The sequence below is a fragment of the Carassius auratus genome, chromosome 35 (genome assembly GCF_003368295.1).
Source record: "Carassius auratus strain Wakin chromosome 35, ASM336829v1, whole genome shotgun sequence".
Classification (NCBI taxonomy): domain Eukaryota; kingdom Metazoa; phylum Chordata; class Actinopteri; order Cypriniformes; family Cyprinidae; genus Carassius; species Carassius auratus.
The window spans coordinates 8,537,330-8,681,508 of NC_039277.1; the positions used below are offsets into that span (position 1 = coordinate 8,537,330).

Sequence of the window (144,179 nt, forward strand, 5' to 3'; positions counted from 1 at the left end):
AAGTGTGCAGACAGTTTATCTTTTGAGATTTTCAATCTGTTAAAGAAAACCTGCTTAATAATTATGCATACCTGAATATAAGGCATTTTTCACTTCCAGCCTTCATGAACAATTAAATATCAGTTATAAATAATTAAATACAATATTAATAGTTATTAAGATAATTGGTAAATTGTGCTTGGAAAAAGTATGATCAGTTTAATTTGCATAATAATTATGCACGCACTATATTTCCTCTGCTGTTGTAATGCAAGGAATGTTTTGATTGGTTGTCAAAGCAGTCAATCAGAATTTAGCAGCTTCATCTCTGATTGGCTGGAATTATGGCTGCTGTAACGCCGGGTTGTGTTGAGCAAGCGAGCCGTCTGCATTTAGAGGTGGGCATCAGATGAGTAAGCTATTGAAACTGTGGGCACAAAAAAAAAAAAAAAAAAAAAAAAATATATATATATATATATTATTATTATTTTTTTTTTTATTTTTTTTTTTACATGTGCAGACCTTCTCTTTTCCTCTTTTTGCGAAACTACAACTCCCACCGTTGGACTACAACTCTCCTACTGGGCTTTCACAGGTGTGGTAATCACTGTTGGTTGTCCTGATGTGTTTTGAACACAGCTAAGTTGATTGCTACATTTATTGTCTGAATGCTCTGAGAATGGTCGTTTGACCGAAAGCTTGGTGATTAAATTTGCTTTAAGGATTCAAGTGTGCAGACAGTTTATTTTTTGAGATTTTCAGTCTTGTTTGTCTGGCACCTGATTCTGGAAGATAAATTCTTCAAACAGCAGTAAAAGAGGATATGTCCTTCAAGAGTCCCTCTCAACTTTTCAATAAAGCCTGTAAAACAATCTTCAAGTATTTTACTACACTTAAGTATGGGTTTCATTTTTTTTTTTTCTTTTTTTTTTCATTCACAGTTGGGGTCATTTTTTAGGATTCTTTACTTAACCTAAGTCTCTGAGAACCTGACACCTTGTACTTGTGGAGACTCCAGGAAGGTTGTAGTTCTGGAAAATGGTGGCACTGCAGAATAAATTGTTCCTGGTGATTTCACACCTAATTCTTCACCTTTATTCCTTAAAATATGAATCTTTCCTTCTCCATATTTATTTATTTATTTATTTATTTATTAGCTGTCCAATGGTCCAATTTCTAGTATTGCATTAGTTTTGAATATTTCTAATGGGCATGTAACATATATATTTTTTTGTTAAACCTCTCTTTTTTTGGCTCATTTTATCTGTAAACAAAAACCTGGTCAATAATTATGCACACCTGAATATAAGGCGTTTTTCTCTTCTAGCCTCCATGAACAATTATATTCAATTCAAGTTTAGTGCTTTTTATGATACAATTCATTGCAAAGCAACTTTACAGAAAATTACGTTTCTACAATATTTAGTAGTAGCTTATTAGTGGTGATTAGTGCTTATTAGTAATATCTCTGTCTTATCTGAATTTAATAGGAGAAAATGATTGGTCATCCAATATTTTAAATTTTTAACACACTCTGTTAGCTTAGATAATTTATCTGGTGTCGTTTAGATACATAGTTGAGTATCATCAGCATAACAGTGTAAACTAATCCAGTATTTTCTAATAAAATTACAAAGGGCCAAAGGGCCAACATGTATACTGAAAATAGCAGAGGACCTAGGACGGATCCTTGTGGCACTCCAGATTTTATTGGTGATAAATGAGATGACTTCCCATTTAAATAAACAAAGTGGTAGTGATGGGAGAGGTAGGATCTAAACCATCTTAGAGCCTACCCTTGAATAACTGTATAGTTTTGTAATCGATCTATGAGTATATTATGATCTATGGTGTTGAATGCAGCACTAAAATCAATTAAAACTAGCAATGAGATGCAGCCTTGAACATACGCAAGAAGCAAGTCATTTGTAATTTTACGACTGAAGTAGTTTAAGTCTTTGGTTCTTTTAATTGTGATGATTTTGGGTGACATGTAACAAAACCCACCAAGTCTGTGCCCTATGTTGTGTGCTCAATAGCTCTTTTAATGTCATGTTCTGAACCTCTATCTCTCTCAACTCTCTCTGAACATTATCCCCGCTGTATCTCAAGACCACGTGCTCCTCTGACTCCTCTTCCTGGCTAACCTCAAACAAGTATCATGTCTTTGTTATTTGTCAGCAAATGACTTTCTTAAAACAATTTATTGCAAATTCAACATACAAATTTCAACTTTTCAGTACAACATCTAAAGTTGTAAAATTGTTGAATAAAACAACTTTAATTCTTTATGGGCAGAAACAAATATAAAAAAAAAAATCAAATGCATTTTAGTAATATCTTTTGGGCAAAAATAGAGACAAAACAACAGCAAAACATAACATTTTATCAAATAAAAATACTTTAGAATAAAGAAAATTATCAGTCTATACATCAAATTATTGTTATTATTATTTGATTTCTTTTTGTCATTGAATTTAAATGGCTTGTTCGATCATAACCATAAACATCCAAATCTCAGAAAAAGCATACATATATTTATGTACATAATCATAACAAAACACATCAATATTGGAAGCTCTTCACATACAAATATTGGATTAAGGTCTTGGTAAGAGTTCTACCAATACCATCACCACCTTATATGATCTAGACCTGCTTGTGCATCATTATTCTGAGACATATAATGTATCCTTCTCTCATATTACATCTACTGTATAATTACATCGAATGTTACACAATTACAAGACAGCATGTTGATTCCATTTTGTAAATTGAAACATGATCAAATCCGCTAAAAGGTCATTCATTTAGTAACTGCAAACTAATTACAATTTTCAGTATGACTACCTCTAAGAATCTCATACAGCATAGCCAAACTTGCTGTCATACTTTGCAGTGCTATAGCTGGTGTTAGTTGAGAGCGGATGCTCATTTTGGGTTTGGCCCACCTGGCTATAGGCCACACCTGAACGGAAGCTGGAAATCCGGCTGGTAGGGCGACTCTCAGGCGCGGGAACATCCTCTCTTTAAAGACAAGAAAATCTCATTATCATCATCAAACTTTACATAACTGAAGGAAATGGATGGATTCATGAAGAAAAATGGAGGGGTTGATATCACCTAATGTCATTGGAGAACTCTTTCTCATGTCGATTCCAGTTACATCTGAAGATGAGAAGCCATATAATGATCAGAATGATCATGATGAGCAGCAAACATCCAACAACAGTTCCTGTAATGACCCCCGCCCTGTTAGGAGCTGTGGAAGTTTAAGAAAACGATAATGAGGAAACAGTATAAAACCACTGGTCTGATTAGCACTACACTTCACTTACGCTTGAAAGCTTGAAGGTTAAGCCGACAGCTCTCTTTACCAACAGCATTGGAAACTTCACAGGAATAGACACCGGAGTGGCTTACGGAGTGGTTGCTGATTAGAAGTTCTCCTGTGAGGGAGTCTATATGTGGTAAAGAAAAAAAAATATATAATTAATTAATAACCACAATGATAATGCAGCGAATCTGTGGGAGTATCTTTCTTTTCCTCCTTGTAGAAAAGTTATTCTAACAGAAAAAATATACATTTATTTCAAGTACTATTTATAACTGTTATATAATTATAAAGGGTTGGTATTTACTTAAAAAAATGTAATCTGAATATGAAAATATTTTACAATGTCTATATATTATTATATACGTACATAACTTATTTAATCCTTGCTAAGATTGAATGATAATTAAATTCCAGCATTTCCATCAACAAATGCTCCATGCATGCAGATTTGATTTTTATTTTTTTTAAGAAGAACACTTACAGGTTGTGTGTGTGTGTGTGTGTGTGTGTGTGTGTGTGTGTGTGTGTGTTATTTATTTATTTAGGTACTGTCACTGCAATCCAAAACATCTTTAAATTCTATTTAATGTTTTAATAGTTTCCACATTTTTCTGCAAAAGCCATAATTTCTATCAAAATAAAGACATTATTTAAATATCAAAGTGGTGTTTTTTATATTGTTTTGTAGAGTCAAAACGTTTGGGAATCACCTGATGGACAAGCAGCATGTCATTACAATACATTATCAGCAGAGGTAGCACTTACTCTGAATGGCATCTGGAGGAATGGAACCTCCGCTCTCTCTCCTCCATGAATACAGCAGAGGAGCAGAGCCTTGATCTGATCTGCAGCGGAGAGATGCTGGCTCACCCACGGCTTCAACGCCATCAACCCAACACTTCGGCACAGACGGCCTCACTGCCACAGAGAATCAAACAACTGTTATAATTCACCCATACAGCTTAAATAATTGCACTGTGTTATTTTGTAGAGAGCTAAAAGAACTTCTGCAAAGTGGCTATTATCCTCAAGGATTTCTCTTCAAAATAAACCTTTTAGAGGAAAAATCATTTTCCAACACTTTTTCAATGGTTCTGAGTTTTGCCTGAAGCAAAAGCTGTTTTCTGCTATTGTAGGTTCATTTTGTAAATTTAATTTATACACAAGCACAATTATTTGTATTTAATGCAAATGCTGACTTTTCAAATTTACAAAGTGGAATACATAGAAATGAATGAGGTTAATCACTGTGACCGTCAGTTTAGAGTAGTGATCGTGTACAGGTCCTTCTCAAAAAATGTGCATATTGTGAAAAAGTTCATTATTTTCCATAATGTAATGATAAAAATTAAACTTTCATATATTTTAGATTCATTGCACACAAACTGAAATATTTCAGGTCTTTTATTGTTTTAATACTGATGATTTTGGCATACAGCTCATGAATCATGATAAGCAGTAAACATCCAACAACGGTTCCTGTAATGACCCCTGCCCTGTTAGGAGCTGTGGAAGTTTAAGAAAATGATAATGAGGAAACAGTATAAAGGTTAATTAGCTGATTAGGTTAATAGCTCGTTTAGAGAACCTTTTCATGATATGCAAATTTTTTGAGATAGGAATTTTGGGTTTTCATGAGTTGTATGCCAAAATCATCAGTATTAAAACAATAAAAAGACCTGAAATATTTCAGTTGGTGTGCAATGAATCTAAAATATATGAAAGTTGAATTTTTATCATTACATTTTGGAAAATAATTAACTTTTTCACAATATGCAATTTTTTTTTAGAAGGACCTGTATATTTGTGATGACTGATGAATGGTAAACCACACACATGCACACAATAATTAAAAAAAGAAAAGAAATAAAAAAACACCTGAGCTTTGGTTTTATTTTCTCATCAAATTATTTATACAAAAAAGCATTAAGTAAATTATGTAAAATCCTATCTAAAGTTATTCTATTTTAAATACAGTAGAAAAAAATGCACTTATACTTAAAAATCCTTGGACTACCAGGATTCTCACACAAACAGTTTGTTTTTATAGTACCACATTGGTGTACGTAAATACTGATGAGACTGATACAAAGACTAGATTTATACATGACATTACCCATCACTATCAGCGATATTTTCCGGCTGTCCACCCCAGGTGTCTTTTTGACTTTGCACTGATACGTTCCATCGTGACTGGCAGTCAGTGAGGCGATCGTTAGAGATGCATCTCCCTGGGAAGGGTCTGTAGCTGTGAAGTCCACACCTTTCATTAAATCAGGGTCACCATGGGTATATCTCCTTCCACCTGTGTATGATATGATCTAATGGACAAAATATTTAATATCAGTTAAAGCTGATAGTTGTTTTTGAATAGATCATCAGTGAGACCGTTCAAAACAGTGCCTATAGGGAAGCCAATTTGTCATTTATTTCATGGATAAGAAGAAGTGACTGATTTCCTTACGCACCATCTGGTCTTTTTTTGTGGTGTCTGGGCTGACAATTGACCACTCAATGTCAAGCTCGCCTATGTCTGCTTGACTTGATGTGTAGGTGCAGTCTAGTGTAACCGGTTCCCCTTGAGCCATCTTCAAAGTTTGTGGCCCACTTGAGGTCACTTTCATTGCTGCTGTCACATCTGCAAAAGTTCAGCGAAAAATGAATGTGCATCTATCAACATTATGTGAAGAACAGTGTTGTGGGTAACGCGTTACAAAGTAACGCGTTAGAGTACTCTAATTACCTTTTTCCTGAAATTTGTAACTTAACGCGTTAGTTTCGTGCGTAAGTAATCAGTAACTTCGTTATTTTTTTAAAAAAAGTAATCCGTTATTTTAAGGAAAGGAAAATCCCGACTGCAGCCTGCTTTTTGTCAGACAGTTGTCCTAGGTCTACTGTGCCACCTGCGGATGTACAGTATCAGCGGAGCCGAAGCTCTGTGATCGTAAAGTCAATGGCTGTGATGCGTCTGTGCCCTGCGCCTGACCCTGTGTGTGTGGTTTTTTTTTTTTTTTTTTTTTCGAACTCCCGGCAAGATAGCAGAGAGGACAGCGCTTGGTTTATGGAAGTACGCACATTATTTTCAATTTGTCAACGAAAAAGAAAAGAACATAACGGTAAAATGCACACTCTGCTTTGGTGAAAAGCTTCTGTCGACCGCCAAAAATTCTACCTCAAATTTAACGCTACGTTTTAATCACTACTTTGAAGAGTAAATGTAAGAGGACTGTGTTAAAGCGAATTTAGGCTTGTGACTGTGAGTGACACTTTAATAATAATTAGTTCGGCTATTAAGCGATTTGTCATTTGCCTGTGTGGCAGTGAAGGATTTAATTCGGTTTGTTATCATTTTTGTTTGACAGGCAGCTGTTAATTTCTGTTAGATCATTGGCTGGCTGGTTGTTCATCATTTCTAAATGGATTTAAATCTGCAAGCCTGTTTAAGGTTGTGTTTACAAGTAAGCATACTTGTACTTTGATAACTGCATTATTTAAAGTTAAAGAAAAATCAGGAGTTATCTTGTGGTGCTCATAATATACAGTAGCCTAGGCTACCCGGGCTGGGTAACGTTAGGTGCGAATTTTGATTAATAATATGTTCTGTGATAATAAATAAATAAAACGCCATGTGGAATAGCCGATTGCTGACTGTCTTTCCTGTTATTGTTATCCTGCAGTGTTAATTTAGTCGGATGACTGACGTTATTCATTGTCGGGAGTCACGACTTCTAGGTGCATTTAAAGGGGCCGGGGGCTGTGTCTGTCATGTGTGAGCCGCTGCAAACGGCTTTTAATTTTTGGTAACGCATGAGTACTCTAACGCGTTACTTTTATGAATAGGTAACGCTGTATCATAACTGATTACTTTTAATTGATGGTAACGTTGTAACCTAACTAACTACTTTCCAAAGTAACTATACCCAACACTGGTGAAGAAACTTGAATCTTTTGTTACATATTCACCATGGAGGCCCATTTCCACCTCATGAGAAAAAATGTAATAGTTATGACAGAAAAAAAAAAAATTTATATGACAAAGTCGAAATTACGCGATAAAAAGATAATGATAGAAAACACACACTCATGTCAAAGTCAAATTACTTGAGATAAAAAGTTATTATTATGAAACAAAAGTCAGAATAATGAGATAAAGTCATTAATATAAAAACTTTTTTGGTCATAACTTTGACTTTTTATGTCAGAATTATGGCTTTACAATCTCGTTATTACTTAGTATTTTATAATGTTGACTTGTTCTTATGAAAAAAAAAAATACGTGAAAGAAATTGGCTATCCGTATATTACATAGTCAAATCTACAATATGAATTTTGTTGCTATACTGACTAACAACATAACCTCACATCCTCGTGTAGTTGCAGCTCTTCTGGTAGTTGTAGTTAATAGCAACTTATTAGCAACTTAGCACACAATGGTTCCAAAATCCACATTTTAGAAAGACCCTGTGTATTTTATATTGCAGAACATGAACGTTTAAACACAGACTTTATTTTACACATAAATTGAAAACTGCTATTCCGAAAATAAGATTTCAGAGGAAATCAATGACTTGAAAAAATGCCAGCTGTATCTTTTTATGAATGATATATATATTGATATATATATTATGAATGACGATAAACATCTAACTTTTTTTGGTCAACAAACTATAAGACAAAAAGACACTTTTCTGTTAAATGTGTTATGAAGCTTCAAACAAGAAATAAGTTATAAGCTAGTCTTCGATTTATTCTGCTTTTTCTAGGTCACTTTTTCCCTGTCTTTCAAAGTCCTAAGGATGGTCATTTTCAATTAGCCTGTAATTCCAAAATCCCTCATACGCTCCTGGCTTCACGGTCTGTCCTGCTGGTCTCTCATGAATGATTCATATGAGTTCATATAATGAAACTCTCCAAATTACTAATATCTGGATTTGGTCCAGATGCTTGTGAATAAATCCCATCAAACATCCATGGCTTGGATGAAGGATAACTTTCAGGCCTGAATAAGGAACTTTAGCAGTGTTGTGAGCAGAATTTCAAACTAACCTGATCTAGAACGTGTCAGAACTCAAGTTTCAAAGTACAACCCTTTTTTTTTTTTTGCAAAGAAACTTACTTGCTTTGAGAGAAAGCATGGCGAGCGCAGTCAGTATCATAAATGAGGATGACGGGAACAAACCTGTGAGTCTCACGCAAGGCTGTTTCATACATCTGTGAAAGATTGAAGTAAAAAGACAGTGAAAGCTAGAGAAAAAGAGCACAACTGAAAAGTGACTGTGAGGGAGATAATGAGCATGTCTTGCTGGGTAAAATATTTGGAACTTTCAGTCTGAACCCACAGTACCTTGTGTTGCAGCAGTGTTTTTGTACATTCATGTTTGGACACCTTTCTTTGTGCCACTTCCTCCCATTCAGCTGATTGAAATTTTTAAGACACACGCTTGAGTCTAGAAATGAAAAGAGACTGCAAAAAGGACAACTATTTTACACCGATAATTAATGATCAGTTCTGTCTTTGTTGGATCTCAGTTTGTTATTTTATTCCATTTTAAACTTTGTGTAATTTATTAGTGAATTTCCATAAAAGTACTGTGAAGTATGGTCTATCACAAAATGAAATGTATTAAATTAAATGTTATTTCTATTATGGTACTTTAGTTGGGTTTTTTGTCTAATAGCATGTTACCTTAACATTTGTATAAAGTAAAATATTTTAAAACATTTAACCCTTGTACTGTGCAAACATTCTTTACCTAATTTGGTTTACCCAGTTAAAAAAAAAAAAAAAAAAACAGCTTGTAAATCTCTTAGTCAAAGATTTTATGTCTCCAAATCTTGGATTCCACTATCTTGTCACCTTGTTTTTATTTCAATTTGCACCTTTTGTTAGATTGGTCCGTAAACAAAAATGACATTTTAAACATTCAGGAAACATAAAAAAAAAAAAACGTAATACGTTAGCAAAATGCTCCAGCTTGTTATAAACTGTCCAATGGTAGAATACATGTATCTAACATATAAAGAGCAAAAATAGGACACAAAACCTGGAAAATATTATACATCAGCAAAAGTCAGAAATACGCACCTGTTGTGACCCAAAGACATTTTTCACAACCACAAAGCGAACAGTTTCTTATCTGCTTCCCTCTGGTAAGAGAAAAGAACACATCTTTGTTGCTTTTCTTTTTGTAACACACTCCATTCTTCCTCCTACACTGTTTTGAGAGCCTGTAAACTCATTGTTCAGCCAAATATATCCCGTACCATACATTGCACAACACGAGACGAAACATTTTGGCTATTTTATGCTGATCGACCGGAACAACAGGTTCCACTATGCAAACATTTATCTGAGCAAGAAAATAGGCCATAAAAACACAGATATATCTGTAAAATAATATGTAGAGACTTACACATTGAGAGCCAGTTCATCTCTGATTTAGTCTTCGTGCATTTCACCTTCTGAATGGCTCCTCTGTGAGACAATGAGTCCCCTCTGGTATCAAGTGAAGGTGGTGCCATGGTGATGTGGTCCACAGAGACTGTTCTCAGGTGACAGCTGGTTACTCCACTCAGAAAAACAAAGGACATAATAATGCATTATTGGGAAGTTTGAGTACATCAACATGCAGGGCAACTGTTTAAATAAATTATGTTTATTGATTAGTTGTTGTTTTTTTTTTCTTTCTATGCACAGTGCTTTTTTTCATCAAGCAAATATGCAATGGAAGTCCATCTAAAGGTGATTCCTTCCTTTACAAAGAACAGCCAGACTCCTTCATGCAGGCAAAAATAGGCCACTGCAACCTTATCTTTAAGAAATGCCCATGCTTTTTGAGAAACTGAGAATGAAAGATCATGAAAATACATACATTTAGGACATTTAGCAGCTGCTTCGGCAACTTTGGCTTCACATATGAGACTCGGATGGTAAACAGATGGCATGCAATTCAGAAATGCTGTTGGGAAAAGAAATATGTTTCTTAAAAAATATGAATAAACAAAATAACACTGTTTGGGTCAAAGGTTATATGCTATTCATTTAGTTAAACAACTCATGCGTTTTACACACACACACACACGCACGCACGCACGCACGCACACACACACACACACACACACACACCCATTAAATATAAATGTATACGATTTATTCAGAAGAAAGTTAGAAAAAAGTGTTGTACCCCTATAGGTGAAATTATTTTATGCACTTGTTTTTTTTTTTTACATTTATTTATTGTTTTGTTTCGTTTCTGTTGCCCAAAAAGCAGGCAATAGTTTCACTTTGTGCATGCTGTGTGTGTGATAAATGCATTTTTTGCTGTTATAAAATCTTTTGTTTTTCATATTTGTCTTTTTATATAGATTGGTTTATTTATTTATTTTTTTTATTGTTTGGGGGTTTACATAATACTTAACACTTTAGCCACGCAGAAATCCAAAAAGACACAATGGTCAGTTTGTGGGAGGTCTGAGTAAGGAGCCTATCTTCCGGTGTCCCACCACAGTCAACGATCCGCTTAGTCCAACCCTTTATCAGAGCGAAGTGCCAAGTTCATAGGTGGCAGCAACAAGTGTGCATAATAAAGACGAACTTTCAACTCCCTTGTCTTTACAGCTTCTCTGCAGGACAGTCGAGGCATTCTATTCGCCTGTATAACAGATTTCATCGCGTTATTTGTTCAAACCGCTACAGGAATGAGTGAGGATCAGTTTGACGTAGTTGTAGTCGGCGCGGGACTCTCCGGCCTCAGCGCAGCTCGCAGGCTGCAAAAGAGAAACCCTCAACTCAGCGTCCTGGTTCTGGAGGCCAGAGGTGCGTCTCAAGAAAAAAACAACAACTTTTGCTGTGGATATTCTTCTTAATGAACTATATAAGACCGCTTGCACAGCTAACTTTAAACAAAACAATTATTTGTTTCTTGCTCTGCACAGACCGTGTCGGAGGACGTACTGTAAGTAAACAACTGCCAGCTGCGAATGGCGTTGACCAGTGGGACATGGGGGGACAGTGGGTGTCCAGGTAAGCTTTAATTAATTAATTAATTATTATTAATGCATAGTTCAGGGAGGGTTTTTAATGGCAATTTATGCAGTTAACAAACGCTATCAGGCTCCGTTTCATGCTCTCGCATCATAATATGATTCATTACGCCAAATAACAAAAATAAATTATTACAAACTGCACATGCATGTTCTACACGTTTAAGTTTTTGTTTCCTTTTGGTGCTCCGGTTTCCCCTAAGTCCACAGACAAGATAGGTTAACTGGAGACACTAAATTGTCCATAACCTTATGAAACAAAAATATATTGCAGTATATTGGAAAATATAATGTAATATATTAGGCATATATTCTTATATGTATTTATTTTTTCCAATATATTGCAATATATTGAAGGCGGCAATCATTTGTATATTTTGCTATATGTTATATAATATATGTATAATCAATATATTATAAAATGTATTCAGATATATAATATATTAGAAAATAAAAAGGGAAAATAATATATTACAATATATCACAATATATATTTAGAAATATATTTTCCTTTCGTAAGGGTAGTGTGTGTGTCATCTCTGTGGCTTGGCGCTAACGCCATCATATTGACAACAGCCAATTACTTTGGACCACAGTTTGGCGCCTGAGCTAGGCAATTTGCATAAACCGATTTGATTTGCTGAGGCCTCTGTTGGCACTTGAAAAGTTGAGAAATGTTCAACTTCTGCATGAGCAATGCTAGTGACAAGATGATGATGGACCCACAATTCAGTTCGGCAACGTATGACGTCAGTCATTCAAAGTAAATGAGTTGATGTCCCCGAGTGAATGTATCATGAAGCTTGGCGCTGTAGCGATTGTCAGAATGACGACAGCCAATTATATTGCAGCTGATTGGCCAAGGCCTCCATTGGCACCTAAAAAGTTGAGCAATTTCCACTTCTTACAAGATCAACACCAGTGATGCAATGCTGATTCAGTTTGGCAATGCATGGCGTCACCCATTCAAAGTAAATGAGAAGCATTAACGCTGATGTACTGTGTTAATGTACAGTGATAGACTGGCTATCTGTGTTCCCTTTCGAGTTATCGAAGATGGCTTTGTGGGTTATCCCCTCCTTACTTAAATCTATTAAAGCCTTATGAAATCTCATAACAATTTTCTAGTCAATGGCCATTGCTCTCACCCAACCCTTTAGGAAGCCTCGCTTCTCATGCTCTCCCCTCTAGATCTTCTGCCACGTGCTCACTCTCATAATATGCAGCCCCCCCCCTCAGAGCGGTTATTGGTCATGTAGAGATTACAAAGCGTTCACGGCACACACTCACTCATGCAATATAAGCATCCCAAGTCTCAATGCACCGGTCTGTCCTATAGAAAATTTTCTGGTCACTCGCTGTCGTTCTTTCCACTATTCTTTGCCTTTCTATGTTAAACACCAGCTAGCCATGATTTTTCATAAAGGGACATATTGTCACTTTACACTAGTCACTGTACACTGACACTGGCCCTCATATGATGATACACCTGCTAGACCTGTTTTCAACACTATGTCTCTCCATACTCGCTCTATGCGACTGTTATCTTGCTCTGCCTCAGCCCTTTGCATAGGGCCTGAGCCAGCAATGAATCCAGAGAATGATCGTGGCAGAAACAGCGTCTTTTGTAATCAAAAACTAGTTGCCTTTGAGCAATGACTGTTCCAGCTGACTGTGACAGCTATAAGACAGAATACAGAAATTATTCTATATTGGACCTCTTTTCTCTGGTAAGATAAAGTTCCAAATAAAAGCATGAACTGCTTCTGTCCATGTTGGATTGTATGGAGGTGTGACAAGCTCTTCCGTAGACTCCAGAGAGTGCATTATCAGAACACTCCCGCAGACTGCTCTGGAAGAAACAGATCTTCTCAAAGGCTGGAAAGAGGACTTAAGAGGACTAAAGTATTTCAGTGTATCTGTGCATCTGCAGAATCCCTGCCTCTATAGCCCCTTTCACACTGAAATTCTGGATAGTACATGGGTAATGTGTCCCGGCAATTGTTCCCGGATCGTTAGATTTTGGTTCATTCAAACTCCCAGTGATTTCCCGAAATATGTGCATGCGTTCACACACAAAGGTCTCGTAATGACGCGTGACATCGGGCTGTGAAGTTGAAAACCCTAGGCACGTTAACTTTCACTTAAGCTGGTGAACGATATCAGCTTCAGTGTGGATATTGAGGAACTACCTGATCTCTGCTTCATTATAGTTTGCAAACGTTAAGCTGCCTTCAAAACACCAAGTAAAAGAGTTGCACGATAAGGTGCATCATCACTATGACACACCCTTTACTTTATTGGTTCTGGCAATGTTACTAGGTCCCGGGACGTGTTTGCGTTCACAGAAGGCAATCTGGCAGTTGTCCGTGACCAACGTGCAATGTGAAAGGGGCTTAAGTTAAGTTGATGCTGCTTCATAGAGTTGACTGCCCAGAGATTCATCTCCTCTCCATCATTCTCGGACTTGAACTATGGGACCCGACGGGTTCGGGCTTAATTTATATAATCTTACACAGGCTCGATCTTGCGCACCGGTTTGCGTTGTAAACGAGCGGTCATGTGATGTGTTTCGATAAGCGTGAGAAAGATGCGAAAATGGATGCTGATTACGAAAATGGAATGATCACCTTTTGGTTGCACCAGCAACTAAAGCAAAGTCTGAGGTGTGGAAAAGTTTTGACCATGTTTACGCGCTGAAGCCATCTACAGTGGATTCAATCATTTTCCTCCACAAAAACATGTAGGTTTAGCCCAATCTCTGTGAGTAAAGGTTTTTCAAATGATAACTAAATATTAATTGAGTCTTAAATTCATAATGTGGACAGAGTATTTACGCTAATGTTGGCATTATTCTTTTATTAAATGTCAGCTGCTAGTGGCGAAGCAAATCCAGTGGAGCCTTTATCTCAATTTCGTTATTGCCAAATACCCATCTTAGTTTAAAATTTATCTTAATTTAATTTGTTAAAAGTCTTGTTTTTATGGTGCGTTGGTATATTTATAGGCTAAATGAGCCTGTGCCTATTTAGAGTGCTTAGATGTTTCTATGTTACAGAGGACTTATTTTATTTCTTTATTCCAACTTCCAAGTGGTCTAGTCTACGTTAGTTATGAATAAATTATGTTAAAACATGTATAAATGACTCATTCTTGACAAAAGCAAAAGAGCTGTGTGTGTGCGCACATTTGAATAATGTCGGGCTGTAAACGGGTTTTTGCTTTTAAAAAGCTGTCAATCAAAATGTACTTGTCGGGCTCGGGCCGAACATGTAGAGCTCGGGTCCTGTCAGGCCTAACTTTTATGGCCTGATTACAGCTCTAGGCTGAGCAGCTACTGGATGACTGTGAGATTTCATGGCCATACCCCTCTCTGTCGTGTGTTTCAACTTGGTCATATAGGCTGATGTGCAGTGGACTTTGTGCAACTTTGCTCTGTTGTGATGTGTGCTTGCATTTCACGGGGGACTCACAGACTGTAACCTATACTTCGTTCATTTCGAGCCGAGAAGTTTCTGACTTTAAGAGTTCTCAGGAAGCACTCAAGCTGATGGCTGCAGCTTTGGCAGAGTGCTTTGCTTTGCTCTCACTCATGGCGAGACTGTCAGCTCTCTTATGGCTGTTCTCACGTCCCTCGCTCGTTGTGAGTGACAGGAACTGTAATGGCCTTTGTGTCCGGATTGAAACCATCATGTTTATAGTTTCCCGGCAAAATGTCCTGTCAATAAAGAATTTCAAGTGGCCGATAACCTCTCGCCCTTCCACATGATCAACTCATGCTGGGCACTTAGGTCAGTTCCGTTATTTAAATGTTTCTCCACTCGCATCTTGAGTTTGCCTTTGCTGAAGGATTATGTCTACAAATTGAACTTGAAGATTGTGGGTGGAGTCAAATAGATCATGTGGCTGACTGCGGCAGTCGTTGAAGTTGTGTGTATCATGTTCATGACAGCACCGGCATCACAGTTGCAGTGGACATCATTACTAGGTGTTGGCATGACTGTCACGTTTAACACATAGCACTGTCAAGCTTATCAGCGGTCGTAACATTATGCCATAGTGTCTGTGTTAGTGCTGCAATCATTGGATTATTATTTGGCCACCAGCACATTGTGATTTTGTCAGCTGTACTCTGCTTCAGTCCAAAGATTCTGAGGCAATGTCATTCAGCGCAACCTTATAGTGTGGGGGAGCCCACTTCTATTTTGCTTGCTTGAACATCATCGGCGGGTGAATTCTCACCCGTGATATTTCTTAGGACTTCAGTAGATTCAAGGAAGGAAGGGATAACACCCCAAAGCGACACCTCAGATGACGCAGTATCTCATTCCCTCCTCTCAAGGAACCGAGGTTAAATTAGGTAACCTGGAGATGTTTCCACGGTCCAAAAAGTTGCGACAGGCTCCAGCATTCCAGCATAAGACAAGCAGTTTGAAAATTGGATTGACGGGGGCACAGGTCTCAATTGGGCTAAACACCAAAATAGTTGTGTGACCCCAAACCAGGGTCTAAAATTAATACCTGGCGAAAGCGAAATGAGAATAAATTGTATGCGTTGTTTCAGTGACTTGAGAAATATTTTCCGCAGCACATAACTTTTACATTTTATTATTATGTTCTAAATTCTTAAAATTATATGAATTTAAAGTAATATTTTGCCTATATTTCTATTCCATTCAAGTATGTCATAACAGAAAGCAAGCAAGTCGCAAGTCATTAAAACTCATAAATGCACGTGCTTTCTTGTCAAACAGGCACCGCAAAACGAAGATAACAGCAGAAACAAACAATTATTAAGTCAAAATGTAATAGGAGATTAATAACAGTGATTGTGACAACTAGCCCCAACTTGCTTGTTTTTGAGGTGTGATAATTGGAAAATCCCAAAAGCCTACAAGCAGTAGAAATGTGTTTTCAAGCGAGATGTTTATTGCTGTAATCCACTACCCGAACTATTAGAAAAAAACCCAGAGCTACTTCCAGAGTCCACCGAGGTCAATAAACAGCAGTTGCCTGGGGCTGTGAAAGCCTTCAATTTAGATGAGGGCAAGCAGGGTTTTCATCAACTTACACCAAGTCGATTTGAGGCAGACGTCTGGCTGCCTTTAGATGTCCGAATATGTGCAGAAACACGGTTACTGGTAATTTACTTGATTTTCATGTCCTGTAGCTCGCAGACCCATGTCATGGAACTTATCCGAGAGCTTGGTTTGGAGGTCTTCCCACAATACACTGAGGGCAAGAAGGTGCATCACGTGGGTGGTCCGCATGCCAAAATCAAAACGTACACCTCTAGCATGCCGTCATACTCCCCACTGGCCCTGCTGGACTTCACCCAGGTTATGTGGCGGGTATGAGAAACAACACCATCTCATCTGACAAAGTGCCGGTCCACAATAAAATACTTATTTTTTTTATTGAGTACTAGAATGTGACTAATAGCCATCATTTCATATCTTAATGAAATATCTTACTTCAGGTTCCATATTGTTTTTAAGATGCATATTTACCTTGTACGCTCAGCCACAATAGATCTTGTAGATTGCTCAGACCTTTACAGATGTATGAAAGCTTTTTAGCTGCTATTACTAAGAGTGGCGAATGGATTAATGGGTTTGTCCAATCTATTGAGGTCGTTTTTGACATCATGCTAGTTTCAAACTGAACCGTAAGGTGAGAAATGTGTTGTTAGTGTACTAAAAGTATTCTTCAAGTGGATTAGATGCACTGAAAATACGAGTTGTAAAAAATTTAGTGCAGTAATGCATGGATATTTAATAATAATAACTAAAGTGTATTGGCTTGTTTTTTTTTTTTTTAATTCAGTATCATTAATATTATTGAGTTAAATAAAAAAAAATAATAATACTGAACATTTTATATTGTTTCAGTTTTTTGGCCCAGAATGTTCATTTCCGTGTATCCTTAAATTATGTGTGTATCGCCTAGATTAACCATCTTACTCAGAACATATCAGTTGAAGACCCAATGAGTTCTGCTAACGCTGAGCTGTATGATGGCATGACGCTTCACACCTTCATGGAAAAATACATCTGGACCACACGTGAGCATTTGCGTTTCTTGCATTTTCAATTGCTTTATGCAAAGTAGCCCATTGCCATCTGTCGATACTTATCTATCTGTGTGTCCTTAAGAGGTGAAAGAGGAGCTGGCTTTGTGTAGCCGAATCGTTTTCGGCTTGGAACCCTCTCAGATCTCCTTCCTGTATTTTCTGATGTACTCCGCTACAGCAGGGGGCACCCTACGACTCCTGGAGACCACACCTGGCTCGGGCCAGGAGTTAAGGGTCAAGGTATGGGAGAGAGATAAGGTGGATAAACAACACAGAGATGTGACAGAAATCATTCACACTTTCAACAATTGATATTTGCTCAGTTACAAGGCTAAGCATGGATTAAAAGTCCAGGTGTTTGTAATACCAACTGGTTTATAAGGAATAATTCATACAGACATTAAAATGTTGTCATTGTTAATTCCCCCTTATGTATGCATGACTTGTTTTCTTCCATTGAATACCGAAGTAAGCATAGTTCTAAAAATATAACAATAGTTATAGTGACCAGGGCATGTCAAGCTCCAAAAATAATTAAAACCACCATAAAAGTAAAAAAAAAAAAAAACTTACAAATATAGATTTCAATTTCGGTCTGTGTTAGTTGAATATGGAATAATTTGTATGGTTTTATTGGGGTTAAAAAAAATACGTATACCAATGTATGTAAAATAATATGAAATGTAAAGAAACTTGTGTATATCGCATCTTTCAAATTAAAATGATTACTTAAGATTAAGGTAAATGTTTGTGTATTTCTGAATAAAATTTTGTTAAATATGGCCTTTAGACCTACCTATAAATTTATTCTAATTTATTAGAAGAAGAAAATCAGAATTGTGAGCTATAAATTTGCCATTGCGTTATTTGTTTTTATTCCATGGTGGAAATGGGTTCCTATATTAATATGAGCACCCCAGTTTGAATTCGTTTTTAACAATAATATAAAGAAACATACATACCGTAATTCAATTATACAAATAACAAAAAGATTATAAAGAAATACAAAAGAATAAAAATACAATAGAAATGACAAAAAAAATCATAAAAAATACTTTAAAATAAAAATATCAATAAAAAATATCAAATATAAAAACTGAAAAAAACTTCCGTATGGCTGTGTATGGGCCAGCTTGGAACCTGACATCAGATATCAGCAGTTGATTTAGGGGAAAGGCTGAAAAGCAGCTCATTTAGGAGAGCTTTTATCTTCTGTTCCTCTTTTACCTACTTTCTTTCTTGTTTATCTCTCCACCAGATTAGATCTAACCACTGAGCACTGCATACTATTACAATGCACATTTGCCATTGCAGTTTCGGAGCATACAGGCGATGCAATTTTATAGTCTTATAAAACAAAGCGACACCGATCTATCACCGTGGCATGATACTTTTTCATACATCAGATACTTTGAAAGTGATTTCATAATCACTGTGGCAGATAAGAAGCCCAGTGGGGAATCATGCCACAACACAGATATCTGTAAGGAGGTGTTGTGGTGTGTTTTTGTGTGTTGAGAGCAGCAGCAGCTGTGGGTGAGCTCAGTATGATGGCCATCTCTCTCCACAGGGGGGCACTCAGCAGCTGTCGGAGAAGCTAGTGGAGCAGATCGGCAAAGAACGGGTTCGGCTTGGCGCCGCCGTAATGACCATATGTCAGGTAACGACTCCATCAGCGCGAGGTTGACACAGAGATAACGAGCATTTCTCCACCAGCGGTGCGGGAGATAAGTCCTTTCCTTTAAACAAGATACTCTTCGGAAACCAAGACATAGGTCCCGCTGTGTGCTTCCCGTTTGTTATGCACAGCCTCTTCCTTTCCATTTCTGTATTGTACATTATTGTACGGTGAAGTGCTTGTCAGAACTGAAATATTTAGAAAAGCTAAATCAACTCCATTAGATGGCTCTCATTTAAGGATTGGTGACACAAAATCTTTTGAAAGCCTACCGTTGGGGAATTAGCCTATAATGTTGCTCTGACACATAGAGAGGTAAAATCCATTAGCCATCTTAATGGTGTTACATCAACATACCTGAGTAGAAAGTTGTACTCACCCCCACTGTTTATCCACATGAACTCGTTGATTTATATAATATATATATATATATATATATATATACACTACTGGCAAATATATATATATATATATATATATATATATATATATATATATATATATATATATATATATATATATATATATATATATATTATTATTATTATTATTATTATTATTATTATTATTATTTTTTTTTTTTATTTTTTTTTTTTTTTGATTTGAAACAGCAGGGCATCGTCAGTGTCCTTGGCATTTCAGTTAGTCCCAACCTCACAATTCCAGACTTAATAGGTTTTCAGTTTTTAATCAATTCTAATATGATTAAAATGTTTTTCTCTTACAGAATTCAGAGAACATAAAAGTTACAACTTCTGCAGACACGGTCTTTTGTAAAGCTGTCATTGTTGCGTGTCCTTCTCACTTGGCAGGTTAGTGCACGCACACACGATTCTACGTGAATCACATGGTTCATACAAAACAATCTGTCGCACTGACCCCAAAACAGCCTTCAGTCATGTGCCCCCCCCCACCCCCCCATAGTGCACTTGCTCCTGGAGTACCGCCATCCTGGCTGCAAGTTTGGCTGCCGCGTTTTGTTTAACAGATAGAGCGGTGCAGTCTGTTGCGCGGCTGAGTCTGGCGAGGACACTTTTAATGTGACGGATCTAAGGACAGCTCTGAATTACACATGGTGTCAGAACTGCCTCCATCCTTCTGGCCTTAAATCAGAATCCACAGATGGCAAGCTGACAGGTGACGGGAATTCTTAAAAACCAGAGACTCTGGTGAGATCAGACAGCCGTCCGAAAAGAATTCAGCGATTAAATAATGAAGGCAGTGTGCTTAGTAGTCCACCCTCTGGCCTGTTCTCTCATGTTAAAAGCCTGAAAACTTTGAATAGTTTTACTGGTTTACTGATGCATGACACAAGCTGTATTTTTTGAGTGACTATATACACATACATAATTGCATTTATGGTTTACGGGGACTCTTCATAGGCATAATGGTTTTTACTGTACAAACTGTATTTTCTATTGCCCTACACCTAAACCTACCCCTTAAAGAAAACTACTGGCAATTTTTGAATTTCATAAAACACCATTCTGTTTGTTTTTTAAGCCTTTTGTTTTACAGGGACACAGGAAGTGTCCTCATAAACAATGTTTATGTTGTATTCCCCATGTCGTTTATACACATTTTTGTCCTCATAGACCATATACGTGACCCCAGTCTTAAGTCGCTGGGGTATATTTTACTGGGTCAAAATGACAGATTTTTCTTTTATGCCAAAAATCATTAGGATATTAAGTAAAGATCATGTTCCATGAAGATATTAAGTAAATCTTCTACTGTAAATATAAAAAAACGTAATTTTTGATTAGTAATATGCATTGGTAATCACTTAATTTGGACAATTTTAAAGGCGATTTTCACAATATTTGGATTTTTTTTGCACCCTCGGATTCCAGATTTACAAATAGTTGTATCTCGGCCAAATATTGTCCAATCTTAATAAACCATACATCAATGGAAAGCTTATTTATTAGCTTATTAACCCTTATGACTGATTTGTGGTCCAGGGTCACAAATACCAGTACACATACACACACACACACACATAGGTATTTTAATTATGATACAATGCAAACAATTTCTACATGCTTTTGTAATTCCATATCGTAATTCACACAAAATACTGTTTTAGTTGAGTATTATTTAGATCTTTAGTAGAATGTTCTTCGACAGCTTTTCCATTCAATAAAAGTTTATGCCAAGCATAAAAAAACAACAAGCTTATAGCTTTTTTTTTTCTTTAGTAATGACAGTCAGGGAATAATATGTTTTTTGTCAGTTCCTCGAACAAAGCTACTATATAACTTCAGAATAATTGGGATAAAGCAGAAGAAGTCATACGGACCACTTTCACTGTACTTTTTTCATTCTTTTATACTTTTGAGCTTGGCAGTTTTATTCACCATCCACTTTAATTGAATGGGAAAGCTGCTCAAGGACTTCTGTGTTTTATTAATATGTAAATGAAAAAAAATATGAAATAAGAAAATAGAAAATAAAGTACTGGGACCTGCATGAGGGTGAGAACATGATAACAACATTTAAAGAAAATGTTTTTAGAAAATGTCTTAAATATATGTTACTATTCTAATATTTTGTTAATGTTAATATTTATTATCACTAATAATATAGTATTAACATATAGGTTTCGGTTAGCTATTTCGGTAACACTTTACAATAAGGTTCATTAGTTAACACTAGTTACATGTATTACTTAACATGAACTAAGCACGGAAAAATACTGTTCTTAGTTTATGTTAATTTCAACATTTAATAATATATTATTAGAATCAAAAGTTATATTTGTTGACATTATTTAATGCACTGTGAACTATCATGAACAACGAATTACTGTATTTTCATTATCTTACATTAACAAAGATGAAAAAAATACTGTAACAAATGTATTGTTTATTCCTAGATCATGTTAGTTAAAACTAACTAATGTTAAAAAATCACACCCTATTGTAAAGTATTACCACTATTTTCAAAGGGATTGTTTTCAGAAAATGTCTTAAATGTAGTTTTTAATTCCAGTTTTTAGCTGCTGTCTGTGATATACAGACTAATCCACTCAGGGAACTGAACACCTACTGGTCTTTTAATGCCTATTGCCTCTCTCACTCGAGTGTTAGCTTGTCCCGCTGCGTGTCGTCTTGTCATCTGGGCTGATGGAGACCAATGTTTTAACCTCACATCCATCTATCTTTTATAATGAGTGAAGTCCCTCCCCCACCACCTCCATTTCAATGATTAATGAACTGCTTGACTTGATATACTTTATTATGCATGCCAGGTAATAGAAGACTTCTGTTCGTGGCAGCCCACAAGAGCTGCGTCTCACTGTATATTCTCAATACTGAGTTTCATATTATATTCCATTTTTAAAGAAACAGTTCACCTTAAAATGAAAATGGTTACTTTAGTATCATTCCAAACTCATTTATTGTTTTGTTTTCACAGAACGCAAATGTTCTTGCCATTCAAGCTCCAAACAAGTATCATAATAGTGGCCATGCTTTATATTCCACATATATCTTTTATTTATGTAATTTTTCTTTTAGAGCCCCCTGGTAAACCAAGAATAATCATCATGCGTAATGATTTTTTTGCATTTATTTGTAACATTGATATTAAGATTTCGCAATTATTTTAAGTCTAATTTTCTGTTTCACAGATAAAAAATAACAGCATGCAGGTTTAAAAACAACATGAGGGTGAATAAACATTGACTGAATATTAAAGTGCCCCTATTATGCCATTTCTAAGGTTCTTTACTGCTTTGCAGTTTGTTTACATTCATATTACACACTGCATGGAAAGGTTATATTCGAAGTGGCATAATTTGGGTACTTTAAATTTGATGTGAACCATTTCTCCAAAACGACTCATTGTGAATTATACACTCTATCCACTCTTCCCTCTAAATTTGTTTACTTCAGAAGTCACAGGGAATGCGTGTCACGAGGAAAGTCAGCGAGATGGACGTCTTCTAGCGATCGCTTTAAATACGTGTGTTAAAACCTTGCACTGCTATCCTGGAGTTCTCTGTCAGTTGGGGAGAGGACAGAATATGAAGTGTGGGTGTGTGCGCGTGGGCAACCATGAGAAACGAACGTGTGTGTGTTTGCTGGAACTGCTGTGTGTGGGTGCGTGTGTAGCTCTATAAACCCATGAAGTATTCATGCTTTGCTGCACCAAGCCTACAATATGCCTACGATTAGTCAGGTTGTGAGATGCATGTGCTTTTTGTCTTGGTATTTTGTTTGGCGTTCGGATGCTCAACCGAGTTTGGACGCATTCCTTCGGTGGGTTTGTGGCATGCCGAAGCATAAACCGGGTGCAGCTGGTTGGTTGCTATATTTAACTCCCAAGTCTTCCTCCAAAACGCTGTACCTGACTAAGCTGGTACTGCAGCTGCATGCAATTTGAGCTGACTGACAGAGAAAACGGTTCCTGGCCCGGCCTCCCATCGCCTCCACTTTGATGAGAGAGCATCTCCAGTGACAGTGGACTACAGCAGTGGCAAGAAACCTCACAGACGCGTCACTCAGAGTTTGCTTTGTTTATACTGTAAGAAAGCAGGGAAGCATTTGCATCCGTCTGACATCCGTGACCTATTTTTAAAGGGGTTTACAAAGAAGTTTACGCTGATTTTTTTGTTTAAGAGAGCCGGGATGTTTCCAGTTCCCAGCACTTTGGGAATGCATTCAAAAGCACAGGCTTTATGCCCAAACCTTTAATTAGCAAATTGTTAGTGTCACTTTGCCATTTACAGATGAATTAAGGCAGGGTGGGTGTGTGAACGGCAACAAATAATGCTGCAGATTTTGGCCTCTGAATTTTCAGCTGAAAATGGCATTTTATGAAATTTACGACTAAAAAAAGGAAAAAAGAATGTGAAAAGCAGTTTTCACATGGAAATATCAAAGTTTAAAAATGCTTTGACATTTATTGATAGATGCAGTTTCTTTCCTGTTTGGACATTTCTTATTCAAACTGGAAGTTTGCAATGGACAATGGAGACCAATGGACAAGACAATTCAAAAAATTCAGAAGGATTCAAAAACTGTATTTGTATTTGAACTACATGTATTCAGTTAGTTCAAATGTATGAGATCCAAACATAATGGAAAATTTTATAAACCATGTATTTAAAACATTGTGCTTTTTATTCTGATTATTAGTACTATAACAACAATTATACCCATTTAATTTATGTATGGGTGACAAATATGCATCACAATAAGCATGCATCTATTGATTTGTTTGGTAAAACTATAACTAAATTGGATTGAAATTCAATAAACAATTCAAATAAATAAATCAAAAATTTAGGCCTAAATATTGTTGTGTGAAATAATTAGTATTGTGGGAGGAGCATTGTCATTGTAAGGCGCATTTGATTAGACAAAATTACAGTACAGTGAAGAGAAGGATCATTAGTATTTTGGACTGTTTTCATATCTACACAGTTATAAAATATGTTTGAACTGTTACATTTTATATATAAAAAAAGTATGTAAAATGTATGTGTATTCATTTATATTAGAATTAGTTTAGTTATTCAAAAGTATAGTGAAACACACTTCTTTTTAAGTACAGTTTTCCCCAAGGCTCCAGGCGGGTGGGCGAATCCTACAGAAATGCTGAGAGCACCTGTGGTCCATTAGCCTGAGGTTATGTTAGAAATGTCTGTTCCACCACTCACCGCTGAGTAACAGAGGTGACAGAAATGACAACGAGTGAGGGAGAATAGAGACAACACATACAAAAAATAAATAAATAAAATACCTGAGGGCACGAAAGCGAGAGACAGACTGACAGAAGCGTAAGTGGAACTAAAATAGGGACTGTAAAATAACCAGGGGATTCACCAAAGCATGATCTGCAGCCACATTGCTTGTGTGTAGCGTTGCTTATTTGCATTGTTGTGATATTCTGACACCCAGTTCACTAAACATTTTCTAATAATATGTGCTGAATGCAATTTGCACGGCACAGTTTCCGCTGTTATTGAATATTCAGTTGTGGAGGACACAGCAGATTACAACAATCTGGTGTACTTCACTGGCCTCTACAGCATCACTCATTGAATGGCTCTTTGAAATGGTGAAACTGCGCTTTTGGACACAGTACACGCCTGTTTAACACTCACTCCATCATTCGATTGTTATTAGATGAATAACTGCTGCCACAATTGATATAAAACATACACAAATGTCTAATTTGTTCAAAAGCTGCATAACTGAATTCACCCTTCTGTCTTTCCGTTTGGCTGCCAGAGAGGTGGTGTTGCGGCATCGCTGTTTCCTAACGTCTAGCAAATTTAAGCAAGCACAGACAGCCGCTGTCGCTTACAAGCACACATTTATGATGAACTGCCAAACGCAGGGCGATCGCTCTCAATCAATGAGAGCAACTCCACGCCTCAGTTACTGCAGATAAATTAGATCTGTTTCCCCCATCTGCCATCTCAGCCCTTCAGAGAGACAGATTCATGTGGATTGACATGGGACTGTCGGTCACATGTAAACCATTGCTTATATTCTGTGAATCATGGTTGGGAAACGATACAGTGGGTTGTGTGGTTTGTTTTATTCATTAACATGTTTGAAAGTGCATTGGGAGAGAGTCAACCTAATGGAAATGTGATAATCAGGGCCTCTTGTTCAATTAGAAATATTTGTGAAACATAATGCAATCAAAATATATTTTTCTGATTGCCATCGCTTAACAAAATTACACACGTAGCGCTTCTCTGCATCGCTTGTCCTGTTTGATTTTTCCGTGTCTGGACAGAGACGTTAATTAACATTAGCTTCAGTTAAAATGCCTTTCTGCGTAGTTCCAGATCCACTTGAATGAGATGTTGGGTGATTTGATAAATATTTTTACAGATGGACTTAGTGACAGTTTGCTTCCCAACAGTATCCAAGTGCAATTGTATGTCCCTTTTGTTATAATAACCCTGGTATTTTGTAATTGTTTTGCATATCCGGCTTTTTAGATAATCACATTCATATCAGGCTGTTCTTGGGACTTTATCTGATGTATCATAACACACATTCAGCTGGTATAACAGTGACTAGCCATTGGTCCTAAGAAATATTTTTCCCCCCAATAAAACATTCTTCAATGAACAGTGTAAAGCTAGAAAAATTACTGGCCAGTTCCCAAATGAATAACAACATTAAAACATTTGACTGTAAAAATAATTTCAAAACAGGAAAATGGAGAAGTGTATAACTGTATACATCATAACATATTGAGGGAATGAACTAGTCGTCCATTTACATTTTGGCATCAAGACTGGAAAAAAAAAAAAACAACAACTCATGTTTCATGTGTTACATGTTTTATTTGATCAGCTTATTGTGCATGTTCATACACTCAAGTTCTCTGATTGGTGGATTTTTCTTGAAAATTGTGGGTATTGAAGTACTTCAAGACTTTAATCAGCTATTAATTAATTAACGTTAATTAACGTCTCTGTCCAGACACTGAAAAATCAAACAGGACAAGCGATGCAGAGAAGCGCTACGTGTGTAATTTTGTTAAGCGATGGCAATCAGAAAAATATATTTTGATTGCATTATGTTTCACAAATATTTCTAATATATATATATATATATATATATATATATATATATATATATATATATATATATATAGCATGGAAAAGAAGAATGGAAGAGAAGAAATTGTTGAATAAAGTATTTCTTAACCAACTTAAGTACACTTAATTCTTTGTCATGCAAAAGTCCAGTTATTTTGATGTGTTTACTAACGTACAAAAACGCTAAGCGCTATTAGAATTTCAACTGTAGTGTGCCATTCAATATTACATTTAAAGTTCATGTAATTAAAAATGTAATATATATTTTTAAATATGTGACCGAAAATTTTCAAAGACAATTAAAGTAATTACATATATAGGTATACATAAGCCATACTTAAGTGAAACTAAAAAAGCACGTTTTAAGAACGAATTGCTTTAAATTTAAATTTAAATTATAATACATTTTCATTTCCATTATATTCGTCTCCAAAAACACTCAGTTCAGTTCGTCCTTAAGTATGTTCTTTTAAAGTATATTATTTCCATAAGGTTTTTACTGTTATAGTTTAAGCATTTTAATTTCAAGTGATCAACTGGGCAGCAAACAACAATTTATTTGTGTGCCTCGCTCTCCAAAAGGCTAGCTGACATGTTGGCTTGTCGCCAGAAGGCTGTCTCGTCAAAAATGAGGTCAGTGTCCCTTCTGGCACTGTTTGTGTAGAGATGGCCCTGAGGGCTGCACATAAAGTTATTGGATACCCTACACTTACACTCGCAAAATGGGCTAACCCTTAATTACGGCTTTTAGGAAAACAAAGTAGTAGTGTTAAATCGAAGGATTCTTTAATATATTGGCAATTTCATGGAGAGCTAGTCATTGGGGTATTACATCCAATTTGCCAAAGTGCTGCTTGATTAGAAGGTATAGCCACCTGAATCAATACCAAAGGATGATCTGAGACCTATGAGTTATTCTATACCATATTCTTCATGTCTGCGTTCCTCTTCTCACTATTTTCCCCTTCCATATCTTTTAATCCATTTGCTGTTTTCAATTTCTCTTTAAAACATGCATTTCTTTTCAGTCCTGTCCTCTAACAGCAATAAAGTATCCCATAATCCCCTATCAAGTGAGTGTCAGTGAGACATTCGCTCTGTTCTAAAACCTAGTGAGCTGCCTATATAAGCATAATTTTAAGGTGTTGTATGCATGTTCTTGATTCTGAGGTCATACTAAAATGTACACTCTAAGAAAAGTCTGTAAAAATAATGCACCCAATGTACCATAACAGTACATTAGTCACAAATCACGTCATTATTTCATATTACTAGCAAAAGTTGTTAACAAACAAACACACCTTATCACTCATAAAACAATGCCTTAAAAACACTGACAACAGATAACATTACACAGTGTTCCCAAATGTTCTCTTTTGAAAAAGTGACCCAAGTTTAGAGAAATGGGGTCTAGCAAATGTAACAACAGAACTGTCTTTCCCATTGAATGTCAGTATCGTTCCACTGTTCTTTTCTAGCATTAAATGGCTCTTATTTAAATCAGTGGCACGCCGACTATGCCCTCTCTTTCAGCCCAGATCCGTTACGAGCCTGCCCTGCCAGTGGAGCGTCAGCACCTCACCCAGTGCCTGCCCATTGGCCACATGACAAAGTTTATCGTCACTTACCCCACTGTGAGTAACACGCATAACCCATCCCATTACCAAAAGCCAGCTTAGCGGCTTTCCCAGCACAGTTCCCCCACACTTCCCCTACATCTCTATTGCATTAAACTCTATAATGAAGTTAAAACGAGCAGAGGCATGGAGAGCTGCCTCCTAGTGCTCTGTCTAGCATATTCCTTATAAGCCCTCACTATAAGTTAATATATTGGCTCTGCACTGACTGGAGACCTTAAGTAGAGGCTAAGATTTGTTTGTTAGCTGTGAAAGATGTTTTCGAATATATTATATAAGATAATGGGTTTCATTCACTTACAACTTGTGCATAACATGTTGAAAGTAATAATAAGTTCAGGCTATTTCTTTTTTTAAATTTGAACTAAAACAGACACAAAAATCACTCCCTAGAGTTGCATCTAAATATTACAGTTGCATTAATGTAAAATGTTTGTGTTATATTTTTTAATTGTTCCTCAATTGGTAGAGCATTGGGGTTCGATTCCCCCGGGAACACATGATAGGTAAAAATTGATAGCCTGAATGCACTGTAAGTCACTTTGGATAAAAGTGTCTGCTAAATGCACACATTTTGTTTAATTTAAATGTAATAACCAAGTAACTCTAGAGTAAGTTTTATTTCAGAGTAACAAATAATCGTAAATGTTTCACGTGAGTATCTTTTATGCGCTTTAATATCTTTTATGTGTTGTAATCTTTTAAAATGTGTTTTAATCTTTTATTATTATCTTTAACTGCATATATTTACACATTTATGAATTTTGAACTTTGTAATACATCACTTATTTAGTTATTTCATTTAATAGGCTTTATGGGAGAAACAGCATGCACAAATTTTTTTTCTGGAAAAACAAAATGCTTTTTAACAACAAATTAGTCATTTATATGCGTTAGAGTGTTTGATATTTTAGTCTAATAGAACAGTTCAACTTAAAGGGATAGTTCACCAAAAAAAGTAATATTCTGTCATCATTTATTAACCCTCATATAATGCCAAACCTGTTTAACATAAATCACTATCTGAAGGAGTCATGTTGCCCCTTGGTTTGAAAGGGCATGACGTTTGATTGATAATAATTATGCAGATATTGTATAGAACTGATCATTGAGCTTCAATTTAATATTCACATTTATGGAAAAACAGTTGACATTTATAATGATAATGTCAGTTTCAGCATAGTGCTGCTCTCTTTTAATAAAGAAAGAATGCTTTTCATTTTCAAGGCTGTTTTTTGATCTGACTTCACAGGCCTTTTGGAAGCAGAGAGGTTTCTCGGGGGAAATCGTGGTGCGTCCCTCTGAGGACTGTCCTTTAAGCGTCACATTTGATGCCACCAGCCCCAGAGGCAGTCCTGCGCTGGTGGGGTTCATCACTGGAGTACAGGCCCGTGACTGGTGCGACAAAGAGGTGAGAGACAGATAGAGAGAATGAGTTTTGGAAAGAGAGTGATGTATTTTAATAACATAGCAAGCCGTACTGGAGTGAGAAATGGAAAGAGGGAGTGCGAGATAGAGAGAAGGAAGTTTAATATGTCAGGTCTATTCTCAGTTTCACACTTTTCAGGGAATACTGAGACAATGAGTCAAGAGGTGAATATATATATATATATATATATATATATATATATATATATATATATATATATATATATATATATATATATAGACATTTAGTTGCTCAAAAACACCTTTGAAAAGCATAACAGTGAAGCGCTGGCCAATAAAATGATAATGTTAATTATTGTGATATAATTTTTCTAAATAAAACGATAACAAGACATTTATACTAAATGTATGTAGAGTACTGTTTTTCATAGAAGAAGCTACAAAGCATATAGATAAATTTTTACCATGGCATTGAGGTGCTATATGTGTGGTTTTAACTGGTTATCATGATCTAAACGTATGCTACTATTGAAGAACAATTGTTAATTTTAAATAAAACTTGTACAGTCTGAATAATAACATTTCCCTATATAAAAATTTGGTTGTTACAGTTATTTGATAATGAACACACATTTACATCTGCATCTGTCAACACAAGCTTCAGTGAAATGTGAACTTCTAAGAGACCAAAAAATTTAATATTATTAATATTGCAGCCTGCTCTACAAACAGTGCCGAAGGTGTGTATCATCAAAGAAAGAAACTAAGAAATCATTACTATTAAGATACTACTACTATTACTAATAAGATATTTATTTTGTTAAGGAAAGGAGCAAAAATCTGCCGTTAAACTTAAAAAAATAAAGATTGAAGTGTATCCTTGTTGTGTTTTGAAAGCACATGTTCTGGTTTTCTTCATCTAGCCTTACTTGATGTGGTCTATAATATGTGGAGACAACTGTTAGCATTCCCATTTCAAAGTTCATTTCATGCTCTTAAGAGCCTTCAAAAACATGCATTATAATAAATGAGAGGTTAGGCAATTAATAATAATATTATTTCCCCAAAAAATGATGTAATATTACCACTTTTTTTGTCAGACTGCACAACTACTGTACATTTTAAAGGTCTTTTGATCCCAATTACAGCATCTAGGGATTAACGTACTTTGACCACTTATTGTAGCTAAACTAGCAACACTTTATTGGTCAACCAGTTTTTCAGTTACAAATGTATTTTTTACAGTGCCACCCAGTGCATAGTTAGTTTTAGTTTTAGTTTGCGTGATTCTCTATATTTATGGCCAGCAAAGCAACATTTTAGTGAAATTCGAATAGTGTTTTTATTTTTCGAATAATTATTGCACATTGAATATTTGACTATATCACTATCCATGCACACCCCTAACTAAAATGACTACAACTGAAATAAAAATAAAGCTATTGACGCTATATATATAAATAATTAAACAAAAGCTAACGACAAAAGCATGTAACAGAGTTACTAAAACTAAATGGAAACTGAAAATACAAAAGCTAATTCAAAATATGAAGTCTGTAATAGTATAAATAATACTTGTATGGTAGTCTAAGATAGTCTTTCGGCAACCAGATTGTCTGTAAACAAGCAATATCAGACTAGGGATTAGAAATGTCTTTGGTACGGCATTAAACTGAAAGTGTTATCTTGGGATAACAAATATTTCCAGCTCTGAGTCTTCAAAGACTCTTTTCCTGACTGATAATGTGGCAGACTATTGATTTATCTGTCACTAGACGCTCAATCAAACAAAGATGGCCACACATCTTGCATGCAGAAAAAAGCTCGCCTATAGCTAAAATCCATGAAAACCAAACGAGACCAGAACTCCCTCTTTGAGATAAACTGGTCTGATAAACACATTTCCATCTCGCTTCTTATGATAAAACTGCAGTCATGCATTATAGACAAGAGGGAGTTTATGGTTGCTTCATTCATACTGAATCAGATGCACAAGCCAGTCTGATTCTCATTTGCTAATACAACATTACTAATTTGCATTTGGCAGTATTTTATGTTGAAATACCCATTTATCACCATATCCGTAAAATGAAGAGTCATGTACTCTGCAAAGCATTTGTGTTATGAATTCAGACTGACAGCGCAATACACCCGAGCCCTGTGCTTTCTGCTGTTACTTGACATTACCTTCACATGAATGAGCTGGCAAGGTTTGAAGTGTGGACATGAAGTGTAATTTTGTGCGGTTTGTTTTATGGCTAGGCATTAGAGATGGTGGCTAGCCCTCCCAACTCCTTATGGAGCACTTTTATAAACCCCCCCGCAGATGGTTCCTCTGCCGCCCAGCCCCATACCTGGTGCGAAGCCATAACTGTAGGATGAGTTATTGCCCTGGACACTCGGTTCAAGTAGAAGTGTGCGCAACATGCAGATGCAGGGTTTTATACATTCCCTTAACATCTGTCACTCGCTGGCATAGTAATGGCAAGGGTGCGCAGCCCGGCCACTTTCTACCCATAACTCATGGAGAACAGAGACCAAAAAGGAAATTGAGTTATTCAGATCGATGGAGGTTGGAGAACCAGACCCAGCCCGGATCTCACCCTTGTGAAAGAGAACTACAGATTAACATAAGTTGAAAAATAATACTTATTATATATACTTTAGAAGAGCATAAGTAATGTTTTTGGAGACGTTATTTGCAATTAATTGAAAATGTACTATAGTTTAAATTTGTATTTCTAAATTTACTAATGTACTTATTTTTTCTTAAAAACAAAGGGTTCTTTTTTGACCCTTTTAAGTAAGACATAAGTACGTCTTTATGGAGGCAATAAGGTATAAAAGGCCCACTTCGCGTCGTGATTAAAAACGCCCTTCAGCCGTGACTCATTCACAACACAGCACAATTTTAATACTGATTGCTTTAAGAAAACTTACCACACAATAAAATATTAAAACCAAAAATGTATAGATTGATGTTACTTTTCTTAACTAAATAATAGTTCCTGACAGCAACAGTAAACAGCAAACGACATGCCCCATCTTATGGAGCTCAAAGAAAAACAGAAAATAGGAACTGTTCTCATCTGCTGTCATTTGTTTTACACCATAAAGGATATTTCCCAGACAAATACATCTCTCAGCATGAGAAAACGTCTGTCTTCCATCTTTTTGTTTAAAACGGACCGATTCGCGGCACAGTGTGAGTTTGCAAGCGTCACAATAGACAATTAAAGGTGAATGATGCAACATAAGGCCATCAGGGGTCCCTCATATGTCATTAAACAAATAACCAGTGTATTAACAGTTAATTGCATTACAGTTAATTGTGCTGAAATATATAAATGGAACAGTTTTGACATCATATTATTGAATGTTTATGTTGGGTGGTGGCTAAGGGTGTTGTTGCGCATAATTATACTTTTTGTGATATGATGATAAACAAAGGTTTTTGTGCTCATTTTAGATGGAGGAGAGAAGAGATGCTGTGATCTCCAGCCTGGTGAAGTACCTTGGTCCGGAGGCGTCCACCTACATTCACTACGAAGAAAAGGTATGTGGCGAATAACAGCCAATTCGTGCAGTGAGTCACAGAAAGTATAGTCATTGCTTTGCGAATCCCTTTGCTTCAGCTTTATTTAGTAGCAGCCAGGAGCACCTGGAGTGTACGGGAAAACAGTGCTGGGGGAAATCTGAAAATTATGCAGAAAAATATTTTATGGTGGCTTGCGTTGTTAAACACAACAGTAGACTCAGGCAGACACTAACTTTTTAATTTTAGGTCATTTTAAGGACACCACTGCGTCTTTGGAGGTTTTTCTCTGCAGCTGGCTGACTAACTTATATTAATGTTTGATTCTGGAGAAATCATGGGTATTTTATTTTTTTACAGCATTATTCATTTCAAGAAAAATATGCTGCTTTAATAAATATTAATTGGTTCTTAGCTAACCCCATCCACTTTGGTCATTTTTGTTAACTAAGATAACTCAGACTACAGAACAACCCATAGAAATTAGCTGGACACAATAAACAATGTGATTTTCAGTCAGATGTGCTCATAAATTGGTTAACATTAATCAGATAGTATTCTTAAGAGTTATGGATTGAGTTGTAACATTGCAAATAATTCAAAATTTTGCTTTTGTTTAAATACATTGTTAAATTATGCCGTAAAAACTACAAAAAAATGGCAGACGACAGCAGCTGCTAAGGTAGGATTAACCTGACTTTTTAAAGATGGGGTTCAGCAGATTTTTATTTGAATAAACTCAATTCAACAACATATTATCCCAACTCTATTGCAAATGTATCCATGGAATACAATTTCATTTAGATGGCAAAACAAGTATTTTATGGGTTTATGAACTGAACCTCAGGCAGTCAACAGCATGGACCAATTAATGGGTGGTTTCCATTTTTGGAAATGATATTACAAATGTCATTCAGACAGAGCTGCAGAAACGATTCATATGCAGTTTGTAAAACTTGCTTCTGCTAAGCGTAGGTATTTTAGACTCCCTCATTCCTTCATTTTGATTTCCTCCGGGGGGTGCAGTTTATTTGTTTAATTTACACCCGAACCAGTGTGATGTCATTTTATTTGAACTCTGTTCTACCAGTTATTGATACATGCCGGCCTGTACAAGTGGTTTGGAAAATGTATGGACGAAAGAGTGGCAGTGAAAGCATCTTTTAGTCTTGAATAGGTCCAAATGTCAAAACTCTCAGTTTGCGGTTCCTGTTCCCACTGACTGAGTCAGCATATGAAAATAACCCACATTGTCTAGAATCAGGCATGAAACCTATTAAGACCTGCTAGAGTTCATCACCTCTGTCCAGTCTCCTGTATGACTCTGACAAGCCTCCGTGTAACACTCACCACGGGCTTCAACTGAAATGGAAATCTCTGCGTCCACCGCTATTCCCCATTGACCAAAGCTGAGAACCAGTCATTCACTGTGCCTGAAATGCACATTTCATAAAAGAAATGGGAATTTATTTCTCCCTGAGCAGTAAAATGGAACCATAGACCATACAGAAGGTGTAATTTAGATTGACAAACGGGCACATTGGTTTGACAGCAATCAGCTTCAACAGTAAGTTAACATTTTACCACCTTGGTGTGAAAGGGATGTCAGGCCACTTTAGCACTGTAAGTGAAAAGGGGGAATAGCCTTAAGCAACTCTGTGGCCTGTGGATAGAGAGAGCGGGAGAGGATGATGGGACTACTGATGGCAAGGCCAGTTTCAATGAGCTGCAACTGAGAAAGGAAATACACTACCTGTACCTTTTCAAGTAGAGAATTACCCAGAGTGAAGAAGAGGCTTATGGTGCATTGTGAAAAGCAGAGGTGCTTCAACTCAAAAATATCCATGGTGTTACATCCATATAGTCTGGAGGAGCTGAAGAAAATGATTTCTGCCCTTAGAGAAGGGCTGGGCGATGTGGCCAAAAATTATATATCTGTATTTTTTGGCTGAAATGCGATATACAGTATATTTATCAGTATATTCTATTAGGATTTATTTTTATTTATTATACAGCCTGCCCAATGTTGTCCGATAAAACTATGTTTATATTAAAGGCAATGAAAACCAATATAGTAAAAGTAGGCTATACTATCTATTATGTGCAAAAAAAAAAAGGGCTAAATTCGCATTACATTCTAACATTGCAACATTACAATCTAAAAGCTTTTTACAACAGAAGTCCAATCCACTAAACTAAAAATTAAAGTAAATAAACACAAGAGCACAGTTACATTAGTTCATTATATTTTGATCACCCCATTACTGTTATCTGCTATAATAACATACACTTGTAGTTTTAAAATTCTACATATGACAATTATTGCGCTCTTATTCTTTCTTATTCTCTTATTCTTATTCATTTAATTAAAGCTGCGGTAGGGAATTTTTGACGCTCTAGTGGTTAATAAACAGAACTGCTTGCGTCTTGCGGAAGAACATCGTAGCTGGAACTACTTCTCTCTGTTTATGTCTATGAAGAATCACAAAGGTACTGGGTTACTCCGCCGCGTTACCCCCGAAGCAATCTAAAATAGTCTGAATATAAACACTTATTATAAGTGCACCCTAGTGATTCAGGACAAGCCAAAAACACTGTTTCATGGTGTACTCATGGTGTACTCGCTTATTATTTACGCTTATTATTATTATTATATATATTAAGTTATGGACCGCAGCTCTGATTGGTTATTTTTTACCGGGAGCGATGGAGTTTCTGCAAATGGCAATAAGACCACTGGGAGGAGCCAGAGGAGCTTGATTTTTTCACAGATTATCTGTCTCATATTCTACTGTCAGGACATAATGACAGGTTTAATAAATATGTAAAAAATATTTTTTTTTTTTACAAAAGTTCCCTACAGCACCTTTAAGTCTTAGAGGCTTTAAATAATGTATGAAGTATGAAGAGCAGTGGCCTAATGATATTCCATTTTTTTATATTTATATTTATGTCCACTGTATTTTTAATAAAAAAATTATAAATCAGAGAAATATTGAAATATTCTCCATTGTTTAATTAACATATCCTGCATCATAATTCTCCAACAAATAATGCACTGCATTTCTCTGTTGAAACTGTGTTCAGTCTTATTCATTAACTCAAGCAGTCTTTTTTTACTAAAGGCTTTTGGCATTAACTGAATTGGACAATGTTGAAGGGCCCATCACCAACTACATCTGTTCGTTTAGTTTTTGCTTATTTATTTATTGAATTCATGTCGGTTATGTATTGTATGTTCCAGATTTTAAATTTATAAAGTGAACAGACAATATGTAATTTTTGCACATTGTGGTGTGGAGGTATCATCAAGTTTTAATTTTTCAGCTGTGTTAAGCTAATAATGGTTAACTCTAATGGTGTTAACATTTTTTTTTTTTTTGTTGAAGCATACTACCAAGAGAGCTGCTTGAGATGAAACAGCTGCATTTTAATATAATCATCCAAAAATGCATTATTAACATGCAAATCATTCTGAGAGGCTTGGAGAGTTTAAGGGTTTTCCTTCAAGTGCCTTCATAAAATCTACAGGCGCATTTAAGAACATTCAACATTAATAAAGATGCCTATTTAAGACCATCAGGGCTACAGGGCTCTAATGATGAATAATGACATGAATAATGAATAATTCTTCATTAAATTAAATTTAATTATAAACAACTTCTAGACCTTTTTTTTTAATTTAGTTTGAACATGAATTAAAGGGAAAATTTAGCCGAATCCACACAGAATTCATTGAGGTGGTTGCAGGGAGTTTGTGATGATTTGAAGCTGCAGTAATATAAAAATAACCTGCTCTTTGTGAAGAGAAACAAGACGACAGTCTGCCAAATGTTGTCTGCCAGAGATTTAAAAGTTGTGTCAGTGTCAATGCAAATAGCACCTGCATATTAAAGCTGTCTCTCTTGGGAAATAAAGGACAAGCCGCATCACAACAACAGAGTGCAAATGTATCCTAGATCATTTATTAGCCCGAAATTAAAGTTTTCAATGACACTGACTGCTGCAAAATGTTAATTGTTGTGTTGTGTTTTCAGGACTGGGCAAAAGAAGAGTGGAGTGGAGGCTGTCCTGTGAATGTAATGACCCCTGGGATGCTAACATATTACCACCCGAGTCTTCGAAAGCCCTTCGGCAGGTAAACCAGTCCACTTCACTGGCCAAATCCCTTTATGTTCAACAAAGCCTATTTCAGAGCCCCAGTGTCTCATTTCACCACATTCTCTGTCCTTCAATGAGTGGTTCACACATAAAACAGTTGACACTTAAAAACATGCATTTAACCTCATGTTTTTACAAACCCAGTGGTATTTTTCGACGGAACACAAAAGGAGTTTTATTTTTCCCAATACAACAGCTACTCATAGTGTGACCATAGCTGTCAAGCTTCAAAAAAGCATTAGAGTAGCCCATTCAACTTCAAGACTGTATTAAAGCTCAAATTCTCATGACTTTAAAAACAGAGCACAGGTCATGTAGATTACTTCTATGTCGTGGAGTGAAAAAACTAAGTAAATAAAAATACGGTTCCAAGTGGCTCACATCTCATTTTGGTTCATTTTAGTTGTGATCAGAGCATTTTTTTTGTGGTGCCTAGACCAATAAATAGTAATAATAATAATAATATTTATAGTAGTCCAGGCACCAAATAAATTGTAATAATTATTTAATAAATTGTTATATAAATTGTAATATTTATCAGTCACTGTTACTAATTGTAATAATATATTTAATAATAATATTTATTACTTGATGTCAATAATAATAAGTGTCCTGACAACAAAACTAATTGTAATACTATTTGAATATAACAAAGTATTTTCGCTTTCACAACAAAACACACAACATCTCCTCGACATGGCGGCAATGCCATCACCGAGAATAAAAGTAACGCCTTCTTTCTTTGCGTGAACATTTGGGCGGCGTTATGCAAATCTTCTCACATCGTGATGTAGACATGTGGGGGCATGTTAGAACGAGCCGTTTTAGGAGGGCTTGGTTGACGCTTAACTTTTATGCACCGAGAGATTGTAACACTACAAAGAGAAAGGAAAAATTGTAATCGCATTATATGAGCCCTTTAAAATTATTAATTTACTTTTGCAAAAAACTATAACATACATGTTTGGAATAACATGAGTAAACTGACGGTGTTCATTTTTGGGTGACCTATTGCTTTCATCACATATCTCTGTGACTTTTATAAAGTTTATAAAGATAAACATGAGAGAAATACATAAATGCAGATTTTACCTCACAGTGCAAATGCATATCCGAATGCATGACTAGATGTCAAAGGACAGCGCTCTCAGGGGAAAACGCCTCAAAGGCTATTTGAAATGGCCCGGTTAAGCAATTGACAGGGCTGAACTAATGCTCACCCAAGGAGAACATACAGAAAGAGCGTGCAAGAGAGAAAGCGAGAGTGTGCTGTGGCTGGAATGGAGGAGAAATTTCCATAATTGAAATAAATCCATAGGGAGAGGAATGAGTTCATCATATAAAGGTGGTTGAGACATGTACAGACTCCCATTTTGTCTGATACCTGTGTGGCCGATCCGGAAGGTGGGCTGTAATCTGTCCTTGACCCACTTGAAAACAGACGAGATCTTGAAGCTCTTGATCTCTCGGATGCTACAAGACTCTTTCATGCATTACATCTCCATCCATTCTTCCTCACTGTAGCTTCTGAAAATGTTAATGATTTTTATTAGATGTGAATAATTAAAAGCACATAAGCATGAATTAATGACTGGTTCGCTAGCACATGAGCTCACGTATCTCAGTCAAGACGTCTCAAAAGAGTTTTGTAGTACATTGTAGTACATGAAACGGTTTTGTAGAACTTTAATACTTTAAAATCACATCTGTCAATTTAACATGTTAATTTGGTGCAAATAACTGTAAATAAAGAGTTCTGCTTTATGAATTTTATGAATACATCTTTCTCAGCTGATAAAAATAAAATAAAAATGTTTGTATACAACTCAATTTTGCATAGTTTTCATAAAAACTTTTCTTAATGGCAGATTTATTCAAACATCAATGTATAATTAACAGTAAAATATAAAGTTATATATAACTTTTATAGTTAACTATCAAACTGTAAACATTAGAAAATGCTCCTGAAGTAAATGTAACATTAATTGACATATTTGCTCACAAGCGGTTTTATTTGCCATCTTTCGGTTGAAATGCTGATCGAGGGATTACACAAGGCATTTCAGTAAGTTTCACTATATCTTGCAACATACAGTACCTTCTAATGTTCTCTCATGTTTATTTAACATGAATGAATTTGTAACTTGTATTAAAGTGGATAAAGCTTGAACTACAGCGATCTGTCACTCCACATTCAAGAGCATCAAAACGGCATTTATCGTTTGAATTTTGTGATAAAATTTACAAGGTTTGAAAGCTGAGATCATAAACGTTTCTAGGCAATTAAGTCAAAAGTACAAAGGTAGCACTCTGATATACTGCACTGAAGTTACATACTGCACTGTCTATTAGATTTACCCAAAATGAATTCTATCTCATGTTTAACCAGTATAGAGACATCAGAGCCAGCGACAAATTCCAGAAGATGGTGAGGCTGCCGACGCCCTAGAGCTCACATCTCTGAAAACACTGAAACAAATGTTCACATAGTTATCTTTTTCTTAACAAACTGCGTTTTTGAAGTCTAAACAACTACAATCTCACCTAAAAAATTTTTTTTAAAATGATGGTTGATTTGGGCATCTGCCATGACAGTTGCTTTGAAATAACGCAAATGGTGTGACACGGTTGGAGCTCTATCATCAATAGAATATTGAACTCTTCTCAACCAATCAGACTCCAGGACCAGAAAAACAAATTAAAACTTAAAGCTGTATTACACTTTTATTTTTATTTTTTTTATTTTATTTTTTTATTATTATTGATTATTATTTATTATTATTTATTATGCTTGAAACCGTTATATATAAAATAAAAGTGTACTACAGCTTTAATTTATTTTCCACCATACATGGGTCCTGTTTAATTTGATGTATTTCTGATGAAAAAATCCTGTCTATCTTAACTCTATATAAGGATCACAGTGCACCCCCTTAAATACCTTTTTACTTCAATTTTTAGATCTAAATAGCAAGTTCGTTAAATGCTGTCCTTTCCGTTAAAAACAGTTCCTGACAGCAACAGTAAATGGCAAGAGAATGTGCTGAACATTCCTCATCTAATGGAACTTAAATAAAAATAGAGAATAGCTCTTATCATCCATATATATTTTTAATAAATATACTGTTTTAGTTGCTACTTTATTTCAAGTAACAAATTATTTGTATGATTTAAATTTAAATGAAATATAATAACCCTGAAGGGAGTAATGACCAGGTGGTACTTCTGATGTCCTGATTTTGATTGAAGGTGATACTTAGCCTGAAAAGTTTCCAGACTGTAAGATTTTATGCTGGCTGCTTTTGATGCAGTATTACTAGAGTTAGAAGAACATATCTTGCATGCTATAGAAGGTTGGAAAAGAAAACATACCTCTTTTATGTCTTAGTGATTCACACACACAAAGACCATAGGTGAAAAGCATTGTGGGTAAAGGACGTCCCTCAGGGTTTCACGAATGTCCACGCATCCATAATGCATGAAGGCTAAACTGCGTGGTGGATGGGAAACAGCCTTGCATGGAGCATGTTGTTGAATGCAGCAATAAGCATTTTTTTGTTTTGATTAGTTTTTTTTGAGAACCCCAATTAAAAAGTTATTTTTGTTAAATTTCACAGCAGACATGAGTGCATTATCTTCTGGAGGTTTTCTGATCTGTTTTATTATTATTATTTTTTTTGTAAATCACTTTTTAATAAAAGAGTCTGCTAAATGCATAAACTATTCTTTAACCCTACACTTAATATATATACACATACATTTGTTTTAAATGATAACATTATTATTATTATTTTGATTGACAGCCAAGCTATTAATAATTGTGTGTGTGTGTGCGTGTGCGTGTGTGTGTGTGTGTGTATTATAAAGTTTATCTAAGACCTTTATGTGTTCAATGACAAACCTAAAGACTCATGACTGCTATTAGCACAAAGTTAGATTTAGTTAACTTATATAGCCATTATTCATTTTGACAAGCATCAATTAGAAATACAAAGTTTTTATATTACCAGTCACCTTGACATTTTCCACATCCTGGGTCTTTTTACTCAGTCATAGTGGTTTCAAAGGATACAGGAAGTAGTAAGACTTGATTAAACACTTTAAACATGATTAATGCTTCATTGTCTTGTCTCTTAAATGTCCATCTCTTTTGTCAGGATTCATTGGGCCGGCACAGAGACGGCCACCCAATGGTGTGGATACATTAATGGAGCAATTCAGGCCGGTCAGCGGGCAGGTATGGAGGTCCTGGCTCAGATGTGCCCTTCTTCTCTGTCCCAGGAGGAACTGGACGCAGTACGAGCTTCCCTGAAACGCAGTGACCCAAGAAAGGATTCAAAGTGTTCATCGTCTAAGTGTTATTACCTCTTTGGGGTGGTAATGACAGCGGCTGCTCTGGTGACAGCCTACCTTTTGGCCAAACCAGAACGGGGATTTGAATGGTTTTAAAATAATTATCAGCAGCACTTAGCCATTGTGCCTTAAAATGCACAGCTAAAATAACAGTAATTTACAGATTCATGTCAAACTGACACATTTTACATTTCCTTACAATGCATTTCTGAATGAAACAGAATTTTCAAATGGACAAAAGAGTGGGATTTTATTGGTATAATGAAAAGTTGCATACCAGAATAGAGCCAGATGGTTGGTGGGAAGGTGAAATAAGAGGGCTTGGAGATGTCAGCCAAAGAGGAAAGAAGCATTTCAGATGCACAGCAAGTTTGAGCTGAACGTTTACGCAGACATTATTATAATAATTATTATAATCATATTATAATCATATTATTATAATTATTATAATCACTTGTTGTATCTTGGACTTAATAAGGAAGCTGACTTGTGACATTTAAATATTTGATTTTCTAATTTGCTTTTAGAATTGTAAATATATGCGTTATGTGAAGGGAATATGAAACATCAAAGCGAAGAAGTGAAGCAAACACACAGTGAGCTACGTTAAACTCTTCCTTTCAACTCCATGAGAATCTATTGTTTTTAGAAAAATATAGCACGTTGGGCACTCATTATTGTCAAGGACTTTTTGAACATGTCAAATGAGTTTAATGGCTCTCATTATGCATAGAGGCACAATGCCACATCATTTTAGTTAATAACAATAATATGGTCAGTGAAAATGTGTCCAACTATAATAGACCAGACATTTAATCTGAAACCAACATTATTGAATGTTTTAACATAGAATATTTAATATCCCAGAAACAGTATCATTATACAATATCAACATTAATAAGTCTTGACACTAATATTCACTCTGTATACTCACTTATCACATTTTGGGTACTGCATGTTCTTTACAGACTGCTTATTGTTAATGGTTAGGTTTGTTCATGTTCACCTGCGTTCATGCAAATTATAAGATGGAAATGCACTACGTTAGCAAGTGAATACATTTACAATCCGTTATACACCCAAAAATAAAAATTCAATAATTAATTACCCACCCTAATGTCTTTCCAAACCTGTAAGGCCTTCGTTCATCTTCAGAACACAAATGAAGATATTTTTGAGAGCATTCTGACCCTGCATAGACAGCAGCGCAACTGAAACATTTTATGGACCAGAAAGGTAGTAAGAACATGGTTAAAATAGACCATCAGTGGTTTAACCTCAATTTTAAGAAGCCATGAAAGTATTTTTTTTCTGTGCAAAGAAAACAAAAGGACTCCCGTGTCATTATTTGACGTGTGTTTACAGCAATACCACGATGCATGCATGTGATGCTGCTGGAACGACAAGAGGATGAGTAATTAATGACAGAATTTTAATTTTGGGGTGAACAAACCTTTTAATGCTATTTGAATTTTTTTATGAAATGTATAACTTATGTTAAATAATAGAGCACAAAGAATCCATATTCATTTGTATGTAACATCTACACAAAAAGGCACTTAATCCATGTTGTTGTTGTTTTATATATATATATATATATATATATATATATATATATATATATATATATATATATATATATATATATATATATATATATATATATATATATATATATAAAATGTCTTTTTTTTCTCATATTTTCATCAACGGTATGTTTAAAATCATTAAATAATAATCTTGATCCCTTTGTCTCATCTTCATTATTTGAACAAAATCTTAATTCGGTTGACTAAATGAACACCGCTTAGAATACATCTTAAAACCCACAATATTTCAGAGCTATCAACATCGCAGATTTTACTTCTGTCAATGTGACATTTTAGTGTGAAACGAGACATTCATTTTACAACACCCTGAACTGAGACAGTTTCATTCACAGTGCTTCATGGGAGAGGGCGGAGTTTATCTTGCGATTCTCTGATTGATTCTCTGATTTTTGCAGAATCACGGATAATACAGTTTTTCATCAAAAATTCCACTGCTAAAGACAATTAAAAAGGTTGAAATAATGTGGTCTGTCGGCTTCAACAAAAACATTTACCATCGATTAACAACCTCATAGCGCACAGTAGGCCTGTCTTTGACGATTTAGAAGTTACCGTTAAAAATTGATTCCCCTGTGGAGAAAATAAATGAATGGGATTTTCACTTCCAGAAGCTGTTGTGCTACATAGAGCCAGATGGTTAAAAGAAAAGACCTGTTTAATATGCACAGCAATTTGGTGTTAAGTAAAACTGTTGACTTTAAGCACAAATCTTTTCAAATCAAATTAAACCGGAACACCATTATAATCAGCCACATTATCTTAAAACGAAACCTGAAATGTGAAATTTCCATATTTGATCTTCTAAGCTCTCAGTGCCCTGCCATATAATTACGAAGCTCCTATGTAAAGGGAATATGAAACATCAAAGCACAGAACTGAAGCAAACACACCGTGAGCTATAACAGTTATTGTCATGCACAGTAAATGCTCTCTCTGTCAACCCCATGGGAATGTCAATTGGTTTCAGTGCTTTAGTAGAATAAAGCACACAAGACATGCAACAAGTTTGTCAAGGCCTCTTTAAATGTATGTAATTGTTGCACACAGAAAGAAAGAAAGTAAAGCTAGGAGTTTAAATATAGACAATGCCAGATCTGGAATAAACTTCAAGCAGATCTTGCCACAGCGACTTTGAAATAAACTCATCCATGCTTCGCAGCAGATCAAACACTCACGGACACACGTGTGGGCGCCCACACATGAACAGCAGACACATCTCGAGGAGTGTGAGAGATGGACGAGCCATTCATACCGCACGAACGTCCCTGTGAAAGTGATTTAATCGCTAGTGCTTGATTACACAGATGATAGAAAAAGCTCAAGCTCAGATGCTCTCCAAGGAGCGATTTGACTCCTCCGGCGGCCCCTAACCGAGCATTATTTGTCTTCATTATCGCTGCCTCGCAGGGGATCAACTTTTCATTTTCCCTGCTTGCACGCCCACCCCATCAAGATCAATCCCTGGCCTGACCGACGTGTTTTTGTAAGCGTCCAATTTATGGGCTCCAGTGGTGGCGAGATGACACAGCCGGCACTTCCTCCGCTCGCTCTGGCCAGAAGCCACAGGAAAGATGAGTCTCTTGTGATTGTGAATCTGATTTTCCATTCCATTTGCTAGATTACCACCACATCCAGCCGGACAGCCACAAGTCTTCATTTAGAGACACTCCGCTGTGTAGATTGGCTATTATTTTGGACATCCCACAAACAGCTGTGTATGTCTCAAAGGATCCACCGCCTAAATATTGCATAATGTAACAACTTGTCCTAGGCTTTAGCTGATCGCCTCCATTGGTTTGCAGTTTGAAGATGTATGATCTTAAGCAATGCACCAACTTCAGATTAGGTGTATCCTTACCAAGATGGAAGTCATTTGGGCTTTTCTTTTGTGGGGGGTGGGGGGGAGGGGTTAGTCAATCACCTACAGTGCTGTATGATGTTTTTGTTGTATTCCTTGCATTTTTATATTCCAGCCAATGTAATAAAATTGCAATAATATAATAATATATATTGCATAAAACAGGCACATTCCATAACACCCAGTCTTTACAAAGCCCAAAGCACTCAAGACTCTTTAAATAACTTCATAATTCATTTTGATGCATAAGACCTGTAGAAAAGACTGCTCACAAAGCTGGTTCTCAAAAGAGAATGAATATTTCTTTCTTGACGAACCTTGCAAACCCTCTTCCGCTGACAGGGAGCCGATGGCTGATCTGGAACCACTCCATGCATTTCAACTGCAGAAAAACAGCAGCAGCAGCGCCTAAAACCTGCTGGTTTGCTGCAGGAATCCCAAAAGTTGGGACTCAAAGCTGTCAAGAAAATAATGTAATAAAATTTGACAAGGCTGATGCAAAAGAAAACTAGATTTGACAAAACTAAATAGCCCCGGTATATTTAACAAGTCTGCTCACAGTATAAACACCTAATGCATTATACTCACCAATACTGTATTTATTTGATTAAAAAAATACAGTAAAAACTGTAATATTCTGAAATATTATTTGAATTTTAAATGAAGGCTTAATAAATGATTGCTATGCTTTTTGAGTTATAACATCAGACTGCTGCCTGAAGATGCTGAAGTTAAAGCAGATATAATGTTACATTCTCAAAACTTAAGGGGTGTTAGAGGGGCACCTGAGAAATCGTATTACTCAAGGTCGCTCTATGATAGCTCAGAAAACAGTTCTCAGCTTTGTGTCAATAGTTAAACTTTTCGCTGAAACTGAAATTTCATGTAAGTTTGTTTACACTGTTCACGCATGCTCAGTTTAATAAAAATTGTATTGAGTTGAAGATAATTTTTCACCCACTGTCACCCACACAGTACAAGACATGGTTTAAAAAGACCAGGAGGCTATTCGTTAATATGAAAACCAGTAGTCTGTTAGATGTTAAAGGAATAGTTCGCCCACAATTTGCATCAAATGTACTCAGGCCATCCTAGATGTACGGTAGATTAGATTAATCAGTCGTCTCATCTGAATCAGGAGAGAAATATGCACATTAAGCATCAATCACAAGCAAAACAGTCCAAAACAATCAAAAAACAAAATATTTTGATGTTTTAATCAGCTGTTTGGACTCATTCTGACAGCACACAAACTCATCTACATCTCGATGGCCTGATTTACAGCAATTTTTCATTTTTGGGTGAGCTATTGCTTTAACATCTGTAGCCTTATCTTGTGGACTATTGGTTTTCATATTAATTAACAGTTCCCTGGTCTTTTTAAACCATGTCTTGTACTGTGTGGGTGAACTGGGCAGTCTAGATCATCTCAGCTTTTAATTAGCTATGAGATGGGCTCCTCGAAAGACCATTTCTGGCTGGATGTTGCATAGGGCTTTCCAACCTTTCGCTCCCTTGAGAGTGTACAACCATGTGCTGCTAAAGAATGGGGCAGTTTTCTTCCTCACTATATATGTATATGTGAGGCATTATCCTTCCCTGAAGTATTGTCACTTGACACCCACATCAATCTGTAAGATTATCTGTCAATCATCTGTGATGCAGTCACACTTTTCAACTGATGCTCTGAAATCTCATCTATCCATGATTAAGCATATTTTTTAAACCATGACATGATCATGTCTATTTCTGTACATATGGAATAAAAAAAATAAATGTTTATCTTACAGTGAAATTAAGCAAAACATGTTGATTTAAAAGCTTATACATACAGTATTAAGTCTGTTTTAAAAAAGACATGGTCTTTTTTTTATTTAAAAGCATTCATAAATGAAACTTCTGTCTTCATTTACTCACCTTTGTGTTGTTCCAAAACTGTGTGACTTACTTTCTTCAGCAGAACAAAAAGGTGATATTTTGAAGAATGTTGGAAACGAACAGTTTCAGTTCCTATTGATTTATATTTACAGAAATCGAAAGTCAATGGGATTAAAACTATTCCTTTAAGTATGACGAAATGAATACATATTTTTATTTAATATTTCTGATCAGGTATAAATGCATTTCAAAAACAGTTGAATATTCTAACACTGCAATTAAATGGATAATTTATCCAAAAATGAATATTTGATCTTTATCTGCTTACCCCCAGGGCATTTAAGAAGTAAGTGACTTTGTTTCTTCAGTAGAACACAAACAAAGATTTTGAATTCAAACCATTGCAGTCTATCTGTCAAATAATGGAAGAGTAAATTCCATTAACTCATTTTTTATTTTTTTTTTGGTATCAGATAGCAATCAAGCATAAACATAAAATGTTCATTTTTGGGTGAACTATCCCTTTAAGTTGTTCCATCCATACGCTGAAGGCCATATTTAGCAAGTCCAGTAAAAACTGAGCAACTTACATTTCACTCATTGTCAATTTCAGCCAACGAACAGAAATAGTTCCAGACACAATCAAAGCAATCAAGTGTTCCTGAATGAATCATTGATTTTAACTAATCAGTCGAGTGAATGATTCAATGATAATGACATACACCTATTTCTTTCCATAATGAGTGAATGTGCATTTTGCAAATATAAAACTACAATAGACTATTGGTTTATCTAAAAGGCATAGCATATCAAGTTAAATCACCTCAATGCACAAACTGAACAAAGTATTGCTCAGAGGTTTAGTTTGACATTTAACACAATTTATTTTATTTTTTTCACAAAACTGATTTTTGGTCTTTTGAGCCTGAGCACTCTTGGGGCATCACAACTGAGGTTAATAGAGCACACAACAGCCAATCTCTGGATGCAGTCGGGTCTTCTGCACACAGCACTCTTTCCAGTAGGAGGCCGTTGTCTGGGCAAAATGTCAAGACTCCTTTCCAAAGAAGAAGGGATGGGGGGCCTATGAATAATTAATGGGGAGCATTCGGTCGAACACAGTGCTGTGTCTGTTTAGCTGTCACTTCAGCAGGCAAGAGAGAGAAGGGGAGAGATACAACACTGTAGGAAAACACCGGAGATGATTTACCATCTGGACCTCATATCAGACAGCTTGACGTGTTCCTGGAGGACTCGATGCGGGGCAAACTCTTCATGTTAGCCCCCTCTTGAGAAATGGCATAATTAGTGCTAATTATGACATGAGATTTGAACATCCAGAGCTTTGTTTGTTTGGAGAGGGCAGGGTTGGCACAAATCGGAGAGGCTCTCCTTCAGGGTTATGAGGCCGATATTGATCTGACAGCATCTCGAAGAGGAGATATATGGAAAGACATTCCCTTGAGCGTGCGGATGCAGCCAAGTCGCTTGAACTTTCTTTTACCGACTTTTTAAAAATGTACAGATTTTCATCGCTGACAGTTGCAGTCGCTAGTAGGTTTTACTGTAATTTGATCAAATAAATGCAGCCATGGTGAGCATAAGAGACTTCTGGTTGCACTTTATTTTACAGTACGGGTACTTACATGTACTTATAGTGTACTTACACTGCATTTATCTAAGAAAGTTCTGGTAATACAAGGTAACTACATGGGGTAGGGTTAGGTTTAGGGGTAGGTTCAGGGTTAGTACCTAGTTATTACATAGTTATTGTAATTACTGTAATAAGTACATAGTATGTACATGAGGAACAGGACTGTAAAATAAAGTGCTACCAGACTTCTTTTAAAAACATAAAACATCCTAATTGTTCAAATATTTTACATAATTACAGTTGTTTAATTCTAATTATCATGTACGAATGACCAACTGTACATAATATGTTCTACAAGTGAAAAATAATGGCAAGTCTATTCAGTACTTCTCAGTATTATTATTTTTTTTATTTTGCTTTCGCAAGAAAATCCATATTGTTAAATAAAGTATTAATAATAAATGCATAAAAAATGAGCAAGTTGATCGATGCTAATTTCCATTTGACAAATGTATATTCCTCACCACTGATTTTTACCACATTCTCATTATAAACCAGAACTCAGTGGCGTTCAATTCATACAGTTTTGTTACAAAATGTAATTATTAAATTAAAATGTGGGAGCATATAAATAAATGACCCTTTCAAGTTGCAATATTTGAAGACTGAGGGGCAGGTGGAACCTGAACATATCAATACCCAATAACACTAACACACACACTTCGCCACAAAACATACAACAAACGTGAATAATTCCTGTGCCACCAGCGGCACCAAATGGAAAGGATGTGAGATGATTTCAACATTGAAAAAAAGACACTTCGCCTTTAAACTAGGACTTAAAACGCATTCTCTATATTCAGATCTTGACATTTGCTTACACACTTTTCTATTAAATGAGACTACATGTGTACGTTCAAACATTTCAAACATTGAGACAGTGCTGGCATAGTCAATGAGATCGCAGGTCGTGTTTAAATTACTCCGAATAACAAGGACGTTTATTACTGTTGTGAAGGGCATGTCAACTCGAGGATCTCTTCAAATAAAACTGTACAGGGAAGTTTGCATAAACAAAGCATTACAAATCCAGTATTAGGCAGCAAAGATAAAGGTTTTAACTCAGTTGTTTTATTTAGTTATTCTGATACACAATTTTTCCCAAGGATTTACATTAAATAACAAAGGAAAGGGCAAGTACAGTTTTAAATTCAAGGGTATATTAACAAAGTTTATAGTTTATGTATAGGTCCACACAAACGTCAAATGACGCTGGGTGTTTCATCAAAGGCTGGATAACTTTCATTGGTATGTTTCACTGAAGGCTTCCAAGATAAACCTGACGCATGTGTCCCGGTGCATTAAAGTATTAAGTGAGGCATCCAAATGTGTTTTAATAAAATATGTGTCTGAGGCATCTGCTCCCACTGTCTCTCAGATGTCCGTTAGCTGTGTCCGGCTGACCACAATCCACTAAAGAAGCACTGAAAGCATGAGTGGAATCATGAGAACCAAGCTTGATGCGACTGATGAAATGCAGGTAGGCACAAATCCTCCGCCGGAACAAAACTGTCCCTTCAGTGTATGGTGGGTATGTCTCCGATCCAAGCTCCAGGTAACGGTCTGGGACATGTGTATTCATTCTGTAGGAGACAAACAAGACCTAATTCATATATGATGATTTTTTTATATGGTATTAAATGAAGCAACCAATATGCCAACAATATTGTTGGCATATATGGTTGCTTCATTTAGTTTATTAAAACATCATATGTACAAAAATATGTATTTTACATGTTTTTGTTATTATTAAAAATATATATATTTTTTCACATCAACACATATTGATGGGTTTAGAATGTATATACAAATATATATATTTTATGGGCTATAGAAATATAGATGTTAATATATGAAATTGGGTAACACTTTATTTTAAGGTGTCCTTGTTACATATGTTACATGTACTTACTATTATAATAACAATTAATTATGCATAATTATATGCAAGTTACCCTAAACCAAACCCTAATCCTAACCCTAAACATGTAGTGAGTATATGTAGTTTATTAATATCACTCAGTAATTTTAATGTCCTTACAATATGAATAATTACACTGGAACAAGGACACCTTAAAATAAAAAAAATAAAAAAAGGTTTTGAATAGGTTTCATGTTTTACTTGATACAACAATGTATTTTATATATGGAAACTGAATTTCTTTTGCATACGGGAGAAAACATGCAGCATAATAATAATAATAATAATAGTACAAAAATAAATAAATAAAATATTAAGATGTGTAGTACACTCACATATACTCAAATGCAAGAAAAATTATGGTTATACCACACAAAATATTTGTCACTTTTTATGTAATTAATACATTTTGACATAACAGATGTAAATGCAAATTTATCAAAACTACATAAATCCAATGTGAATAAAAAGAGCACATTTCTAAGATCTCAGCAGTAAACTATATTTTTTTTTCATTTTCTGTGTCTTATTTGTCATTGACCCATGGAACAAAAAGTTAATTAAATATAAATCTGATTATATGAAAGTGTCAGGATAATAATACATACACGTCAATTCAGTTGCATTCAATTTTGGTATAAAATGAAACCCGCATGCATGCATGCAACAAAAATAAATAAATGGCTGCTATCGGTTAAGCAAGTCCAAAATCGAAATATGGCAGCACACTGTGCCATCTTTGTTAAGATGTTAATTAGAGTTGAGACGACTGAATTTACTCCACTCAAGTGACCTTGCTGTCATGAGCACTTTGTCTTAAATGGATTAAACAAACCACCGTGAATACTAATTAGCAATATGCATTGAGCATAATCATCATCATCTCAATTATCCCCAAGTTCAACTAAGGTTCTTTCAGAAACCATAGGAATAACAGCTATACTGCCCAATGAGTCAACTTGAAGACATATTTTCATACAAAGATTGAAATAATTGCTTAAAATGAGGACAATAAGGGATGCTGCCTTTTGAGAATAAAAATCTTTAAATAGATGAATACTGTATATGTATATATATCACATAGTGAGTGGCATGTTTGTCATCTTTCTAAGGGTTCTTTGTAACTGTAAACTGTTGGTGCAGCTTATTCCAATGGTCTGCATGCACTTTTAGGCCCAATCCCAATTTCATTTTATACCCCTTCCCCTTTCCCTACCCCTCCGCCTACCCCTTCCCCTTGTCCCTTGAAACATAGTGTCAAAGGGTAGGGGAGACAATATTCCCCTAAGGATTGGGACACCACTACCATGACATCACACACCATCAGCATTCGTCGTCTAGCTCTTACATACACACATATACTGGTGTGCTGGTGTGCATTAGAGCCTTTAATTATCGTTCTGTATTAATGAGCTGCTTACTGACAAACACACATATCAGAAATCGCGCAGCTCACACATCCAGGAGAAAATAAACTTGTCAACACTGCCCCATGACTTTTATTAAATACAGTTTAAATACTGAATCGCTCCATTATATTTTCCAGCGACGAGAGGATACAATCGCTGTTTTTAAGTAAACTTACTCTAAAAAGATAAACGCACAGACGCGAATACACACAATTTTCTTGTAGTCAAACTGGCTGACACAAGCTGTATCACCGACTTACAATTGAAATGGACTTGGCTGCAAGTGTTTTCAGTGAGTTTTTTCACTGAGATATGAAGGCATACAATGCCATCAAAACTCTTTATTTCATCTGACCTTTTATACAAATTATGTTTCAACTGTTCATTCTGCTCCATTAAAAACGGCATCCAGTGTGTATGCCCCAATGAAAAATTAAAGCATACTGCGTGAATATTAATTGGGTCATCCAGATGTTGCTGGGTAACCTTCTAAAGGTGGCCAGTAACTCATTAAATATTCATGAGCAATATCCTTACATATTTGTTAGTTAGTGAGTGAAATTGCAAACACCTGGACATGTCAAATCTACAACAGACGGACTACTGTATCGTGACTGAACACACAGCCCTGTGACATTATTATTATCATTATTTTAAAGAACTTTAAATTTTGATCAGTAAAAAAAAAAAAATGCAAACTTGAAAAATGAAGAATCCTAACAAAATAACTTAAAACAAATGTTAGGAGCAGACGCACACTCCAGAATACTAAAAGCAGACATAGCATAACAGATGACAGCCACAGTTTAGCAACTAATTTGTAAAATCGGCATAGCCGATAATAATAACAATCAACAAATTTTATTAGCAATTATTAAGGTCTTTGCATTTCCATGCCAAAAGCAAAAATTGTTATTCATATTCTTACGTTGTGAGTGTTTGAATTAGTAACTTAAAGCAAAAGAATTAATTAAATGAATTTCACTGTCGTCATTAAACTGTAAATTCATCATCTGACACCTCCTATTCATTACATTTCTTTTCATATTACTTTTTACTATTTATTGTTTTTGCATACAAATCGGCATAAATGACAGACTTCAGTATGGAATATATAATCATTCAATTAATCAAAGACATAATCAACAGGTTAATCAGTTCTTAAAATAGTTGTTTCTTGCAGCCCTAATGCATATAGAGGCTTCACACTGCAGAAATAATAACAGCAGTATGGTAGCATGCGATTGGAAACATATTTACTGTTATGACAGTAGTGGCAGACACAATGACAGGGTAAACAGCACAGTCCTGTCATTACTGATAACAGACCAGCCACCAATCAAGAATGATGCAGCAAAGATGTGATAAATCAGACAAGGTGAAAGATATTTAATAAGGAGATGAGCATGGCTGGAAATTCCACCAAAGAGATGCACAGAAACCCGCGGTGGTAAAGCTGACTTAACTAATTAGTGTGCTAATAAGTTTTGCGTGGCTGAACCCTCAGCACCTCCAATTATCACATGGCAGCACAACACACACAGTTTAAAGCCAAGTTGAATAATGGATGATCACTTAGACTTCCACTTTATAGGCCAAGGTGATTACCTAGACTGTGTTTAGTCTTTATTTAGGAAAGTAAAATTAACCTCACTTCCTCGTGGGCAGAGCTGTTATTAGATCATATTACTGAGGTTTAATTAGGAGCAAAAATGTGTAGTAATTAGCTCGTATTGTGTCAGTAGTATGAAGCTCTACGTGAGACATATGCCAGACTGTTTCTCTATAAGTTTCCGGCCCAAGGCTCCAATTATCCCATTGCGTCTTCCAAACAACGGGAGGTCGTCTGCAGTGCACAGGTCTCCTGCTTTTCTTTTAACAGATAGCAAAGATGAAAGAGTGAGCAAATTAGAGAAGTTTGAGATGGAGGAGATAAAGTTGCCTTATAAAAGGGCTCCAATTATCCTTCCCTTGATTTTTGCTTTTGTCGAACTGATGCTCTTTTGTAACACCTGGATATGTGTTCTGTTGATTTGGGGGGATTTTTTAAATAGATGTGTACGTTTTTAAGTACGTGACTTTGTCAAGATAACTAGAAACATTGATCGTGATATTTTTGAAGAATACTTTCAATACTTTCTCAAACTTAAAAAAGGTAATAAGCAAATATTTTTACCCAAAAAGTCAAGGTGAGCCAATTACATTTAAAATATTTAATGCAAGAAGTAAAACACATAACAAAAATTAGTTAATAATCAAGGCACTGTTTTAGTGAACTTAATGTATATGGTCCAATATATATATATATATATATATAACATTTACTTACATATATTAGTACTAAAATATGTTATTATTTATTTTTTATTATTATTATTTTATTTTATTACATTGTCAGACATGGGATCATTGTTATTTTAGTGTTATTTATATTCTATTATAGTATTTATTGATATTTAGAATTTGAATTTTTAATATATCTTCAATTTTAATTTTACTTTTAATCATCTGTTATGTGTTTTTTTTTTCCATTTTATTTCATTTTAAATATTTTGACCACTTTAATACATTCTAGTTTATTTTAGTTTTAAATTTAGTACTTGCTAAGGCAAGATTTCTAAAATCTAAAGTCTAAAATTTGAATGTAACATTTATTTTATTTCAATTTAGTTCTACATTATTTCAATTGAAAATTGCTTTTAATAGTTTTAGTTTACTTTAGTTCTATCATGACAACTCTCAGTAGGTTTTTAGCATGGTGTTAATATGTATTGGCGGACTAGATCTGCTACGTTACTGCTGTTGGTTATTACTGTATTTTTAGATTACTGCTGCTGCAAAGCAAATACAGGAACTTTCTACTGCCAATACATACACAGATACGGTGCTGTAAGTATTTAAGACATACTGTACTGCTGCTGCACAAGCAGCATATCTATACAGGTGGAGCTGGGGAAGGAGGAGGGTTTCAGAGGAACACTGAAACAGTGCTGCAAAAGTAGCTTCATAAAGTCTAACCAGCCATTAATCTGTAAAGCAGTTAGCTCATTGGGTTTTTAATCGATTCATTCTAAATTATTAAAGGGGGGGGGGGGTGGTGGGGGGGGGAAATGCTATTTCATGCATACTGAGTTTTTTACACTGTTAAAGAGTTGGATTCCCATACTAAACATGGACAAAGTTTAAAAAATTAAGTTGTATGTTAGAAGGAGTATTTCTGTTCCAAAAATACTCCTTCCAGTTTGTCACAAGTTTCGGAAAGTTTTTTTCGAGTATGGCTCTGTGTGACGTTAGATGGAGCGGAATTTCCTTATATGGGTCCTAAGGGCACGTCTCCCGGAAGAGCGCACGCTCCTGTATAGCAGAGCACTGAGAGCACAACAGACTTCACCGATCAGAGCGAGAGCGTCGCAAAATGTCACAAAAGGAGTGTGTTTTTGGTTGCCAGGGCAAGACAACCCTGCACAGATTACCTAAAGAGAAACAGCATTAAGGGACCAGTGGATGGAGTTTATTTTTACAAAGTGTTTGTTTTTGTTCCCTGCATTTCTAAAATACTTGTTTTACAAACAAGGCCCAGTTTGACGACAGATTTGCACATCGTTTATTTCTTAAGGATAATGCAGTCCCAACGAAAAAGGGTCACGATCGTGTGTTGGAACCGCAGGCGGTGAGTAAAACGGCTTCAAATATCTCTGTGTTGTTAACTTAGCTATCGGCGCGTAAGCACATCAAGTAAACAACATGTGATGTTGTCATCAAACTGCACTTTCCACATGTACAGCTTAAAAAAAAAAAAAAAAAAAAAAGACGACAAAGTGGAACTTAGTAATTTTCCAAAACCGCTAAGCAAATATATACAGTTTCAGTACATACCACATAGAGACGCTGTTGTTGCTGCTGCTCTTGTTGAATTTCAGCCTCGGGATCTGATTCTGGATCATAAATATACGCTGAATCTGACTGTTAGCCATGGTTTGTTTTGGTTGGTTTTTTCCTCACGGTAATGTCACAGTTTCCAAACGCTATCAAAGCAAAAGCCTAATGGCGCTCGTGATTCTTTAGCTCCGCCCACACGTCACGCCTACAGGCGCTCGTGTTTTTCCGGGAAAAATCGGTACAGACTATCTTTCTCTTATGAATATAATAAAACTAAAGACTTTTTGGAGTTATGAAGGATGCAGTACTACTCTATAGGTACTCAAGATTAACAGGATATTGAGTGAAAACGAGCATCCCCCCCCCCCTTTAATTGAAAGAAATAAACCTAACCAACTCTGGAATTATTTGCCAATGAAGTTTATATCAGGAAGAATTATAAAAAATAATCTCTCCTTGAGTATATAAGAGCCTAATTATTGAATTTGAAGTTTTAAATTGATTCATTTAAAATTATTCTTTGTGAAATGAATTGAACTTACCGAATCTAAGAGCATTTTGAACACTTAAGTTTAAATCAGGAAGAATCATGAAACTAATCTATTGAGACTCTTTAGGAAACTTAAAGGCCAAATCAAAACTGAATTAACATCATCACAATAGTGTTGCTCACTGTATGACCAACAAAATGACTCTGAATCTATCATGAATGTTCAGTAGACTATTTACAGCCCTAGTGTGTCTTATAAGAGGAAGTTCAGTGTTCATTCTGCTCTGGTGCCCTTGGACTTATTCACTATGACAAATCGCATTACACGGGGCATTTCCACCCTCCGATCTCTCTGATCCAAGGACAGCTGGAGTCTGGTTGGAACCCCGTGGCTGTGTTTATTTATTTTTGCATTATTGAGCTCATTACTGCTGAGCCACATCTGAGCATCCTGGACACATTATTCACCACAAGACGGATATCGCTAATCTTTCTTTCATAATCTAGAGAAATGCAATATTGAAATTCAGTAGAGAGGGTTATTATGATAACGGCTGGACACATTTTATTCCACTAACAATAGTGAGGTGGCAGTGTGTGTCATGGTTTCCATCAAATGTTATTTACTTGGTCAGTTACACTATGGAAAGATCTTATTTTATCTTGATACAGGATTACTCTACTTTCAAGATAACATATAGACTAGTGTGCTCTTCTACACATCTTGCATTAACATCCTATATGTGTTAAAACATTGGGAACTGTATTATACTGTGTCTCTGAGAAAATACATTTCACTACATTGATTGGAGACCGAATCAAAAACAAAACTTTGCTGCATGTAAAAAAAAAAATAAAAGGCATAAAATCAGACTTTCAAAATGTAGACCCTTCAGACAAACATTGAAACCAATCCAAAAATCCAATTAAACGACTAAAACACAAAATACACGTTTACAGTGTACAGTAATGAACCCCTAAAGACAAATGTCAAAGAAACATGGGAATAGTGTGGATTACTTCCCATTCGTCATTTCAGGATGAAAGAGTAAAAAAAAAAAAAAAAACTACATTAAAAAATATTTCATAAAAATACTTCTGTCCCTTGAAGCACAATATGAAAAAGAGGTAGAGAGAGAAAAAAAAAAGAGGATTGTTTCATTTCACTGGACTGCAGCCTCTTTATGTGAAACATGCATTTGTTTGCCCACAGGCATTAAAAATAAATAAATAAATAAATAAAATCTCTTCAACCTTCATTTCACTATTTATCAACCTTCAATAATTCAAAGATTTGTTCAAGATGAAAGGTAGCTCTATGAAATACGACTAATTAATTTGTTTTTTAACTAAAGAACTAAGTATAAATTTCATAAAAGCCCATTTATTCTTTTTGTTAAGTTATATGAAATTAGTAGCTAAAATAGAAAGTTATCCACACTTTAAATTGGTTTGTGATTTTGCACATTAATAAGTAACAGCATTTTGCTCTTCCCGGGCTCAACTTTTTCTGCCTTCACTGTACAAAAAATATTACTTAATTAGTGAAATAAAACACAATAAATATAAAATAAAATACCAATCTAATAAAATACCAATACAAAGACATGGGAAAGAAAGTTGAAAAGTATGTCTAAGAAATATGATTAATAATCAATTATTTTTTTTAAATGACAGAATTAACTATAAACTCCACCAATAGTCAATTTAATACTTGTTTAGGTTTAGTTATTTGAAATATGTCATTAAAAGAAAAATCTATTAATTTATTATTTCAAGTACTTGAATAAATAATATTCCACATCTTCCACATCTAAAAAAAATACTCATCATCTTCCCTGAGCTTCTGATATATTAAAATAACAATTTACTGACTGAATTGAGAAATATGGACCAGGGAATATGTACAGTTCAAAGGTTTTTATTTGAGGTGTCATACAATGGGACTTTTTTTATTTTTATGGACTTTTTGCCATGAGAATGATGTACAGGTCAGCTGATCTGTACTCCGTACTCAACACACAAGCTGAGGAATAACAGTCTTTGACCTTTAAAGCCCTGCTGAGACTTTTACATGGTAGAGCAACCACTTCAGACAATTTCAATTGCACTAAAGTAAACCAAAGTCCACAGAGACTACAGATCTTTTATTTCTCTGTTTTCCATCCTCAAACATTCATTGAAGGACTTTGGTAAAAATGTGGTCTGTTGACTCATGCTTGGAGGCAGGATTACTAAAAAAAATAATAAAATAAAATACAGAAAATAAGATAACAAAAATCCTGTAGCGCCTATCGTCAGATCTCACTGAACAATCCAAATGAAAGTTTGCTAGGAAAAGCACAAACAGAAGATGAAAAGAACTCAATTATTAAACACGTTTCCTGTATTTAATAAGAAAGATGTGTGATTATTTTATCTCCCGAGTGTCACTACACCACTGCTGTGGCAGGGATTACAGAATATCACAGACTATCAGAGCAAAAGCAGGTGTGAGCACATTGACAGCCACTTCACACCAGATGAATTCAATTAATTCTGTGCACGCTTTCAGGTTCTCGACGACGAACCACCAGGCATTAATCTGGCTAATGGGAATGAAGAGAACTCATCATTCACACATGCACCATTTACAGCCTCATCTGCAACGGTAGCAAAAACTTTCAGTGAAGAGAAAAAAACAGCTCACAGAAAGCAGCTGGCTCAGACAACATCCCGGGATGGGTCCTCAGAAACTGCTCATCTGCACTAGCCGAACTCTCTGCAGATATTTTAAATTCAGCATTCAGCACAGTGGTTGCATCAAAGCTCACCAACAAGCTTTATGCCCTTGGAGTGCCACCCACCCTCTGGAGCTGGATTCAGAACTTTTTTACTGGCAGACCACAGACAGTGGTGTGCGATCTCGAGTGTCCATCACCAGCTCCATCATGGTATGGTTCGGCTGCTGCACAGTAAAGGATTGTAAGGTCAGCTCAAGTTATCACTGGAACTGCCTTCCCAGCACTGGACAGCCTTTACCAGACCAGAATCATCAAGAGAGCCATCAGTATCAGCACATTCGTCACCCACGGCACAGACTTCTCACACTCCTACCATCAGGCACACGCTACTGAAGTGTCAAAGCCAGAACAACAAGACTGAAAAACAGCTTCTACCCTACCTCAACAGGCATATTCGCCATGTTTACAGTGCACTAAACACTTTATAAGTATGTATATACTGTACACTTACATACACTTAATAAATACTGTATATACTATATGCTTAAGTTTTACATTACATTACACCTATATATACTGTGTGCATATTGGGTATGATGGGGTTAAAGTGTGCATCACTCATCAAACGAAAAGTTCAATGCCATTTTGAAACAGTTTAAAGGGGATGTCCAATGCTATTTCATGCATTCTGACTTAATTACATTACTAAAGAGTTGGATTCTCATGCTAAATCTGACCAAAGTAAATAGAATAAATAAATAAATAAATATATATATATATATATATAGTAATAGGGCCGGGACTCGATTAAAAAAATTAATCTAATTAATTAGAGGCTTTGTAATTAATTAATCAAAATTAATCGCATTTTATTCGCATATAAATATTAGAACTGAGAACAGTGAGAACTAATTTTTTTTCACATGGATTTATAGTATACCATTGAATAATGACTGAATACATAAGCTTAAGGAACAAAATAGTTTATTTTGTTCAACCAAGTCTAGCAGACCAGTGCAATTTTTGCCATGAAGTGTAGCAATAGCATATTTAGAAACAATTTAGAAATAGTACATTTCAGAAATTCAGGAAGCTTATAGGTGCTGGAACCTTCTGTAAAGTGTTTTTTTAAGTAAAACACAATACTGTCAATTACATTCAGAACACTGGAAACCCTGACTATTAGAAAACATCTCTCTGTTGCTTCAGAGGCCATAACATACTAAGTCCAACTCTCAATAACCTTGGCCAAAACAATAAAGAGTTCAACATAAACTGTTGCACCAACAAAATAATACATAGTTCAACATAAAGTGTAAAGTCCACACTAGCTGCTATATGTTTTGCGTTGAGGTGATACTTGAGGCTCGATGTGCTGCTGCGGTGATGTGCGAACGCTAGTTGGTGCTTCAGTATAATCGGTCCGCCGAAACTCATCCAGTGAGAAACGTTCTGCGGTGCAAAAATAAGTTATTAAAAATGCGGGGATTTTTTTCCTGTAATTAATTAATCTTAGTTAACGCGTTATTTTTTGTGTAATTAATTAATCTTAATTAACGCGTTAAAGTCCCGGCCCTAATATATAATAGAGTGAACACAACATGTCAATATATTAATTTTGTTGTTTTTTCTGCGACTGCAGTAGATCAAGAGTATTTCTCTCTCTCTCTCACTCTATCTCTCTCAAATAGCTGCTGTCTCACATTTAATTGAAATCTCTACCAAGAAGAAGAAGAAAAAGAAGAACATAATCAGACTTCCTCGTTGTCTTCGCCTGAGGCGTTTACATGGTTCCAGCTGGGGCTCTTAATAAAACGCACAATAAAATGTCCATTTGAGGCAAGCCTAGAGTCATTTACAACAAACAAACTAGATGATTTGAGTCAAGACTTTAACGCTTGGATCACCAAAAGTGGAAAAGTCTCTACATTTTGCTTGACTCGTCCTACAGTACACATGATCATTTCTTTCACCTGGCTGACCACGTGGCCTAGTTTTGTATTAATTTTTGAAGAGATGTGTGTTTTTGAGGGTAAAAGGATAAACAGAAGTTTGAAAGACGTTATACTTCTCATTACCTTTGAACTGTTAGCTTTTACTCTTTCTTCACTTGCTTTTACTGTCTCAAGTGCCTTAAAAGAACAATGCACTATTAATCTCCACTGATGATTGATTAATACATTAATGGTTCATTTGGGGAGGTGTAAAGGAAAACTGCACTTGAAAGAACAGCTTTTAAAAACATAAATGTGAATCATACATTTCATAGCATTCATAATGATGCCCTCTTTGACATCTAGAGGTATCAAGTATTTAATGGACGTTTTAGTCTGATGAGAATCAATTGGCATGTGCTGTAACTGGTTCATGTGAAAAAAAAAAAATATCCAAACCAGAAAATCCAATCATGTCATGCACAGAACCAAGCACTAGTATTGACGATACCTTTTTATTACCTTAAACAGTTTTTAGGAAGCCACTGAGTATAAAAATCATGATTTCTAAGTACATTTTTATACTGTAAAATTGCAACTGGCCATTTGAGATTTAAAAGGGTCTCCAACAAGCTAGGAGGCTGAAATTTAGAAATATTTATTTTGCTTCAAATTCAATAATTGTTTTTACCTGACTTAGGACTACATAGTTGCTCTGGCATAAAGAGTTCAGTCTCAGACCTCTCAGACTATATTTAAAGCTTCATAAAGCTATGACAAAAATCATTTTCTTTTTATGACAAAAATAAAATAATAATAAAATCTGAACAGGCTTTCTGAAGATAGCAAAGATATAGATCACTAAGGCTCACCGTTGTATTTTATTTTGTTGCACTTTTTGCTGAATTTTGAGTAAAATTTAAGAAGAAATATCTTAAATCATCCATTTTCAATCACTAAACATATTACAGTTTAAATAACCAAATTATGTTATTAAAGTGTTAGCAATTGTGTCAGAGTGACCTTGTTGTGCAACTTCAATAATATTCAATATGTATTAGTTTTTTAAACTGTTATGTTTATTTATTTTTTTTTTTTTTTATGCAGTTCAGAGTATCAGCTAAGTATTATTAGCCTTAAAATACAAGTCGTGATTTTGCTAAAGTGGGTTTTCGAAGGTTAAAGATGATCAGAACTTTCAGAATATCTTTTTATCACACCAGGGACAGGTTTTTGTAAGGAATCGTGCTGGTTACTGATTTAGCTACATCTTTTGTTCATGTGTTAAAAACTGGCAGGATCTATTCAGTAGTCCAAAAGTCTGAGCGAGGGAAATATGGCAGCGTCCTTGGATGTAATTGGGCTGACAGTCTGCAAAGAACGGAATTTAAACAAACAAAGATAAAGAAGCACAGTGGGTTCAGCGCACCACCTAAAACCCTAGTATCATCAACTAGACACAGACAATATATGTCAAATATCGATCAAATTTTCCTCTTAAGTACTGATGAAAAAGGGTGGGTGAATAGCTATTAAATCAGAAAATAAATTGGTTGTTTGAAACTATAAACCAGGTGTTATATACTAGTACCGTAGTTTTATTTGCTCTGTTACAAACATTATTGTGAATATTCCTCTACTGTACTTTGGTCATTTTGGTTAAAAGTATTTGGTAAATGTATAAAGGTAACACAAATGCAGCACTGAAATTACAATTTTTTAGGAATATATACAGCAGTCAACATTTGAAGTGGATAAAAACATCATCAAAGTTGTCATAAAAACTCAAAGATCCACTTAAAATGTTGACTACTATATATATATATATATATATATATATATATATATATATATATATATATATATGGCCACATATCAAATGATCAGTAAAAAAAAGTCCCAAACTGTACAAAAAAGAAATATATAAATGATCTTACTACTACTACAAACTAATACATTTTAACAGTTGTGGAGTACGTTCCACAATAAAATATTATTTCAGTGTTTTTAATCATGCAGGAGCCTAAAGAGCAGCTGACTGTACTCTGTCCTTTACATTTAATCCAGGTTTATTTAAAGAATGTCACCAGTCACACTGTGATTTTATGTCCACGTATTGAAAATTCAGAGCCAATGCGTCTGAATCTTACTAATGCATTCTGTGGGAAAGGAGCAGATGAATAAGCTCATTCAAGACCAAAGGGCTGCCTGGGCTTTCATTCCTTCTCCCCTTCCTTCTCACCGCTGCAGATTCTATTACAGACCAAAAGCTTCAGCACACTGTGATACACGGGTACTGCTCATAATCAACGTGTCCTACTAGCATCCACAGGGACGGCAAACACTGTGCATGGCCTGAAATGAAAAGCTTTGAACACGGATCACAAAAACACTGCGCTCACATAAGCAAAACGGATGCTTGCTCTTGTATTATTAACATGGCCAGGAACCAGTACAGCAACAAAAACAAAGGTTCTACTGAGACTGAGGACCTGACAGGTCTAGGAAACGATGCCATTATATTTAAATGGGTTTCTTTAATATTGATGGGAGCAAGATATTCTATTACACACCGCTTAGCTCCTCTGTAATCAGACATATGTAAAAAAATAAAAATAAATAAACAATACTAAATTCCATCAAAAAAAAAAAAAAAAAACACAGCAGCAAAAACATGAGTGAAAAAGTGATTAAGTAATTAAGAAAGTAATTTAAGTAATAAAGATAGTGGTGTGTAATATTGAAGAGTTTAGGTTTTTATGGTGAAAAAAAAAAACTACAAAGATATGAACTCACAGAATGTTAATGGTGGACTCACTCCCAAAACATGACATAAAATGAATTTACTACTACAAAGTTTAAGTTGGAATAGTCTAAAAGAGTTTAAGTGTAAAAACAACGATGTTGTAAAAGCAAACTTGTGACAAGTTGTAGTGTGATATTTTAAAGACTGGGTTTTTCCTGCATAGGGAATTACGAGTCGGCACAACTGAGGCAGTCACATGCAAGCTACACTAAACGGCATCCATTAGGGATTTTAATCCAAAAGTGTGCACATTTTGAGAAATAATGATATCTTTACATGCTTACTTCATATTTCTTCTGACAGAATCATAATTTCTATTAATTTTCCACTGAATGCTTCCAGTGATATCTGCCTGTGATTTCTCTTCTGCGATCGCTGTTATGACTCATTTGTTGATCATGTCACTCATATTATGTGTTCATAACCCACCCTTGTCTCTTCCGATGATGATCTTTCACATTCTTCTAAATGCATAACAAACTCAGGGAAATGTCTCTATTTGTGAAACATAAAGCTAATAAACAAATGATTATGATAGTAATGATGTGTATGTGATTTGTGCATTAGATCGCAACTGGAAGACATAACAAACACTCAATGTTGTTCTAAAGTGAGTTTATAGTAAAAGTGTGTATTAAATCATATCAAATTATATCTTGTATCATGATGCTAATGTTAGCTCTAATGCACCTGTTACTCAGCCGCGATTATATGCATTTCATGAATTTTGGCAAAATAATTCATGTAAGGTCATAAGTAGTAGTTTTCTTTTATTTTGTAGAAAGACTCTTAATAATAAATGGATACATTTGGGATCAAAGCAATGTGGGCCAGGATGCAATGGACTATGACGAGTGGATATATACTGCTGTTATATTGTATGTAATGTTCAACAGGTTAGCATCTTGAAGAATATGCTTTAACTTAAATACTGTCATTATCTTCAAACATCTAATTGTTAGAACACCTAAAATATGTTGTTTGTAAAAAATAAAAAGTTTTTCTCCAGCCAGCTGAAGGCATGGTACAAGTGCATGTGTGCACATGATCAGGATGGTTCCACATTGGCTGAAATATATTTTATGTTTTTAAGTTTTTCAGTGGGTGAAAGTTCGCATTCAGTGTGAATAGCTCTATGGGAATCCATTGCGTCTATTCAAAATCTTCTTCTAAGACTTAGACTAAGGCTAAGGAGACTCTGGGAGGAAAATAACTTGATTCAGACTTGTCACTGTAAATGGCAACAACACTGGGGTGGTATAGGCCTGCATGTGGTCCACCCATTCAATAACCTGGAGTGGGTAGCAAAAAAAAAAAAAAAAACTCGCTGTATAGGAAGTAGGCAGGTGGTGCCACATGACTCTAGCTTAATCAAGAAATGTACCTCAGTTCAAGACCAAACGTCATTCCCCTGCAGGTGGTGGCTGAAGGCAATGCTGTTCAGACAAAGCATCCATATCATGGGGCTCCATATAGTTCCATCTTCCCTGCTGCCATGAAGGTGCGCAACTTTCTCGCAGCTGAATTTCTTTTTTTAAAGAAGTCTAGCAGCTGCAATACCTGCATTTCCTTTGTGGGATCAATAAAGTGTTCTCTTGCTTTCTCACAATCCAAAACAATATATTCTCGGGGTAACACCAAGTGCATTGACAAGGTGCAAATGAATCTGCCATGTAACCACCCACTTTGTTATGGAGGTGGTGTTTTACTTAGAATCTCTAGAATAACACACTAGAACTTGAACAGAAAACCTGAAGCATCAGTAAAAAGGAAACTTGTATTGTGTGGTGTTGTATTAGCACATCTTATTGTTTGTCCTATTATGTGTGTTATTTTTTTCATTAATTCATCTCAGTGATTTCATTGCTGAAACTAAACATTTATAGAGTTTAATAGCTTTTCTTATTCACTGATGTTTAGTTACTTCCATTAGCTAATTTGAATAAGCAGATTACTTCCAGTTGAGTATTTTGGTTTTCTTGCCAAATACAGTTTCTCTTTAAAGTGCAAATAAACCTTTCTGTTCAGACATGCTCTGTGCACATTAGTTGATAAGATTTATCCTTCGTGGTGAGACATAGTTTACAACATCAAAGGAGGCAAGACAGAAATAATGATTTTACAGATTTTTACGGACGATTCCTTGCTGAACTGAAGTAGATTCGCATCATGCGATTTTGCATGACTGTTAAACACAGCATCTTCACTTTTCGCTCAAGACTGCTATGAACGTGGATGAAAAACTTTACTATATCGCTGCCTGTCATCACTGAGGTCATCCCAACATGATTAAAACAGTCATTGCTTTGCACATGAAATATATCCAAAATTAAAATGCAGCCTTTAAAATCTCTCATAAGACCTGAATAAAAACCAATTATGGATTTAGACAGATAGAGAGAAAGATGCTTTTAAACACGACATTAGAAAGTAAAGAAGCCATTTTGCATGCTCTAATGGATTGTGACCATCAATATATCATTGCCAGCACTGCAATTTTAATTATCGACAGATGTCTTTTTTTCTTTTTTTCTTTTTTGCTGTACTCTCAGAAGCTAAATGATGCAAACCCATTCCCAATGCAACGGGCAGGGATTTGACTGTCTGAAAATATTAATAATAATAATCAAAACAGAGGTTTTCGAAACTCATTTACATCAAGTGAATATCATTGTCTCAAACACAAAGCATACTAATCATAATCTTTCAGTCAAGCAAAATGAACAAGCCTTTCACAAATTAAATAGCAAGGCCAAAACCAAGATGTGTGCAGCAGGGCAGCGCTTTTAGGTAAAGAAACCATTGACTCCTGGTTTAGAGTTAACATTAGGGATGCACAATGCTCTGTGGTCATACTGGTATCACTCAATAAACTCGAGTAGTGACAGACTGACAATGTTAACATCATCAGTCTGATAAGTAAAAAATGCAGATATATTTAATATGATGTTTGGTATCCATATGAGCATGTAGATGACTAGACTTTTAAGGTAAGTTTTGCAATCAATCACACAAGATGTCAACTGTTAGTTGACATATCAGCAAATATACTAGTTATCAGCTTGCAAATTTAAATCATGATTTGTATCAGCCAAAAATGCCCATACAGATGCATACTGAGACAATAAGTCTATCAGTTTAAAAAGTGGAGTCAATGAAAGTAAATGAGACAATCCCTTTCATGAGTCATTATAAGGACCTAAGGAGTCAATGGTGCTTACCTTTGCTCTGATAAATATTTGCAGCATGCACAATGGAGAATTTACCTCTATTTCCTGAGTCGTTCATTTGTTTTGATCTGATTTGATTTTAGGCTGCTTTCACATGTCATACCTCACATTCCCGGGAGCCAGATATGGTGCAGGTGCAGGTACCTGTCCCATTACCCAGCACCTCCAAGGCTTCTGGCGTGGCTGCAGGATTGTAGCTCATGTAATATTCCTGGAGCTGGGAGCTCAGGTTCTGTTCTGGCTCCTGACTCTTTTTCCTCCGCTTTCGGCCAACTGAACTCTCCTGCAGCAGTCGGGTGGCACCAGGGTAACGTTTCCAGGAGACATATATTACTGACAAGACAAGGGACACTGAGAAGAACAGTGCCACCCCACCCATCACCACTTTGTGAAATGACACAATGTCTTGCTCAGGAGCTGGTGTCACTACTAAGCTGTCAGACGATGAGGGTGTCCATTGACTGGAGTCCATGGGATCTGGGTTTTCATGGCTGGAGAAGGTTGGATGTTGAGGCGGTCGAGGATGAGGAGGTGGAAATGACGCCTCAGAGGCAGGTGAAGGGAGGGGTGGAGGCGGTGTTGTAGGAGCCATTGTTAGTTCAGTTGGTTCAGGAGTAAGATCAAAATTTGGATCAAAGGTCTGCAGATACAAAGGTGATTGAGCAGTAATTTCATAATCATCACAGTCAATGTTGTTCTTTGAAGCCTCCATGACCTTCTCCCCTTGAAGGTGCTTAGGACTGCTGCAGATTATACTAGTGTCCTTGGTGCCTCCAAAATTCTTGAGCCAGACAACAAGAGGACAGATGCCTGGTCCACAATCCCACATGTTGCCTGCAAGGCTAATGGCTGTTAGGGAGATCCAGGCAGCCACAACCTCCTGAGACACATTGGCCAGTTTGTTAGACTCTAAGTTGAGAACCTGAAGATTGGGAAGGCATTGAAATACTACAGGATCTAGAACTTGAATCTCATTGCCAGAAATATCAAGCTTTTGCAAGGTATACCAGCTCCATGGAAGGCCTTGGTTGATAGCTCGGATATGGTTCCATTGTAGATACAGGGCACGGAGGTTAGCAAGGCGAGGAAAAAGAAAGAAATTGATCCTTGAAAACTGATTATGCTCCAGGTGGAGTTCCATAAGTCGAGACAAACCCAGGAATGCAGTACGAGTCAGAACCCGAAGCCGATTATAACCCAAGTCTAGAAACTCCAAGCTTCTGCACTCTAGAAATGCTCGGACAGGGATTGTCATCAGCCCGTTGGAGCGCAAGTGCAGATTCTGCAGTTTTCGAAGACCAAAAAACTGACCTGGCTGCAGTTCCTGCAACCTGTTGTAGGAGAGATCTAGATTGCGTAGGTTAGGTACTCCGTGGAAAGTGACATTATGGAGCTGTGAAATCCTATTGGAGCTCAAGATCAACTCCTTCAGTCGTCGCACTCCTTGAAAAGCACGACTATCCACAAACATGATTTGATTGTGGTCCAGATACAGCCACAGTAACTGGTTAAGATGGGCAAATTGGTAAGGGAGCATTGTGTGCAGGTCATTGTAGCGTAGAGACAGACCTTGACAACTAACTGAAATATTTTCAGGGACATCCTTGAAGCTAGCTGACTCACAATGGACAATCTTTCCCTCGCAACGACAGCTATAGGGGCACAGCCTTTCTCCAGAACTGAACAGCAGGAGGGAGGAGGCTTGAAGGAGGAGGAGGCCCGCTAATCTCTTGTCACAAATAACAGAACCTGCAGAGGGAAATAGCACAACATCAGCTTATCATGTTTAACAAGAATACCAATATTCAGTTGTCAAGGTTCATATAAATGCTACTATCATTCACACCATACTTCAGGGGGTCATTATCTAATTTGGCATACTTGTTTGACTTTATTATGTATGATTCATCTGCAGTTTTGATGACTTTAATTAGCATTCAGTTGAAACCACAATTTCAAGTGAAATATATCACCAAGGATTGAAACACTGTCATTCATAGAAATGTTAATGGTGAATGTAGTAACTGATTTTTAATTTTTATTTCTTTAATGGCCCTTTGAGTCTTTTTATTTGCTAGTTATTTTGGAATTGGCTGACTGCATAATTGGAATTTTCAGTTTGTTTGCCTCTCCAAACTGAGAGGTAATCGATCAACTAATGAAATAAAACCTTTCCACTCTGTTGAAATTAGTACACACAACTTTATTACTTTGTAATTGGTTTGCTTCTTTCTCAGAACATGAGAGATCTTATATTCATATTTTATTATGATCTCAAATGATCTCATATTCTAATGAGATCTCAAAATGACCACTGGCAGATGTTGTACACATCCAGCTGTCATGACGTCTGCACATGTTATTCAGTAACCTAAAACCCAGGATTTAGAAGTTCTACACAGCTCAAAGCAAATCACTAATAAATCTGCTATTTAGCCTTTGGCACTCTGTTTTGAATTACACTAGAATTACATAAAGAGTTTTAAGAGAGTCATTTGGATTAATTTACTAAAAACCCATTTTAAAGCTTAGTAATCATCACCTAAGCACTAATCAACTTTAAGATGTGACTAATGTCCAGCTTTATCTTTAATACCATTTTTATACTGTTCTATGGAAACTGATTAGTCAATTTAGAGCTGAATCATTACTTCAAACATAATTACTCGGAAGCTATTACCTCTGCTATCTGAAATGTGTTTCATATTGTTATCCATGCCAGAAAAGATTATGCAAAATGGACAATTTCATTACAATCTTTTGCATTTCATACATTTTAAGTGTAACAGGAGTTTTCTTTGCCAGGGAAAAGAATACAGCAATATGCAGAATAAAGAGAGAAAAAAAAATCTAAGTTTTAATACATAAGCATTTAGTTAAAGATCTGCACTGCGTGTATCATGAACTCATTGTCTACTGTAAAAAAGGAGGACAGAGTCCATCCAAGCATACACAGCAAATTACAGAGTCATCAGTTTTACCAAACTATTATCCCACTGATGCTGTTAAGAAAATTTCAGAAGAGGACTGGGGAAAAAAAACGAGAGATCACTGTCATTATAACCTACAACAGTGCCATCTCATTTAAGTACACTCTTTGTCCAGAGTCATGATAAAATAATTCAGAGTCCAAACTATCTATCTCATAATTGCACATCATTGTGGCTGCCATGCACTGACTAGATTTCCTAGCGAATATATGTCAATGAAAACCATCACACCAGTCCACTAAAACTTTTTGGGGTGGAAAATCTCTCTGTGTTTCAAAATGACTTTTTGACTATTATTACGTTTCACTGGTAGTCCATTACATGTATTATTTCTACAATGACACACATTTGTGAAGTGTCATGCTTCCTTAAGTGTCCATGTAAGTCTTTAGAGCTACATGAATCAGGAAATTTACAACAAATTCGAAATGATCATTCACAATGATCACTAGAAACCCATGCTGAGCTGTCTGTATACTGTAGCCACAACAATACAAATGTAGTCTTGAAATACCTAGCCTGAAGTTCTAGGAAAAACTGGCAAACTCTACAATGAAAAGGCTTTAAAAAACACAGAAAATACTGATTAACTATGCTCAACTAAAAAGAAAAATGGAATTACAAGAGCCTCATTGATTTCCCAAAAAGAAATATGCTCAGAAGATATAACAAGTATAATATTAATGCTATATATATATATATATATATATATATATATATATATATATATATATATATATATACACATCATAAAACAGTATTAAAATTAATTAGTACATGATCCTTGAGACAAAATGTTTTATGCTCAATTTCTGAAGGATTGTGTGACATTGAAGATTGGAGTAATGGTTGCTGAAAATTCAGCTCTGCCATCACAGAAATAATTTCATTTTAACATACAGTATATTCAAATAGAAAATAGTTTAAGTTTATATATATATATATATATATATATATATATATATATATATATATATATAAATGCAGCCTTGGTGACATTGCCGACCCTTAGTATAAAATGTATCAGCCTGAGCTTAAAGGCATAGTTCACCAAAAAATTACAATTTGATGTTTATCTGCTTACCCCCAGGGCATCCAAGATATAGGTTACTTTGTTTCTTCAGTAGAACACAAACTGACATTTTTAAGTCAAATCGTTGCAGTCTATCACTCTTATAATGTAAGTGGATGGGAATCATGGCTAAAACATACAATAAAACAAAGCAAAACAAAACCAAATTAAACCCTAAGGCTCGTGATGATACACTTATGCAAAAGTGGGCTTATCACCTTGTGGGTGTTTCTAAATCATGCAATCAAAATGATCCCCCTTACCCATCACCACCCCTAAACCTAACATCACTGTAACCAATGTCAGCCAATCAGGATTATGTTCTAAAAACACCCTGATCTGGTAACTCCCATTACTTTCCTGGCAGAGACCTATACAGTACTTGGGCGTGTGAGGCGTCTTCTTCTTCTTGCTTTATGATGAGACTTATAAGTGCATTACCACCAACTATCTCTCAAATGGACCACTGGCACTCTATCTACAATCTCAATTAATAGTGTCAATGGTCCACCAGAACTTGGTCTCCATTTTACATTTTGCTGCAAATTGATTTCAAGGATTTTCATATTCAAATCAAACTAACAAACTGACAGCAATAACTCTCTAATGCGGATCCTCATCTACCAAGGCAGTGCCAATCAATGGCAATCAAATTTAAATATACTGTATACAATACTCCCCATAAACCAAAACTCAAGTTCTGAATGACTTTGATGCAACTCAAATGAAGAAAATATCTAACAAGCCACTTACAAATGCAACGGCAAAGACCGAGTTTGATTGCAAATGTCATTCGGTGTCTAAAGAATCAGAGATCAATGGCAGACTAGCTGGCAAGTATGCCACCCGTTAGTGATACTGAAGATACAAATTGTCCAGACACCAATTTTCACTCAGTGAACTAAAATACTTTGAAGGTCCAGCACCATAGCTCATCCAAAGTTAGTTCATTTAAAAGCCACTCATTTAAACCATTGTACAACTGTGGCAGGCCCCTATTCAAAAGGGTAGGAAGATGCTGGCACACACAGCAAAGTCAACTGTGGTATTCCTTGGCATAGGGACAAGCATGATATTTCATATAAATACTATGGTGAACCTAAGGCTATTACCCAAAGTTCAAAGGTAATGGCAAAACCTGGATAAAACATGCACTTTTCTAGTAGAATGGAATCAAATGGTTTCAAAGTTTCAGTAGACTGAATTTTTTTTTTTTTTTTTTTTTTTTTATAAAAATAATCCAACGACTTCCCGCTGCTTGCATCAAAGTCAATTGCAAATCCAACACTAAATTTATATGACACATCAGCAATGACAGACTGGGTAAATGTTTAATGAGAGAACTGCACTTGCCATATTAAAACGTCCTTGTGTATCTCCCAAATAATTTTTGAGCAGAAAATTGAGTGCAGATTCAACAATGACTTTCCTGAGACCAAAATGGCCAAAGGAAATGCAAATTTGTTTATTCTTGGAATGTAAAATAATGGTCATTTTCTCTACAAAGGTTCCCCTTGTATTACCAGTATGATTGAACATGGCTCATAGCTGCTGCATTAGTTTAAGCCCTACAAGATTCCCCTCTCTACAAGATTCCCCTCTTGAGCATGATTTAGTCTCATTTATAGTTAAAAAAAAAAAAAATTATACATATATATATATATATATATATATATATATATATATATATATATATATATATATATATATATATATATATATATATATATATATTCAGGTGACCAGGATTGAAAACCACTGTTCAAATAGGACAAAAATATAAAAGTATATATATAATAGATTAAAAGTTGCATATGCATATGTTCTGCACCCAAAGTATTCCTTAACTTCTCCAGATTCCAAAACAACATCTTGACAGAGACTAAATTTTTACTTGGTAGCAATAATAGTGATAATTTCCTTCCAATTAGTTTCAATATCATATTTTTTTTTAGGATAATAAAATTTTATGCTGGTTAAATAATAGATCACTCAGCATAATAGAGTATGGCCAGTATTTAACAAGAGATAGTAACTCTTGCCTGATTCCAGGCCTGGGAAACTTTTCAAACCAAAGCTGCAATATTGAAACGATGGACCTCCTGCATACTTAAGGCACATTATTCAACACACATTAATTGTGAGATTGAAGAGTGCTGTAACTGTGCCTCAGTCAGGATGTGGAATGCAGAACAGTGTGATTTATGCTAAAAGCACTATTTATGGCGCTATTGTGGTTGTAAAATCAGCTTAATCCACTGCAATGAATAAAGTGTGCTGCAGTAAGATAGATTAACTGTACATGTGAAGGGGATGCCTAATGCTATTTCATGCATTCTGACTTATTTACACTACAAGAGCTGGATTCTCATGCTAAACCTGACCAAAGTCTCAAAAACAAAAATTTAATAAAAAAAAAAAAACGTATGGCCCTGTGTGACATCATTAAGGGCGGGATTCCTTATATGAGCACTTCCCCTGTAAGAGCGTGAGCATCAACCACAGCAAGAACACACCCCTCAACATGCTTCATTCGAGTTATGGATGGCAGTGCTGCACAGGACTTGTTCGAGAAGGATTTTAATTAGATTTTAATTAGTCAATAAAGTTTTGCTCCTGTTTTATTAATGTCGATGTCACAGCTTGCAGACGATCACTACGCAAAAGCTGTGCATGCTTGTGACTCTTAAGCTCCGCCCACGGCACGATTCCAAAAGCTTCACTGTTTTCACAGAGAAGCGTAAAGCTAAAGTTTTATCATATTTATAAATATGATAAAACTGTATGGAGATATGCAGAATGCAAAACTACTCTATAGGTACTCAAGATTAACATGAGATTGGCAGAAACTGTGTGTGTTATGTCCGCATTAAGAAACAGCCTTCATGATGGTGCTCAGGGAAAAGAATGATAAAACATGAGTGGCGACTACTCACAAATAAATTAAACACACTCGAGTAAGATTAAAGAGAAGCTCATAACTGTAAAGACAAGCATGCAGAAACCAGTCATTTTTCCTTGTTCATTCTGTACAGCTGTACACTTTGTTGTGTCCATGGTTTTAAGAGGGATAGTTCACCAAAAAACAAAGTTCTGTCATTGTTCCAAACCAGTATGACTTTTTTTTTTTTTTTTTTTTTAGCACAACAGAAGATATTTTCAATATAAATTCAATGGAAATTGAAACAACAAGACCCCATTGACTTTGACTGTATGGATAAAAAGGGTGAGTAGGGTGAGTAATTTTCATTATTGGGTGAAATGTATCTTTAAGATTTGCGAGGCTTGCAGCAATTTTAACAATCTTTTGTAGGGGTGCTCCGATCACGATCGGCCGATCGTTATGCGCATCTCGTCAGTAAAGCCGGTTTTCTAATCAGCGATTAATTCCATCAGGTGCGTGATTTCTCATAGAGCAGCTATTACTACACAGAGCCGTTGTTAATAGAGAAGATGCGCAAATCACGTTAATTTTCAGCGTTTATTGGCCCATCTTCTCAGTTGGCACCTGATGGAATTAATCGCTGATTAGAAAACCGGCTTTACTGACGAGATGCGCATTAACGATCGGCCGATCGTGATCGGAGCACCCCTAATCTTTTTCAGTTTAATTTTCTTCAGGTACTGCATTTGAAAATTAAATAAGCTGACATAACCAAGTGAAATGACAATATTAAAGTATAAATGAAAACCTTCTACTTCTTCCAATCAAACCAAAATAGAAATACCATCTTTGAAAGGAACAAGGTCTGTGCAATGAAAGCAAAGTATGAATGTGAGTCACTTAACATCCCTTAAGAGGCTGTTTTTTCATGCAAGAAAATAGATATTTAGTCTTCAGTTGGATTTAAATCCTTGGATGAACTCTTAATGCAAGGGCTGACATATTAAAGAGTGATTTTGGGTATGGTAAAGTGATAGTTTTAATATAAGCCTTCCCTGTAGGCTTTTGAAGTGTGTATGCAGAGCTAGTGATCAATATAATGGCCTCAACAAAGGATCTCATTCTGATTCATACAGTAGATGTGTATTTTCATGACAATTGGCAATTTCTAAGTGCAATCCATCATCCCAACCTTGCCATGGCTCATCTCTATTCTTCACTCAGCAGAAATAAAATGTGAAATCATGTTAGCTTGATTAGTATGTTTGAGATTCTACAATCCAATACTGAATTAGATACAGAATTAGACATGCAAGCAAAATTTCAGAGAGGAAAATAAAGAGAGATTACAAAAGACATGTTTAAAACATGAAGTATGTAAGGGTCTCTGTAAAAGCATTAAAAACCATTATTCGAAGTCAAGTCAGGGCAAGATGTGTTTTTATGTTAAAATGTATAGCCTACTATTGGGGCTTGTTGTAACAAAGGTCGGAACGTGTTTTTATTTTTTGTTTGTTAGTTGTTGTTTTTTTAGAGGAAAATGTCATTTTTTGTAGCTCAGACTTACAGTATACAACTATTCCGAACTTGCCTTCAGAAAAGTTATCCTGAGAAATACTTACTGAACTTGTGACAAGTCTCCCCTGTAGGCTAAATGAATGTATCCTGCACTGTTAAAACAGTGGTTTGCCAGGTAATATATATCTATACAGGTATATTAATGAAATATCACTCTTTTTAAGAACAAGATATAAAAATATCCATTAGATGTTTTCTACTTTTATATTTTGAAGAAAATGGTCCATAAAAAGAGATAATGGAACAGACTAAAATCTTCCTCACTGACTAGATGCGCCACTGAACTATCAATCACATTTAGGACATTTCATATTCTCTTTAGGATAGGTGGGGAGCTTACCATGTTGATTTTTTGGCTTCTTTACATATCTTTTATGGCTTACTGAGGGGAATGAATGAATGAATGAATGAATGAATCTGTTAACTGTTAACCAAGTGAGTTAGTTGTAACATTTTTATTAAAACATAGGCTACTGACATTTTTCAATCTGAGATTAACTGTAGTACCGTTTAATTACAGGTGCATCTCAATAAATTAGAATGTCATGGAAAAATGTCATTTATTTCAGTAATTCAACTCAAATTGTGAAACTTGTGTATTAAATAAATTCAATGCATACCCACCGACTGAAGTAGTTTAAGTCTTTGGTTCTTTTAATTGCGATGATTTTGCTGACATTTAACAAAAACCCACATGCCAATCAGCTAATCAATTTAAAACACCTGCAAAGGTTTCCTGAGCCTTAAAAATTGTCTCTCAGTTTGGTTCACAAGGTTACACAATCATGGGGAAGACTGCTGATCTGACAGTTGTCCAGAAGATAGAATACGAAACTGTCTAATCATAGACTGTAAAAATGCGCTACACATGGCATTTTAAAAAACTGATATTTTATTTATAGTTCGATTACGGGTATTTCACAGTCATGTTCGAATGCATATTCGAAAAAAAAAAGTAGTCCATGTGACATCAGAGGGTCAGTTAGAATTTTTTGAAGCATCAAAAATACATTTTGGTACAAAAATAGCAAAAACTAAGACTTTATTCAGCATTGTCTTCTCTTCTGTGTCTGTTGAGAGCGAGTTCAAAACACAACAGTTCAATGATATCCGGCTCGCAAACGAATCACTCGATGTAACCGGACCAAATCGAACTGAATAATTTGAAACGGTTCTCGTCTTAAATAAGAATTAATCCACAAATGACTTAAGCTGTTAACTTTTTTAATGTGGCTGACACTTGAGTTAAAACAAACCAATATCCCGGAGTAACTCAAACAGTACACTGACTGAAGATGAACACCGAGCCGAGCTACATCAAGTGATTCGTTCGCAAACCAGATATCATTGAAGTGTTGTGTTTTGAACTCGCTCACAACAGACACGGAAGAGAAGACAATGCTGAATAAAGTGGTAGTTTTTGATATTTTTGTACCAAAATGTATTTTCGATGCTTCAAAAAATTCTAACTAAACCTCTGTTGTCACATGGACTACTTTGAAGATGTTTTTATTACCTTTCTGGACATGGACAATATATACCATACACACAGTTTCAATGGAGGGACTGAGAGCTCTCGGACTAAATCTAAAATATCTTAAACTGTGTTCCGAAGATGAACGGAGGTCTTACGGGTTTGGAACGACATGAGGGTGATTTATTAATGACATAATTTTCATTTGTCGGTGAACTAACCCTTTAAGAAAGTGTGATTTTTTTTATAACCCTGTTTCATTTTACACAAATGGACCGATGTATGTTTTAAAACAGCAAAAGACATCGATTTGAAATATAAAGATCTTTTATATGAATATTTATCAATAGTCAAAGATGAACTTTATCCCAGGATTCCAACTACTCACCCATATCAGTCGCGCGCTTTTGATTCCACTCGCGTTTATTCCCTGCGGTTACTGCCCAGACATTCAGTCTCTCAGGATCCACTCCAACGAAGACTTTTACCTTTAGTCCGAGCAGTATTACAGCCCAACTAAAACCATTATCGATCCGTCTCCACAAAAACACTTTAGAACGTGCTGCGTCTCTTGATTAATCCAACAGCACGGCGAACCAGTATAAATCCAACAGCAATTAACATGATGGTAATCCGTCGTTCAAACGGAATATGAATCAATTCGCGTTACGCAGCAAGCAACTGATTTAAGATAAGGGCAAAAGTTGGTATGGGTTGCATAATTGGAACAATGATGTTTAAATCATGCGGAGCGTTTCGACCAGAGGTAAGAAATGGAAAAGATAAAGATAAAACAACACTAAGTATTGAGGGCTTTGCGTGAGAGGAAAGCCGTGCACGCCGCTGCAGTAGAGAGTCTCAGGGCTGCTCCGTCCCTGAGAAATATCACAGACCGTGATGATTGCGCGCTCCCGCCCTCAGGTCTTCTACAGTCACAATAAAGGTGACCTGGAGGCAAACCTGCTGCGGAATGCAGAATGCCAGAATACCCCCTACACAACCAAGAACGTGGATGAATGTAAATGACACACTTCTAATCACTACGAAATAGCAAGAGAGATCCAGGTGTGTGTGTGTGTGTGTGTGTGTGTGTTGTACCATTAAATGCATGGACTATTAAAGCACAAAGTACAAATTTAAAGAACTGATTAGGATACAAATAATTTAATCACTTCAACAGAAGTATAATATTCATATCTAAGATGTGCCTGCTTGTAAGTGTTTGTATCCATCTGTGTGCTCAAGTGTATCTACGTAACACATGCTTTCATATGTGTGTGTTTATATGTGTGTAAGTGTGGGTGAGAGCAGACATGTTTACAGGCACTTTTTATGCACAGAGAACCTAATATTCTCAAATTTCCATTCTTCTTTTTTTCTTTCTCTGCTTATGCCAACAGTTTGTGGCATATTCTGTAAAACAAAACAATTTCTCACATTGTGAGATGTATTATTGTTAATGTATTATTATTTTATTTATTTATAGGATGTCCCACTTTAGCTGAATGCTACTGTTCAAATTTAAGAACAAAGAACAAAAAGAACACAAAAAAAACCACTTGCACATCACTGCATACAATTAAATAATCACATGAACACATAATACAAATGTATATTGTAGATTGAAATACTGTTTGAATTAGAATTTAACCCTTAACAATTTTAATAAACCTAATGTATGGGTACTTAAAATGTACTTTCTGATACCTTCCAGTACTTCACACCTATATGATTTACAGATTATGACCATCGCGCTGACAGAACATAGTTTTGCTATATTGAAGCCTGTTCATTATCAAAAAAAAAAAATACAGTTAAAGAAACAAATAAAAAAGTTACACTGCTTCATTGCAGTTTTTTTTAACAATGCAGCTTTTTAGTAGCCTACATTTGGCCAAAATCTAGAAAAGATGATGCTGTATTGGCTGTGACTAAGCGCAGCGGTTTATTGGCTAACGTTACCAGATATCTCTTTTTTTCCTTTTCTTTTTGAGTAAAGAAAACTCTGTACTTTATCATATTATTAGGCAAATTAAAAGGCAAAGAATATGTTTTTTTTTTTTTTTTTTTTTTTTTTTAAATAACGTTATTAACAAGCATTTCCACCCAAACCAGTTCGGAATGGTAATAATATCAGAGGAACGCAGGAACAGAAACGTTAAAATATTGATTCTGCTCGGATGGAAACCAATTGATTAAAAACTCAAGAAGGTTCAGGAAGGAGGTAGAACAGAGGTGGACCAGGGAGAGGGATGGTGGGCCAGGTCCATATAACTAAAGAGGGATTAGAGATAGCGGCAGAGCAGAGTGCCAGGGCACGGCAGGGACAGTAGAGCCGTAGACCAGGGCAATGCTGACAGATCAGGAGACCGGAGCGGAGCCGACAGAGCAGTGGGCCAGGGCAGGAGGCCAGGGCTAAACAAGACCAACAAAAAACCAGGGCAGAACCAGGAGTTTGAGAGACCATGAAGGTGGAACTTATGACCACTTCAACCGAGCTGACAGGGCTGATAAACCTCCTAGCAACTCAGGAAGTACTGCAAAGATAAGCACAGAGATGCTAGTAACAGCCTTGATGGCTGTAACGGGACAGGTTCAACCACAGTCTCCTTGGCCATAAAGCAACCTGAGAGTTCTGGAATGATAGCACTGCCCAGAGGGGATCTGAAGCAGATGCCACCACCTCAAGGGGCTGCACAGCAGAACCCAGAGTAAATTTATGAACTAGAGTAAGCTCTGTAGTGAACTTGTAGACTAGAGTGGGTTCTAAAAACGAATTCTGAGGGCTCACAGACTGGAGTGGATTCAGAAGGCTTACAGACTGTAGCAGGCTCTTAAATGGTTCCTGAACTGGAAATAGTTAATGAGTGAACTCAGCTCACAGACTGAAGCGGGCTTTGGAGTGGATTCTAAGGGTTCTTGGACTGGAGTAAGTTCATGAGTGAACTCTGAAGGCACACAAACTCGTGCAGATTCTTGAGTGGACTCTAAAAACTCTTGGACTGGATTGAGTGGATTCTGAAGACTCCCAGACTGGAATGTGCTCTGGAGTGGATTCTGATAACTCTTCATCTGGAGTGGGCTCTGAAGTAAACTCTGAAGACTCACAGACTGGAACAGATTCTGATTGCTCCTGGACTGGATTGGACCCTAGAGTAGACTGAGTATTCACAGACTGGAGAAAACTGAGGATTCACAGACTGGAGCAGATTCTGAGAACTACTCAAATGGACTAAAATCTGGAGTAGAGTCTTAGAACTCTTTGACCGGAGTAAGCTCTGAAGCCTCAAATACTGGAACAGACTTTGAGACCAGAGACGGATCCTCCAGGATCACCAGTTTTGCGAGCACCAGATTCGGGTCCTCCAGGACAATCATATTTGGGAGCACATGAGGGGACTTAGCTGCTTTCCTCCTTCTCACCCTACGTTTATGGATCAGGGATAGGGAAGCTTCGATGTTCTCTGGAGAAGTCACAGCAGACTCTGGCATTTACAGGGGCACTGGAATGGGCCCAAACTGAACAATGCTCAACTGCTAGATCTGATGTTGGCATCAGTATTCTGTCACGGAATGCTCACACAAAAGATCTATTTACAGTCCAAAAACATAATGCACATAAGCAGGAAACAAAGATACCAACACAGGAACAGATTGCAACTAAAAACAGAATGAACAAGGTTTATATAGGGTGAGTCAATGACACCTGGAAGTAATTAACTAATAATGAGTGAAAAGGGTTATGGGAAACGCAGTCCAAAACACACAATGACACAAAAAGTGTGCCCTCTATAACTAAGCTTCACACTCCAACAACTAGCTGTGTCAGAATAGTCCAACCTCCACCTATTTTGCATGCCCTGCAGTAAATTTTGACCGGTTGATGAAAAAAAAGCTTATGTGGATTCTACACATTTAAACAGTTCAGCTAAGGTATCTAGAATTAGTTATGGAGCAGATAAAATACATATAATAATTCGTTAATCACTCTGACTTAACCATTTTCTTTATTTAGAGGCTGAAGTGTGAGGTTTACCATTTAATGAAATGTCTTCAAAGCTTTATTTGAACATTTCTTGCATGTTATTAAATAAACTGTTGTCATTTATGTTGTCATTTAAAATCCAGACATCTTTGGTCATTGTATTGTTTTGGTGTTTATGCAAACAAAAAGGAATTTTCTTTATTGATTGTTGATTTCAAATATAAAACTTGGCGAAATGATTTATGTGTCAGTACTTTTTAACATTCCCAGCACATTTTACCAATACTGTGATAATTCTGATAACTGTGATAATTTTAGATGCTATAATAAATTTACATACTGTGTCATCTCTAGTGTGCATAATATATAGGCTAATATAATATGCATCTAAAACCACACTGCCTCCATAACTAGCTTTAGTGTTAGTAGCTTATAGTACAACACAGTGGCTAGTGTAGCTAAAGTTTGACTACTTCAAATAGTTTGTAAAGTAAATTCTACTCCGTTCACAAACTAATTTATTTCATTAATATGCCATATTATTAGGGGTGTAACGATACGCGTATTCGTATTGAACCGTTCGGTACGACGCTTTCGGTTCGGTACGCGGTACGCATTATGTATACCGAACGGTTCGTTGGAGTAATTAATTATATTTGAAAAAAAAAAAAAAGAGAGAGAAAGAAATATAATGATATGCGTTCAACAAGGTAGCCCAATAACCCAAACAACGTAACAGGCAACGCCCCTGACACTCCCGAAGAAGAAAAAAACACCATCTTATATGTTTATGTTAGGCTACTCAGCAGGCGCTCGCTCACTCAGTACACGCTGAAGGCTCGTTGCAAAATAGCCAATGCGTTTAACAGACTAGAAATGAGAAGATCCTCCAATAACCAACAGGTCTGGTGTTTGGGTGCACTTTGGATTCCCTTTAAGCTATAATGGTGATGGCAAGAGAGTGGTGGATAAAAAAACAACGGTATGTCGCATCTGCAACATGACAGGGTACACCAGCGGGAATAAAAAAAAAAAAAAAAAAAACACCAGCGGGAATATCTGGGATATATGCGTCAGTACTATCTGGGAAAAGACGAAAAAAAGGAGAAACATGCACGCCGCAAACTATCCCTGCAGCATTTAGACACTATAGCTTACAGGGAATCCAACCCAAACACCAGACCTGTTGGTTATTTTAGGATCTTATATTTCTGGTCTGTTAAATGCATTAGACATTTTGCAACGAGCCTTCAGCGCGTGCTGAGTGAGCGAGCGCCTTAGGGGCCGTTCACATATCGTGCCTAAAAACGCATGGAAAACGCTAAGCGCGTCTTTCTCCTCCTTTCCAAAGCGCTCGGGCAGAAGCGCTCATGAGGCGTCTGTCTTTGCTAAGCAACAATGACGTGCTCTCTCCATGAGACGCGGAAATTTCAGCGAAGGATAAATGGATTTGCAGCTCTAAAAATCGCTTGCAGTAGCTCTGCTACTAAATTTATTTCAAAATTGCAATCCATATACAACTATGATCAGCTGTTCCTTCATCTTGGCTGAGCTCTCAACGTTGTTACGGGAAAGGATGAAGCTGATTGGTTAGTTCTTGTCACATGACCCGCGGTGCGCTTGCGGCATTCTGAAAAGTTGAGATGTTTTTACATTTTGCTGTATCTAAAACGTATCGAACCGAACCGAACCGAACCGTGACATCAGTGTATCGTATCGAACCGAACCGTAAATTTTGTGAACCGTTACACCCCTACATATTATATATGCAAAAGAATATCCATAGAAAATGTAGGGTTGTGAATATACACTGTAGGGTTGAAAATGTACACTGAAGATGCTCAGATGGGAGGACCGATATTTCAATAACAAAGATTACAAAGTCACTTTACTTTTAATACTTAAATAATACTTGATAAAACGTATAACATGTTGATAATACTTTAATCATAATATTTTGATCAATTATGTACAGTAAGACACGGAACATGCATTAAGGAGGTAAACCAAGTCCATTTTGATTGAATCTTCAGTGACGCTTGCTGGTACTGTTCAGAGACATGTGAAGAGCAGCTCCTTAGAGTTAATGTCTTTATTACACATGCCGCATGCTTAGATCCATATCTATAATTCAGTGTTTTTGCCAGATAAAGGGTTGAGCCCTAGTTCTGTTACTTTGTGCACCTGCAGTGACATTAGAAATAGGAGACATGTATACAGTAGATCCCTGTGGCCGGTCCCTGGGGTATTAATGTAATAGCGGAGAGTGCAGACCGTGTGTGTTTCTCAGTCTTTGTGCACACAAAATCTCAGCATAATGAGGTTTTTTCAGTTCCTCCTCCAGCTTCATGTCTAGATTTGCTGTTGCCTTTTAATAAGCTCAAACTCAAGGACAAGCTCTATATGACTTTACGTCGCACAAGCTCTATATGACTTTACGTCGCTGGCATCAAGCATGAACAGCCAATAGTGTTTATGGTTTTAAATTCATCACACTGAAATAATTGATCAGGTAACATCCCTCTTTTTTTGTTTAGATACATTTTTTTATTAAATTCCTATAATTTGTTATGTGCAACTTGTTTCAGTACATTAATATTAAACAGTTGATTTTGCTGAAATACAGTACATAATATATGGAACAGTTTTGATGCTTTATTGATTATGTTGCTAAGGGTGTCGTGCAGTGAATTACAGAACCGTTGGGTAAAGCGATAATAGCCATGCTTTACACCAACAGAAAACAACTGTCACATGGGTTTCTATGTTTGTTAGAAGTCAGGTTTTCTTTTGACGTAAATGGCTCTGACTCGTGTCCTTTGGAAGGTCACATGCCAGCCTCTCCTCTTTTCCATATTAATGCTTTTACCTTTAATCGAACAGACCCATAAGTACAGCTCACTCCAGGGAAGAGCCTGCTGGAAGACAGCAGTAATGATTAAGTCTTTGACAGGTGACTATTAGGCCATGTACTACTGCTGTCTCTTTGCTCTCTTTGGGTTTGTTTTCCATCCTTATATCTCTTCTCCTATTATTTGATTAGCATCCAAGTTATTGTGCTCGCGGTGTGGTGCAGTGGGTGTTTGGTTGATCAATACATACAAGACAGCGACAGAGCAATGCAATTAATGTCTTCCCTGCTTTTTCAGCAAGCTGTTGAGAGCTGTAAATATCCTCCTCCTTCCGCTGCCAATTTAGTTACCCTTCACCACCCGTGATAATTTGTGCGTGAGCTTGTAGCATGTACATGTTTACAAGTCAAGGTGTCTGTGCTTGAATCTACGTGTTTAGAAAGTGTATAGTGCAGTGTATAATGCTATGGCATCCATATATTACATTTAATTCAGTGTGTTTGGGCCTGTGTAATTCTAAGCGTCGAGAGCAGGTAAAAATAAAAGAAAATGCATGATATGATTCACTCTCAGAGAAAAAAATGGTACAAAAGTAGTCAAAAAGGCAGTACAGAGTGGTACATTTATGGAAAGGTACGAATATGTACACTTCAATTACTAATATGTACAGTACTGTACTTTTAAGGTACCAACTTTTGTACCTTTTATATATGAAAATTTTACTTTCGCTTGAGCTGTTTAGCTTGATAAAACAGCAGATTCCTTCTAGATAGAAGACTATTAAAGGCCATCAACAGAAAAGACAACTCAGCCTGACATAAGTTCAAGTTCTACATCACTCAAATGGAGCAGACAAAAATATCAGTTATGAGAGATTTCTTTATTATATTTAAAATGTCACATGCTTATTGAAGATATTCCCAAAGGAATGCATTTAAGTAAAAAAAAAAAAAAAAAAAACATGACGGCTAGAAATTTTCATGACGTGCAGCTGTGTGATGTAATGTGTGAACTTCAATCCAGAATGCCTGTTATGGCATCTCATAATCATGAAATATTTATGACACTCTGGGAGAGATCTTGAAAGCCATGTAATTGGCTTACAACAGCATAGCAAAATCTCTTGGTATTGTTTCAAGACAAATGGTTGACAATTGGTTCCTTGTCTGAGCTCAGTTTTTTACCACTTATTGTCACATCCATCATTCACTCTGTCTAAAAAGACAATATGCTTTTTATAAATCAACAACTAGTCCAATAGAGATTTTTCATTTTGGGGTGAGATGTTTCTTTAACCATTAACCAGACATGCATTAAATAATTCAGATATTAAAGAAACTCTCATTATAAGCATTTCTGTTAATTTTAAGTTTTGCTTATGTCAGGGCATGTGTCCTACATTTGTCAGTGGTTTAGTTAATTAATGAACATCTTTCTACAGAGTATCTTACACTGATGAATTAAGATATGTTGTTAGCACTGACCTTGTTTTACTATCGTCCATCCTTACATTGCCATCGGCTACTGCCTGTTTGTTCTACTTGCACTGCTTAAACTGGATAATCCCCCGCTAAAATGTATTCCATTGCTTAAAATTATTAGCATGTCTTCAATGCGGCAAGAGATCAAATAATAGCATCCTTAATCCACTCATATCACGACTGCCAATGTGCGAAAATTCCAAGAATTGTATTTTATTTTTTTCAGACGGCCAAGATGGAGCTGAATTGGGGAAAAAAATTACATTTGTGAAAGAAGAACATGATGTTGTCCTTTTCGTTCGTAGATAATTGTAGTTGTACCTTGTTAACAGAGCCTGTGATAAAATAACTGACTTATGGAGCATAAAATTGGATGGATTCACAGGTAGAAAGCTCATCAACATGCACTCATTTAATGTTCCCAAACCAGATCCATGTAATTTACATTTACCCACAAGGTTGGGCAGACAGACCAATGTTCCAGCCTGACATTCAAATTAAATTAAAGAATTTAAAACGGATTGCTTTGCGGCTTTTAACTCTTTACTTTGCTTCGAATCATATGGAGGTCAGGTCAGTAAGAGCACAAGAATAGATTGGAACAAACCTGCTTTTCAAACCAGAAGATGTATCAGAATAATTGGTTTATAAAGATTGCATTAGTGGTTTCTTCATTGAGCTGCTGTCTCTCTTGTTTTTACATGAAATGCATAAAAAAGAAAGAAAGATAGAAGAGAGAGAGAGAGAGAGAGAGAGAGAGAGATCAAAAGTCCACTACTTTAATCACTGGATTCATTTATATTATATATATATATATAAGTGTATTTATTTGCTGTCACACTGTTTTGAGAGTATCTGACGCTAAACATATTTCTACTTCTCAATGATGGACTGACCATACATGATCCTGCTTATTATAAGGTTTTTTAACATTTTATTTTAAGGTGTCCTTGTTACATGTACTAACTATTGTAATAAGAATTAAAGATGAATAATTACATGCAAGTAAACCTTAGCCAAACCCAAATCCTAACCCTAACCATATAGTAGGTACATGTAGTTCATTAATATTACTCAGTATATATATGTACAATTACACTGTAACAAGGAGACCTGAAAATAAAGTTTAACTGGGTTTTCCAATTTTTTTATTAATATGAGATAAAATATTTTGGAGATGTGTGACCAAAAAGCCTCCAGATCATGGTTGCCATGGTTAAATACAGTTAAACAAAATAAACAAACAAATAAAATATTGATACAAGTATTCAGGAGCTGTGTGATTTTATGCAAAATATTTTTCACATGTCTAAATGAACCCCAATACACTGCCGACCATTGAATTAAAGCAATTTTAAGTTAAGGTTTGGTAGAACTAGCTCCTTAAAGCCTTTTCAGCTGAAGTCCATAAATACTGCAGGGTTTTTTTGAATGATATATAAAATGTAGATATTGAAAATCTCATTTAATATTAAAATATATACTTTTTCTTTCAGAATTTTCTGATGAACAGAAAGTTGAGAAGAACATCATTTATTTGAAACTGAAATCGTCTGTAACGTTATCGATGTATTTCCTGACAGTTTTGATCAATTTAATGTGTCCTTGCTGAATGAAAGTATTTATTTCTTAAAAACAAAGAAAACGTTACTGATCATGAACTTTTTACCATTTTTGTATATTACAAAAGTTTAAGTAAGTATAGTATAAGAAGTGCTGAAGATTATTAAATGTATATTAAATTATATAATTTACTCATTTATCAAATTGACCCCTTTTATTATGCTACACTGTATATATTTTTGGTAGCACTTTATTTTACAGTCCTGTTCCCCATGTACATACTATGTACTTATTATAGTAATTACAATAACTATGTAATAACTAGGTACTAACCCTAAACCTACCCCTAAACCTAACCTTACCCCATGTAGTTACCTTGTATTACCAGAACTTTCTTAGATAAATACACTGTAAGTACACTATAAGTACATTTAAGTACACGTATTGTAAAATAAAGTGCAACCATATTTTTTTATAAAATTATATTAAACCAATACATTTACACTAAATACAACTAATAAAACTAGAGAACATTTATTTAACGTTTGTTGAAAAACATCAACAAGCAGTAGCATTTAAATAGATGTAGTTAAGTGGGTTGCGTTGCTGGATTACGATTCCAAACCCAGTCTGTGATCCAGGCTCCAGGAGCTCTGGTGGACCACAAACAGAGATATTCTCAGGCACGGAAGGGTCGTGGATGGCCGTCTTAATTCCTTACACTTTGTCTCCTTCTATTAGTAGGGCAATCATGAAGGCCGGTGGAGTCTGCTGTCAAGATGCTCCATACTAATTGATTTCTCACCATCTGACAATGCCTGGCAGCCAGATAATGGATGAGAGGGAAAATGATGCCTGCGTCTTTATTCCTTGCCTTGCTGACACTTGGATAAACACTGTTTGTAGATAACATGTTGGTGGTTATCAGACAGCGTTCAGCAAACCAGAATGTGAGACTATTCTCCTGTGAGCCCTGTTCTGGGCTTAACGTTACCCATAGCAGCGCTCTTTAATGACCATGGAACAGATTCTGTTTGCCATCAGAGACGCCTTTTTCAGAGGTCCTGACCTCTTCGCTTTAGAGTCAATTTGTGAAACACTGCAGTGGACCCTGACAGGCCATTTGATTTTTCCGTATACAATGCTGCTCACATTCACAGGCAGCAAGTCCCAAAATAGTGTCTAATAAGCGGCATAACTGCTGTTACGTGATGATTTTGTCCCTAGTGCACTCACAGATCCAATGGGGAAATACATTATATGGAGGACCAATGGAGAAATACATTATAGGCATGCAGTGGACATTCAGCTCAAGCTACTACTGTTTGTTGCACTTGGATCATTTATAATTTATAAGTATTGCAAAAATACTTTATGGGCTGGCTTCATTTGTTACTGTATCCCAATGGGTTGAAAAAAAAGAAGAAAAAGTCACATTCTATTGTTTGTGATAATGAATTGCTCACATCCAATCTGCAGGTTTACATATACAAGAGCAATGAATCATGAATTTCCCCTTGTAGAAAAAAGACTATTTACTGTACAAGGAACATTACATAATGTATAATTTATTTGCTATTTTAATATTTTCTTTTTTTTTTTCTCTCACATTTTCAAGTCAATTAAGCATGCATCTGCTAAAATAATGTAAATATATTTTGTGTGCTAATAGTGTTTTAGCAAAATTATTTCATTCAATTGTCTTATGATTTTTGCACTGGAACAGAACAGTCCTGCAGAATATAAAATGTCAATTATGATTAAAATCATGTATTACATTATTTATATGAGTTAATTTGCATATACAGTACAGTATAAAACTGTTAAATTAAATTCATATACATACAGTATATAGCACAGAGTGTGTATATATTATACATGTATACATTATTTAGATAATCTTTATTTATGTAGTATACATTTATAAATAAAATATTACTATAAAATATAAGTTTTGTAATTTAAAATAAAAAAAATATTCTAACAATTATTTTATCCAACTTTGTAAAGTGACATATTGTGACTTTCTGTCATTGATTTTAATTGTTCCCTTATAATTTGACTTAATTATACATGTCCCCAGTAAGTGCTGCACTAGAATAAGTGCAATAAGTACAGTACTAGAATTGTCACTCAAGAGCACAAAAATGTCTCAATTTGCAACCCGAACTTACAACCCGCCTTTGTTAGAAACACCCACAGATATTAATCATTTGAGTTTTTTGTGGGAATGTCTTATGAGAAGAAGATCGCTGAAACATTGAGCACACACTATTGACACAATGATGAAACCGCCAGAAGGCAGCGCTTTGGTTTACACCCACAGGATTCACTACAGATTTCTGATCATTACCATAATATGCAAAAGGTTTGTGCAAGAGCTTATGGATAGATGGTTTTTAAATTGTCATTTAATGAAAAAAGCACCTCAAGCACTTGAAAAAAGGTACAAGGACAGCTAATTCTGTGTGGAGCGGCCGCTAGGATGTTTTCAAATATGGCTGCTTACATTCACTCACTAAAAAGAGCCCACCTTCACGCATCTATATATGTAGATGGGTTCCTATCTACTACTGTACATCGCTCATCACAGCGAAACATTTACTAAGTTACACAGCTCAACACAGAACATTCACTTTCACAATACAAATCACATTGAATTGGAAAGAGCATCATACTGAATATTAGATCACTGAGATCCTTGGATCAATAAAGCTTTGCATGTAGAACAGCACTCCATAAGCTGACCTCTGAGCCAAGCCTTGAATACTCATCCCAGCCCTTTGAGAAACGTATAGCTGGAATTTCATCTTTCTGTATTCAATACGTTTATTTATTTCTACAGCTGTTCTCGCTGGAATCAGCACAACAATAGTAGCAGCTAGCGAACAAATCAGTTTAAGAGCTCTATACTCAGGCATATACATATATTCAGGAGAGTTTCGTGAGCATCAGGATGGCAAAATCAATCACAAGATCTTATGTTTATTAACACTTAGAGGGAGTTCTCAGACACATAGTGCAAAGTAGATACTGCTGAAAATTAATGCAAAATTCCTTTTAAAGTCTCAGGTTGATATAGGAATATGCATGTGTAAACTATTACTGCCTTTTCAAGGAAAGAAAAAAGTTTATAATGCATAATGCATGCCATGGGCCTGTCTATGTAATATTACAGGGGGATTTCACACTGTCCAGTGTTTTGGGACTGTCATTTTATGGAGTATCCCTTTAATAACAGTTAAAACTAATTTGCATAAAATAAAATAACAATATTTTTTTCTGAGTTTTGCAATATGTGAAAAAAAAGTTTATTTATTTTGTAATTGCTGCATTTAGCTGCACACAAGGGTTTCTAATTTTCTCTGTAAAATTACTTTGTATTTATTTACATTTTATTATTTATAGTTATATTTATTGTTTATTAACTTTTAAACAAATACATTTGAACTGAACTGAAGAAAAAAAATCTTTACATTTATGCATATAAATTATACACGGACAAAGCTAAATTTACACAATTACAAAGTAAATATTTTTCAAGATATAAAAAGCCAATTATTTATTTTGGAAATAACACATTGTATGTATGATCTTAACATGTTAATCATGGGCATATTATTTCAATAAAAATATATTAGTATCTTAAAATATATTTTACTACAGGGTTGTTAAATGTGTGAATCTGATTGGCTGATGAATGTTCTAAGGCAACGGTCTCAAACTCAGTTCTTCGAGGGGAACAGCTCTGTTTTGCTCCAACTCTAATCAAGCACACCTGATCCAGCTAAACAAGGTCTTCAGGATTACTACAAACCAAAGCCATTAAGAGGCAAGCCTGCAAGCTTTAGACAAGCATAATGGCTAATGCTAATGCTGTGGCTTTGGCGGTGCAGGGAAGGAGACCAGAGGCCGTCTTTTTAATGGATGTCAATGAGGAGAGGCTTCTCTTAGCTGAATAAATAGCTTTTAAGAGGAAACAGCTTATAATTTAATTAATCAACAAACTGTTCGCTAATCTTCAACATGTTTTGCACTAAATGTAGTTTTTACCTTGTTAAAAAAAAAAAAAAAAAATAATGTAAGAGAAAGCAAAGTAGGCAATGTTGCAACTGGTACTATTCATTTACGGCATTATTACCAGAAACTGTGTGACATTATTATACAATAAAAGATACAGGTTACTGTATACTGTTTAAAAATATTTATGTTTTCTTTCTTTGGTTTCAGCTTTTAATGACTATTATATTACCATATGCCTTATGTTGAAATAATGCATTTTAATAAATAAAGGACATTAATTATTTATTGTATTATATTGCATGTTGTATAATGAAAATAAAAGATGTTATGGCTTACATGTTTCGATAAATAGACTTGAAATGTAATTGCTTGTGACTGCTGCAGATGATGATGATCATGGTTTTTAATAAATGAATGTAATATTTTTACAGTGTATTAATATCTAACTAAATACATTTTTATTTTCATGTTAATTTATATGTATTTTTATTCTTACAAAAAGTCTTCATAATATTAATATATGCTAATATTTTACTTTATTTTATTATGCATTAAATATGTTTTAGAAATAACTATATCATAATTTAATATTTAGCTTTAATAAATTTGGAAACAACAAACATTTATAATATTATATAATAAAATAATATTAAATAATCTATAACTGTAAATGTAATATATAATAGTACTATATTAATCATAAAAATATGAAATATATTATAATATATTAAAATATATTATACATTAATACATTCATATTTGAAATCTAAATGCTTTGCTTTGAAGCCTAAACTAAATTTTTAAATAACATAACATTGTCTTTGTATTAATACATTGATAAAATGAATATGAATATATTCATCATGCAATATAAGTGTGTCTCTGTACATGGTTTCTTGTTTGAAAAGTTTGAAAACCCCAGCTGTAGAATCCTTTATACCACCTATAGAAGTTTTCGAGACGACCATGGTATGCTCCATGGCTGAACATGGCTGATCTCTAAATGGGATTTGACAATATGCAATGCAGCACATACAATAGAACCCAGTAGTTCTCAGTCAAGTTGTGCATTCAGTGTTAGTGCAAAAATGTGTTTTCAAGGTGAAGAGGGGAAAAAAAGACAAGTTTTTGTTATAACATGTTCCTGGTTTTCTTATGATATAAAGCTGGAGATATGCAGCTGAGCTGTCTGGATGCTGATTTAAGGGGTTGCTACATGAGTTATTTCTTGCAGTTCATTACACTACATAGTTGGCATATGTTCATGACAAATTAGAAACACTAAGCAAAAATAATACATATTTTACTTTGAATTAATATCATTCATGCATTTTCATGCTAACACTTTTTAATGACATATAGCTGATGATTCATTATGACTGTAATATTGGAGTGGCTTGAACATAACATTATTTATATAAATATACTCTTAACTCTTTATTCAATGACAGATATTTTAAACCCATGTGGGCCGGATCCAGAATAAAGTCAGCTGGGCTCCTGCCTTCCTTAACCATATCATAATTTAATGAGAAATGATATTTCCAGGATTCATGCCAGTATTTCTCAGTGTTAATATGTGTGCTTGTTTTATACACCATTGGCTGGAAATGCATCTGGACACCCAACCCACAATTAATGTGTGAATGTCACAGCGGTCACAATTGGCTGTGTGAGGAAGGAGAGTACAAGCAAGAGTCTTGAATCCAGGAATAATCCTCAACGGGAACACAGAACATCCAACAAGTAGACCCGACAGAGTCAAATTGAACACACTAGGACTTATATACAGGGGATGATTGGAGAAAATTACTCAAAAATATCCCACAAATCTGTGCATGCATCTTGGGGCAGCCGAAAAAAATTGCATCTGAAACATTTATTCACAAATGTAAACTTTTTCCACTTTTTGATTTCTTAAATATCTATTTATAAAAATCCAAATAATTAATATCTGATCAACAATATAAAGCTCCTTTTCCGTTATTTTGACATAAACACCAAAAATAAAAACTAGTGAACAGTTAGGTGGCGGTAATTGACCCCTGGTATCCTAGCAACAACGTAAAGTTGCATTCCAGTTCACATAGACTACCATCTATCCTTAATAGTATTTAAATTAGAATTACTAAATCCAAAAACCCACGTATGTTATGCTGCATACAATGTCCCGAAAATACGTAATATTTTTTGAAGAAAAAGTAAATTTTGAGTGGGTAGCAGAAAAGAATGCAAGCTTTACTTCATCATAATTTTGTCAGTACCATACTCTGTTGCTTAGTTACGAGCATCCTGTCACCATTTAAACTGGCCATTCAATTATCTTCTAACAGTTCACATTATCCATTGGAGAGGAATGAAGAAGCACATTGATCCTCTTTCATCCCGAGAACTTTCCTCAGGTGTTTCCATGATGCATTTAAAAGTTAACAACCAAACGTATCTTTATAAAAGTTCATAATGCTGTTGTAGATTAAATATAATACAGATAATATCAAGAACGTAACCATGTCTCGAACATGATATATTAACACATCATTTGCAAACAGAAATTGCGCAGCACATACATAGAAACATTCAGGAGAACACAAACTTGCTGCCAGTGCTGCCCTGTGCTTTTATTAATAAAGCAGCTTCAATACTGTATTGCAACATGATATTCCTCAGCAACGAGGGGGGGTAAAATCGCTGTTGTTGAAGTAAATAAACTCACAGCTTCATTGTTTATAGAGACAGATGCACAGACGCAGGTAATTCACACAACTTTCATCTCTCTCTCCAAGAATAACTTTTTTAAGTTTACATATATATATATATACATTCCATTTCCAGTTTCCAATTTGAATGGCTAATTTTTTCACATAATCACAGAAAAGTCTGATAAGCGTCACTCTGAAACTCTCAGCAATCTCGCTGTCTCTCTATCTCAGAGGCACAGCTCTCTCCGGGTTATGTGACTAAGTGTTTCTTTGTCTTTCATCCTGATCCCTGTGTCGCACTGAGCCAGCGAGACCCTGAATCCTCTTTTCAACAGTGTCTGGCAAACCGCTGGCTTTCCCTCTGTTGTGCCATAACAGGCAGTGTGGGAGAGACCCATTTTGCTTCACATTATCAGGGCTGTTTGAAGGGATAATGATGCGCTTACTTGAACACTGATGACTGGAAAATGGTTCACAGTCTATACAGATCTCCTCAGCATGAGGCCAACTTCCTGGGCTTCAGGTAGGCTGATGTCCACCCACTCAGATACCCACACATCACACGTGCTGCAGAAAACTGCTACACATGGTGGGAGATGCTACAGCCCGGGCAACATCAAAAGGTTTGAGCTCCTCTGCAGTATATAGGGCTACTAGAAGTACATGAACAGAAGGGTATTGAGTGCTTTCATATAATGAAAAGCATCTGAAAAACAGATGTGGCATTTGGCATGTTTGTCTTTTGTCATAATGCACTGACATTAAAATTATGGCAAATAAGTCAATATTGTTAACAGTCCTGGGTAAACAACTTTACAATTCTTCAAATAAATTGTATTACATGACTGAATACAAATTCAAATTCACTGAAAAAAAAAGTGGGACAGCGAATTTACTTTTTTAAAGAATGCAAAGTCTGCAACAAATTGGTACAACAACTCACTAAAAGAGTAAAAGAAAAGTTATGTGAAATGAAAAGAAAAACTGTTAAAGAAAAGCAATATGAAATGAAAAGAATATGTGGAATTAAAATAAAATGTAAATGTAAAGACATCAATGTTAAATTAACAGAAAATATGCAAATAAGCCTTTAAATAAATGCTCTTCATATATACCCTTTTGTGTTTTAATTTGGGCTATAACACCTGTCTTAAAATGTAAGGGATACTGGAGCTTTGTTGGGGTGGTGGGACTGCTCGCAATGGGCGCTGGAAAATTTCCCTTATTTTCAAATCCAAAACTTGACAGGTATGGTGTGTGGTGTACCATGTATTGAGGTTTCTGAGAAATTGTGACTACTGAGTTACATTACAGGCACTTTTGTTTGGGAGAGAAAAAATCTCTCGGATAAGAAAATTGAAGTTAGAGTTGAAAATATTGGGTTTGCTTTATTTGTCTGAATATTAATGAAATATACAATAGATAAAATTGATTTAATTTTAATATGTAGAAATTAAATGATTAAATTGATCTTGTTGCACAATTAATTTGAGTAAATTCTACTCAAAATAGTTTAGCTAAAATTATGAATATAATTAATCTGAAATTACTGAAAGAGATGAATAAACTCAATGTATAAAATATAAGTACAACCAATTTATAAAATATAAGTAAACTCAACTTATAAAATATAAGTTCACTCAACTTAAAAAAAATATATATATCTGGATTTAGATAAATTTATTTTGTGCAACCCCTTGACGTAATAAAATTAAGAAAATTCAACATAACATTTTTTTCAGTGTTATAATCTATCACATTACACAATTTTGGTAATGTAATCTGACAATTTTTTTGATTACCGGTTATTTTTTGACAAAATTTGATTCAATCCTTTATCACATTGATTTAAATCTGATAATCTCACTTTACTGATATAAAAATTCAAGTAGAAGTAAAATGCATTAAATTCTTTATCAACAACATGAAGTGCATTAAATATTACATTACTTAAGGGTTTTCAAACTGGGGGTTGTGAAGAAACTGCAGGAGGTTCTTAAGGGGATGAAAAATGAATAATTAAATCTAAAGCATGATGGCAAAGGTCTATTCATAGGATAATACAATTTCCAATATCGACAAATATGTTTTTGTTGTTGTTTTTACCCTAATATTTCTCATTAATTGTACATCAGAATTTACATTTTTACACCCAAACACGTCTCAGTCTTTGGGATACAACTGTACATTTTAAAATGCACATATTTTCAATTTGCTGCTGCACCCCTGAAATCCCACATTGCTAAGATTAAACATTTTTATATCAGAAATATTTCCACATTTGAAATTCAACAATCTCGCTTTAATTTTCTTAGCCAGCCTTGGAAAGCAATGCTCTTTCCCTGAACAGAGCAGACTACAGACATTTCTTGAGCAGGGGTGTCATTTTCTCACTTAAGTGGATTAAACCTTTGCAATACATGCCCAAATAATTGACTTGACAAAACCGCCTACTTTATATTAAAACAGGTAGATTTGCTTTAATAACATCTCTCTTTCAAACTGACTCGCTTGTGACACATAAGCAACATTTACTTGGGTTTCTTTTCAACTCGAAAACCTGACAGGCTATTCTGAATTAATTCAGTCTTTATTTACAGTAACCTTAAAGGTTGATAGACAGCAGCAGATGGTGCAGAAGCCTGCAGCATTAAGATAATTGTAATGTCTGTGTTCTGATTCGAAACCATGTTACCTCCATTACACGGTTATTAAGAAACAGATCAGTTATTTCATCAACAGCTATACTCAGTGATTCAGCGGTAGTGCTAATCTAGGAGCTAACAGGGCTTTCTCAAGGGTTTCTCCTGGCATTGCACATTGATTACAGTTAGTAGCAAATTTCAAGATGTCCACAAGATGTTGGGTACAACAGTCATTTCTGTAATGACAGTATATGCTATTATTTAAGGCAAGACACCACAGATGACTAGGTTAAAAAATAATATATATCACCATGTTTTTGATTGATCCCAGGACATGGGTGCATAGCCATATCGGTCTAGCTAAATCACAACTTTTCATTTTCCGTCGGTCTTCGTAAACAATGTAACTACAGAAGTGTGAAGTTTCAAATAGGAAAAATATTGAAACTCTTGAGATGCTAACGGTCTAATCAGATTCAATGACCTATGCTAAGCTAAGCTAAGCTAAAAGTACTGACGCCAGGACCGGAGATCAGCTGAATGGATTCAAAAATGGTAAAACTCAACTGTTGAACTCTAGGGGAGTTGGAAAATTAGCATATTTTCAAAATAAAATAATAATAATAATAATAAAAAGGTGGAATGTTCCTTTTGCAATATTTATTGTAATTGAAATTTAATCAAAAAGATAAAGTGTAATGAACTAATTAAATGTGTATTTTGGATGAATTCTTCCCACTAGTTTGAAATAAGACATCTTATAAAAGGGATTTTTTTTTTTTTAGGTTTGCCTTAATTTGCTGCAGGTTAAGAAATCACTTGAGATTCAAGCACTTTGGGAATGTAAAGCAAACTATGTACTTCGCATGAGAGATTTTTTTTTTGTGGAAATCTAGAATCCAAAACATCTAATTTTTATTGAAGTCATGTTCTATGAGCCAAGAAATAAACAAGGAATGAAGAAGACCCTAAATAAACCTTCTTATCACTTTAAGTTGGCCACAAAAACTGAAGTTGGATGCAAACACAATTTTACATTCCCTTTCATGTGGGGGAGAGGACTATAATTAGCTGGAATTTGTACAAGCAATATTTATTTTTATTAAATATGGCCTTCTCGTATCGTGTCATCCTTCAGGCTTCTTAACACTTGACAAAACCATGTACTGTATCAATTAATTTTGATTTGCACTAACTTGACATTTACTTAGCCACGGGATATAGATTCAACCCACTGCTCATTAAAATTATCTGGCTTGGGCTTGAAGAGCATCAGAGTCAGAGCATCATACACTTTAAAGTTACTCATGACCAATACCATAAAAAAGCAAATAAATACAGACACATCAATCTGGAGACGAGGATTGTTTGTTTTTTAATTGGAGAAGTACTAGCTGTGTAACTGAACCCTGTTTTCCTCGATACCAAGATGAAATGACTGCACAGTTTGATGAAAGTAGTAAACTCGTTTCAATATTCCCCACTGCATTTACTATGAAACCAAACTGTAGACATGATGAGTTGCTCTAAGGTTATTTGGAGATTAGTGATTTACCAGGTTTTTTTATTATATAGCGCAGAAAACAGCCAAAAAAAAAAAAAAAAAAAAAGCAAAGGAAACACTTTGTGGAAGCAGCAAGTTCAACAGAGTGTAGGGGAAACCAACCAGCACCTCAAAATCTAAAGCTTCTCTTTTAGAAAAGCAACTGCTTGCTCACTACACTAAGAGCTCTTAAAGGAATAGTTCCCCCAAACATGAACATTTATCAATGTTTTTATTAGCTGTTTGTACTCTCATTCTAACGGTACCCATTCACTGCAGAGAATCCATTGAAGAGTAAGTGCTGTAATGCTACATTTCTTCAAACCTCTTTTGATAAAGCTGGGGAGACATAATTATATTGAACAAATAAATGTACGCTAAATACAACTAGAAGACTCCTCTATGTTAAATCCCAATTGAAAACATGGCAAACAGCAGCATTAAACTACAACAAATTTACAGGGATTTTGGTGCACAGGCTAAAGTGAACCAAATAAATTGATTCATTTAAATCAAAGGATTGTTTATAGTAAGCGTAGCTAGCTAATGACCATAACGACTAGCTATTTGACTAGAGGCAATAAAAAACTGATAAGATTTTTTTTTTTAAAAGGATAAAATATCTGCCCTAATATTATAGCACAACAAATTTGGACATATCCTGCTGTATGATATGAATCATGCACGTTATCTCATAAAAACAATGATTCGTGATTGTAATCTATCTTAAAATTATGGAAAAGAACCTTCTTTATCCAACTGACTCAAAAACCAGACCCAATTCACCTTTATTTTAAATACTTTGATGTGCACTGTATTCTTCAAAATGCCTGTTTAAGAGCATTCTAATTGCCTATGAATATTTTATGTGCTCGCAGACATTAATTTGAAATTTGATCACATCCACTATGATCATGTAATTCAAATGAAACATTTTATAACTTATGTCTCTTGCGACAATTATTGTAATCATAATGAATACTGGGTTGGTTCATGAGACTTAGTATAAGTTCACTTCAAAAACAGTGCTACTGTACAGAGTCACTAGCATAATTAGAGTGTAAGTTAGTAACTTTGCTACTTTTGGTTAGTTCTTTCAATAGTTGTGAAAGGTTACATTTTCTTGAGGGGAAGTATTATATAATTGTCAGTACTTGGAGACATCCCAAAGTGTCACACACACTGATGGGAGATCAAATGCACAAAGCATGAGATGACCAATAATCCATATAATAACAGACAGGAAATCCAGGAAGACAGGCAACCAATGCAGTGTGCACATAAACAACAACCGGCGGCAACTGAGAGAACGAAACAAGGAGTATTTATACAAACGTAAGAGAGGAACTACTTAAATAACAAGACACAGGTGAACAGAACTAATGAACTAATGAACTAATCAAGGAAACTAAGGAAAACTAGGTCAAGGAACAAAACTACAAAGGAGAACAGAAAATTTAAGAAAAACAACCACAGTCCACGAACAGAACATAACTGTGACAAAAAGATTTACCAAACAGTTTAAAGAGCCACACAGATGGGAAATCAAAAATGACCTGTATTACATTGTATGATGTAGCTGTCCATCAGTGTAAACAATGTGCAAAGTAATTAAACCAACAAGTACACGATTTATAAAGTTATTGGCTTCTAAAATAAGGAGTCGACTCTGAATCGCTGAAACGAGTCGTTATAGATTTCAAATCTTTTGCCCATCTCTATGTACGTCACCAGAACACTTTGCATAATAATCTCCACCTACCGTCTTGGGAGAAACAAAGCTCTGACCTGCCCCACCCCCCCCACACAGACGCTCTGGTTGGTGTGAGAGCATCATGTCGAGGAGACAGTGTGTTTTTAATTGTAAAGGCAAGTTTGTTTTATTTTCACTGCCAAAGAATGAAGATCAGAAGAACCAATGGCTAAAATTCATGTTTACCACAATACCAGAATACCAGTTTACCAAAATCCCTTTTGTTGTGATCACAACATTTCAGTGATGACTGCTTTTCTAATCTCGGTGAGTACAGCGGGATTTTCAAAGCGTTTGGCCATAAAAGAGGGTTCATTACCAACTTTATTTAGACCAACGAGCATCTCCGAATCACAACGCGAAGTATGATTATGAAGTTATGTGTTTGTTTTCTCCCGAGCGTCTTATCAGTATGTGTGCTGTCTGCAGCCTGTCTGCGCTGATCTTCATTTACAAACACGTCATAAAAATTAAGTGTAACTCCATGAATACTCAACGAAGAGACATGAGAGAGATATCTATAGAAAGCTTGACATGTCTTATTTAAAACTAAACAAATGCTGCCGAAAACAGATATTCTGTGATAAAGTAATCCATATGAAAACAACGCGATGTCAATTTTTTTACATTTTCCCTTCATTATATCTAATGTGACCACGCCCCCGCGCTGAACACGCTATTCAGATTCAAACTGAAGCGCGCGGCTTGAATACACCCACACAGAAGAAAAAGTAGCGAGATTGTTCAAGTTTTTTATTTTACTGTTTGCTTTGCGATGAGAGGAATAAGACATAATTCACCCCAAAAAGATGCTAACGCATTGTTTACCGTGAAGGTGTGTGCGGAACAACCAATCAAAGCTGACTATGTTAGTTGAAATGTCAGTTGACCAATCAGAACACAGTATTCTACCGAAAGGTGGGGTTTAAGGAAACTGAATCTTTTGAACAGCTTCGCGCGAACCCAAAAACATTTGTGAATATGCAAAGTTCAGGAAGTTTCAAAATGCATCAAAATGAGTTTAAAAGGTTAAACTTGAACATTTGGTCTTTTAATGTTACAGTTAGTTATATTATATATAGTCTAAACAAGATAAAGGTTGTCACTGGGCTTTATTTGCTGTGGTAAAATAGCATGTAATACTTTATAAACATTTCCTTTCAAATGCTAATTAGGTTACATGGCAAGTCCTTGCCTTTTATCAGTGAGAATGCTACTTATTCTTTTAATTGAAAATTCCACTCAGCTGAATTGCTACAGGGTTGAAGCCGTGTTTTATAATACAGCAATTGCATTTTAAGATATTAATAATGGATAAATTGAGAAAAGAAGTTGGCAAAACAACAAAAATCAACAACAAAAACACTTTCTCCTCAGCTTTTGCAATGTGCAAAGTGCTTATTTCTATTTTGAACCGCTGTGAGGAAACACACACTTCGAGGATCACACGCTTTATTTTTCCCCTTATAACCCTACAGTACAGTAATAATTGGCCTTTGATGTGATTTTTATTTCGTCAACATTTGATGTATGAAAGTTGCTAATTGCACAGTTTATGCTGTGTAGCCTAATAATAATCTTGTTTTCTTCACCCTTCAGAAAAATGTCTAGCTCAGTACTGAAACATGAAGTTGAATCAAAATTTTGAAAAAGCTTTGGTTGTGAATAAGGAAGAGGTCATGGATTTTAGTACTGAATCAATCAGTATCCTTTTACTGATATTCAACAACAAAATATTATTCACATTGTTTATATTCAATTATTATTAATAACTGTAATATAACAAATATTCATATTATTATGTTTATTATAATAATGTATTTATATTACTGTTAATAATGCATTTCATATTATGCATATTATAATAAATTATTATTTGTGTATAATAATAATAATAATAATAATAATAATAATAATAAAAGTAGATTTTATTATACTATTATTAATGCATTTATAATTAATATTAATATCAATATACTGCTAATACTAATGCAACTAATAAATAATGTATCATTATTCATATTCTTAATATTCTGTTACTCTAAATAACAAATTTAATATAATAATTCTTGATTATGTTTGCAATTTTCTTATAATAATAATATTATTCTTGATCATGTTATTTTTAATCTATTCATTTATAAACAATACTAAACAAATGAATAAGAATATTGTTATTAAGTACTTTTGTAAAAAACAACATTGTAATAATAATAATAATAATAATAATAATTATTATTATTATATTATTAAAAAGGTGTTAATGATATATTATTATTATTATTATTATTATTATTAATAATAAAAAAAATCATAGAAGGATTAAAAAAAGATTTAAATAGAAGGATTTGCACTTGTGGTGTTTTGGACCCCACTGATGTGCAAACAATTGTAACACTTTTAGCAGTACTGACACGTCCTATTTCCATTATAGACCTCTACAAAACTCAATGAAACCAGAAAATCCCCTCATATTTTTTCACACTCAATATTGTAGCACAATATTTTCAACCTTCCATGAGAGTCCACTGGAGGAAGGTGAAAATTTGCCATGTTAATGCTAAAAATAGGCAGATGCATTCCCTGCTTCCGATGAGGCTCGGTGGGAAGAGGTGGGAGGTGGAGAGAGCCTGAGTGAGATAGACTGATGGAGGAAATAAGCAAGGAAAACCTCACACCTAATGAAGAGATATTGAATGCAAGTGGCTTTTCCCCAGCTGTGCCATAACTCAAAGCCATAGCTAAAGCCTATGGCTAATCAAGCTCTTTGTGCTTTCTAAACGATGCAATTATATTACCATTAAGAATAAGGACAGAGCTGCTCATAAATGTTGCAACATGCTGAAAACATCAAAGTCATCTATTCCCATCCTACTTGCTGGTCTCTCTCTTTTTACCAGGGTGGATTTTGTTGTCCGTGCTCTTTTTACCATTACTAATCCTGTTCAGGCGGCGTTGGAGGATAGCGAAGATGTGGAGGAGGAACAGATCCATGTATATATTATATCCCATTTCTTTTGTCCCCACACGACTATGTCAGCCCCTTCCCTCATGCGTTTCTGGTTCACTCCGGTTGTATTTTTGGCCACTACATGATGAAGGAACGACGGAAAAGCCAGATCCGATACTCTGCCTCGACTTTTTCTGATGGATTGGGGACAGAATCTGAGTTTGCACTCGCCTGATGGAGGATTCCCTGTCTCAGCCTTTCAACGTGGAACTATACCTCAGCCCTCTGAATTGTGATAGCTTTGTGACTCCTGCAAGATTCAGAGCATTTTGCAGTTGAGAAAGCCCTTGTTTTAAAAAAGCGATTACATGTTTAATTCATGACAGCTGCCATGAGCATGGAGCAGAAGGTCCAAAAATCTGTGAGATTTATAGTAAAAAGTAGTTAAAGTTTAGAAGTCAAAGTTGAAGAAGTCAAAGTACAGTACTGCAGAACTCAAATATGAAGAAGAGAAAAGGAGTAATACTCGACGAAAGAAGAAGTCTAACAAGTTATCAGTCAAAGAATAAGTAGTTAATGCCATCGTCAAAGTTGAAAAAGTAGTCGTTAAGAAGATTTTGAAGTTGAAGAAGTTCTTATTGAAGTCAAAGAATAATTTGAAGAAACTAATGTCGTTGCTATAGCTTTACCATAAAATGTTTTATTTTTACTTTCAAAGTTTATACAACAGTTAAAAGGCGTAAAATTACTTAAAATGTTAAATCTAAGTTTCCATTGTATATAGTTTTTCACTGTATATAGTAAGCTTTCCAGTTACTAATTAACATGTTTTCTTAATCATAGACTTTTTTACAGTTAAAGTTTCATTTAGTGCAGTGGAGAAAAATGTTTGTAATGTTATCCCATTAGCGAATGGGAGCAGCATTAGCAAACATCAAACAAAATGAATCAAAAAACATATAAGTATGAAAACATAACTGAAGATTTGTAGGTATATGCTAGGGTACCACGTTTAATGCTAAAACAGTATACTAACCAGTTAACTTGCTAACTATGCTAAAAAATCATCTTCTTGTTTTTGACAATCGCATCTACCGATTGATGCTATGCTAACCAGCTAAACCTTGTCTATGTCCGAATATAAATGGACATAGTAGGTGAATAACATGATGCATTTGAATAGAGTCTCACATCTAGGCCACATGACAATGAAATATGTCCAAATTACAATCATACTACACATATTGAAAAGTTGCAAAGTAATTACTTATTCAGAAGAAGTACCTATTTAAAGATTATGAGATTTTGACTTCTTCCAGTCCTTGATTACTGGAGGCTAATATGTAAAGGATAGTTTTATAACGTTTCTTCCCAGCCTTTTCCTCTCAGAGCATCTTAGATTTGCTTTGGCCTTTCTCCTGTTTGTAGAAAACTCTGAAGATTATGTCATCATATTACGCTTGATTTACAGAATGTGTTGATACCCTTCAGGGCATTTTTCAAAATTGAAGTAATCTGGATTGATCTGCAGTATAGATAGCTTTTGCTGTTAATTTGACTCGGGGGCCCGTTCAGAAACGGGGCGGGCATTCAAATGATGGGCAGCTTGGACATTCTCCAATGGAGATGTGTAGGAGTGTTGGCTCATCAGATGTGGTTTTGTTCCAAGACTGTTCAGTCACAATGGAGAGCCTCACATGACCAGACCCGGGCCATTAAGTACAAAAAGCCCAATCAGGCTAATGTATAGCATCACTCTCATAGAAAAAGCATGCCATCAAATTCATGAAGATTATGGATCAAAAAACTGGACATACAATTGCAAAGGAAGCAAAGGGGAAGAAAAGAGTATATTCACACAGAACACATTTTTTTCAGTCATAAAATGACTATATTGCGCAATATTTCAAGTTTCCATAAGCCATATAATAGCCTTGTGATGAACACAGTAAAATGTAAGTTTTTATTAAGTGACTATCTCAACATCCGCACTAGCTGTTTTTGGCATACTCATTAGAAAAGTAACTATATACAATATGATTAATGAATTTATCATTTTTTGAATCAAATCGTCTCAATGCATCACTTGATTCCAGTTAAAAAAATACAAAATAAAAATAAATAATTTGTTCACAAACTGTTCTTGATTTCAACTCACTGACCCAGCCACAGTGGTTAAAGGGATAGTTTACCCCCAAAAAATAACATTTTGTCATCATTTGTTTCTGGTAGCCATTGACTCCCACAGTATTTTTTTTTTTCCATACTATGGAAGTCAATGGCTACCAGTTACTATTTGGTTACCCACATTCTTCAGAATGTCTTTGTGTTCAACAAAAGATATTCATAAAGATTTGAAACAACATGCGGGTGAATAAATGATGACAGAATTTTCATTTTTTGATAAAATGTCCCATCAACACGCTCAGTTTTGGTGTTTGCCATAGAAAGCTGTTACATGAATTCAGAAGATCAACAATATGAATAATATGGTCTATTTTAAATTATAAAATGCTTTTGCATAATTCTTGCAATCTTGACAGCTTTAGTCCCGATTAATCGTAGTTGTATAGAAAACCAGCATACAGAGACCAGCACATTCTTCAATTCTTCAGCACATCAGAAATTCTTCATCCTTGATTTTCTACAGTAGAAAGTAAGCTGGATTCACAGGCTACCCTAAATAGCATGAATTTGAATTTCATCATTTTAACACAACATCAGGAGGCATTTTTAAATATATTTTCACAACCTACAAAGGAAAACACGATAACATTCAAGATTTAAACCCTTACAAAGATATAATGCTATGGCAAAACTTGGTGACAAACTTCAGGCAAACATTTCTACAAATTACTTTAAAGACTGCCACAAGTAAACCTTTTATCTCACAGTTGTAAAAATAACAACTGCAGACCCGCAGGGTGGTTTGAGGCCATGTTTAAGCATAGCAGTCCCCATGATGATTCCTGACCCTGTTGTTTCATTCTGAGAAAAAAACGCTAAATTGTGCAGAATCACCCTCACACTTTTGGTTTATTGTGTCATTTTTTTGAATGTGTGTGAGTCTTTAAAATAGAAACGGGTTTGGTGTGCCAGGCACAAGTCATAAATATACAATGCCTGGTAAAGGAATAATGAATGATGAGGGAAATGAATCAAAATGGACAAGGGTGGCAGGGTTGAAGTATATTCATTGGCAGGCTATACACCATTTTAATCCTTCAGCTAGACTCGCTCAGTTGTAAATGTACAGGAATAGCACAGGCACATGAAATAATAAATCAATAATGTTCCCTGCAATCGCTCTGATTTTGAAGCTATGTTAGGATGACCATAGATTTTTTTTTATACATTTCTTTTCTTTTCATGCTTTTTGACATTTTTTCCTGACTGTATGACAAAAAAGACTCACTGTCCTTTCTTGTATTATGCTGTGCTCAGCATGTTCTTTCATCACTCATCTTTCTAGCGAAGCATGTTTATAAGCGTGAAGAGGTGTGTTCAAGAAGCAAGTGGATAAAAGTACATGTTCTCTATTAAAGGCATGTTCACTGTGCCTTAAGCCCCAAGTATACTTCAGTTTTTATGTGCACACTAGATGCACATGATTTCTGGCATACAACTAGATGTTCTTATTTTTTGAAGATAACAACCTCTGTGGCTCTAGCATTGAAGAAAGCGTGACAGTCAATTTAGATCACGTCTACCTCAATAACCAATCACATTATGACCTTAAAGCCATTGAATTTCTGTCTGTGACACTCAATCACTGTTTAAGGATACATTAGAAATGAATGAAAAGTGCCATGAACTGAATTTCACCTGTCAATACCTAAATTAATGCTTAATGGCAAAAATGGTAAAGATTAGCCAACCGGCTGTTCAATTATAAGCAAGTCCCCCAAAAAAGAAATTAGTTCAGCATAGTGATGATTATCTTCCATTGACATCCAATCCAAAAAATGGTCTCTGGTCTTATTCCCTGTGTACTTTTTTCCCTAACCTTGGAGGCTTGCCTTAAAGTTCCTATTTTCCTATTATCCACCCTCATTCATTCATTTTTACAGATGCAAAGTGCATTTGCAATATACATGTAATCAGTATTTGTGATTTTTTTTTTTTTTACAAGGTCTATCTGGTCCATAGCCATGCACTGCAAATTTATCTGATTTATATACAGGCTTTAAGGGCCTCACATCTAACTTCTTTGCTTTTGTTATTGTTGTAATGGCACAAACTCCCACATTCAGACAATCACTGAGGGTGGTGAACTTTACGCTTGATAGCATCTGCTCTTTTCTCCCCTAGAAACCAAACTGAATCATGTGTAAACTCTAAAAATAGATCAATCCAGAATGATTGTTTATGTGGAGTATTTTCTGATAAGCTGTCGATTCATTAAATTCTGTTTTCCTGCAAAAGCAGTTTATTACCACAGGGAAGCTTCTCCTCCTCTGACATTCTTTATAAAAAAGAATGCACTTTGGTCTACTCAATATGTTCAGTTTACACATGTGCCATGATGTTTTTTTATTTTTATTTTTTGCTATCAATTAGTTTGCAGCACTGACCCAGGCATTGTTTTACAGCTGAACAAGAATCCAATTAAACAGAACATCAACTACTAGAGATGCAAGAACAATAGACACCCGCATTTACAAACTTTGTGTGAGGGAGTCAGGAAATACATATAGCTCTACATTTAATAGGTATATTCTATGGTCATAACTTCTGAAGAGATATAGATCAGATGTTGGAAAACGATGAAACTGTCTTGTGAGCATGTGTCAATGGTCTGTGTTCTCACACACACTATCAAAGATCCCAGTGTACTTCAAAACCACACAGTTTAAAGTTTTTTTAAGTTTATTTTGACTTATTACTAATGAAAATACTAATTTTTGTACTTGGGTTTTTGGGAATCCATTATCTTGTTCACAGCCAATATTCACTCTTGGTGTGAATAAGAGCCGCAAGATGCTATTAAAGATACTGGATGTCCAGTTCACACAGAGATGTTAGAGAAATAACACAAGCTTGTGCCACCCCCCAAAAAATTATAAATAAATAAAAATGCTCTGCATGCAGCAACAGCCTTTTGTTTCTTGACAACTGGCCTTTACATCTACATCAATATTAGATTACTGAAAAAACCACAAGATCCAATAATTATGGATGCAAGATGTTGTGTTTGTGTGTGTGGACTTGAGAATTTGAATTTTAAAACCACTTGGACCGACAATAATTTGCATATATCTGTCATGAAGACAGCATGTCTTATATTTTAATGACAATGACACAATGAGCTGTGATTTCATGTGGTCATAAAAGCTGGCACTGAAAAAATGAGGCAAATCAAAAGAGAATTAATTATTTGAAAATAAACACAGACGAAAAAAAAAACGGTTTTAAAAAACATCAAAGGGAGAGATCATTCTAAAATGAAAACCCTGTCATCACTTACTCACCCAAGTGTCATTATAAACTCACATGGCATCAAACTAAAAGAGATGCTATAAAGAAATGTTCATGCTGTTCTTTTCCATACGTGAACGTGAATGGTGACTATGGGTTGTCAAACTCCACAAATTTCAGAAAGTTCTATAAAAGTATCATAATACTAGCCAATAGGATTTATATTGCAAATCTTCTGACATCAAATGATATATTTATGACTGAAATGAAGGAGTTCCTTTTTTTTAAAATTCACTTTCATTAAACGAGGAAACAAAATCCTCATTGTTTGTCCAGAGATGTACCGTTTAGAACTGTCCCAAACTAAAAATGTTCAATTTAGGTCATTCTTATATTAATTCATGTGTCATTATATTTACCACTTTCAGAGATCATCTCTTGTCTAATAACTTCATGTCTTCTTCCAACATTCCAAAGCAACTGACTCTTGTTATAAAAGGTCAGGAAAGCAGATGTTACCTCCCGACATTAAAGCTATATTTGATATTGCATGACCAGAGAAAGCAAAACTGAAATACCAGCATGTGTGAAATGCACTATATAAATAAACTGGACATGCCTTACCAAAATCTAAAGAGCAGAAACTCTTAAACAGAATTTGTTACTTGCAAGTAAAAAGGTATCTGTCCTAAACAAATGAACAAACAGTTAATGATCTGTCCAGACTGCTCTTGGGTTTTTGTTTTGTTTTTCTGCGAAGAAACAACTAATACAAATTTGGTTGACTAAGCCTTTTTCTATCAACTAATGATTAGTCGAAAGTCATTTCAAGTTCTGTGGACATGGAACACACACAAAAGACATGGGATTAGTCACATGAACAATACGCCAATCATAGCACAATGGAGGCACTGACTCCACACACACATGACTTTTCTCCACGAATTCTCAATTACCCCCCACCAACCTCCCGGCAAACTAAATTATGTTTTATTAACAAAGCTCGGAGCCCTCCCCTTGGACAGTACAACAAATATGCATACCATTCGCTCAATCTGATTTTGTGTAAGTGTGAACTTGTGAAACTAAGGGCTCAGGGGAGGCAAGAGAGATGTTATTTGTATTTTACCAATGAAAATATTGTTTTAATATCTCAATGGGCCTTCAGTAGGATTCATTTTCAGCCAGTGCTAATTAATACGAATGGAAGGCCTAAATGTACCCAGAGAGCTAAACTTCAGATTTACTTTATTATGAGAAAATTAATTTACAGCACTGCTCTCCTAGGGAGCAATTAACACTGAAGTCACTTCACCATCAGAATGCATACACAGTCAGGATGAGCATCGAAATGAGAATATTTTACAGATCTTAAAACATGTAGGCCTATAGAAAATATTTCAAGGGTATGACACAGTATTCATTTGATAAAACCCTGAAAGCTCTTATATTTATTGTACAAATTTTACTGTGTACCACAACAGGAGTGCAATGATGGTTGTATAGTATTATATCACAAATACACCAAAGCATATATCATACAAAAACAAGTCCTCCCTCCACCAAAAATTCTGAAGAGTCTGCATGAAGAAATCCTTTGTCTTGATAATTAGAAGTGGTTGGACCTGAATGAATCGACTCACAACTATGACTCAAAATGCAATGCGTCAAATTAGCGTTTACTATGTAGTGCAGAAACATGCTCTGTTTCAACAGTCTCAGTGCTCCTGTCCTTTTTAGCATGTTTAATTATGGCCTGGGAGACAACTCGTCAAAAACAATTTGTTTAAAGAGACACCTCATCATCAAATTAAATTACCATTAACCTGAGACTGCACGCTTGTTTGTGCCATTTCCTTCTGAATTATTCAACACATTCATGCACTTCCATGCAGCAAGCAGTCTGAGCAGCATGCCATTCAAAATGTTAAACAAAGACAAAAATGATTTAGATTCAGTAGTTGTTTAAGATATTGTGCAGACAAATACTGTTTCTTAGTGTGAAGAATCTAATTTTCTACTATTAAAAAAAAAAACTTTTATGCATCTAAAAGGTTTCATGGCTCGTAATGGACATGGATGCAATAAAGAACTTTTATTTTTCAGATTGTATTGAGAATAAATTTATCTTTTTTTTATTCTTCTATTTCAACATAACAAAATACATTTCAATACATTAAATTGATGCTTAAAACAAGAAGAAGAAGAAAAACAAACAACAAAAAAAATAATAACCTGGATTTAATGTTAAAAAACGTAATATTAAAAAATAAAATGAAATTCTAGCATACAGCTTACACATATAAATAGAAATAGAACCATACATTATTTTAGTATGTTGAGGTGGGAGTAAGTACCTGAGCTAACAGTGGAGACAGTCACTGAAAAGTCATTGAGATTATATTCCTGTCCTCCCACTTCTGTGCCAAATGGCACAACCCGGCAGGTCTATTCGGAGTTATTTATAAAAACGCCACAGTAAAACGTCAAGTTACAAAGTCTCTAAAGTCACAAATGAAAACTCGATGAGAAAATCTACACTTAAAAAAAAAAAAAAAAAGGACAGCTGTGGCAGGAAGAATTTATATATTAAACAATATGATATTGTGGGGGGAAAAAAACTGAAATTTCCTGTATGTGTAGGAACTCTGCATTCTGTGAATTAAAAATTAAGATATACATTTTTTTGTTCTTGCCTCATGAATGCAATATCAAGTTAAAACCTGTTTTTTTTTTAATCAATCTTAACTTAAAATAAACATTAAACATGCACTGAAAGACTAATATAATTTAATTGCATGATGCATTAGCATTAGACTTAGATGCATGATTACATTTCTCTAAATGTGTTTTACCAGGGGTAATATAAATATGTTGACTATCATCTAAGGTGGGGTTAGATGATCATCCACCTCAGGCCACCCTGAGGTGGATGATCATCTAACCCCACCTTAGATGATTCAAATCAAGGGTATATAATAAGTAAAGTAGTATTTAATTACATTTTCATTTAATGACGATCTCCTGCAGTTATAATCAGCATGACTGCAGCTTTACGTATGTAATCAAAGCAGTATTGCAGGAGGCGGAGAGGAGTATTCAATAATCCCAAAACTACAAAACAACTTCAACATATTTTATCACACCAATAGTTTATCTTTCATCATATATATATATATATATATATATATATATATATATATATATATATATATATATATATTCCAACCAACCCAGGTATGCACACATATCTTCATGAAGTGCAAACCTGGAAAAAGATTCTCATTCTAACCAAATCCCACATCCTGCATGCAAAAAGCATCCTATTATGGAAGCTTATACCTAAGCCTGTGCTGAACAATACAAATACAAATTTCCAAGCCATTCTTTATCTTCCTTTTTTTATTTAAATCATTCCATTCTCATTAGACCTACACTGGCCTGTCAGAATATTTGACTTTCAATCTAAGCCTCCAAACTTTTCCACAAAACTTTTTCTTTTTTAGTTCAAAATCTCAACCTCCAGAAACTTAACAACAAGACCTTGCCAACCCAACACTAAGTCAGTTTAGATGCTCGTTAATCTTTTCTAGCTTGCACTGGTGGAATTTCTGTCTCAAATCCTAATGGTTCCCATGAAAACAATCCAAGAATGCTACGATATTTTCTGTTTGCTCAGACTATATAAACACTGTCTGTGGGATCCAACCATCTGATCATTACTGAATAAGCTTCTAAGGCAAAAGTATGTCATTTTGTGTATTTTTCTGAGCCCTATAAGTTAAGTGAGTTGAATTCAGTGTCGTGACAAAGTAAACAGATGTGTTTGTGCATTTGTTGTTATTCTCAGAACAGAGGTGAGCATGAGAAGACCTTATCAGAAGTCAGTGTATGATCAGAATGATATTTAAACAGATTTAAAATACATACAGCTGTATTCTTTAGTAATTTAACCATCAATTATCATTAAAAATGATGTTTTGTGACCTTTTGTACAAAATAATTCACATGATCTGGGTATATTTATTCATTGTTTATTTTCAGGTTTAAATTTGATATTCAGTGTGGTCTCAAACATTTGAAGTCTGTAACCGTGAACTTCACAAATAAAAAATTTTTTTGGCAGATTGATTGAGCATCATCATTCTGAGAAGAAAACCATACAGTCATATTATTTTCAATGACTTACACAGGCCTTGGAGTACACCATGTTTTACCAATTGTTTTTCTTCTTCTTCTTCTTTTCTTCTTTTTCTTCAGTCTGTCGATCCACCTACACTATAGGCAATATAAAACCCTGAAACTTATCTTAAAAATGAAAGCGGACAGAACTCCATGTCTCTAGACAGAAATGTTGTCCTTGCGGAGAACATTCAAGCACTCAACTTTTTATAAAAGTGGCATTGGGAGCCCTGTTCGTGAAAATCCACCGTGATTTTCAACATTGCGCTAACAGAATGTCCTCGCTGACAAGACAGCTGTACACAGAGTGGCCTTGAGCCATTATTACTTGTATAAGAGCAGTGCTGTAGACTGAGAAGATATGCTGTATACTGTATATAAAAAGGGGAGAGAAAAGTTCACAGAGAAGAATTATACTGTTGAATTTGTGTACAATATTTCAGTTTTGTAAAGAAATGCATAAGACAGTGAAGAGTCAGTCAGCCATTTGTACCTAACAAGGTAAAAAATAACAAGGTCTTGTATCAGCCTGCCCTGAAGGGGTTTATTTTCTAACTGTGTTTTCAAGCATATTAAAATACATGACTTTTTACCAGATAAATATGAGTGTGGAGATAAAATATAGATTTTTATTTCCATTTATTTATCTTATTATATAAAACATATTATTTAATACTTATGACTTACATTTCTAATGCTAAAAACATACTTTTTTATTATTAAAACACTAACATTACTCACACGTTCACTACTTACAGTTGGTAAAAACTCTTTAGATTTACGAATCACCCAAAAATCTAATATTCCAGAAAGACAGGTATTTTTAAATAAATAAAATATATCATGTCACTGTGTTTCTGGTTTAGTGCACACAACCTGCTTCAAGTTTGAGAGATTTTTACATTTTAAAAGGGTCACTCGGTGAACACGGTCTCTTTCCATTATGGGTGCAGTCAGTGTCAGAACAAATCTTTTCAAACCTTTTTTCAGGCATTTGCTATTTTGAACTATTGAACTGACATTTTTTCTTCACATTCATCTTGCATTGTAAGAACCCAAAGCCTGTGCAGTCAGAGGTACTTTATGGGATAACAAATCTGTAATAATTTTCTTCAAAAACACTTCAAACTAGTAAAACATCCTGGATCCCATAGGAAATAACAAGTTGTCATTCTTGACTCGAGTGTCTTCATCTAAATGCTATTAACAGACCAGTAGAATACCTGATAAATCAACATTGGAGGCTTGCCTTAAAGTGGCTGTGCTGAACTTACATGAGATGCTGCAAGATATGCGAATGCAATGAACAAACATGTCCATCTAGCACTCATGTACATACAAAAGAAAAAAATAGCACAGTGGAACAGAGCAACATGTTCTGTTTTCTATCTGCCAAAAAGGCATTAAAGTAAATAGCTGGTGGCCCGCTATATTGTCTAGAAATGTGTAGAATAATATAGAATTTCTGTTGTTCTTATAACGTAGTCATGATAAAGGATGGAGTAATACGTTGATTTACAAACTGCAGTGCTTTATCAGTACTCGTTTGTGTTTGGCAGAGCAGTGTAGCCTCACGCAAATGAAGGGTTTGGAAAGAGGAATCTTCGGATGAACTGTTTGAGAGTCGCTGAGAAAAAAGGTCAAATTAAATGCATATTACAAGTTAATGAAAGGGTTTTATGACCTTGATTGCATGTAAACCTGTTGTTGGGGACTCCTAAAAACAAGATATGAACCTTTCAAAGTAGTATTTATCTGAGTTATATAAAGGCTTTAGGGGCTTCACATCTAACCGCTTTGCTTTTGTTGCTGTAATGGTCCTCACTCCTACATTCAGACATGCACCGAGGGTGGTGAACTTTACGCTTGATAGCATCTGCTCTTTTCTCCCCTAGAAACCATTTATTTTGGATTAAAGCAAGTTAGAGGAAGCGAGGGCGAGATGAGAATTTCATGTAGATGCCTCAGATGCAGCTTCAGTGTACAAAGAATAACTTTAATGCAGATATATATGGAAAATAAATAAATAGAAAATAAAGGGATCAGCCAATCTCTACAGACATGAATCATTCACTGGCAAAAGTCAAATAGTTAAAGGGGTCATATTATGTCATTTAAACTTTTCCTTTTTCTCTTTGCAGTGTTACAAGCTCTTGGTGCATAAAGAAGATCTCTAAAGTTGCAAAGACTAAAGTCTCAAATCCAAAGAGATATTCTTTATAAAAAGTTAAGACTTTACAGAAGACAGCTAGTTCTAATACGTCCCCACATGTCTACATCACTGTGTGGGAAGTTTTGCATAATGCCACCTAAGTGTTCATGCACAGAAAGAAGGCGTACCTTTTTATTCTCGCTGTTGCCGCTGGCGCCGTGCTGTGGAGACACTGTGTTCTTCATTGAGAAAGCCAAATGACTTCGTTTTACCTTCCAAAAGAGACCTTCCGCTCCTTCGTCGAATCCGCCACTCGTTCCTCAGTCAAGCCGCCAGCTGCTCCTCACTCAAGCAACCTGTCATTCTTCACTCAAGCCACAGGCCATTCCTTACTCAAGCTGCCAGCCATTCATCACTCTTTGAAGGACAGTAACGTTACGTTTACATATTCAAAGGATTTGCCACTGATGATTCAAACGCAAATTTTGAGCCGTGTAGAGTAGCACTTTTGGTTTGTCGTTTCTTTGATCTCTAATGCAGACATGGTTTTATATTAATGTGGTGCAAAACGCAACAGAATGCAACACAATGCTACGCATAAAAAGACAGTATAAGTCATCATAATCAGTGATTATGTCACCTCCTGGATGCAACAACTGCCTCATTTGTAATGGATTTAATATTTTTTGTTCTGTCATGCCGGTCTTTTCACCGGGACAAGCCATAACAGTATGGTGAGTGGCGTAAAATTTCCGTCACACACTTGAGGTATTCGTCCAATCACAATGCACTGGATAGCTGGCCAATCAGAGCACACATCGCTTTTCAAACCGATGAGGTTTATAAAAATCGATGCATTTCAGAAAGGCGGGGCATAGAGGGGAAACAATAATGTGCATTATGTGGAAAATAATGTGGTTTGTTTAACCTTAAACTGCATAAACACATTTCACTATACCAAATACACAAAATAATGTTAAATGCAGAGCACCAAGTCCAAATATGGGTCAGATTTTGAAAACAAAAGTTCACACACACACACACACACACACACACATAGAGAAAATTATTAATAAACATTAATCAAGCTAGGTGATTGCATGCAAGTTTTCATTTTTGAGCCAGTTTAGCAGTAAAGTGGTGTTGAGCATTGGGGAAAGGTTCTTATCCACACACAATCTTTTTCCTTGTAAGTGATATCTTGTTTGTTTTTAAAATAATTACTGAGCTGCCACTTTTGAGCTTTTCAACAGCATTCTTGGCTTTGGTCTATAGCTTATGTAGCCCTGTACAAAATTTCTATAAATTAGAGTTTAAAAGATGATTAACAGTGTAATTCACACACACATAAAGAAACAAAAGAAAAGTTTATAAATGGAGTTCATAAATAGTTAAAATTGGGTAAAAGGTGTGCTGGTTAAAAGTATAAATATAATATGTAGAGTTTAATAAACAAGACTATTTACAGTTAAAGTTAAATTCATTATAAAAATGTTTTTGTTTCATTTGAGAGAAAAAGTAGAGAAGAAGAAACTGTGTTTATCTGTGTAACCTAATCTGTTACCTGTCACCTGTCAATCATTTAATTTCCGTTTTGCTTTTGGTTGTGTTAGTACTTGAGCCAATCAGAGTAACATCATTGTGTAAGGGGCGGGACTAGTGGGACAGGTTTGTGTGAGGAGTAGTGAGCACGTATGGAAAACGGAGAACAGACGCTATAATGAGAGCGCTAATGAAGGAGGCATCGTGGTGTGGGAAGCATTAATGTTTTATGAAGGTCGACTACTCGTGGTCCTTACAACAAAAAACTTTGGTGTGACCTGCAAGAGGTGAATATGATTGTGTATGTCTGTATTTTTGTGCTATATCGAACTGTTATAGTTAAGAGACTGGATGTATAATGTAATTAGTGACATGCTAATTAGCGGTAGCATTCTGTGCTCATGTTTTAGTAATAGTTTTAGCATTGTGATATCGCTAAAGCAAAGCTAACGCTAATTCAATAAGAAATAGTGTTTGATAATGTGGCTAAATACAGATAATATGCTCTAAGGAGACGGACGTTGGTGAGCGAGAGACTGGTTTTCCAACCGAAGGCCCTGCTGTTTCTGCTTTGCTGTTTCTGTGTGCCCTGCCGTGATCATCTGTGCTGTGCTTCTTCCTTTGCCATTACCATCGCTATTGCCATTACCATCGCTGTACTAACTTAACCTGGATTCGTGAGTACTAACATTCACCTGCACGTTTTTTTTTTTTTCTTGTTTATGCTCAGTTTCTGAGTGAAGCGGCCATTCCAGTTTTTAGGCCTCACCGCACACAAAGTGTCATCGAACAGGCCTGCAACGGGGTTGGACATTTTTTCAGAGGGAATGAATGATTGTTTAATTTCCATATAACCACAGAAAGGTTTTTTTCCTTTTGGGAAAGTGAAGTTTTCTTTATTGTTTTAGTTTTTTTTATTTCATATCTTTTCATGCTTATGTGATTTGTTTTTATTTTATTCTAAGATACATTTATCTTTTATTTAATGTTGTAAATAAATACTTGTTAATATTTTTGTAATCAAAATACAGTTGTGGTGGTCTTTATAAGAATTACAAATATACATTTATTAAGTAACATATAAAACAAGTTGTATTTTCCTACAACGAGCCCAGGCCCAGTCTCATTGTATTAACCACTCTAGCTTTATTTTCTAACTACATGAGACCTGGGTTACATAAAATGGAGGCACCGCTGGGATTTATTTAACATAAACAGGAATTTATAAAAATAGAGTACAAGCCATTAGACCCCACAACTTTAGAGCAGTAGTATAGAGCATTTGTATAAAAATAACGTGCTAACAGTAACTAAAAGCAATTTAAGTAAAGTACAGCATGGCAAGCCAAACAAGTAGTTCATCACAACGTGAGCTAATTAACTGGTGCAAAGGAGAATCATTAGATTTAAAGCATGCCCTCCTTTTACATGGAGTGCCAGAAGGTGTTTCAAGAGAAGAGATTGAAGAAACAGCAGGGACTATCAAAGCATTGGGAAAAGTTAGAGTGAGAGGCAAAATGTTTCACCCTCAACAACAATCAGTAATGGTGTTATGTGAGTGTCGTGAAGAGATTGACCCTTCCAAAATCCCACCTGAGATAATGCCTATAAGTGAAGGAAGTGGTTGGAAAACTGTCTATTACACAGAGCCTCAGCTTGATAACTTTGAAGAGAAGCTACTTTCCTTTTTGCAGAGCGAAGGGAGAACCTTAGATGACTTGCCAGGTTTATGTTCACTCACCAAAGAGGGTAACAGCAACCCTGAAGACATCATCCGTGCGGTCGGTGATGTTATGACCAGAACAAACCAACAACATGACAGTCACCCATACAGACGTCTGCGGACATTCTCCGGGGTCAGTCCCACCCCAACTGGAGAAGAGACCTTAGATAACTGGCTGGAACAAGCAACACTCTTAGTAGAGGAAGGTGAGTGCTCCGACAAAGAAAAACGGCGTCGGATACTGGAGAGTCTTAAAGGGCCCGCCTTTGAAATCATTCAAGCTGTGCGCCTGACTCAACCTGATGCTAGCCCAAGTGAGTACATAAAGGCTATAGAGAGCATTTTTGGTACAGTAGAGTCCCCAGAAGAACTATACTTGTCGTTTAGAGCCCTCCACCAACAGTCTGGTGAGCGTTTGTCTGAGTTCCTACGAAGAGTAGAAAAATCTCTTGTCAAAGTAATACAGGGAGGTGGTTTACCTGTTAGCGCTGCCAATAGCGCTCGTTTAGAGCAGCTTCTTAGAGGGTCTACCTCTGAACTCATGTTGCTTCAGTTGAAAATTAGGGAGCGGAGTAGTAATCCCCCTACATTCTTGAACCTGTTAAGAGAAGTGATGGAAGAGGAGGTTCGCCAATTAGCCAAACAAAGCCATTTGTCACACATGCGTCCTCAGTGTGTACGCACTGTCCAAGCTGAAAAGGAGAAAGAACCTGAATCAGTCTCTAGGAGTGAACTGCAAGCTCAGATTCGAGAATTGAGAGCGCAGCTAGAGCAGAGAAACAACCTACAACCTCAGCCAATCTCTGATGAATCTTTTACAGGTCTGAAAGAGAACCAAAAACAGAAAAATGAGTCACAGAGTGAATTGCAATCACTAAGGAAACAAGTGAAAGCCTTAGAAAATAAAATGAGTGTAATGGCAGTGAAATACACATCAGACCCCCCACGAGAACACACACCTCAGCCTCACCGATACAAAGCAGCTCCAGTTCACAAGCCCGCTCATTCCAAAGTTTTTCCTCCCCGACAAGACAAGGATGAGTTTTTCTGTTATCGGTGTGGGGAAAATGGACACATAGCCACCAGATGTACTGCCCCTGAGAATCTCCAGAAAGTTATTAGAAAGCTTATACGCTTAGTGCGAGTTTCCCCTTTACCAAACAAAGAGAACCCAAATCCTGCAGCTGAAGAGCAGCATGTAGCTAGAACCAATAAGGTTGAAGTCTCAGAACATAACACTGACTTACCTGAAGGTCTCGTAGGTCCATCATTTATACACACCATCAAAGTTAATGATGTGGTCTGCAATGCTCTTATCGACAGTGGGTCTAACGTGACTATTATTTTTGAAAGCTGGTATAACAAACACTTACCTGATGTCCCGATAAAACCCCTCTCTGGTCTTGGACTCTGGGGCCTTTCAGACACTGAGTTTCCTTACAAAGGATATGTTGTGGTTGAGATGGAGTTCACTGAAGAGATCACTGGTGTATCGGGACGAGTAGAAGTGCTTGCTTTAATCTGCCCTGAGCCAAGAAATCAGCAACAAACCCCAGTATTGGTTGGCACCAACACATCTCTGTTTCGCCGCTTATGGGAGCTGGTGAAGACAAAAGGTGACGAGAACATTGTGCAGTCAATGAGGATTCAGTCTGTTTACGCACCTGTCAAAGCACAAGAGCAGTTTGCAAAAGATGAAGTCTTGGGACAGATAAAGTGGAAAGGACCTGGTTTACTCTCAATTGCTCCAGGTGTAAAGTACTATGCAACATGCAAAGTGGAAAGACAGAGTGCCCCATCCAAAGACCTTGTACTGATTGATGCACCCACTGAACAGTTGCTCCCTGCCGGTCTACTGGTACAGCCTGGTGTGCTCTCAGACGCCAACATAGATAATAACAGTTTCACTGTCCTCATTCAGAATGAGTCAAAAAGGGCAACTTCCATCCCAGTTGGGACCATCGTTGCTGAGATGTATGCTGTGGACACAGTTACCCCAGTTCAGCTTTCCAACCTCCCAGCTGAAACTCTAGACCAAGTCTTTTCAATTTCGGGGACTCTCCAATTCCGGAAGAGTGGAAAAGGCGGTTTCAGCAGAAGTTGGCTGAGAGGCGGAATGTTTTCTCACTGCATGAGTGGGATGTTGGTCGCGCCAAGGGTGTTGAACACCACATACGCCTGCATGACCCCAGACCTTTCAGGGAGAGGTCAAGGAGAATAGCCCCTGCCGACATAGACGATGTGCGGCGACACATACAACAACTACTGGCCACTGGCATTATCACTGAGTCCCGTAGCCCATACGCCTCACCAATTGTGGTAGTCCGCAAAAAGAATGGGAAGATAAGAATCTGTATTGATTACAGAACACTGAACAACCGCACCACACCAGATCAGTACACAATGCCACGCATTGACGATGCCTTGGATTCTCTATCAGGCAGCCAATGGTTTTCAGTTCTGGATTTGCGCAGTGGTTACTACCAGATAGAGATGGCTCCGGAGGACAAAGAAAAGACAGCGTTCATTTGCCCTCTCGGTTTCTATCAATTTGAGCGCATGCCACAAGGAATCACAGGAGCGCCAGCAACATTTCAGCGCTTAATGGAAAAGGCTGTAGGCGATATGCATCTTCTGGAAGCTCTCGTATACTTAGATGATATCATCATTTTCAGCAAGACACTTGAGGAGCACGAGCAACGTCTTCTCAAGGTGTTGGACAGACTAGAGGAGGTCGGATTGAAGGTTTCTATTGACAAATGCCAATTCTGTCAGCCCGAGGTCAAGTATGTGGGTCATATTGTTTCTGCTAATGGAATAGCTACGGATCCAGACAAAGTGGAGGTAGTAAAGCATTGGAAAGAGCCTACTCACTTGAAACCGCTGAAGTCCTTCCTCGGATTTTGCAGTTATTATCGGAGGTTCATTGCAAACTATTCTGCCATTGTCCGTCCCCTCTCCGAGCTCACTAAAGGTTACGCCCCCACTTGGCAAGACCCCAAGACTAAAAAAAGTGTTGACTCAAGCAAAGTCTATTTCAAGCCGTCAGAGCCATTCGGAGAGCGGTGGACTAAAACTTGCCAGGACGCTTTCGACCGTATTCGTGACTGTTTGATCAATGCCCCAGTGCTAGCTTTCGCTGACCCCACAAAACCATACATCTTACATGTGGACGCCAGTATGAATGGTTTAGGCGCTGTTCTGAACCAGGAATATCCTGAGGGCCTCAAGCCAGTAGCTTTTGCCAGTCGTAAGCTTAAAGATTCAGAACACAACTATCCAGTCCATCAATTGGAATTTCTGGCATTAAAATGGGCTGTCGTGGACAAGTTTCACGATTACTTGTATGGAGCAAAGTTCATAGTAAGAACTGACAATAACCCATTAACATATGTATTGACCTCTGCCAAACTCAGTGCCGTCGGACATCGTTGGCTCGCCGCCCTCGCCACCTACGATTTCACCATCCAGTATCGACCTGGGAGACATAATGTTGATGCTGACTTGTTGTCCAGACAGTACTCTTCAGAGGAGACAGAAGAGTGGACTAGTGTCCCACCTGCTGGCATCAAAGCCCTCTGCAAAAGAGCCTGTGTCAGTGAAGAGGCTGATGTGCCAGACAGATTAGTTGATCAATTGGGAGCTCCTGCCACCGCAGTACCTGAAGCTTATGTGTGTCCAGTGAACCTTAGCATGAATACACTTGACCAATTGAGCTCAAAAGACATTCAAGCATCACAAGATATGGACCCAACAATTGGACCATTAAAGAAAGCTCTGGAGAAGAATAAATGCTTGACACGCTCAGAGAATGACTCACCGGAAACTGTGCTGCTCCTTCGTGAAAGCCGCAAGTTGGAGTTAAGAGATGGAATACTCTACAGAGTAAAAGAAAAGATATGCGGGAAACAGATCAAACAACTTGTCTTGCCCACAAGGTACCGCCCAATGGTGTTAAGGTCTCTACATGATGAGTGTGGACACTTGGGAGTCGAACGCACCACTGAACTGATCAAGGACAGATTTTATTGGCCGCGAATGACAGCTGAGGTCGAGCAGTACATTCGAACCTGTGGTAGATGTATCTCCAGAAAGACACTCCCTCAACATGCCTCGCCCTTAAACCAAATAACAAGTAATGGCCCCTTGGATTTAGTTTGTATCGATTTTTTGCAAATAGAGCCTGACTCTAAAGGTGTTGCTAATGTGTTGGTAGTGACAGACCATTATACACGTTACGCACAAGCATTTGTTACAAAAAATCAAAAGGCTATCACAGTTGCCAGGGTATTGTGGGACAAGTATTTTGTGCACTATGGCCTACCTGCAAGGATACACTCGGATCAGGGCCGAGATTTTGAAAGTCGCCTGATAAAAGAACTCTTGTCCATGCTTGGGATTCGGAAGTCAAGAACATCTCCCTACCACCCTCAAGGGGATGCCCAACCAGAACGATTCAATCGAACACTTTTAGCCATGCTTGGTACCCTGGATGCCGTACAAAAACAACATTGGAGTCAACATATAACTTACCTGGTACATGCATACAATTGCACAAAAAATGATTCCACGGGATACTCCCCTTATCATCTCATGTTCGGAAGGGAAGCAAGGTTACCCATTGACATCTGTTTTGGAATCTCACCAAATGGTGAAAGTGAAACCTCCTACCAACAATACGTGGCCAGGATGAGGAAAGAGTTGCAAAAAGCTTATCAGTTGGCATCTGATGCTGCTACAAAGAATCACCTGAAAAATAAAGCCCGATATGACCAACGTGTGAGAGACCTACCTTTGGAGAAAGGAGACCGAGTTCTCATACAGAATGTGGGTCTAAAAGGCAAACATAAACTCCAAGATCGATGGAAATCAATGCCATATGTTGTTGTGGAGAAGTTGCCTAACCTGCCTGTTTATAAGGTCAAACCAGAGCATGGTTCAGGTGTGCTGAAAACTCTCCATCGAGATCATCTGTTACCCATCGGTTACATGGTCAGGATGTTTAACCCATCAGATGATGCAAGCTCTGTTCGGAGACCTGTAACAAGAACTCAACGTACTCAGAAACGTCAACCAACCAAGTCTGAAGAAAGTGACACAGAGTCATCAGGTTCAGAGTTTGAAACCGTCCACAAATCTCCAGATTTTGATATGGATGAGGTCCGGAGACGGCTAAAGATAAATCACTCTGCGGAGAATGAGGAGAGTGACAACTCTGAGGAGGATGGAAAAGCTGTGGAGGAAAGCTGTGAAGTTACAGAAACTCAACAACTTACAGAGACAGAGAATGAGGAACCGCTTGAAGTTGATGCACCTCCTATGCCATACTCTGATGTCCAAGAGACAAATTCTGAATCTGTTGAAGAAGATTCTCAAGATGCAGAAGAGGGAGCAAAGTCACCTCCCTTACAAAGAAACAAACGTAATATAGCTGCTGAAAGAGCAAAAAGTGAAAGGTCTTCTACAGTCCGGACATCCTTGAGAAAACCAAAGCCACCTATAAGATTTACTTATGAGGAACCTGGTCATCCATCTTTTGAACCAGTTACCATCATGCACCATGGCATGGTCATCCAACTCAAAATGAACCCTCCAGACCAAGACAATAAACCAAGGAAAAAGTCCAAAACATCCCAAAGGTATATGGAGGAGGATAAAAGGAAGAGGGACAAAAGGTGTGATGAGGACATCTACACATTCAGAAGAGGGAGGGTGTAGCCCTGTACAAAATTTCTATAAATTAGAGTTTAAAAGATGATTAACAGTGTAATTCACACACACATAAAGAAACAAAAGAAAAGTTTATAAATGGAGTTCATAAATAGTTGAAATTGGGTAAAAGGTGTGCTGGTTAAAAGTATAAATATAATATGTAGAGTTTAATAAACAAGACTATTTACAGTTAAAGTTAAATTCATTATAAAAATGTTTTTGTTTCATTTGAGAGAAAAAGTAGAGAAGAAGAAACTGTGTTTATCTGTGTAACCTAATCTGTTACCTGTCACCTGTCAATCATTTAATTTCCGTTTTGCTTTTGGTTGTGTTAGTACTTGAGCCAATCAGAGTAACATCATTGTGTAAGGGGCGGGACTAGTGGGACAGGTTTGTGTGAGGAGTAGTGAGCACGTATGGAAAACGGAGAACAGACGCTATAATGAGAGCGCTAATGAAGGAGGCATCGTGGTGTGGGAAGCATTAATGTTTTATGAAGGTCGACTACTCGTGGTCCTTACAACAAAAAACTTTGGTGTGACCTGCAAGAGGTGAATATGATTGTGTATGTCTGTATTTTTGTGCTATATCGAACTGTTATAGTTAAGAGACTGGATGTATAATGTAATTAGTGACATGCTAATTAGCGGTAGCATTCTGTGCTCATGTTTTAGTAATAGTTTTAGCATTGTGATATCGCTAAAGCAAAGCTAACGCTAATTCAATAAGAAATAGTGTTTGATAATGTGGCTAAATACAGATAATATGCTCTAAGGAGACGGACGTTGGTGAGCGAGAGACTGGTTTTCCAACCGAAGGCCCTGCTGTTTCTGCTTTGCTGTTTCTGTGTGCCCTGCCGTGATCATCTGTGCTGTGCTTCTTCCTTTGCCATTACCATCGCTATTGCCATTACCATCGCTGTACTAACTTAACCTGGATTCGTGAGTACTAACATTCACCTGCACGTTTTTTTTTTTTTCTTGTTTATGCTCAGTTTCTGAGTGAAGCGGCCATTCCAGTTTTTAGGCCTCACCGCACACAAAGTGTCATCGAACAGGCCTGCAACGGGGTTGGACATTTTTTCAGAGGGAATGAATGATTGTTTAATTTCCATATAACCACAGAAAGGTTTTTTTCCTTTTGGGAAAGTGAAGTTTTCTTTATTGTTTTAGTTTTTTTTATTTCATATCTTTTCATGCTTATGTGATTTGTTTTTATTTTATTCTAAGATACATTTATCTTTTATTTAATGTTGTAAATAAATACTTGTTAATATTTTTGTAATCAAAATACAGTTGTGGTGGTCTTTATAAGAATTACAAATATACATTTATTAAGTAACATATAAAACAAGTTGTATTTTCCTACAACGAGCCCAGGCCCAGTCTCATTGTATTAACCACTCTAGCTTTATTTTCTAACTACATGAGACCTGGGTTACACTTAGTTAGATGATGAACTATATCTTAAAATGGGCAGTCTGGAGTTAAATTTATGCTATGTACCAATTTGTCCATGGGGCTTTGCAACTTCCTCCTCATATGAAGCTCTGTAGGAGACATTCCAATAGTTTTCTGAATAGCCGAATCAATGGCAAAACAGAGTTATGATAAGTTTTGACCCCATTTCCTGTGATTGTCGTCCATATAGGTAGAAGTGTTTGATAGTGTGAGTAACCCTTTCAGTCAAATTTGTTTGTTGATGATTGTCATTTTTGTTTTAATGATCCACTTTTGACACAGTTCTTGGAACAATAATGAAACATATTGTGCACCTCTGTCTCTCAGGATGAATTCCACTACCCTTCATCTGGTTAGAATTTATTTCTGGAGAAGTAATGGAATAGACTAAGCATTGGCGTTGGCAGAGGAAATAATTCCACCCAGTTAAAGTAATAATCTACAAAGACTAAGAGGATCATAATATGTTGTATGCTCCAAGGCAATGGCCCCATGATGTCTACAACAAGCATTTTGTTGGGACATGGTGATGGTTTGTTGCAGTCTTCCAATGGGTTTCTGATTCGCTCCTTTTAATGGCTGGCATTTAACACATATTTTAACATGATGTCAGTCCACATTCCAAGCCAGAATGCCACATCATGAATACATTTGTAGGTTTTGTAAATGCCTACATGGCCACACCAGGAACTTTAATGGTAGTGATGTAGAATGGATGATACAATACTCTCAGTAATCTACACTCAGTAGTGAACTTGGTTGTTCAACCAGTGAGTTTTGTGGTACAGTGTAGTACTGTCACTGTACCAAAATTTCAGTATTCGGTACCAATACCGATAAAAGACAAAATGAATGGCAAAATAAACACAGAGAACCCAACAAAGATTTAGTTCACTTAATGCCAAATAATTAGTAGAATTAATTACCACTGTTCATTATCAAAACTTTAACATATCGTAATTAACCAATCAAATTTAACACCTCTAGTTCCTCTAGTTTAACACCTTCATATATAAACCACAATACACTCACAAATTTGAGGATTTTAAAGTGTTGTCAAAAGCTTTGCTTCACAGTTATAAATAATACTTTATTAAATACAAAACAGTTATTTTAAATCATAGTAATATTTCACACTATTACAGTTTTTACTGTGTTTTTGATCAAATAAGTGCAACCTTGGTGAGTTTGTGAGACTTCTTTAAAAAATAAAATCTTCCCAAACCCCAAATTTTGAGCCGTATACCAACCAACCAAGCAAAAAACAAATGTAGAACAATCTTTTTTTCCTATTTTAATTTTTTTTTTTTTTTTTTTCAGTTCAGAACTGAGAGGGTTAAAATAATCAGTACACCATAAAAACAAGCATTTTATTAATAGCAAGCACTTGTAACTATAGCAATTACACTAAAGAATACAATTAAAAATACATTCATTTTTCAACAAAATTAATTATTAGAAAGACATTATTCCTGGAATATCAACAATAATTAAATTTTTAAACACTACTGTACATTATAATGCACATGCACAGAATGACATAACATCAAGCAAATGTAAAAACTGAAGGAAAATATTTAAATACATTTTAAAAATATATATTTGAAAAAAAAAAAAAGATCAGACAACATAGAAACCTGGAGCTCAAAGAATATCTCTGTGGGGTCAGTTCATAAGATTTATTCAATCACATGACTATTACATGATTATTCAAAACAAAACAGCATAAAGGTAGAATCCACTTCCAAATCCATGTCAATGAAAGGAAGCGATGTAACATGCACGTTATTTAAATCAGCTTATGAAAACTTCCAGAAAAAACTCCTCTGATCTGCGAAAAGCAAGACATTTCTGTTCCCCTCATGATTGGATTCAACACCTGATGCATGTGCAGTTTACGTCAACACTGACCTCTTTATAAAACTCTTCCTAATCTCTCTCACAGAATATTGCCCTGTAGAGGTGATATTTTATTACAAAGCTATATTTTTCCAAGGGCCTTTCCTCCCTAAGAGCACTCAACAATTGACCATAAATCACGCCAGTATTTCTTGTTCTGAATGCAGAGCCAATTAAACAAAGCAGTCATTTACGTTAAGTTTGAAATGATAAGGGTTTAAATATAGAAACAAGATCAACTCTAGTGTGACTGTAGCGAGAGTCTTGGGATGAAATGAAGCTCATGTATCCACTCACACTGTCTTGAAAGTCTCAATGCATTTGCCATCCGCACCATTGGATTGCAAAAACATACACTTACAGTGAAGGAGAGAGGCATGCGAGGTTTGATCCAGTGAGGGTGGCCGTAAATATTTCTATGAATTTTTTCACAAAAGAGAGAATGAATTACAGCTCAATTTACAAACTACATTGGTAGGTTGGTGTCTTTATAACTTTGCCAGTCAATATATATAAAAATGAAGCTAGCTTATGTTGTAATGTGATTCATGTGAAAAGTTTTTTTTTTTTTTTTGTAACATTTTAATTGTTAGAGGCTTTAAGCTGGTTTTATTTGAAGCACAAGAGCACTTGTTTGTTTCTGTTCATTAAATGAAGCCTCTTTCAACTTTACTGACACAGACATCTTTTAACAAGTATATTTTCTAATTCAATCTAATTAACAGTTAATGTGGGAGTGAAGTGCCAAAACAAACGAGATGATTATGATGCAAACGTGATGAAGGCATTTAGTGTTATTTTAGTTTAACTGAGGTACTACTATAGTTTTTTATTATAGTCAAGATAATATTACAGTCTGAGGGCCCTATTTAAACGATCTGAAACGCAAGTGTCAAAGCGTGAAGCGCAAGTGACTTTGTGGGCGGGTCTCGGCGCTGTTGCTATTTTCCCGGCGGGATAAATGGCTCTTGCACCCGGCGCAAATCTAAAATGGGTTGGTCTGAATTAGCCTCATTATTCATAGGTGTGGTTTGGGCGTAACGTGAAATAAACCAATCAGAGCGTCATCCAACATTCCCTTTAAAAGCAGGTGTGCAAGCTCCATTATGGATTGCTATTATTATGGCGTATTTACCAGGCGCATGCCAGGAGCGGTTCACAGCCGAGGAGACTGATGTTCTTGTAAGAGCAGTGAAAGACAGAGAAGTTGTGTTGTATGGGGATGGGAGAAACCCACCCAAAATAGCGTCATGATTTCCGTCATCTCATGTGTTAATATTTTTTAAGTGTAACAATTTAAGATTTGCAAAAATAACTGTTGCATCTGTGTAGATTACATGAGCAAAGTGTATGCGCGTTGTGCACGCTATACATTATGGTCAAGCATGCGCCCCTAAAATAGCATAAGGAACAACGCGCAACGCGCCACTGACTTTAGACTAGGTTTTTTCTGGTCAGTGGCGCAATTGTTTAATGGAACAGCAAAATAGCACCAGGGATTGTTTGCGCCGGAACACGCCTCCTTTTTTGCGCTGAACCGCCCAGGGAGCGCAAGTTCATTCACTATGCAAAATAGGAATGACACATGCGTCGGTGTACAAAGTCAATTGCGCTGGGTGCAAGATAGGGCCCTGAGTATCCTTTTATTTAATCTTTTAAGATATCTTCCTGTATGACTGCAAGTCGTGTTCCAGTAACCTCAATGGAGGCACGTCACCATCGAGAGACATGGTTTATGTATTGTAAAAAGGCTTTGACTGACATCTGGATCTCTCACTCCCTCAGAATCAGCATTGTAAGTCTATTCTTCACAGCAGCTCAATATTACATACTTAAATTAATGGGCTCCTCAATACCGGGGCCGATACCATAGTTTGAGAAATTGACACAATGATTAGCACAGTTTGTTTCTACAGTTTTACAAATACCTCTTATTAATCTATTAAGTATAATAGTTCTTCTGACTGACTTTTTTTGTACGAATCATTTTGCTAAATTTAGAGTACGGAATGTCCCGGTGAGAACCGCAGCCTATTTATCATCCCATCCTCATCTAACATTAAACATCCTTTGTGTGATTCCTGGGCACTTGCACAAGAGGTCTGCTTGAGTGCTCAGACATCAGTGGGACAAGCCAAAAGAGGATGTTTCGAACACAATGGCAAATAAAAATCCTTCATTCAAATCACCAACTCAAACACATCTTTTCCAATACCCACTTTGGCTAAGTATAGCAAACGTTTTCTCATAAAGTCAACACTTTTGTTCTGCTGGTGAAAGACAGATCGTAGGGAAACATTAATCATGAAGTGGTTTTAGTTCCATCACTCCAATGTGTCTTTGTTTTTCAAAGAGTGCAGTTCAGAGTCTATTACAATCTATACGTGGTTCAATGACGTGACACTTATTCAAAGCCGCACTTAAAATGCTATTCATGCAGACAACGACTTGAATAACATGCAATAAATATATGTTTTCCCTTGAATAACAAGTCGTTTAGAACCTTCTGTAAATTAAATTAAACATACATTCCTTATGCCATGTTTGAACTGTGTTTTAAAGGATTGCTCTTTTTCATAATCTCAGACATAATTATTTGTAATTTATCTAGGCTCGAATATGAAAGTATGGATTTACATTGCATAGATCCATGTTAGTGAGCGGGATGGTGTGGCTTCTTTAAATAGAGGTGAGGGAATTCTCCATGTGGAGGATGTTGACAGATACTGTCAAGAATCAGAAAAAGATAACTGCAGGCGCATGACATGTACAAAATTTAAACAATTTGAGCATAAGTCTGAGGGCTAATTTGACAGTAAGTGAGTTAAAATGCCAGGAAATATTTAGCTAAGATTTCATAATACAAATGCAGATGTAAAACTTAAGTCACTTAGGTTAGTGAAAAATAATTTTAAAAATCACCTGGTGTGGGAAATCACACTTCAAATCATTACCAGGTTAAGTCATGCACTTAATGAATAGGTCAATTATTATTTCACAAAAAACAAGTTTACCCTGGTTGTGACCTAATTGGCAGTGAAAAAGGACAGTTCTTTCCCTGACAGTTTTACCAATTACATACTAGTGATGACCCATTGCCTGAGGTGTTCTTCCAGCCTACACCCCATGGGAAACTGAGAATAAAGAATTTAACAGGGTTTTAAAAAGTGTGAAACTAATCATCACATCTTCTCATTCTGTAACAGCATGACATCATTAAGTGAGCTAACATCCACCTACAGGAATATTTTTATTAGTGTTTTGGCAACTTTGAAGATTACTGAAGAAGGGTGTCAAGAGATCGTTGTCATTATGTGTATACTGCACACACACACACACACACACACACACACACACACACACACACACACACACACACATACAGCAGTCAACATTTGCAACATTTGAAGTGGATCACAACCTCATCAGAGTTGTCCAAAAAAACAACACTATATCCATTCTTGTCTTAGGAAAATTTTTATTAACTTTATATATATATATATATATATATATGTCGGTGATTCACAACCCACAACTCTAGGGTTAGAAGTCAAACTCTCTAACCACTAGGCCACAACTTCCCCCGGAAATTGTTAGAACAGAGTCTAACAATTATTTTGCTTTAAAGTGCAACTGTTATCGTTACATTACTGCTCGATGATCGCAATAGCATTTGGTGTTATACTAAACACATTGCTTATTAAAACCTTATTAAACTTATTAAAACATATCTTTATTTGAAGTACACGATTGTTAGTTAATAAGCGGGGATTATGCTGTGTTTATCTAGGATGAACTTTAAATACTTAATTGTAATGTGCATCTCCTTATTTTGATGATATTATTTTATGGTTAATAAATATAGAAATAATGTATACTGATGAGAAATGTGATTTATATATGTAAAAATGTGTATAATTTAATAAATGTTATACAGAGTTGTAATCTTTTGTATTTTCTACATTTCATTGTAGGAAACCACACTCACACACACATAAACACGCTTCTCAAACAGCATCCCAAGCTTGTAATGCACATATCACAGCATATGACAATATAAACAAATGTATGTTTAATTTTATTTTAAATAAATGAGGAAAATAACGTGAACTGAATCAAAGTGAATAAAGTAAATCAACAGTGATTGATTATCCTATATATTTTTTTATTATTTACTGTAGATGTTATTACTACATACAGTAGCAAATGGTTTATCTATTGTTCAGATGCACTTTAAAGTTGTGTTCGTTACTATAGCAACAGTATACTTGATGCACTGTTTTAAAAATATTACAATAAAAAAATAAATAAATAAATACTGTCACTCTGCTGAAACATTTTATTTATAGTATTTGAACTTTCACTTAGTAACTCCTTAACACTGTACACATAGCCAAAGATTGTATGAGACAATATATATATATATATATATATATATATATATATATATATATATATATATATATATATATATATATATATATATATATATATATATATATAGTAGTTGGTCTCAGTCTATTTCATTTCAGTTTAGACTGATAACTCGTATTAGAGAGAAGAAATGGCTAATAAGTTGAGAGAAGTCAAAAATGTAATTGATCGTTCAAACATATTTGACTGACAACTCCATACAAATCCATATGCAAGCTTGGATAGGCACCCATAATTCCATTTTTCATTTGAAAATGCTCATTATGTTGTTACAATGTATTTGCATGTGAATATAGACCTGAATAAAACATGCATTCCAGCCCAATTAAGCTTTATCTAGTTAACAGAATAACAGAAATGCTGGTTTGACATCATTCCGACATTTAAGAGGCAATGATTTCCCTGAAAAGTAACACCTGACCAACACCTGCAGTAATTTTTAAGCTTTGATAAATTATTTTATGTGGCATATGTCTCTGAAGATGCAGGTCAAATGGACAAATACTTATTTCTTTTAAGAGATATTTATTTTCACATAAATTAAAACTCTGAAGTAGCAGAGCTAGCTCAGGGATATATGACACGGTGGTACAATAGCCCTTGTGTTTATTGGATATTGCTCTTAAAAATGAATATTTTACCCACAAAATTAAAATACTGTAATCAAAGTTGTAGATGAGATTACTTATCCTCAGGCAACCCAAGAATTAGAAACTTTCTTTATTAGAACAGATTTGGAGAAATGTAGCATTACATCCAGAAACGGGAAGATTACTAATTGTAGTCCGTTACTGATTCCAAACTATGGGTGCCTATCACATAATCCATAACATTATAGGTAACATGTTCAGACTATTTTTTGATGACTTTTACATAACTTTTGACCTAACTTGTTTATCACATTTATTTAATTAGATAATTATAGCTAAATTTTGTACAAATTTTGTATATTGACATACACATATAAGTTGTAAGAAATATATATAAAATGTTTTATATTTAACAACATGAAGTGCATTTAACATTACATTACGTCAAGGTTTCACAAACTGGAGTTCGTAAAGGAACTGCAGGGAGTCTGTGGGTTTAATGAAAAGCTAATAATTAATTAAATGAATTAAATTAATAAATTATATGTAAAATTTAAAGAGCCAGTAAGATGAAAATTCTAAGCTTCCTATCACTGTTTATAAGTCATATACAACAGGTTTAAATCCATCCAAGGTTAAAAAACATTGTCATTTTGTCAAAATATCATTTTAAAATTACCTCAATTCTCAGAGATCCCCAAACGGTTCGCGCGAAGCTGTTCAAAAGATTCAGTTTCCTTAAATCCCACCTTTCCGTAGCATACTGTGTTCTGATTGGTCAACTGAGATAGGTTTGTTTGGTTGTTCCGCACACAACTTTTCGGTAAACAATGCGTTAGCATCTGTTTGGGGTGAATTATGTCTTATTCCTCTCATCGTGAAGCAAACAGTAAAATAAAAAACTTGAACAGTCTCGCTGCTTTTTCTTCTGTGTGGGTGTATTCAAGCCGCGCTCTTCAGTTTGAATCTGAATAGAGCGTTCAGCACGGGGGTGTGGCCACATTAGATATAGTGAAGGGAGACGTGAAAAACAGACATCGCGTTGTTTTCATATGGATTACTTTATCACAGAATATCTGTTTTAGGCAGCACTTGTTTAGTTTTAAAGTAGACATGTCAAGCTTTCTATAGATATCTCTCTAATGTATCTTCGTTCAGTATTCACGGAGTTACACTTCATTTTAATGACATGTTTGTAAATGAAGATCAGCGCAGACAGGCTGCAGACAGCACACATACTGATAAGACGCTCGGGAGAAAACAAACACATAACTTCATAATCATACTTCGCGTTGTGATTCGGAGATGCTCGTTGTTCTAAATAAAGTTGGTAATGAACCCTCTTTTATGGCCAAACGCTTTGAAAATCCCGAGATGGGCAAAAGATTTGAAATCTATAACGACTCGTTTCAGCGATTCAGAGTCGACTCCTTCGTTTAGAAAAAAAAAAAAAAAAAAACATCAATGAAAATAAAACACAAAAACAAAATGAAATATTTTAGTTGTTTACATGCATGTCATGTGACCATTAATCAACATCAAATTATATTAGGTGAAAGAGGATCAGATGAAAAAAAAAATGGAATGTCTGCATTAAATGAAAAAAAAAAAATACATAACGTGTATTTTGGCATTTTAATGTGACACTAATACATAAAAGACACATTAATACTTGGTTAAATAACCTACCAAGTGATAGTTACAATAAAAATGAATGTGTTCATCAGTAGTTAATGCAATGTTGTACAATACAAACACTTCTTAAACCAGACATTATATTTATAAATACAGTGGTCAAATGCTGTGTAGCCACTAGGAATTTAACGATTCACTCAACTCACGATTCAATTCAATTCACAATTTTGATTTCACTATTCGATTCGATTCACAATTTTTTTAACAATGATTTTTAAGACAAATTATTATTTTAAAAGTGCTCTTTATTATTGCTTGTACAAAATGCTGTACATTTCTTATATTATAATTTCTGTGAAATTATAATATAACTATAATAATGTACTAATACAGCAAATGCATATTATTGCTCTTTTGTTGGTTTTGATTGCTTCTATTGTTCAAACTTGTAAGTAGCTTTGGATAAAAGCATCCGCTAAATGACTAAATTTAAATAGAATTTTAATGCAAAAAAAAAAAAAATTTGAAATTTTAAAACAAGCCCCGAATAAATAAGTAACACAAATAAAATAAAGAGGCAACCACTGCATTTTAATCACGATCCAACCAAAGATGACTTCAGTTTTGTGAAACTATACATTAAAATATCTGCATGAAACAGAATCAGCAGACGAGCTGAATGAGACACAGATTCACTCTCTGCCAGTAGGTGGCACTTACAGTGTTTCCTTGGTTTCTGATGTAAACAAAGCAGCGCACTTTGAACTTTAATATGCAATATACAGAGGAAAGATGAAAAGAAAAAAAAATACCATCTAAACTCTTCTAAAGACAGTAAGTTCCCCTCAGACATACATTCATATAAACTCATACACCTTAATGAATTGCGATTCATTTAGCATTTCAACCAATTTCAATCATCACATATTTTAAACCGATTTTCAGCCGGCAGTAATCGTTACATCCCTAGTGGCCACCTCACTAGTGACTGGTCTTTGTGTAAATGTCTACAAAACTGGAAGACTTTCTGAACGTATATAAGTTGTAGGCTATTTTAGAAAGGAACGTTCAAAAGAGGAATTAGGGAGATTCAATAAATTGTGAATAATGTATTGCCACTGTGTGAATAATATCTAATGTAATAAATAAAAAGTAACTGTAGTCTAATTATGAGTATTATAAAATGTAATTTAATCTAATTACAAGTACTTTATATCTGGAATCTGATTATATACTCCAGATTACATATAGTCAGTTACTACCCAGCACTGATTACATCTCTATTCACCAATTAATCCTCTGCAGTGAATGGGTGCCATCAGAATGAGAGTCCAAACAGCTGATAAAACATCACAATAATCCACAAGTAATCCACACCACTCCAGTCCACCAATAAACACCTTGTGAGGGGAAAAGCTGGGTGTTTGTAAGAAACAAATTCATCATTAAGGCATTTTTAACTTTAAACTGTTGTTTCCGGCCAAAATATGAGTCCATAATACATTATACCATTCCTCCAGTGATGGATTATTGTGATGTTTTTATCAGCTGTTTGGACTCTAATTCTGACGGCACCCATTCAGTGCAGAGGATCCACTGGTGAACAAGTGATGTAAAGCTAAAGCTCTTCAAATCTGTTCTCATAAAGAACGCTTTTACATCTATATCTCGGATGGTCTTAAGGATGAGTAAATGTTCATCAAATTGTCAATTTTGGGTGAACTATTCCTTCAAATGGTTAAAATGTTTAAAAGTCCCACTCAACCAACAGCATTTGTAGCAGTATTTCAATAACTACATGTACCAAAAAGAAAATAATGTCATCTAGTCCTTGTTACTTTTAAAAGAAAACTATAGTGAGGCTAAAATCAAGTTCACAAGGAGGCACTTCCAGTAATAAGTAAATGGGGCCCATTTTTGGAGAATTTAGAAGCAGAAATGTCAAATATATAATTACATAAAAGCACTTACATAAAGTGTTCTGTAAAACTTTTATTTTCATTTGAAAAGTTATGGCGTTTTGTTGTTATGGCAGCAACTGGATATTTCTGGAAAACTGGATTTTAAAAGTACACCCCCCCCCCCCCCCCATCTCCCGCCCTATAATATAGCTATAATATTAAACAAAGCATACTGTAATGTTCACATATCGGCCCCAGTCTCTTCCACTGTAAGTGTCCCGCTTTATTTTTACCCAGATTAATTTTTTTATAGCAACTTTTTTTTTAACTTTATTTTACATGGTCACAAATGCTGCTGATTGATCTTGACTTTAATTGAACCCAGGATATTCCTTTAAATTGAGTTGTACCCATTTGCACATCAAAGGAATAGTTCACAACACAAGGGTGACTACATGACAGACTATTTCTTTTTGGAGGAACTTTAATCTCTGAAGAAGAAAATAATGTTCAGTTTCGCAGTTGCATGTCAAGTCATCTTTGCCGATTATTTTGTCACCCAAGACATAACATGAATCATGAAAAGGTAGCTGTAAAGCATCTCTCTGACTCTCTGAAATTACACTTCCACCTTCTGCTTTGCCAAACCTTGCCATCTATGTTTAGGGGATATGTTAACTAGCAGATTAGAGCTGATGACTGCAGGCATCTTGGCACTGACTTCTGCCACCTTTTCCTTTGTTAGCTGCTTCTGTTTGTTCACATGTTTTATTGATTGGTTGCACAGCAAGCCATGTGGGCAAGCAATGTCTGGAACAAGTACAACTGGCTGCCCTATATTCTGTTTTGCACTTTATTTGATTCACACTTTTACTGTCATGCAGTGAGACTCATAAGTACTGCACACGCACAACTAACCGGAGTTAAATGATTGCACTGTCAGCATACACTGCCTTGAAACTAAATGAGTTTGTACTTTGAATGCTGTTGCATGTACAGGAGACAAGGTAAAGCAATTCGAATCAATGGCATTGCTATTGTTGGTAAATATTTCTACAATTTAGCTTAACAGGTATTTGTATCTGTCCTAGTTTCCCTAATTTAATAATTTCCATCAAAATACTAGAAATGTGATCAAATATACAGTAATCAGACATACAGTAAAATATTACCATTTGAAATACTTGTGTTTTATGTTTGAATAAATGTTTTCTATTTGAATATACTTTCCATTCTTCTTTATTTTCCATCTTCAGTGTCACATGATCCTTTAGAAATCTTTCTAATATGCTGATTCCTGAATATTATGAATGTTGAATATTATTCCAAACACTAGTTTAAATAATAATCCTTGCAGAGTGGGCCTTGTCTTTATCATTATAAAGAACCTAGAAGAGTTATCTTCCTAGTTTCAGAAAGCGTTCCATGGAAGCAGTAAAAGTGCAGTGCTGGGATTTCCCGTCCATTAGCATAACTAGTGATTTTATTTATGATATGATGAAGTCGTCAATTTATCTAATAAGAATATAAGTGTAAGCGAAATAAAAAAAGGCCAGTGATAAAATTAGGCCTTAGCAGAGGAGTTTTCTTAATGAATAGGCCTACATTACAGAGCTTCCTTCCAGCTATCTTTAAAGAATGTACTGCACTTTGGCTTAAGCAATTATTTTCCCAAGATGCTGCCATCTGTAATTACACTCCAAATTACAGGTATGCATTTGGAGGTTATCCCATCATTCAACACTGACACATATAGAGTTAAATGAACAGCTCCGCAGACAACAGCGCCATAAATATCTGCGCCATATACATCTGTGGTAGTAGTTCTCCTACTGCAAACTCCACTATCTCATATGCAAATGACTCTGATTATGTAAATGCTTCTAAATATGACAGCTATTCAGTAAGGAGACAATTAAAGTAGCATCGCTTTGTGGTATCAAGCTCAATGCAATTGGAGCCAAAACACAAGGGGAACATTTAACTCTGCGTGGGCCTTCCTGTTATTTAATGCAACGTTCACTGCATGAGACTAGGTTTATGATATTTCACACAATTTATAATAACCCAAAATGAGATTGTGGAAGAAAACATAGAAGAGGTCAGCCAATGGCATTCAAAAAAAAGTGGAAAAAATATGCTTGTGAGAATATTATGATTCTTGGAGTCTGTAAAAAGAATGAATGTAGTCAGGAATATCTTAGATAGTCCACACAGTTATATAATATATAAAATATACTAAAGTTTGGTTGTAAATATACAGGTTTCTTAATGTGGACAGAGATGATCTTTGCGGGGAGCTGAAGCTGTTAAACATTGTAAATGTCACCACAAACACAGCTTCACAGACAAGAACACAAGTCACTTATATACAATATTGAAGGCAAATTTTAACTGAAGGTCTGGCGTACGTTTTCAAGACAGTGATATTTACATGTTACAGTTGTTTTACTTTAGATTTTTTTCCTGAAAACACATCAATTGCATTTAATAGTTTGTTCAATGATCGTACAGCAGGGAAATACTAATATCAGTCCAGAGTACTATGTTTACACCAAGGTTTTTAATGTTAGTAATAACCACACTTTGTAAGTAACCGAGGTGCCATTTTCAAATAGTCCACTTTCACTTTACAAGAATACATATATTCATATAATACATATAAATCACTTGCACACACGCGCACGGCATCTTGTTTGTGTTGCGATGCGAGTTGAGTTTGGTGTCCTCACAAAAACAGCATATCATCTGAAGGCGTTACGTCCAGTCTTCCACAGGAGTTTTGTGCTCTAAATACTGCTAAACTTGCATATTATATTCATTCATTACACACAGACTGATATATTTCAATTTTTTCTTTTAATTTTGATGATTATAACTGACAACTAAGGAAAATCCCAAATTCAGTATCTCAGAAAATTTGAATATTGTGAAAAGGTTCAATATTGAAGACACCTGACGCCACAGTCTAATCAGTTAAAAAACTAAAAAAAAAAAAACACCTGCAAAGGCCTTTAAATGGTCTCTCGGTCTAGTTCTGTAGGTTACACAATCATGGGGAAGACTGCTGACTTGACAGTTGTCCAAAAGATTTCCATTGACACCTTGGACAAGGAGGGCAAGATACAATAGGTCATTGAAAAATACGCTGGCTGTTCACAGAGTTCTGTGTCTAAGCACATTAATAGAGAGGCGAAGGGAAGGAAAAGATGTGGTAGAAAAAAGTGTACAAGCAAAAGGGATAACAGCAACCTGGTGAGGATTGTGAAACAAAACCCATTCAGAAATGTGGGGGAGATTCACAAAGAGTGGACTGCAGCTGGAGTCAGTGCTTCAAGAACCACTACACACAGACGTGTGCAAGACATGGGTTTCAGCTGTCGCATTCCTTGTGTCAAGCCACTCTTGAACAACAGACAGCGACAGAAGCGTCTCGCTTCAAAAAGTACTGGACTGCTGCTGAGTGCTACAAAGTTATGTTCTCTGATGAAAGTAAATTTTGCATTTGCTTTGGAAATCAGGGTCCCAGAGTCTGGAGGTAGAGAGGAGAGGCACACAATCCATGTTGCCTGAGGTCCAGTGTAAAGTTTCCACAGTCAGTGATGGTTTGTGTTGCCACATCATCTGCTGGTGTTGGTCCACTGTGTTTTCTGAGGTCCAAGGTCAACGCAGCCGTATACCAGGAAGTTTTAGAGCATTTCATGCTTTCTGCTGCTGACCAACCTTATGGAGACGCAGATTTCATTTTCCAACAGGACTTGGCACCTGCACACAGTGCCAAAGCTACCAGTACCTGGTTTAAGAACCATGGTATCTCTGTTCTTAATTGGCCAGCAAACTGGCCTGACCTTAAATCCATAGAAAATCTATGGGGTAGTGTGAAGAGGAAGATACGATATGCCAGACCCAAGAATGCAGAAGAGCTGAAGTCCACTATCAGAGCAACCTGGGCTCATAACAGTAATTCAGGCAAAAGGAGCCCCAACTAAGTATTGTACTGCTGTACATGCTCATACTTTTCATGTTCATACTTTTCAGTTGCCCAAGATTTCAAAAAATCCTTTCTTTGTATTGGTCTCAAGTAATATTCTAATTTTTTGAGATACTGAATTTGGGATTTTCCTTAGTTGTCAGTTATAAAGAATTAAACATTTGAAATATATCAGTCTATGTGTAATGAATGAATATAATATACAAGTTTCACTTTTTGAATGGAATTAGTAAAATAAATCAACTTTTTGATGAAATTCTATTTATATGACCAGCACCTGTATATACACGTTTGCATTTAACCTAATAGATAAATAAATAACTTAAAAAATGAAAATAAAGATGATATGATGTATAAAACACGTTCTCTCATTTGTAATCTATAGTGCCTAGGAGATGAAATGGTCGGTTCATTTTATTTTATGATAACGTGGCCACGAGATATTAATTTCATGGGAACGTCATATTATGTCGTAGCATAAAGTGTATGCATAAAGTAGTTGAACACAGTGCACAAGTGAGCATGCCTGGGCACGTCTGTAATGAATGTGTGCTATTACTACAGGGATGAGGTCACTCCTGATGAAATCAGTCACAGTGTATGCACTACACTGATTATGGCTAAAAGGAGCCTTTGCATTGAGATCTCACTCAAAACACAACAGGGGTCCCCACTCTCCGAAGTTATCCGGCTGTGGGACCAAAATAGAGCAAGTTGGGAAAGGACTGTACACTCACAGGATGGTACTATCGCTTACTTTTTCGCCTGGCATGTGTGCCAGTCCCCTGTGGCTCTGTGGGGAATGACAGGAGAAGAATAGAGGTGACAGAACGGAGTGCGCCACTAGATCTGACGTGCAGTGGAGGAATCACGGACAACACTGGCATGTCAACAGACTGAGAAAACAACAGCGATAATGAGATCTCATTGTTCAGAGACAGGCTGAGACTTGTGTAGGAGTGAAGGCGACTTATTTCTAGTAATGTATTCAAATCGTCTGTATTTTTATTGCTCATGTTACTATGGGGACCTAGACATAAAGAGAGGGGCTGAATGTTTATTTTTACAGCACATCTCTCCATGAAGGAAGTTGAAGCATAAGATGTCAACTGACTTTTTATCAGATGAAATTATGAATACAGTAAAACTGTTTTTATGAATGTCCTATTAAGCTGATGAAAAGATGGAATCCAATATTTGGTTATAATATAGCATAATGAGAAATGTATAAGCTATGTTAGTAAGCCTGTCATTTTTGACTGAGAACATAACATTTATAAACAAGGCGGGGGAGAAAAATCAAGTTGATATAACACTATTAAGCTATTTATGTCTGTCAATAATAACAAAGATAATTATAAAAGATAATTTATCATTTTGTAGCCTGAATTTTGTATGTTTGTTTCACAATACTTAGTCTATGAAATTTTGTTAACTTAAATAATTAGTTATAATTTCTAATAATTTTACTTACATAAAAGCATAAAAATAATGAAAATAATAAATAATAATAATAACATTTATAATATTTATAATTAGTGTTGTTATTATCGACTAAGACGTGCAGTTTTCCTTATAATACCCAAATAACACAAACTGACTTCATAAATTTAGAATTTCTCAGTTCCAAATCTGTATAATTTTGTCACACTGCCCTTGATGTGTTACGAATTTTCTTATTTTCTAGGCTTATCTCAGTATGCACCTGTTCTGAAGATTATGATTATTACCAAAAATCAACATGAGTCAACATGAGACATATTGAATAACCTTTAAATAATATGACCTCTTTTTCTTGCTGCAATTTAATATACCGAAAAAAGAAAGAATGTTTTTAACTCATTGCTTACTGCAGATTCATTGCAACAGAGCAACTGACCTTGCACCAGCAATATACTCACAGACTGGGTTCTCTTAAAAATGTGTTTATTTATTTACATTCAGTACTAATTCATTCTTCGAACCCTTTGTGGGCAGTCTCAATAAGTTATCAGAGGAGGCTCTGGATCGGGTAGATGTATACATGATGCAGTTTCTGTATGTCTGTGAATTGAATAGTCACGGAATGAGGTTAGCTATCAACAGAAACAGACGGACTGTCATTCTCCAGTCCTATTTAATCAGCCAAACCACAGGACACCAAGACCCGGAAGCTCCATACTGGGAGCCAATCTTTTCCAGCTTTAGCTCAACAAAACCTGGGAAGGAGAATATTGACATGCTATATATAACTACATTAAGATTTATAGAGGCACTTTCACAGACTTCCAAGTCTGGCTCTTGACCAGAGAGCTGCAATAGAGACACACTGCAAAGTTCTTTGCATTCTTGAAATAAGTATGCAAGATAATCATGCCTCTAGATATTCATAGAGTTTTCGCCCATGCATTTCTCCATACTTCAGTTATATACTCACCCTGAAGAGTTATTTGTGGAGACAGTTCTGTACTATACGATATGCATATTGGACACAAGGTGATTTAGAAAGGACCCAAGCAAATGCAAAGAAAATGACACTGTCATTTTTTCTAACAGAATGTTTCACAGAGGTCTTGAGAGCCACTCCTGGTCAGCCTGTGAATGATGTGTCACAATGCGACTGGATAACAGGTAATCAGTTTAAGGGCACATAAGGAGACGAAATGGCAAATGGGCACTTTACTGACATATTACATTAAGGTGAATATGACTGCATAAGGCTAGGGTCAAAGCAGATTAAACTCAAATAAAAGTTCATGAAATGATACAAAATCAGTCTCACTGAACTCATTTGAAGAGGTGATCTCTGAAACACGTACAAAATGCAGGATTATCATTTTAAAGAAATAGTTCAGCCCAATAATTAAAACTCTGTTATTATTAACTCACATTATATTGTTCCAAAAATATTGGCTTTCTTCTTTCTGCAGGACAACAAAACGAGAGTTGTTAAATTTGATTTTTCGTATTCTCCATTCCATAGTATAACAATGAATGACAAATGAAGCTTTCATCTTTCAAAAAGGAACCAAAAGTGCCATAAAAATAATTAAAATGACGGCCAAGTATGCAATATTTCAAGTCTTCTGCTTCAAGTGTATCCTAACGCCCACAATCCTTTGCACACATTCCAATTCGTGGAAAACCATTTAATAAAAATCGTCATTGAGCTTGTCTAATTTCATGATGTTATGGAAGATAATGCAAAAAATGCTTTTTGAGATGAAGGCATTTTCTTCTTTTTTTATTTATTTATTTATTTTTTTTACGAAACACATGGTGCTAAACTGTGCATAATGTGAACACCTGAGACCACAGTTTTTAAAAAAAATTTCACATTAAATATTCTTCAAATTATAATATTTATATTATTTTCGTGCCATATAGTTTCATTCTGAACAGGACTCTAGACAGTTTCTCTGGTGCACGCTTTAAGGAGGGGTCTTTAGTCATTTTGTGTACAGATAATTAATAATGTTATATAATACTTACCCATGAATATTAAGACACTTTACACTGAATTTAGAAAAAGAGGACTAGAAGATGTGGAAACTTGCAAAATGTTTGAGGGAAATGCAGTATTTGACACATCTCTACCTTCACTTCGGCTGTGATTAATGCAGCATGTGGCATTGCTGGAAGCTTTAAACAATGATGGAGGCTGTGCTCCTTCTGTTCAGAACACATGCTAATGTGTCTGCCTGTAACCTGTCAGGATCTCACAGGCCACTCAATCACTAAAAGAGAGTTCACAAATGGAAAAAGGTGCATATCTATAGCTCAACAGGAGGGGGAAAAAAGAGAAAGTAATGGACTTTGCTTCCATGGCTCAAAGCATCCAGATGAAATTCAGAAAGTGACAATAATCCGTATTGATCCCTTTGGAAAATGTCAGAATTCCCTTCAGGGGCTTATATGTCTTATATTTTAGGAAATATTTATATAATAAAACTTAAAGGTTCAGAGAAAGCTGGCACTGCTTTCAAGATAATTTAGTAAAGAATAAAGACTATTTGTGAAAGTGCAGCACATCCTAGTGGATACAGAGGAACTCGACTCTCTGTTGGCTTTGTAGTGTTTACACGCTAACAAATGTTTTGTTGTCATTTATCAATGTATAAATCCACATAGAGCGGAATTAGAAAAGAATCAACCTCTTTAAAACTCACATTTTGTTGCTTTGCAGCTTTCATTCAGCTGTATTTACTCAATGCAACTTATAACATCCAAGTGAAAGATCTAACACCAACATGTCAAGAAAAAAAAAAAAAACATTCACTGAGTTGGAAAAGTGTTTGTATTTTGTTGAACCTACTTTTGTGTTAATTGCAGCCTTAAGTCAATTTCAATTATGTATCTGTCTCATAGCTTTGCACATGTAGAGTTTGCAATATTTGCCCACTCATTGCATAAACGCTCAAATTCAGTTCAATTTGATGGTGATCATTTTTGGACTGCAGTCTTACAGTAATTCCATGGATTTTCAGTGGGGTTTAAGTCTAGGTTCTGACTTGGCCATCCAAGGACCTTTTTCTCTTTCAAGCACTGTGTGTTCAGTTTTGCTGTGTGATTTGGGTCATTGTCATGTTGGAAGTTAAACCTTCTTCCCATTGACAACATTCTGGCAGAGGGCAGCAGATTTTCCTCAAGAGTTTTGACGTATTTTGCCCTATCCATTTTTCCTTCTGTCCTGACAAGTGCTCCAGTCCTGCTGCAGAGAAACACTTCATAACAGGAAATTATCACTTTATCGTAGGAATGCTGTTTTTTGGATGGCGAGCTGAATTGGATTTTATTTCTGCCAGACATATCGTTTGGTGTTGAGGCCAATTAATAGAATTTTTGTATCATCTGCCTCAGAATCTTCAAGGTGTGCTTTGATATAGTCATGACTGCATGTTGCCTTTCTTGAAGAG

General features: G+C 35.8%; 3 protein-coding genes across 7 annotated transcripts; 1 reads left to right on the forward strand and 2 right to left on the reverse strand.

The window, feature by feature from the left end:
• Window positions 1-2,164: 2,164 nt before the first annotated feature.
• On the reverse strand, window positions 2,165-10,858 carry vsig8a (V-set and immunoglobulin domain containing 8a). Of its 4 annotated transcripts, XM_026219705.1 has the most exons (12): window positions 10,736-10,858; window positions 10,189-10,275; window positions 9,730-9,887; window positions 9,402-9,463; window positions 8,661-8,780; window positions 8,433-8,527; window positions 5,785-5,954; window positions 5,433-5,637; window positions 4,082-4,234; window positions 3,318-3,440; window positions 3,103-3,241; window positions 2,165-3,006 (listed from the first exon to the last, which is right to left on the reverse strand). In XM_026219705.1, exons 4-12 carry the CDS (start codon window positions 9,419-9,421, stop codon window positions 2,841-2,843), a joined length of 1,191 nt encoding a protein of 396 aa, XP_026075490.1. In that variant the 5' UTR covers window positions 9,422-9,463; window positions 9,730-9,887; window positions 10,189-10,275; window positions 10,736-10,858; the 3' UTR covers window positions 2,165-2,840. The 4 variants fall into 4 exon arrangements, with proteins under 4 accessions (XP_026075490.1, XP_026075492.1, XP_026075491.1 ...); XM_026219707.1 differs by lacking the exons at window positions 10,189-10,275; window positions 10,736-10,858 and having other exon boundaries at window positions 9,730-10,100; XM_026219706.1 differs by lacking the exons at window positions 9,730-9,887; window positions 10,189-10,275; window positions 10,736-10,858 and having other exon boundaries at window positions 9,402-9,603.
• A 4-nt stretch (window positions 10,859-10,862) lies between these two features.
• Window positions 10,863-42,722, forward strand: si:ch211-127i16.2 (probable flavin-containing monoamine oxidase A). The gene is made up of 12 exons (XM_026219681.1): window positions 10,863-11,132; window positions 11,252-11,339; window positions 16,530-16,710; window positions 17,309-17,423; window positions 17,515-17,672; window positions 19,003-19,092; window positions 19,838-19,922; window positions 28,220-28,320; window positions 29,576-29,734; window positions 33,182-33,268; window positions 37,285-37,385; window positions 41,566-42,722. The coding sequence occupies exons 1-12, from the start codon at window positions 11,015-11,017 to the stop codon at window positions 41,855-41,857; spliced, it is 1,575 nt and encodes a 524-aa protein (XP_026075466.1). The 5' UTR covers window positions 10,863-11,014; the 3' UTR covers window positions 41,858-42,722.
• A 6,364-nt stretch (window positions 42,723-49,086) lies between these two features.
• On the reverse strand, window positions 49,087-78,231 carry LOC113054258 (leucine-rich repeat transmembrane neuronal protein 4-like). Of its 2 annotated transcripts, none has more exons than XM_026219678.1 (3): window positions 77,540-78,231; window positions 67,257-68,902; window positions 49,087-50,344 (listed from the first exon to the last, which is right to left on the reverse strand). In XM_026219678.1, the coding sequence occupies exons 1-3, from the start codon at window positions 77,541-77,543 to the stop codon at window positions 50,279-50,281; spliced, it is 1,716 nt and encodes a 571-aa protein (XP_026075463.1). In that variant the 5' UTR covers window positions 77,544-78,231; the 3' UTR covers window positions 49,087-50,278. The 2 variants fall into 2 exon arrangements, 1 of the variants encoding a protein (XP_026075463.1); XR_003277360.1 differs by having other exon boundaries at window positions 50,289-50,344; window positions 67,190-68,902.
• Window positions 78,232-144,179: the final 65,948 nt, after the last annotated feature.

Excerpts from the sequence above, each read along its gene's own strand:
- vsig8a (XM_026219705.1), bottom strand. The coding sequence starts at position 9,421 with ATGTCTTTGGGTCACAACAG. Across the intron at positions 4,235-5,432 it reads AATATCGCTGATAGTGATGG|TGAGGCCGTCTGTGCCGAAG; the intron begins GTAATGTCATGT and ends TCTCTGTGGCAG. Across the intron at positions 3,441-4,081 it reads TCCTCCAGATGCCATTCAGA|ACTCCCTCACAGGAGAACTT; the intron begins GTAAGTGCTACC and ends TACCACATATAG.
- si:ch211-127i16.2 (XM_026219681.1), top strand. The coding sequence starts at position 11,015 with ATGAGTGAGGATCAGTTTGACGTAGTTGTAGTCGGCGCGGGACTCTCC. Across the intron at positions 17,424-17,514 it reads AAAATACATCTGGACCACAC|AGGTGAAAGAGGAGCTGGCT; the intron begins GTGAGCATTTGC and ends TGTGTCCTTAAG. Across the intron at positions 28,321-29,575 it reads TTATCGTCACTTACCCCACT|GCCTTTTGGAAGCAGAGAGG; the intron begins GTGAGTAACACG and ends CTGACTTCACAG.
- LOC113054258 (XM_026219678.1), bottom strand. Across the intron at positions 50,345-67,256 it reads CTGGCTCCCGGGAATGTGAG|AATGAATACACATGTCCCAG; the intron begins GTATGACATGTG and ends TGTCTCCTACAG.